The sequence below is a fragment of the Sylvia atricapilla genome, chromosome 4, assembly GCF_009819655.1.
Source record: "Sylvia atricapilla isolate bSylAtr1 chromosome 4, bSylAtr1.pri, whole genome shotgun sequence".
NCBI lineage: Eukaryota > Metazoa > Chordata > Aves > Passeriformes > Sylviidae > Sylvia > Sylvia atricapilla.
This window is the reverse complement of record NC_089143.1, coordinates 4,925,022-5,067,759: the sequence shown is the minus strand read 5'-3', so window position 1 is coordinate 5,067,759 and position 142,738 is coordinate 4,925,022. Positions and strand designations below refer to the sequence as shown.

General features: G+C 38.9%; 2 protein-coding genes across 2 annotated transcripts in view; one reads left to right on the top strand and one right to left on the bottom strand.

Annotated features, from left to right (window-relative positions):
- The window catches only part of LONRF1 (LON peptidase N-terminal domain and ring finger 1), a 16,981-nt gene extending 4,822 nt beyond the window's left edge, over positions 1–12,159 (bottom strand). The window contains exons 1-8 of the mRNA XM_066316955.1: positions 11,539–12,159; positions 5,389–5,507; positions 3,497–3,619; positions 2,709–2,855; positions 1,968–2,205; positions 1,792–1,882; positions 874–988; positions 257–378 (exon numbers count right to left, since the gene is read on the bottom strand). Coding sequence (XP_066173052.1) covers positions 257–378; positions 874–988; positions 1,792–1,882; positions 1,968–2,205; positions 2,709–2,855; positions 3,497–3,619; positions 5,389–5,507; positions 11,539–12,130 — 1,547 coding nt within the window. The 5' untranslated portion in view covers positions 12,131–12,159. The remainder of the gene's footprint in view (positions 1–256; positions 379–873; positions 989–1,791; positions 1,883–1,967; positions 2,206–2,708; positions 2,856–3,496; positions 3,620–5,388; positions 5,508–11,538) is intronic.
- Positions 12,160–21,189: 9,030 nt separating this feature from the next.
- Positions 21,190–126,396, top strand: TRMT9B (tRNA methyltransferase 9B (putative)). Its single transcript, XM_066316953.1, has 6 exons — positions 21,190–21,270; positions 21,449–21,577; positions 98,385–98,530; positions 118,475–118,629; positions 121,533–121,706; positions 124,479–126,396. The coding sequence occupies exons 3-6, from the start codon at positions 98,505–98,507 to the stop codon at positions 125,516–125,518; spliced, it is 1,395 nt and encodes a 464-aa protein (XP_066173050.1). The 5' UTR covers positions 21,190–21,270; positions 21,449–21,577; positions 98,385–98,504; the 3' UTR covers positions 125,519–126,396.
- Positions 126,397–142,738: the final 16,342 nt, after the last annotated feature.

Genomic DNA, 142,738 nt, shown 5'->3' with positions numbered 1-142,738 from the left:
ATGTCCTCTCCAAATTGCAGAGAGATGGATTTGATGGGTGGGCTGTTAAAAGGACAATAAAGGGCTGGATGGTTTCACCCAGAGGGGAGGGTTGACACATCTGAAGGAAGGGATGATATCCAGAGGGACCTGCACAAGCTTCATACTCCTTCTTGCACCCATAATACACCACAACTAACAACCATAAAAATAACAGGACATTTCTGAAAAGGATTTCCATACTCATTGCTCAAGTTTTTCAAGACAAGCAGCTTACTTGGAGTATTCTGCAGTTTCTTCAGCATGAATTCTTTTTCTCTCAAATAATTCATCAGACAAATATTTCATTATTAATTCCTCCAGCAGTTCTGTGATACTGTATTTTCTGCTTGCAAGGTACTGTGAACAATCAAAAAAATATTCATGTATCTTAACAAAAGGCTTGATAAAATGCAGCTTTTTTATGAAAACGTGATCTATTAGATGTTACAAAACTCATGACAACTTATAGCTCTGAAGTTTTTGTTTCATTAATTGAAACCTAATGATACTCTAATACATGAAAATTAGGTTCTCTGTGTAAGTTCTTAGTGCCTGACAATTTGAATGTCTAACAGTTTGTATTTCTGTGCTTAATATCCTGATTTCCCAGGATATACAGCCATACTGATAAGGCAAGTGTATAGAAATCACAGAGAGGTTTAACTGAACGGTTACCAAATTGTTGAATTATACCACTGAAGGAAATGGTCACAGAAACATAAAACCTCTTAAGACCCTGAGACCCTTCTCCATTCTCTTAATCCATAGCCCAACCAAATCCAAATTGTTGGGTTCAAGTGAAACAGCCTTTAAAATCATACAGTATTTGTGAGCTTTACTGAGAAACAATACCTCTTTCAAGCTTTCCTTACAGAGGGGGCACTGTGGAGCATGATCTAAACACCGTTCCAAACAACCTTTGCAAAAAGTATGTCCACAAGGGGTTGTTACTGGCTCAAAGAATAGCCTGAAACAAAATTATTAGAAGTTAGAAGTCATGGTCAGTGTGTGTCTTCCTAAACATATCAGTGATTAACCTCTTGAATTTTTAAGACTAGTTATACTACAATGAAGTAATCAACTAGTCCCAAGTCTCCTTATTCTACTTTTCCCTCTACACTGCAGTTTGTTTCCATTTACTGCAATGCTCCCTGTTTCGTTTTCTGATGAAGCTGGACACATTCTAAAACTCCAGGTAACATTTACCCCAATATACAAAGATTTTGGTCTCCCTACACAGAAATTCAGAATACACAAAATCAGGTGATTCTTAGAGAAATTGGATTGTTTTAACAGCAGTATTACATACTGATAATATAACTATAAATAGTTCAGTACACACCAAATGCTTTTATCGTATTTATTCTGAAAATCAAGATTACTTGGTAGGAGTTTTCAAATACAACATCAGCTACATTTAAGTAGACTCATGTAGTTCTAAAGATCTATGTCTCCCAGACAAATACAAGGCTCACAGGCTATGCATCTCAGCATTAACCTTCCCAAAGTAAGTTTTATTGACTGAAGAACCCCCAACATTAAATCACAAAAGATCCTGTCCTTTGATGGTTACCTAAAAGGACAACTTGATTAAAATTGTCCTACAGTAGCAAATGACATTTAAATACACATGTAAGTGCAGAAATAGTGAAAAGCTGCAAACTATTGACTGATATCTGAACTCCTAACAACTTACCTCAGTTTATACATGTAACACATATGCAGCCTGTACAATAAGCATCTGTAACAAATCAAGGACAAAAATCTTACCTCATACATAGAGAGCACTCAAAATCTGATACATCAATCAAATCCCCTGGGATTGTTCCAAAAGCCAGTGTCATGTCCCTTTTTGTACTTTCTGAGGAAAAACAGGACAAGATACTTCTTAAAACAAAGGCACAAGGCAGTAAATACTTTAAATTTCACAGTAAGTGACTGTTTACCTCCTTGCTTTTTGTGTTTGTTTCTTCCATCTTCACATACAACTGTATCCTGTTCTGAAAAGGAAAGCTTTCTTTTTAACAAAGCTCCTTTTCCTTGGCCAGAGAGAAGGGGTTCAGAAGACACTCTCTTTAAGCCATCTTCCTTGGCAGGTTCTTTTGTAGAGTTAAGAGCATGGGCAGACTGTGCACGATTTAAGCCTCCACTCACAGGCTCCAGGACATCTGATCCTCCTAAACTCTGTAAGAGTAAGATGAACTGAACTGTATTCCAGGAGTAACACAAATCTAAGTATGTGAGACGTGACTGTGCAAAGATGCATAAACCAAACTGATCCCCCAGTTAGTGAGTACCCATTAATTAAGTAGAAAAATTTCTAAGTCGAGACAGTACTCGAATTTGCTCAGCATTAACAATTAAAAAATCTTCACCCGCTTCAAACAAAACAAAAATTGTATTTCATCTGCTTAAAAAAAATGTATTTCTCTTTATTTTGAAGTCTCTAATATGAAATTTAAGTACCTTCTAATACTTTATTTATTACTCCTTCTAATGAACTAAAATGAGGAGTTCTAACACAACAAATGAAAATAAATTACGCCCAAACCATGCTTCTTTTCCTCCAGTTTAGCCAATTACATAAAATCAGTATTTATGCTGGAAAGGGTGACAAATCGGGCTATCAGTACATCTGATGTATACACACCAGTCAAAGACAGAAGTTGCTGTAAAGTTTTTATTACCTGCAGAGGAGAAAGCTGCAAGTTGCAGTAAGATGCCGTCACCTCAGAACCAAGTATAAAAGGTTTATTTCTAATATGGGGGGAATTCCAAGCAAATTCCTTGAGACTCTCACCTAACTTCTCTGGTGACAAAACATCACACAGTATCTAGAAAAAAAACACCTCAACGTTAGTAACAATAAAAAAGAATCCAGCCATCCCTCTGTTATAAGTCTACATATCAAAAATTAAGAAGGTAATCTACATGAAGTTAATCTCATGAACAGATCTTTATTTAAGCAGGAACTGTGAAGGCAGAGTTGAGAATAAACCTATCTATTTAGGAAGAAACCTACATACCTATGTTGCTAAAAGAGAAGTTTATCTAGAAATCTTTTCTACTACAAGTCAAACAGAGTTGCACCTTATTAATTCAGTATTATGCAGCTTTTCAATGTAAATTTTTAGTATCACAGAAAAAAACTGTTGTGCTCTAGACACAGAGGGTTTCAACTAGGAAAATTTCACTTGTTGGCTGTATTCCAGTTTTCTATATATTCATTTAGGAACTTCAAACACACACATACTTTTCAACATCTATGTAAAACTGTATATTGGGACTAACTCTTCAACGTAGTATGATTTAAGAAATATCTTAAAATAATCTGCCACTGAATGTTCTATGTATGTAATGAAGATTTTAGACACTCAAGTTTCTATGTATGTAATGAAGATTTAGACACTCATAATGGGAGTTTCATAAAGGAATCAAGTCAGAAATGGGAATCCAGTATCATAAATAAAATTACCTTTTCTACTTCTAGCTTGGCTGGAAGAAAGTCCTCATCAAGGGCTAAGCACTGTAGAAACAGTTGTAAGGCATCACCTACAAAGCCAGAGCCTTGCAGCACTTTTCCTTTCTGAAAGTAAACCTGAGAAAGAGACACCACAAAGACATTTGTAGAGAACAGGGAGAACTGCAGTATTGATCTTACAGGCATTGCCTCAGTGTTAGAATTAGAACCTGCCATGACAGAAAGAATGTAGCTTTAACAAATCTGAACCGTGCACAGTGGGTGTGATCCATACCCCTTGTCTAACACACATCCACTATTGTGTTTGAAAAGAGCCATGGGATAGGCTGGTGTGATAACTTCTTCCAGTTAACTTGTTTTGTCTTATACAAAGGCTTAAAAACCTCACTAGTGCTGAATTCACAGCCCTTAATTTCCCTCTTCTGTGAGCCTTTGGAGAGGAAGAAGAGGGACAAGAAATGCAAATTATTACATAGCCTCACACAACAACTCACAGGATACTTTTTTTGAACTCTTTTTCATTAAAAGCCTTATGGTTCCAACCTTCAGAAGGCTGAATACAAATAAAACAATCCACACAACTGTTCATCCCTTACATACATCTCAACCTGTATTCTTAAAACAAAACAATGCACTCTCAGAATTAATTGCTTCTTCCAACTATATTTTATGCTTGAACACTGGATACCAGTTGGGAAAAAACCCCTAAATCTGTGTATTGTTTTCCTTTTAAGAAAAAAACAAAAGAGGGAAGAAAGAGTACCTCTACCTGGATTTTTACTGAACTTACTCAAAACTAGATGACATTGGAACCAAGAACTTATCTCAACTTGTAAAAGTTGCACTGACAGTAATAGAAAAAGTTAAATAAAACCAACAGTCATAAAAAAAAGTTAAAACAACATCTATTTGTATATAGGATTTTGGATAACGGGCCAGAAACTAAGCTTAAGATACAAATGAACAAAACAAAGAAACAAACAACCCCCCTCAAACCCACAAAACTTCCAAACAAACAATCCAAAAACAAACCCCCAAAAGGTTCTACCAAATGCACTTTCTACAGAATGACTGACAGTATGAACAGTAACATCTGTTTAACAAGACTGTCAGAGGAGGACATACACCCTCTTTGATGGAGCTGGGCAGTTTCCTTTAAAATGAACTCTAAAGGAGGGAAGTTTGCTAGTCCTCCTCTTACAGTTTATTTTCCTACAGAGGTAAGGACTGTTGCAGGAATCCATCCATCAAACCAAGCTCAGTTAAGTGAAGTGATGCCTCCTTCCAAACATGCAGAGAACAGTAGACAGCACTACCAACACTGAGAGCTGAAAAGCAGGAGGCTTTATGAATTTGCAGTAGCCATGGAATTGCTAAACACAAGAGAAACCAAGACAACTGGGTTATCTCCCCTTGTGTGGCAAGATCTTGCTGCTCCTGCTGTGTACAGAGTTTAGACAGAGTGACAACACATGTTCTGAAGACCACAGACTCCTCAGCTGCCTATGTTATAAGCAAAGCTCAGTTCCCACTGAGTTTATTTGGGCTTTTTGAAGATAAACTTTCCAAGCTGAAACAGCAAAGTGTCCCTCTTGTTAATAAAAATTAACAAAACAAGCCCCAAACCACAGCTGTTACAGGTTACATCACCATGAACTATTCCAGCTCTCAGTGTATTTGTCAACCAGCCCTAACCTGCCATATACTCATCAGGAGCCTGTCTCATGCAAGTTAACTATTTTAAGATGACTTTTAGCATTTTGCACATCTTAAGAGACAACATCTAAAGTAGCTGGCTTAGGTTCTTAAGTTGATGCAAGTATAAATTGGAATTTATTAATTTTACAAACACAATATTGAAAAATGATGAGTTCATACCGACTTACCTCTGGCCAATTTGGCATTTTAGAAATAACAAAATTTAGATCTTCTATGGCTGTTTTATATTCCTGGAGGCCAACATATGACTCAGCTCTGTAAATTCTTAGCATCAAGTCACTGGAATCTGTAGACAGAAATTAGGTAAAATTTGTTAAAAAATCAGAATTTTGTAATTTTTATTTGCTTTCATAGTGACATAACATAATTACAATATTTTGTACAATACTTCCAAAATTAGTGGAGTACCCTCTCCCTCATGCCCTAGTGTTTGACTAACGAAAGTGGCAGTAATTCCTGGTTCATGTCTTGTAAGCTAAGGAACAAATTTTGAATCCTAATGTATCTTGCAGCAACAACAAAATTTATTTTCAAATACTGAACAAAGAGGCTCACAAAGCACTGCTCAGTACTGCTGGGACAACAAAAATTGAGGCCTAAGTTAACTTTATCTTTACAGTACATCCAATCAAAACCACAGAAACCTGGGAATTTACCACACTTGTATCAGAGTCTAAGTATTACAAGATTTGCTTTCAAACAGCCAAGTTGTTCTGCAGACTGCCTTTTGCTTTTATAGTGCCTGAGCCCTTCTGACTGTGGCTGGAAATGCCACTTTCACAGAGGCATCTGCCTGGGAGGTACCAGAACCAGGCTTTATCACTATGTGATTAAAAACAGGTAGGCAATTCCAGAAAGTTTTTAGCACCAGCCCTGTTGTAAGAAGTTGCAGTAGTGGAATTTCTAGAGTGGGGGAAAAAAAGCAAAATGTGTTCAGTAAGGACAAGCTCCCATGTCCAACATACAGCATTCTGCAGTTTCAGTACAGTAACCTCTAAATGAGAAGACATCCATCTCCTTGCCACTAAAACTAGGGTTTTGCAACACAACTAATTGCACTTGCCGCTTGGAAAAAATGCCAGAACACTGTTCTGACCTTAATTGTTTTTATAAGTAGACCTGGTTTTCATTGAATGAGATAAACTAGTCAAAAGTTGGTCTACTGTAAACAATACTAAAAATCAAATAGTTCTTAAAGATTGTTTCAGAAAAGGCTTTCTTGGAGGCTATGATTCCTATTTAAAAATCTGTTTATTCTAAATGTCTAGTATAAATTCTAATAAATTTCCAACATTAGCCTGTTCTATAGTTAGAAGGCATCCTGGTCAACGTTCCAATAGACTGCAACACACTGCTTTGTATTTAGATTCACAAAACTACCTGTAAAAAGATCTTAATGGAAAAGAAAGGGTTAAGAAAATCAGAGAAGAATTAATTTAGCTGGAACTAGAGGGTCTTCCTGATTTGTCTTTCTTTTGAGTTGACAGCTTCCCCTCAAACATAAATATTGCCAAAGCCAGTTTGTTTCATTTTCACATTCAACGTAATAAAATGCTTGTTTTAACCGAAGTCTGGGAAACTCTCTTTGTCTGAGTAAAACACTAATTCTGCAAGCAGAACAACTCTGAAGCCTGATTTCCTGTGGCTATGTTTTGTGACTGCTATAGCCTAGCAAGGTGAGAGAGCTCAGATTAAACTCTTCAGAGAGTTTTCCGTGTTGTATTTGACTCTTTGGGGTCCAGCAGAGTTCTTAGCAAACCGAACTCCTTTGTTCAGAGGCAGCAGTAAGTGCAGGTCTTTGCTCTCTGATAAACTGCCTATTTGCACAGAATCAGAGGAAGCTCATCTGTTTTAGACTTTTAAGCGCAGAACATGACCTGAGGAACTCCAAGCCTTTTTTCCTAGAGGGAAAATGAGGGCCAGTTTGAAGATAAAAATGTGAGTTCAAGTCTACAGTTCACAGACATTTTATCCACTTTTTATTCCACGAGAAATGCATCCAATTGAACTAGTACAAAACAGAGTTTAGCTAAAATCCCAACTCTGCTGACCATACAAACACTGTCACTGAATGATCAGTAGATATGACAAACTGGGTCTGAATATTCAGAAGACCAAAGGCAGATGATTACTAGTAGCTTTCCTCAAAGCTTAGTATTGGGGCCAGTCTTTTCAGTAACTTCATCTACGACCTGGACAAGAGGATCAAGTGCACCAAAAGTTCACCTAGGACACAAGTTGGGTGGGAGTGCTGATCTGCTGGGGGGCAGGAAGCCTCTGCAGGGGAATCTGGACAGGGGAATCAATGGGCTAAGGCTGTTGAATGAGGTTCAACAAGGACAAGTGCTGGGTCCTGCACTTGGGTCACACCAACCCCTGTGCAATGCCACAGGCTGGGGTAAAAGTGGCTGGAAAGCTGCTCAGTGGCAAAAGACATGTGAATACTGGTTAACAGCAGCTGAACATGAGCCAGTGTGTGCCCAGGTGGCCAAGAAAGCCCAAGACATCCTGACCTGAGGATTAGTGTGGCCAGCAGGATCAGGACAGTGATCATCCTCTTGTATCAAGCACTGCTGAGGCCACACCTTGAACCCTGTGTCCAGTTCTGAGCCCCCTCACTACACACTCAAGAAACACACTGAGGTGCTGGAGCAAGTCCAGGGAAGGGCAGTGGAGCTGGTGAAGGGTCTGGAGCACAAGTCCAATGAAGAAAGGTTGAGTGTAGCCTGGAGAAAAGAGGTCTCAGGTGGGACCTTATCACTCTTTACAACTCCATGCAAGAAGGTTGTAGACACATGGGGGTTGCTGTCTCTTCTCCCAGCTAACAAGCAGTATCATGAGCAGAAATGGTGTCCAGGGCAGTTTACTATGGGTATGGGAGTATTTTTTCACTGGAAGGGTTGTCAGGCATGGGAACAGACTGCCCACAGCAGTGGCACACACACCAGCCCTGGAGGGATTTCAAAGATACACAGATATGGCACTTAGGAACACGGTCCAGTGATGGACTCAGCAGTGCTGGACTAATGGTTGGACTTAATGAGCTGAGAGGGCTTTTCCAACCTAAACAATTCTCTGTTTCTATCTAAATTCATACACCCCATTTTTTAATGACAATTCAATTTCAAGGCTTTGTTACAATGAAAAAACCATTTTGCAATGTTTCAGCATATATTTTCATGTTTTTTCAGCTGAAGAGAGGATGCAAGCTAATTTTGAATCTTTCGATCAAAGAGAGCAGAAGCATAATTAATTCTTGAACTTTCAATTTCAGTGACCAAATATATTGTAAATACAGAAATCACTCACTTCTAGCATCCCAAAGACAAATGATTTTAACAAAAAAAAATTGCACAAAGTATTTGCAACGTAGAGCTGTGTGTATCAGTTGTTATTATTACATTAATAGGAAAGTATATAAAGGTGTACACACAAAAAAATTCAGTGTGCATTCTTGAGTTTTATATTACTTCCAAAGCATCTGCTCTTACTCTAAGTATAAACATACCAACAAATGAACCACCAATGATGTGATTCTGCATGCTTTTTATATGGTTCTTAATACGGCAAATGCTTCAAAATAAAAGACATGCACATCAAAAACACTACGTAGAAATACTTTAGGACACAGTACTTATTAACACAGTACTACAGGACCACCCTTCTAATCAGAGGTGGAACACACAACCCTTAAGAAAATACCAAAAGGGCTTGTTTAGCAGAAAATAATTCCTAAAAGCACTGAGAGAACACAGCAGCTTTTCTGAATCCAAAAGTGGGTTACCTAGAAGGCTCTACTGAAGTACACAGTGAAAAAAAAAACAAGAGACAACGGTTATAAACCAAAACAATGGCAGTTAAGACTTGAAATAAGGAAAAGATTTTTCACTATGAGGATAATTAACCTTTGAGCAGGTTGCCCAGAGCGGCTCTGGAATCGTCAGCCTGTAGGTTTTCATGATGCAGCTGTACAAAACGTTAAGCAAACTGCTCTGATCACAGTATTTGTTCTGCTTAAACAGGAGACTGATTGCTCAACAGATCTCCTGAGGTCCACTCCAGCAGGAATAGGTGAGATTCAGATCAACCCATCGGTGGTGTGTTTCAGGACACTTGATTAAAGGCAAGCTGCGCTTGTATTTCAATTCAGGAGACTTCTTTTAACTAAGCTATTTCATTTCTACTCCTGCAAGGAATATATGAACTCTATGAATGTTAACATTCTTTATTATGTCTTTTTAAAGTCGCTTTTGCACAACAGCAAATACAACTTTTTCAAATGTTTCAGAAATGGAAGAAACACACGACAAGATGCCATTTGAGTAGAAGTTTAGCATCAGCGCCTTATTTAAGACATCAGATTTATGCTTATCACAACTTTTTAACTACGTGCATTTAAAAGAAACTATGAAGCAGCAGTAAGGAAACACTGAAACAGAACGTGAATGATTTTAAACATTTTTACATTTCTTAAGCTACATCTTTTTCATCTCTATGTGTCTTCAAAATTTATGGTCTGAAGGAAGATGGAAAGTATGCCAGAAGCTATTAATTTATCCATTGGCCTGGAATCACCTTCAATTTATAGTTGTGAATCCACAGCTCTAAATTCACATTTAACATATGTCTGCACTCTGACTCACAAAGTTCTTCAGTATCTTTTCCAATACGTGTGGAATGTTGATAATTCTCAGGATTAGAGACATGGGAAAGAATTGTCCAACAGACCTTAAAGTGAGCTTCTAGCACATGTACTGAATTTGAATAATAGAATTTTGAATAAGCATCATCGCCGGTAGGTATATTCAAATTTTAAACCCATTTTGAAGCCAAAATGGAAGATGTAGATTCACATAAAAAGAATCAAAATTCGTTCTTCAAAAAATCTAAATAATATTCCTAAATCCACAAAAGAAAGACTAACAAAAAATGTGTAAGTAATTAACTCTTTTATTCTTTCAAAGCAGTCTTGAAACTTGAAACAGGAGCCCTGTAAAGATATGTGATCACTACTGGATTCATCGGTTTTACCCTGAAAACTACTGAGATTTCTTTGTGACCTGTATGAGTCAATGCTGTACTTCAGGAAAAAGTCTGCATCTTATAGTTTCAAGATTTAAAATCCATCCTGTATCCCACCCTTTGGAAACATCCTGGCAAATAAAGTAGAATTGATAGACAAAACGGAACCCCTTAAAACTAGGTTGCCAAAAAGCATATAAAATAGATCTTCGACTTAATCCCACCTACGTTGAGAACAGTTTATTCTGGAACTAGACCTAATGTATCTCCCCAGAACAGATTGGAAGGATTAGACTTATGCAACCTTTTGGGTTTTTTTCCTCCACTGCAGACAACTGTATAAACGTAACACACTTAATCTGTAAAAACACTAATTTCTAAATTACTGAACAGAAGAAAAAAAATAATCCTGCTATAAATCATAACAAGACTTCCCATGTCACCAGGCGTTAAAATCCTTAGTCGAAAGAACAAAGGAATCTCTCGCTGGATCCACCTAGGTGTATCAATCACACCAACAGGATTCCCTCTACAAAGAGTAAACTTTGAAAAATTGAGTGTATCTTTAGAGTCCCTGGTGCCAGCCCGACACAGACATTCTGCCGGGCACAGGACAGGCAAAAAGCGAGCCTCTACCTCCCTTTTCGCACCCTCTTGAACACTAAATAAAACTCCAACCACACCCACCTATGATGTCACTGCCATTACACAACCTGTCCCCCTCCGTGCCCGTCTGCTTATGCAACTGGGCCCGGCCTGCTGGGAATTGTCTTGGTGACACTTAAGACTCAAAATAGGTCTCTCTCTCTCTCAGGAAACAAGGTTAAACACACCGACGGAATTTCTCTTTGCCCGCGCGCGGCGATTACCGAACACCAAAAGCAGCAGAGCCCCACAGACTCGAGTGTAAACAAGCCCCACGGCGGCGTGCGGGGGGAGACGCGGCGGAGCCCATGTGGGACGCGCCCCGTCACCTCGGGAGTAAGCAGCGGCAGGTGGATCCCACCGCCAGGCCGGGCGCTCAGCCAAGGGCCGGCCAGCTGCACGTCCCCTCCGCTCCGCTCTCCCACCGGAGAGGTTCCTCCAATCCCTTCAAACTCGGGAAAACTTCGGACGCTCTTCATCGGCCCGTGTCGATCGCTGCCGGTCCCGCGTTAGGGGATAAGGGCGCGTCTACCAACTTCAGCACATCCCCGGCGCCCCGAGCCTGTCCCGGGCTCCTAATCCATCCCGCTCCCGGCGGGACACGGGCGGCTCCGGCGGGCGGAGGAAGGCAGCGCTCCCCACAGCCTTACCTGCTCGCAGAGCCTGGTCGGCGGCGCCCAGCGCCTCTCGGAAGCAGCCCTGGGCCAGCAGCTCCTCCAGCCGGCTGCCGGCCCTCGCCCTCTCGCACTCGCCCGGGAACCACTTTTCCGCCAGCCGGTTGAGGACGACGCTGGTGCGCAGCGGGGCCGCGGCCGTGCTGGTGCCCCCCGCCGGCAGCAGCCAGTCCCGGCAGCGGCGGCAGCGGGCCCGCAGCTCCCTGCGGAGGCAGCGGCGGCAGTAGGTGTGCCCGCACGGGACGGTCACCGGCTCGCCCAGGAACCTCCCGCAGCCGCAGCAGCGCAGCGGCCCCTCGGCGCCGCGCTCCCGGCCCGCTCCCTGCCGCAGGCGGTAGTTCAGCACCAAGCAGTCCACGAGGGTCCCGAGGCGCTGGGCTCCGCCGAAGGGGCCGAGGCACAGCGACGCCAGGGACGCGCCCACCGCCTCCTTCAGGCGGCTCGCGGGCACCAGCCGCGCCAGCAGCAGCTCCCGCTCCTCGTCCGCCCCTTGGCCGGGGCCCCCGCTGCCGCCCGGCTCCGGCGGCAGCTCCGAGCCCGCGGCGGCGGCGGGAGAGGACGCTGCCATCGGCTGCGCGGCTGCGGCGGAGGGGGTGTGGCGCTGGGCTCCGGCCGCCGGGCTGGGCTCCGGGCGCGGGCGGGGGGCGGGGGGAGCTTACAAAACACCGCTCCACGCGCGCGCCGCCAACGGCGCGGGGTCACGTGGGGGGACGGGGCGGGCCCGGCCTGAGGGCGGCGGGGCCCGGAACCCCCCGGCGCCGGGGACCGGGCAGCGCCCTACGGGCCGGGGGCGGCCGGCGGGGCTCCGGGCTGACTGCTGGGAGCGGCCGCCGCGGTGAGGGTCGGGCGTTAGCAGCGCTGCGGGGGAGGCAGGGATGAGGGGCAGAGCCGCCGGCGCGGGGACAGGGTTCTCCAGCGGGGAGCGGGGGTCTGTCGGGAGCTGCCGTGCTCCCGGAGGCAGCACCCCGCCCTCCCTGCGCTCGTCTCGGGCCAGCCCCTTCTGCTTCTGTGGTAGCCTTTTCACGATAAGATAAAAGTTAGGAGGTTAAGGAAAAGCTCTTTGTCCTTAGGGTTTACTTCCTCCCGGTCTCTTGCGAGTGTAGCAGCCCTCGCGGGACGGGTCGGACGCGCTCCGCGGGGAAACACCTCGGCTCTTTCTCCTGAAGTCCTCACAGCGGGGAAATGCCGAGGCTTCCCGGGTGTGTGCCAGCCTCGAATGAAAGCTTGAAGCCTATTTCATAAGCGCTGCGTGTTTGTAATTGTTACAGTGCCTTTTTTTGTTTGTTTGTTTTTTTTTTTTTTTTTTTTTTCTTTTAGCGTTAGAAGGCTGTCATAAATCCAGACTTTTCAGATAAGTATAGCAGCACCTCTAAAACCTCCCAAGCAAAGCTTTCACATCAGGAAAATTAATAGATGGCCTTACGAAGGGAACAAAGCTATCTTTATCTTCAGCCGTATCCGGGTCTGACAGGCTGCAGGACGATGCTAAAGGTTGGTAAGAGAGCTGTAGGCAAAGATGGCATGATTGGAAAGAACCAGATACATCTGGATTTACATCCCGGTGTTTTTGTCTGACCGCAGCTAGTCTAAGGTTCATCCTTTGCCTCTACAGTGTCCTTCAAGTTCTTAAAGTCAAAGAAAAAAGATGTTGTGGTAATTGAAGCATGTGGGGACCGTGGGTATATTTTAAGCATGAATAGGGAAAGATAGTCTCTTACAGTAATTAATTAAAAAATGGAGTGAGGTAGGAAATGACAGTCTAAGGATCAAAGTAAAATAGGTATCTGTAGTATGAACTTGAGTTGTGGTTGTAAATTGCTTTGAGCTATTATGAATGGTTTTAATGGATTATGGATTCTGGTGTGGGCATCTCAAGTGTGAGTTGACCTCTCACAAAGTGCTGGACTTAGCCAATTTGGACAAAAGCAAAACTCTGAAAGAAGTACTGTCAAAGAGAGCAGTAGTTTAATTTGCATTTCAGGTTAGATTACTCATGGAAATACAGAAGAAAAATAAAAACAGGACAAAGCCCAAGAGCTTGTGGGTTTGGAATTAGGATAGTAAGGCTGTCCTGGAACAATTTAAAGCCGTAGAAATGAAAATCTATTTCCACCATTGCCACTTCCAATTCCTATAAAAGTTCATGAATTAGTGATTCAAGCAATCATGAGTGCAATCAATGCAGTCAGCTATTTAACATACTTTCCAGTGTAAAGGAACAAAATACTCATGGCTTTGCCAGTGTTAGCATCTTGGAGCAGAAGAGCTGAGTTTTTCCCATCATCTTTCTCTTCAAAACTGAAACAGTGAAACAAGGGATTTGAGATGGGCAGGGATCTGACATTTTGTATTGCTCCCACCAGTTGTAGAAATGTCTGTTATCTAGGAGATTATTTACACCTCATCCTTATTCTCTAGACATTATTTTTTATCACTGTTGGAAATGATACTGGGCCTACTTAGACCGTGATGTTACCCAGTGTTGACATTCTTATATCTTTGAACTACAGTTGATTCTTCGAGTTTTGGTTTTGGTGTGTTATTCCACCTTTGGCATATTTAAAGAAAATAGAAACCAGGAAGAAAAAAAGAAACAAGAAAAAACCCCTCAAATTTCAAGTTTTTAACTGTGTTACCATCAGGATGTGATAGTTATGTAAGAGAGAAAAAAAAGACATTTTCAAGATTAGATAACACACAGCTCCACCACCACTCCATTAAAATAGCACACTCAAAAATCTTTTTTTTTTTTTTTTTTTTTCCCCTGCTCATAGGGTCAGATAAATGGTACTTTAAAACAACAAAGCCTTTCTATTGCACAGTTCATGTGGGCCATTCTAAGAAAGACTTTAGGGACTGTCATTTCCCTTGCTGCTGTAGAGCAGTGTTGTACTGCTGGTTTTGGAAGATGGTTGTTCTGATTCAGAGAGGTACCTGCAAAGCACTGTGCCTTCAGTGAGGTAGAAGTTATTACTTTCTTACGCTTTTTAAGGTATTGGTTGGATGTTTTTCCAAGCAATTCCTTGTATGAGTAGTGTGTGCAACCCAACTAGACATGAGATGACAATAAAACAGTTGTTCAAGCTGTATTTGACCCCACTCTAGGTCAGTTAAGCACAATGATTCTGATTCAAGGTCTTCAGCACCCAACAGCCTTATAAACAGAGTAAAGCAAGACAAACCCAGGCTAAGGGAACAGGCAGTTGACCTAAAAATTAATACCTACATACTGGAAACCTAGAGCCAAGCCAAATTTTTACAGGCCCTGGGCATATACACCAAGAAAAAAGTAGTTAACCCAAAGGATGTAGTTGTATTCTAAGAGAAATAATGGCTTTCTGACTGTTCTCTTTTTCTTTAATGGTAGATGGTAGTTATTCAGCTGTTGTAACTTTTTGCAAAGATATGTGTAGCAAAGGCAAAATAAAATGAATTGGAGAAAGATCAGATTAGGCAAATAAGAGTCATACTTAAAAAAAGAAAAGCATAAAGATCAGATTAGGCAAATAAGAGTCATACTTAAAAAAAGAAAAGCATAATATTCCTGAAAACTATTTGTTCTACCAAGTATCTCTTAAGAAATATCATTTCTTTTTGGGGAAAAAAACCCCAACCAAAAAAGGAAATATCAAGCCATATTTAAAATTCTTGAGTGGCTTTTGAAGACCTTAGCTCATAATGTTTGAGTTCCTTCAGCCCTGGTTTACAAATAATGCTCAGAACCAACTATGATTTGTTTTCTTTCAGTTTTTCATTGTTGTTTAGTAGACTTTTGGGGTTTAATGAGATAGTTCTGGCAGAGGGATTTTTAAATGGAAAAAAATCCTCAGCATCACTGCAGTAAAACAGATACTAATCCTTGTTTGTACAACACAGTGCTGGGCAAAAGTTGGTTTTGAAGAATTTTTTTTTTTTTTTTAGTTAGGAATAGTCAAAAAGCTGCATTTGCAGCTTGGTCTCAGAAGTTAGTTATGGTGAGCTGAGCAGGGCTAGGCTGTCAGAGATTGTCCCCCTGTGCTGGGCACTGCTGTGGCCACATCTCAAGTCCTGTGTCCAGTTCTGGGCCCCTCACTACGAAAAGGACATTGAGGTGCTGACACAAGTCCAGAGTAGGGCAACAGAGCTGATGAAGAGACTGGAACATAAGTCCTATGAGGAGCAGCTGAGGGTACTGGAGTTCATCCCAGAGACTAGTCTTTCCAAAAAGAAAAGAATTTTAAATGAACAAAATTTATTTTAGATTTTTTTCCTTTTGGCAAAGGCAAGAATCCTAGCATTTTTGTGAAATGTGTTAAACGCAGTGACTTCTGCTGCACAAAACCAGTTTTTAGCTGTCTAAATAAACTGCTAATTAACCAACAGTCAAATGCTTGTTGGGATTTCCCTTCAGTTCAGCATGAAATCTGAATTCTGCCTTGTAGCATAATGATAATAACATGGCAATTGCCAGTGGATAAGGAAAGGACTGTGAAGCTGGTCTGCCTAGACTTTGGTAAAGCCTTTGACCTCTTTCCCATTGCCTTCTCCTGGAGAAACTGGCTGCTCATACCTTGGACAGGTTGACTGCTCCTGGCTGAAGAGCTGTCTGCATGGCCAGGCCCAGGGAGTGGTGGTGAATAGAGTGACATCCACTTGGCAGCCAGTCCCTAGTGGGGCTCCCCAGGACTCAGTACTGGGACAAGTTTAGTTTGATATTTTGACAAATGCTCTGGGGGTAGAGGTTGGTCTCTTCTCCAAGAAACAAGCAATAGGATGAGAAAACGGCCTCAAGTTGCCCGAGGCGCAACTATAAATATAAATTTGGGGCAAATATAAATTTGCAACAGGGAAAACTTTCCTCACTGAAAAGGGTGGTCCAGCATTGGAACAGGCTGCCCCGAGCAGTGATGGAGTCACCATCTATGGAGGATTCTAAATGACATGTGGATGTGCCAGTTAGGGACATGGTTTAGTGGTAGCCTTGTCAGTGCTGGGTTAACAGTTGGACTTGATCTTGAGAGTCTTTTCCAAGCTAAATGATTCTCTGGTTCTCTGCCCTCATTTTTGGTTCAGTTTGGTTTTGGAGGTGTCTGCCCACTTTGTCGAGAGAGCCCTGAGGAGCTCACTCCTTCTGGCTGATTTTGGACTTGGAGTAGTGATGGCCAGAACCCTGGAGATGTTGGTCCCTATTCCTCTTTCCCACTTACCAGAATGCTAGTTTGCCTGTGGTGCTGGGAAGTGTCTTCTCATCTCCAAAAACAACTGTTTTCAGTCTTAACATACCAATGTTACAGACTGATGGGTTTTTTTTTTTTCTCCAGCCAGAGACTACTTGTTTTCAGTAGATCCAATGACACTTTTGAGATTTGTCTGAATGAAATTTCTCTCACTTTGATAGTGATGATGACAGCAACACTTGTCTTAAAAATACAAATGACAAAGGTTGACCTCTGGAGTTAAAGGTAGAATGTATAAAAGAAATGAAAGTTTAGAGCAGATTTTACCTAAAGAGAGAAAATCTCAGCTAAGGGAGGCTCAGCTGACTAAGTTTCCAAATGTGACAGAACTGACAGCCATGACTGTCAGATGTTCAAAAATCTGGGACACTGGCTGTAGAACAGCAAGCACAGTATTGCTTACAGGATGGAAGAAAAAGGCATTCACCAAGCATAGACAATTGAGCTACCTCAATAGTACATTAGGGATGTAAAACACATTTTCAAGTGAAAAACTAGTGAGAGACATGAAGCTAACATAAATACCATAACCTGGAACCTTTGATTTTACTTAACATAAACTAAAGTCAACCTAACAAAGTCTGCAAAGTCTGCTTTTGTTCTTTAATTGAAATTGTATTCTGCTGACACACAGCACTCAGGCTCTCCTCTCTTTGGATTTGAGTAAAGTCCAAATGATATAAAGAGCCACAGGGAGAATTTTGGCTGAAACAGAGTAACATGGAATTGCTAAAAAGTTGTCAGGTCTGGAAGATCCTGTTAAAGGCCTGTGGAAATGGATCATGAGATAGGAAGAGCTTGCTGTCTGGAAACACATTTCATATGCATTTTTTGAGGATCAGCTTTGGTACTAATTTTACTTGATATTTTCATCAGTGACCCTGGCACAAAAAGGCAGGAAATTGATATTTTGGTTTGGCAGCAAGTAAGAAAGTGATGTCAATAAACTGAGAAGAAAAATGTCAGACAGAAAGAAATCGACCTGAGTGACTACTGGGACAGTAGAAATGGAAGAATTGTAGTCATGCAAGTGTCAAGCCATGTGCATCTATTGAGAAAAATTATAGCTAGATCCTGAGAGTTTATTAATGGGAAATGATAGAGGATGAGAAAGAACAGGAAACTATAAAAAACCTGATAAAAGCTTAGACTTTTTTTTTTACTGTTGAGATAAGGAATTATTCATTGTGCTATACGTGACTGAGTCACACAACAGACAGTTCTGGTCAGGTTATTTGTAAAAAAAAAAAAAGGAAGCCTAACTAACTGAAGGAAGAAAAGGATAATTTGCAACAGATTTACCATAAAATAAGAATTGGAGATATGCTTTCTCCCCCACTCTCTTGCCAAACGAGGATGGAGAAGGGAAATGATTGCCCTATGTAAGTAATTTATGACAACAGGTAGAAAGTGACACATAAGAAAAAAGATGAAAGAAATGACTAAAAGAAATATAGATTAGAGATTAGGAGAATACTTCTGAGAGTCTGAAGTGAGATTATGAGATGGTTTCTGAGAAACAGTGGGAGGATTTACACACTGTCAAACAGTGCTTGTTAATGCCAGGACAGGGATTACCTGACACGCAAGCTGTTGTAGCAAGGGACTGGATTCCGTCTGAAGAACAGAAAACAGCTAATCAGTAGGAAACAAGTTAGTGAATAGAAAAATAATTGACAAACTGCTACCTAAACTTTTAAAATACTGAGTTCACCCCTTAGTCATTGATACACAGTGAGTGTTTCATCTTGTCTCATCTCAGCAGAGGGATGAAGGAACGGTAACAAAGTCATGAGGATCACGATTGAAATGTTCTCCAGATCCTTGGAAAAAATACAAACTCACTTAGGGAAGAAGACTTTGGAGAAGTGCAAGGGAAGGAGAGGGAACCTCTTTGAAAGACAACAGGAATAAGGCATCCACCTAACCCTGTGCCCAGGTTAGGAAACCCAACAGACCAGCAGGACTGACAGAGAAGGTAAATGCTGTCCATGCAGGAAAATACCCATACCCACCTCGTGTTGCCATAGAGAGGCACGTTAGCCAAAATTAGGTGGGGAGAGAAAGCAGCAAAATCCAAGTTTAGCCATCTTGAGCTTCTTCTAGCAGCACTCCAGAGAGGAAGTGCTCGTGGCTGCTGCCCTGCCTCTGCAAGCCATGGGTGGCACTGGGGGCTTCCCAGAGACTGTGATTATTTAAACCATTACTTTTAGCTTTTCACTCCTGAATGGCTGTTCTGCCATTCTCACTGCTTTAGCTGAACTGGGCATGTTCCACTTCAGGTGGATCCAGTGGAGGACAGAACAGGCCATGCTTACACCTTTGGTGATGGCTCTAAATGGAAAAGGACCAGTTGAGCTGAAGCTGAATCCTCCCATGGGAAATAAGCTTATTACTACCGATAGAATTTTTGTTCAATGCCATTTTATTGGTTTTTAAAAATCCATACACAAGAAACCGGCAAAACCCCATTATAAACAGCTCTCTGAAAATGGCCATGCCAAATATTTCTCTGAGACATTTGACATCTCTCTAATGATATTTTTTGTGATTGTTTCAGAAGGAAAGTGTGCAGCATAACAATCTGTAAGCAGTTCATGCATATTCATGCCTTCCATGTGTTAACTGCTGGGGTATGACTTCAGATTGCTTCACATTATAAATTGTTACTTATTTACCTTGCCAGTTGGTGACCAAGGTAGCATATGTGAAATGAATTTGCAGTTTCTATTACTGTTAGTTGAAATTTTCTGGTGAAACATTTTTTTCAAAAGGAAAAGAAAATTCCCTTACCCATCAATCAGGAGGACAATGCTTTGTATAAGAGTATTTGTTTAGATAATCCCACAAAACATGTAAATTTTCATGAGAAGCATTTTCAAAATATCCAGGAAGATAGCACTGGTGATTTCTGTATATTTCCGAATAGCTCTACCATGGGACTAGTCCCTACAGGCCTCTAATCTGGTAAAATCCCTGTTGTGGAACAAGAAACTGATTTTGGGAAATCCATTTCTTGTCAAAGGTCAGCTCCTGGCTCCATAGCAGTAGCCTCCTGCCATGTGTCTGTAGCTGCACTTAAAAACTTTCCAAATTCCTATTGAATCAGCAACCAGGAGCTTGCAGTTCTGGCTCCCAGCCCTCCTCACATAAAAACATATATGTAAAATTAATAATTATATATATAAATACATGTATTACAGAAAATCAAGTTTTTCTTGAGAACCCACAGTAGTTTCCAACTTCTAAAAGCAGATCTGTTTAGAAAACTGTTTTTAGTTTTTCATCCTTGAATAAAAAAACTTTGCCTCAGCTTTATGGCATTCATTTTGTCCTAAAGTAGTTAAAAGTCATTAAAATTGATGCTTGATGTTTGAGTCACTTCAGCCCTGGCTAAGAAATAATGCTTAAAACCAACTTGGTTTTGTTTTGTTTCAGTTTGTTCTGTGTTGCTTAGTAGACTTTTGTGAGATAGTTCCAGCAGAGAGATTTTTAAATGGAAAAATGCTCAGCATCACTGCAGTTAAACAAACACTAACCTTGTTCATGCTACACAGTGTTGGCAGAAGTTGGCTTTGAGTAATTTTTAGTTATGAGTGGCCACAAAACTGCATTTGCAGCTTGGTCTCAAAAAGTTAATTTGAGCTGAACAAAGCTAGACTGCTACCACTGTGTAGCATTTCTGTACAACATTGCAGTGTGAATTTTTCAAAGGATCTTAATTCCCTTTGAGAAAATTTGAGCTATGGGTTCTCAGCACTTTTGAAAGACACCAGCCCCACGGTACATTATTTAATTACACAGAATTATGTATGCACTAGTAGGAGAAAAAATGACCACACATGCGATAAATAGTTAACTACACGTTAGAAAGATAAAGATCTCATTAAAAATAAAAAGGGAGGCAAAACATAATAGGATCTAAAATACTTAGGTAAAGACAGAGAGAGTTTATTGGCTTGATCCAATAAGGGGCTTATATACCCTAAGGTAAGGTTTATGGAGAATTCAGGTGCCTAAGTCAAATAATACAATCACAGCTGACACAGCTGCTGCCTAACCCAGGAGTGCCTAAAATCACAAGGCTCTTCCTTGATTGTAATCTGTATCTTTAGAGTGTCTCAGATTTTACTTTTGTGCACAATGTGCAGCAGCTGGAGCAGTTTCAGCTCTTACTTCACATTCAGCCATTTACAGTCCTCATCTGAAAAGTTTGAGGATGCAGTTTTGTCAGTGTACTCAGGCCACACCACACACAGATTCACATTCTGAATTTCTTAGTTTGTTGTAGTTGCTTGCTTTTAACATGAGGGGTGGAGAGGTGGAATAACCTTTTATTTAACAATCTCTCTTAGATTATTGATACAAGAATAATTCTTGCACATCATTTCTGCTCCTACAGACAACAGGAATGTTTGCTTCATTGTGGCAAGACTTTTGACAGGAACAGGGCAGAATCGTCTTTGTTTTTGATAGCCATGTCTCTTGCTGGGTAGGATCACTTTTCTGCCCTATGTTTTGCATCTTTTTTGTTTAACAGGGAAACAGCAACAAGGGGTTGCTGTACAGGAGGTGATTGTTTTCTCATTTCCTTCAGTTATCCTGGTTGTGATTTAACAGAATACTGCAAGCCCTGCTCCTCTTCTTTTTTTTTCTTCTTATTTTTACAGAATGGTAGTTGGATCTTACAGTTAGGAAGACTCCAAGCTGTGAGATTTAAGCACGCTGTGTTTTCCATGCTGTGGCCTGACTTAAGTTTCTAAGGAATTGCAATAATGCTGCTGCATTTCTGGGGTTTGGTAAGTCTGGTAATTGTACTTTGAAACTGTGGAACTGACTATCCTGGGGACACCAATAAGTGGAGTCACTCGTTTTCCTGTTTTCATGTTCATTGTATTTTACCTTTTCCCATATGTGATGTGTGGTTGTAGATTTTAAAGTATAGCTGAATGTTTCTACATGTGCAAGGCAACAAACTTAAAAATGTGATTGAGAAGGTCTTATTTTAGATTATTCCACTTCTAAAAAGTAACTGAACTCCAGATATGACATGAATCATATTTGTCTTTCCTTTAGGAAGAGAAACCTTGGACTGATCAGACTCTTTAATTCAGCCATTGTTGCTTGGTAGGAGAGGTGCATATAATCTACAGATTTATAAAATAGCTAAATATTCTCTGGAAAATGTGCTCCATGTAATATAAATTGTAATTATTCAAAGAGCAATGCACTTGCAAGTGTGAAGTACTAAATTTTAAGAGATAAAGTGCAGGAGCTCTCAGTGCAGAACTGTAACTGGATAATGAACAAAACTTGAAATAATAGCAAAGGAAGTACTAAAAAGACTTCAATCAAAGAAGACTTTTTTTTAAAAATAAAATTGCTCACTGAGGAGTTTTGCAAAAAGCAAATAGGTAAGCATTTTTAATGTTTATCAGTATGTTTTTCTTGATCTGAAAGTTGTTGGCTAACAGTTATATTGAATATCTTACAGTTTTTTTCTGAGTTGTTATGTCTTCACTCTACAGAAAAAATACAGGCTGATTGTTTTAAAAATAATGTATAGCAAAAGAAAATGTAGTAATTTTGGACATATGTTCCCCATTCTAACTTGGTATTTGAAGAACAATTTATGTTGGTATCTGTTTATATATTCTCTAATGTTTTCTAACCTATTCCCTGATAAAATATATATATTCTCTAATGTATTCCTTGCTATCAAGCTGAATGTGTTGAGTCATTTTATGATGGTCCTCTGAGATAAATAATATTGAGATACATTTGCTGTTGAATCTAGTTTGCCAAATAGGAGCAGTCTCTTTAAATTTTTAATAATTATTGCTCTTCATTCTAATACAAGTTAAAAAAAGGAGGAAAATTACAGTTATTGCATCATGTTTTCATTAACAGTATGCCTGTGTTGTTAATCAAATCTTCAACCTAATTAGAAGGAAGGAAAAACCCTTCTTATGCTTAATATCTAGCCTCTTGGAAAAAGCCTTCCATTTCTGGGTGGTCAATAATAAATGCAGAATTAAAATCAGAGTTTCAGTCAATTAAAATACATTTTAAGAAATGCATGTACAAATCAGAAAATACTATGCAGCCTACTTACAGTGGTAATTGGAGGGAAAGGCCCCTTATTTGTTATTACTGGATTGGACTGCTGCTAGTATTAGATAAATCACTGAGTCTATATAAATCTAGATAAAGATAAAATCATTAGCAATCTTTTAAAATTCGAAGGGGTTGTTAAAGTCACAAAATTCATGTTTGCCGATTCTTCTTTGGTTAGATCTTTGGGATCAGAGGAGCAATTGCTCCTTGTGTTGTAGATATTTCTCATTCATAGAGTTCCATAGAGTTTTTTGCACTTTTTCCTTGTCTAATGGGTGTCCCTCCTTCAGAGGTTTTAGAGCACTGGGCAAATACTTGTATCAAAGAGGATAGGAAATACATGAGTCCTTCAGAACTCTATGACTAGTTCTCTTTATAAATACAGTGTTTTGTGAAGAGCATGAGCTGAACAAAATGCAATTACTTTATTCACAGTGGCAGAAGACATCTAATTAAATCACCTTATTGCCAATAGTTTTCTTTCTGGCAGCAAAATTCTGACTACCCAATAGTGTTTTTCAATAAACTCTCTCTGTCTTTACCTACAATGTAGGCTTGTACCTACATTGAAACCTATGTCCTGTTTGCTTCTTGAACATTAGTAGCATCACCCAGCAGCACATTGTGTGCTGTAGGCTGAGATATCACAGCCACGTCTTTTCAACCTCTCCTGCAAACCTGCTACAGGAAATGTACACCTTTATTTTACTTCTGCCAGAGATACCAGATGACAGGGTTCAGTTGGGAGACTGTTAGTCTCCATTAGACCAACGTTTTTCAATGGAGCATTTGAATTCTTCATTTCCAGCATGACTGTGTAAAGAACATTGTGTTTCACTCTTTCTCCCACCTGTATTTCTCCTTCACTGTGTTTATACAAGAAGATAATTGAGTATCTGGCCTTGACTTTTGTCCCCAAATACTCTATGTAAAGACAAAAGAAGACCTAATTTATTTTTTTCCATTCCTGAAAATGCAATGCAACTTCTTTCTTTTTTTCCTTTTTTAACTCAAACATGTATTGAACATAATTTGTCCATGCAATTGTAACAAGCTTCAGCCATACTGAGTCTAGGCTCACCACACTTACTCACAGGAGGCTCTGTGGTAAGTAGCCCATCCTGAAAGGATTCTGTGTGATGTGTTCTGTCCTTGTCATACTATATATAACCTTTACATTTTAAGGGTCTTATTTAATGATCTGCATCCCTCAATTTCTGATTGTCCAGGAAGGTTTCACAAGGGCTGAAAGACTGTTATAAGCCCTTGCATATGAGAGTATTTTGAAAATCACATCATATATTTTATTTATCTCCATGTTTCTATTTCTAGTAAAAAAAAAAATCACAAGTTTTTTACATGAGCAGCTCATCCTGCTGTTTTTCATGGGTTTGCTGATGTGCTGGATCTGTTTTATATTTGTGTTTGGCTGTGCTGGTGTTGGTAAATCACTTGACAGCCCTGCTTTTCTCCCAGTTTGTGCTTGCCCTTCGCTGGAGAGCTGCAAACCTGACAAGCTGTTGCCATCATTTTTCATTGTGACATACTGTAGAGCCTTCTTGTTACAAAGTACTTGGTTTGTGTCCTGGGGGGGTCTCAGCTGTGGAAATTGGATGTGTGGCTCACTGTCAAGTTTCCTGGTTCCTGAAATATTTCATCTTCCTGCTGGTACTGATTTAATACCTCAATTTAAGCCAAAAGTTAACTATGTAGCCTAGATATAAATATTCATTATTAATTGTAGAAATAGAAGATGCAACATGGTTTTTCTTTATTGTTTTTAAACATTGGAAGGATCTGCTGTGGGAGGCAGTGGAATCACGATCCATGGAAGTGTTCAGCTGATGACTGGATGTGGCACTTAGTGCCATGATGTATTTGACAAGGTGGTGATCAGCCAAAGATTGGACTTGATGATCTCAGAGGTCTTTTCTAACCTGGCTGATTTCTGTGATTCATTAAAAAAAAAGTGTATTCAGAGATTCATTTTCTTGGTACCTGGATGACTTTAATAAAAATGGTTAGCGGAAAACTCTGGTGTTTGCAGGACTAATTCCTGGGGTAACAGTCTCCCAGGATTTGTGAGTTCTGCAACACCATTAACAAAATAATAGTTAGGTCAGTAGTTGATTTCAGGCTTAAAATCAGGTTATAATGATTGTAGGGCTGAGTCATATCTTAGACATAGTAGCTAAGTAAACTGTTCTGGTAAAGTAAACAGTAATGCATCAGACTGAAAGGTTTCTGAATAAGCTATTTGCTGATAAATTACAGCATAGCAGAGCTTGCCTGTCAAGAATGAGAAGCAAAGAAGGCTTCAGCCTGTAGTCTCTTTTATCCAGATGTCTTTCTCATTGTAAAAGATTCACATTGTAAGAAAAATACCAGGTATTTGTAGAGGGAAGTTTGGGTAGAATAAGAAGTTGTTGGGAAAGAAGAAGCAAAACTGAATGTACATGTTTCAAAGACATCCTCCATGTGTATTTACATAATGGGACTGAGTATATTTACACTAATAGGGCTGAGCTGTACCTCTTTTCCTTGAAATCACCTCTTTGCCAGTGGTGTAAAGCTGGCAGATCATGGATGTACCTCCTTCCTACTTTGTGGCATCACTTAAAGAAGAATATAGGCTGTGTTCAGATTGTAGCATAGCTCAGATTTCCCTGTGTCCGCAGCCTTTTTGGGAGCACAGTGGTAAATGTAAGCAACCTCTGATCCTTCCTTTCCTGGCCCAAACAGAAGCACATGAGTGATAATATGCATCAGTAAACCTGAAACCCATCCTCAGGCTTGGTACTGCTTCATTTTGCAGCCATGATCTTTTTGTAGATCTCAGTAGAAAGACATATTGCCTTTATCAATTCTTACTGCAAATAACAGTTTCTCCATGGAACGACTACGTTAAGACATCTCGCTTTGAAATTATAATTTTAAGGTAATTTACATGAAAAATAACAATACATATAGTTAGATTGTTGTTTTGAAGTAAGGACTTGTATGACATTGTTGTCTTAGAAGTTTGGAGTTACTTGTTTTTCTTTTTTTTTTTCATTTTAGTTTTCAGAATACTGGATTATACCGTCTCTTCCACTATTCCTTGTACTGCATATCTGATTCCTACAATTCTCGTGTTATTATTCTATTCAAATAAAATATATACACCTATATATATATATGAACAATGAACAATGTCTTTGCATATGAAATATCTAAATATTTTTTTAAGAAACTGTATTTCCATTAGCTTTTTTAAGGCATTTTCTGGGGAAAAAAAAAAAAAAAGGTTTTTGATGAAGAGAGTAATAAATGCTTTAAATCTTAAAAAAAAGAGAATTACTGGTTTTTTTCCCATTTGCACTTTTGTTGTAGAAGTGGTGCAGTGTGCTTTTCTGCATTCCAAAAATTTCTCACGAGTTGACAGCTTGATTGATTGATTCATAATTCGTATTGTGTACCAGAAGGGATATTCACTTAAAAACTGCTTGCTGCACTTTTAGGTCAGGGGAAGGACATGCAGGTGGAGTCAGTGGTACCAAGTGGGAGCTGCTGGTTGCAGTGAGGCTGGTTGAGTTTGTCCTGCAGCCAGGGGCATGTGCTGCCCAACGTGGGCTTGGAGGCCAGGCTGGAAGTGCAGCATGGGGCTGGTGGAGCTGCTCTGCTTCTCTGCTCTGGGGGGTCACTGCTCCTTGGTGTACAGTGGTCTTCTGGTCAGGATCACCACTGATTATTCGAGGTTATTGAGAAGGAAAGGATTGCCTGAGCTTTATAAAGTGTGTGAGCTTCCCTCTGAAGCAGCCAGTGCTAGTGTCATTGGTAATACCCATGCTCATCTGTATTCCTGCTTTAAATGCTTTGAGAGGACACTGCTGTTTGTCCTGCAGTGGAGATACCATCTTGTAGTTCCACTGCTTGGCTTCTGGAGTTAGGATCAGGCCTTACCAAAAAAGTGTGAGAAGGTGCTCAAGGGCAATTAAAAATTGTGAAGCAAAATCATGATGATTATTAAAAATTCCACTGTTATCATGGAAGGTGTTAGATAGTGCAGAACAAGATGAAGAAGTTCTTTTTCTAAGGCAGCATCCAATTTCTGTTTTTTCTTTCATTTCAGATAGAACAAAAGCTATTTTTAAAATTTTTGCCCACTCAGTCAAGATACAAGCAAACAAATACATATTTTGGATTATTAAAAATCTGGAATTATTTTTATTTCTTTAGGGACAACTGACATAATATGCTTTATTTCATGTAAATCCAACTCTCAGTGTTTTCTGTTTTAGGGCAGTACCATCCAGGAATTTTAGAAGGGCTTGATGCGCTTGTTGTGCTTTACTAGCTCAATTCTCTGGCCAGAATGTGTTTCTCATGATGAAAAAAATTCACATATCTCCAGGCACATGTTTTCCTTCAGGCTTAGCCCTTAGAAGAAAGGAATTTTGAATTCCTGCTTAACCTGGTGAATGTGCTGAGTTGGAGATATATTTATTCAGTGTTTAATAAACTAGCTGGGAACAATGTTTCAGATGAGATGGAGAAAAAAAAAAATCACAGTTTTAAATGATGTTTAGTTTTCCCACTAAAAATTGGCAGTTAACAATTACATTATTTGTCAAAAAATCTTTCAAGCAAGAAGCTCAAGTCAGCTCTATTTGCACGAAACTAATGGTCCAACATTGTAAACAATTTTTAATTACTTCTGTCATACATAATAAATCCCAGAAGCAACATACATTTGAGTACAAAAGAACTGCATTTTCAGACAAGTGAAGATAAAAGAAAAAAAAATAAAGATTTCTGCCAACCTTTCAAGTAATTATTTAGTTTGAAAAGTTTGTCCGTAAAGCTTTAGAAACTGTATTTTGCATTGAGATTTTCAGTGGGAACAGTACAGTTATTGAACATAGCAAAAAGAATAAACAACTTTTTAGTAACAGGGAGCAACAGACTTTTTTAAAACTATTTTTATTCTATGATTCAGAACTGCTTCAGTTAGGTAGGAATTTCACTAAATAACTGCAACTTTATATTTACTTTATTTTGATTTGCTATTAGATTTTGCATTTCATGAGTCCCACAGGACAGTTCTCATTCTTGGTCTGCATAATCCCCATGGAAGGCACCGTGGGTTCTGTGCCACCAAAGCTTTGATTGCATTAGAGATGGTGGATGTATTGGGTGTCGGGCAGGAATGTGGACTTGCTTATGCTCACACAGAGAAGTATTTCTGCACTTGTACATGCTTTTAGGCAACTGACTGCTGGCCTAACATACTCTGGCTCTTGAAGAATGGAATACACTCAGTGCCAGTAGCTCCATGAGCAGCTGCAGTGCCAGCTCTGGGTTCAGCTCTGGGTTCAGCTCTGGGTTCAGCTCTGGGTGCTGAGAGCCCCAGACAAGAGGATGGGGACTGGAACCAACCTTTGTCCAGCAAAGAGCACGGGGACCTGTGGTGCCAGCCAGGGGACAGGGCACTCAGAGACATGGCAGGAGCTGAGGACACCCAGATCTTCCTGTGCTTTGACTGTGAGGGTGTAAAACCCCAGTTTTTTATTTTGAAGCCCCTTCTTGGCAGCACTGGCTGGAGCTGTGATTCTGTTGTTGCACCATGATTAAAATATTTGAGGGATCCAGACGTCTGAGACTCTGCTCTGGGAAACCTGGTCTGACTTTGTGAGAGTGGCATGTGTGGCTGCAAAGGGACTTCAGTGCCAGCTTGGGTGGCACAAGAGTAACTGGCAGAGTGGCTTCTGAATGGTCAGACAGGAAAGTTTCCTTAACACATCCTTTGGTGGCCTCCAGTTGTGTTGTGTCAGAGCAGAATAGGTCAAGGTGCAATAAAAAGTCCATGTGCACTCTTTTGTGCCTTTTGCTCTTGCCTTAACCAGTCTGTCTGCACAAGTGCTAGGGCAGTGAAATGCCTGATACAGCCACAAACTACCAGTTTATTTTGCACTAGAGAAATTTCCACAGAGGTCCACCTTTAGATGTAGACTAAGGAAACAGATGCTTGGAGCAGTCATGTCCTCTTCTATCTGTTCCAGAGCTGCAGCACAGTGTACAGCCTGTGGTACCTTCTTTTTGCTGCTTTGCTGATGTTGAGGAAGGGAAGTGTTGGAAATCACAGAATGGCAGTTTCTGCAGAGTTGTCTTCCCAGCCATGGATTTCATGCTCTCCTCTTTTTCCTCCTACTTTGTGTGTCGTGCAGCCACAGAAGTAATACTTGTTTTCTGAGAATTTTCTCTGACTTTCTAGGCGCAGCTTCTTTCATCACCCACCCTCCACCCCTTTTGTATGACAAGCCCTTTCTGGTTTCTGGGACCTCAGACAGTATAGAAGTGTTATGAGAGATGTTTTTTTAGGGAAAAAAACACTTGCAGGAGTAATAGTAGGAAGTGCTTGTGTAGGAGTACGGTGGGAATTTAAATTTGCTTTGACAAACTAGTTGTTGACAGTGAATGATGTTTTGAGTGACCTTTTGTACAGCAGAAGTGGAGTTGTGCTGGTGGTTTTGCAACGGTGGACATTTCCAAATGTTCCACCAATATATGTACAGCTTCAAGATGACACCACTGCCAAGAATTACCAGAACAAGAGGCAGTGAGCACAAACTGAAATAAAAAATAGGAATAGTATTTTTAACCATAGGTGTGGTCAAGCTCTGGAACAGGTTGCCCAGAGAGCTTGTGGAGTCTTCATCCTTGGAAATATTAAAAACCTGAGTGGATATAGCCTGAAGAACTTGATCTAGTTCAGTCTCCTTTGATCAAAAGGTGGACCAAGGACCTCTACCAGTCAAATCTCAACCAATCTGTTATTCTGTTGTAAGAAAAGCATGCAATAATACTTTTTAAAGTGAAGGTACTTGCTTGGAGTATTGTTCTGACTTCCTGCAATTTGTGGTTTACACACTTCTTAATACTTTCTGTTGTCACTTTGGAACCTTTAATTATTACACAGGCTGTAAGTGTAAATTACACATGCAAAGAAAAAACCTGACACCAGAATCTTTGTTAATGAATATCTCCAGTTTTATAGTCCCTAGTCAGAAACATTTTAGACAATAAAGAGACAAATTTTGGTTTCTTTGAAGTCTGCAGTTAAAACTTCCACTGGCTTAATATAACAAGGAACTTTCTCACATTTTATATCTAACAGAAAACAGTAACTAAAGCAAAATGGATAGGTTAGTTATCTATTTATAACTATATGACTAACTATGGTATATTTAAACAGTCTGTAAAACCAAAACCAAAACCTCTGGTAAACCTTCAGGCTACATCTGCCTCCAGCCATCAAGCAGCTGTCTCTGGTCTGCTCTTTGCACAATGCACCAATAGCTGCACACCCACTGTGTGTGTGCAACTTTTTGACATCATGGTTTGGCTGCTTGGCAGAAGGGAAGAGCTGGGAAGTTTTGTTATTCTGTAGGAAGCCTTTTAAATGTGTAGAAGCAGCCTGAGAGTGCACAGTTGAGGAATGAGCCCTTGTGTGTGACAAGACACACTTTGTACTTCGCTGTACAAAGAAATCTCTTGAGTTCTCATGCTTGAAAGTGGAAAATACCATTGTCCTATTTAATAAATGAAACTGTTTGTTTGCAAAGCAAGCATATAAGGAATAGAATAAACGTATTTTCTCACTGAAGGGATAGTTTCAGGAAAAGAGGATTAAAATTCTTGGAAAATCAGTGAGGCAGCTACAAGTGTCAGGTGATTATATGGCCTTATGTAAGTACAGTGCTTGGTGTCTAGCCAAGTTTTTCTAAAACTTATAGGGTAACTTCTGTTCACATTTAGGCAAGCATAAATCTGAAAGCAATTCAAAACTCAGCAGTGTTTGCTCCTATGTTAGAGCTTCTTTTAAAAAAGAAAATGATAATTATTTTTTTCTTTTTTACTACAGAAAATTCTTAAAGGAGACGGTGTGGTTAAAACTGGGACTTCCAAGAATTGAATTTCATTCCTGCCTTTCTTGTAAATCCCCTGTAATGGGCAAGCCATTTTTGTAGCTCGATTTCTGGCATAACCCTAGCAAACGTATTTGTGTATATGACATTGAAAAAATATAGTATGTGTTGGTAAGTGTGGTTGGTAGGTGTATTATCTAGTTGTTGTATGGCAGTGTATTAAAATAATTTTGTTACTGTTTTTGTTTAATGGAAAAAAAAGTCCTAATTGGAACTAACTGGGACAAAAAAGTGGTTTTTAAAAAGAAATTTTACTCCCAATTAGTCTGGTAGTACAGGTCATAATAACTTGCTTCTGAAGGCAACCTATCTTAAATGAGTAATTTAGTTGTATGGTTTGGTAACATCTAATAATCTTTTATTATACTTTTAAAGTCTTTTTTTTTTCCCAAGACAGCATTCAGAATGCAAATTGTTTCCCATTATTTTATTTTGTTGGCACATCCACTCTTTTTTATATCACACTTAGTTTTTTTGCAGTTTATATCACCTCACTTTTCCACTTCAGGTTTGATTTATCTTTAAACGTGTGGAGAGACATAATACCACTGAATAATTGTCTCAGACTCTGGCAAATCTTCAGGTATTTAGAAGGAGAGAAGGAAGAACCTTACACTGGCAGAACATTGCTTGAAGGGCTGAAGATGACTGGCTAAATCAGATGAGTACTAATTAGGTAGAATTTTTCCAGTCTGTCAGTCAGTCTTACAGATTTTCTTGATCACATACTGAACATATTCAAAGCAAGAGAGTAGATACAGTGAATTCAAGAAATCTCTTCAGAATGATGCTGCTTTTGAAAGAGATTTGTGAACTGATGTTCAAACAGAAGCATAAAATGTTTCCATATGACAACGGGATGAAAGATGTCAGATCTCAGAAAAAGAAGTTAGGATAGACAAGAATGCATTTGGAAATGTGTTAGCTTTTACTGGAAGTGTGAATTTGGACATCAGAGAACTCCTGTAATGCCTGCCAGGCTGTGTTCTCTGTCCCCACAGGGCTTTTAGCACTAGAGTTGCCCACTAGGCAGCATCAGATGAATCATCCTGAAAACCAAACAAGACAACTTTACTTGAGAGAGAGAATATAGAATATGAACAATCCAACTGCCATCTGTATGTTTTCCTGATGAATGGCATTATCACATCTTTTTGTGCCAAATGAGTAAACTGTTTTCACCACACAAATACTGTCTATTCCAGCACACATTGCATGCAAACTACCAGCACAAATTTCAGGGTGATTGTTTGCAATGTGAATTCGCTCTGCCAGTTGAAATCCTATCCAACCAATTCTGGTTAGAAAAGTAATCTAAAAAAGAAGTGTGGGTTTGTGATGAGTGTTAGGTCATGAAAATTGCACAGCTTTCCAGGGGCTTATAAAATGCAACTGAGTCCATCGCTGTCACAGTACTTACTGATGTACTTAAAACCAGCTGACTCACTTACAGAGAGATGTACAAGCTGAAAATGTATATGAAAGAAAAGAATAATGGCTAATAGGAGACTTGTATGCAGGAGCATTTCAGTGAACAGAGAATAAAAAGACAAATTAAGATGATGTGGTCTTCTCCACCGTTTCACAGGAACCTTCCAGCACATCTAACCTGGTTTCAGGAAGGAAAGTAACATTTTTGGTTTACTGTCTGTTTAAATGACATAAATATATGTTCTATGCTTGTAGAAAGAACTCTTTTTTAAAAAATCTAACCTAACCTTTATAAAACAAACTTTTTTTTTTTAGAATGAAATAGTTATCATAGCTAAACTATCTCTCATATAAGTTTTTCATACTGAGAAAACCTAGAGCTCTAGATTCTCAAAAAGCATTTTCTAGCTTAAATGCAGCGACTTTTAAGATCTTAAGTTTTGGCTCACTGAGTGGTGTTTCTTTGTGCAGTCTGTCTTACGTACAATAAAGCCTACTAAGAGATTTCCCAAAGCCTCTGTGCAAATCCACAATTTCTGGCAGCTCATGTTTATTCAATGATAATGTGCTTTCCATGGAATAATCTCAGTAGTGGACCAATGGCTGCCTGAGCAAAGCTCTGTGGAAAGAGAAAAGTCATAAAAACCCCTTCAATTTTCCTATTTATAAGAGAAAACTAATTTACAGCAACAGAGTACAAATACAATCAGAATTCATGTTGTAAGATGAGTATATAAGGGCAACAGTGGGGCATGTTTCACAGTTGTCCTTCTTGGTCCTGCTGCTCTTTGGTGTTTCTCATCCAGCACTGTTTAGTACCAAATGTTTTCAAACCTAGAGGGTATCAAATGGTGTTAGCCCTGGTATAAGGGCAGCATTGAAAAATCTGCCATTACAGAGCAATAAAAGTAAGAATAAGTACTCTTCATTTACCATGAAGGGTATTTCCATTACACAGCTTTCAAGGAGTAGTGCAAAAGAACTTTCTGAAATTGTGCTTGTGACAATGACCTTGGTTTTTGAAGATCCAGGAAGGGTTGGATTGTACTTGTAAGCAGTATGTATTGTAAGCTGTTGACAAAAAGTCACACTTCTTTTTATTATTCCCTTAAGATGTGCATTTATCTTGCATTCTGTATGTACCTTTCACCTCAAGATATATTTATTAAATGATTTATGATGCACTTGAGGTCCCCCCACCCTTTGTGGTAGAACAAACTGCTGTATGTCAGCAACATGACTTGTTATGACAAGAAGCACAATGCCTAGTTGACAATGCAGTGCAAAGATCTGAGACCCAAAAAAATGCACCTTTGCATGAGGTTCTTGACATTGAAATGGACATCTCTACGAAGATCTCATTAGACTTACTGAGGCTGTACAAGAACTCAGCCTCACCTTAAGAGTTCTGGTTTCTGAAATATTGTTTTAGTAGAAATATCTGACCCTGATAGAGAAGAGGATAAAAGATTATCTAATGAACTACTTAAGTCACTGTCTGCTGCACCTTGCATTTACATGCCAGCTCCTGAAGTTGAGTATGTGATCAACTGTTTAACTTCTGGAAAAAGAAATAAGAAAACAAGAAGATTACAAGATATAAATTTAAAAACTAGAAGTTGTTTTAGGAACTTGAAACTAAATCAAATTTGTAATAGTTCTCCTTTTTAGTAAATAAAGCTAACACAAAGTATTTTTTAGTACCTCAGACTCATATGCAGTGATTTGGGTCTTGAAGGAGAGAGACCTTTTTTTAAGCATTTCCTGATACTATTTGCCAAACTCTGTTAAATGATTTACTGAGTGGTTTCAGGGCTCAGTTATTGTACAATTCTTCAGTGTTAATATATCACTCTTTCATTTGGAATGGAATTACCAAGGAAATTATTTATCTTGATATTTTCTTGGAAACAGTAATAATTTTTTGTGTCTCACAGCATTTGAATTCCATGATGGTTATTTAAGTGTTTAAATTTTTAAAAACATTTTTAATCATTTCCACATCAGTTCTTTGTTTGTCTTTCACAAAAATCTCTAATATTACCAGTAGCAGTTCTGTTTCTCTGTCTCATTCTTTGCCATATTAATTACCTCATTAGCTCTCCTTTGCCATAGGGGAATCCCATATTTCTTTCAAATTGTGCAGTTTATAAAACCAAGAAAAATAAACTGAGATCCATTTGTTCAAATCTTTATTTGTCCTTTCAGACCAGAACAGATAATGGTGTACCCTAAACTTACCTTTTTTTCCCCCAGCTATGTCAGGTGGTCTTGTGGAAGGTAATATCTGTCCCACTGAGCTTGCTTTACTTCCCTGCCGTTCACCCAGGGTGTGGTGTGGCTGAAGGAGGGATGTGTCTGCAGAACTAGGGGCTCTGTAACATGTGATTCCCATTCTTTGTTAAAGCTGGGAGATGAGAAGGAGCTCTCCTCCAGTGACTCTGTGCTGTACAGTCACAGAAGACAGAAAGCATCTCTGTGCCATACAGGGAGGGCTGTGCTCTGCTGTACTCAGCTTTTCAGCTGTGAACATCCCAGGATGGGAGCTGCAATTGTGTTCCTTGATCAACTGTCCCTTAGCAGAAGTTCAAACATGTGAGGAATTTTTTCCTATTCTTTTGACTGAGAATTTTCTACCTTAAGTGTTATTGATGTTGTCTATTTTTTTACTGCCTATAACTCTAAATGTTATATGTGCAAACATGTATGATCCCTGATAGTTGTTGCTTAGCCAGCTGCTTTGTGACAACATATTCAATGTCCAAAAAAGCCAGAGGAAAAAGCATATTTCATTAGTTACTCTGGTTTGCAAGTCATATTCTGAAATAACTTTTGGTGAAAAAAATTTTGAAACACAACCTTTCCATAAGGTACAAAGTAACAAGAATTCATACAGTTTTCAGAGTAGGAGAACTGGATGTCAGCCATGATACTCACAAAATAAAAATAAAATAAAACAAAATAAAATAAAATATACTCAATTTGTTGATCCTCTGTGTTCTGACAACCTAGATTATCCTCATGATAACCTTTGTAATCATTGATTTTAAAGTTCTATACATAAGAAAGTCTACTTGTTAACAAAGCTTAGTTTACTTGTGCTGGAAATTTAGAACATGTCTGACTACTTTTCAAACCAGAATAGTGAATTGTGTTACAGCACTGAGAAGGCTGATACATAAAAGGAAAGCCAAACAAAAACATAAATAAGAAATGTTGAAATACAGGTTTATTAAGTTATGATACATGGTAGCTTTGTAAATTCATCAGGAAAGAATGTTTGGATTTTTTTAACTTAATGAACACATGAGTCTCTTTATCACATGCCTCTATAAATAAGTGTCTTTGCAGATGTTTTCTCTTTATTGAAAATACTTTTTCTCTCTTCAGGGCATGCTACACTATTAAATTAAACTTTGAATTCCCTTATTACATTTATTACTTTGAATTCGCTTATTACAGAAGACACTTAGAACACTATGGTAGGCATAGCACTGACATAACTTTTAAATATCAATTTTAAGAATCATTTACAGATTAGTAGTGTAGCACCTATATATTTTATCTGGCAAAACTTTTTAATACAAATTCTAAGAGCTGTTTGCACATTATTGTAGTATTTCAGAGATGCTATGTCTGGTTAATCAAAAATGATCAGCTAATTTCTTTGAGAGCGATATCTCTGTGAGAAATACAATGAAATTCACTGACTGCTAAATGGTCTGGGTTACTTAGGGTAATTTTATTATCCTAATTAATTATTCATTATTTGTCTGTCCTATTCATACTTCCTGTATCTGCAACCACTTTTCTTCCACAGTGAGGCTTAAACTGGCAGTTGTTCTCTAGTGTCAAATATCGTGTTGTCACTGTTACCTCAACAAATCCAGCTGTTAATGACTAGACAGTTTCTTCAACAGACAGAATAAACACAATCACAAAACTATTTCTGAAGAGGCTTTATAAAACTCTAGAGAGGAAAGGATGAAAGAAAAATAAGGAGTTACTGTGTAGTTTAGGAATTTTGAAGTACAAAATACTCTGATATACTCCTGTTTATATTACATTTCAACCTGAGATAATCCACTATTCATGTCCTTTACACTAAAATCTGAAAGTAATTTAGAAATATAACAATTAGTAAGAAATTGTAATAGCTGTTATTTGCATTCTCTGTTGAAATGTGCTACCTGCTGACTTAGCAGAGAAATTTCCCCCTCACCCCCGCTTTTATTTTTTTAAACTTAAAATGTTCAAATCTGGTTCTGCTGACTACACTCATACTTAAAGAGGTAAATATTACAAACCTAGAATGTCTTTGCCTTCCAGTCAAGTTTGGCCTGTACTGATACTTGCAAAGTTAAGCAGTTGTCCCATTCTTTAAATATAGCTCTCTTTCCTGGGCGTAAGAAACATTCAGCACAGTTCACACACATCGTAAATTGCTTCAAGCTCTTCCTAAGAGGAATTTTCTTGGCATAGCTTCTAGGATGCATGCTTCCCTCATTAGAAGAGAACTCAAAGAAATAGAGTATGAAACTGCAAGAGATGACAAAGAGCTGTAAAACTAGCTTTGTATGTTGTGATAATGTCTGTGAAATCCTTCCTTCTGTGATACGAAGTGGACATGATGTGAAAACCGCATTGGGGACAGAGTTGTAACAGAAGTCCTGACAAGGCACTGTTCTAGCACTCCACTGTATAGTGGCCAAGGATGTAGACCTCTCCTGCCAAGAAATCACCCAAGGTAGTGCTATGTCATCATGTAACATTCAGTTCCAGTAGTTTGCCTTACTTCGAATCCATCACCAAGAGAGGAAAGGGAAGGAATGTTGGGCATGTGTATAGTTGTGATAAGTTATTAGTGCTCATGCAACACTGACATCCATCAGACTCTGAGGGAATGGAATGCAGTGTGTCTGCAGTGTGGTGAGGATATGTTTGTGTTGGATTAGCCCGTGCTAATGCAGAGTGAGATTTTCACCATTTTATTCATGCCACTATCGTATCTCTTGTAGACAAGCCACATTACAGCCTTACTGCAGTGGGCTGTGGCTTGAGTGCTTTTCAGATGTGGAAGTGGTTTGCTTTGTGTATCTATAGTAACCACCTGCTGGCATTTTTACCAAGTGCTGTGCATAGGCTGAGAGTGTGGGACTGTTATTATTATCTGCTTTATAACTTATCGCAGAAGGCAATGTAGTATGAGGAAGATAAATTATCTTGAAAGAAAACAGTTCATGATCTGAAGCGCTTCAGCTCTGTCAGCAAAGATGCTCATGAAGTTTAATTGACCCTGCCAAAAATAATTGTATAGAGAAACCTTTGGGTGTTATAATTCACCTTCCTTGATCTGAGAACAGGTAAAAAGTACAGTGGCTGCGTGGGCTGGAATGCTCTCAGCTCTCATCACTTCCCTGTGTGGTAGACATGCCTTTTAGTTAGTGGTACAGCAATCTGCAGGTGAGTTTATGTTTTATCCAAAACATCGCTTGTAATTAAATGTCTCCTCTTCTCAGTGGTGCCTAGTTCTGCTGAACTGTTTTTACTTGAGTAATAAACATTCCTTTGCACATTTCAAATAGCAGTAAGTGTAGTGGCAGTTACATGTGGTGAAGGATTACTCAATGACAGCATCTTATCTTACCTATGTGTGAAAGGCAAGAGGTTTTATGATTGTGAAATTACCCACTGAGCAAACTTTCTTAAGAATTCACCAAAGAAATTAGTTTGAAGCAAAGGTAAGGGTAAAGAAATAACCAGAAACCAAAACTATCACATCGTTTTTCCGAATAGAATGCTTTAAAACTTGTCAAGCTGCCACTGCTTGGCTTGTGCCACTATGCCCCTTCCTTAGCACCCAGCCATGTGTGCTTAGGAGCTGTTGATTTCCTCCTCATATGTTTTTTATCCTACCATCTCCTTCGGGTTGTAGCAATAAAACATGAGTGGACTTGGGAATAAAAATTAGTTCGGAGTTACAATCACAGAATGGTTTGAGCTGGAAGGGACCTTAGATATTATCTATTTCCAACTTCCCTGCTGTGAGCAGGGACACTCCACACTAGACCAGGCTGCTCAAAGCCACATCCAATTTGGTCTTGAACACTTCCAGGGATGGGACATCTATGACTTCCTTGGGCAAATTAATAGTGGTACTGTGATACTGAATTAGTGATATAGTGATATTAGTGAATTAGTGATATTGCAGTCAATATTACTTTGTTGATGTCTTTGTGTGTTTTCCAGTGAAAGTAATGATGAAGAAATTCTGTTTCTTTATGTTTCTTGTCACCCTTTCTCTGTCACCATTTTACAACAGATATTTTGCCACTAAAGCCTATTTCTTAGTAGGTAACATGTTACAGAGCATGGAGTAGCATGTTACAGAACTTGGTGCATAAAAGTCTTACACCTTTTCTTCTAGGATGTCTTGTGTATCTAGAGAATTATCATAACCTAAAAATACTTCATTGCCTTAAAAGCAGGCAGTGTTAGAAGTCTTTCTGTATATTGTGAATCTGAAGTCAGGTGGAATTCATGTTACCTCACTTTGTAAATTATGTGGTTTTAAAACTGGTTAGCAGCTTGTTCTGATATCGGCATTCCATAAAAAAGTAAAGTGTGTTTTTGAGAACAGGGCAGTATGTTCTCTGCCACGTCAAAAGTGAAAAGTGCAGCTTCAGATACTGGAAGTTCCTGCCAGATGATGCAGTTTGTATTAAATCATCCAACCCTTATGTTGATACTTTGCTGAGCTGTTCTGACTTGTGCAGAGATGTTTGAAAAAGATTTGTCCTTTGAAGAGAAGGTAAGTAAGCTAGGCACAGTCATCCTGCTTTATTGCTGTAACATCAAGGCACTATAAAATCCGCAAACAAAGCAGATGGGAGAGGAATCTACAGCTTTCCTAATTAATTTACATAATCTTTAGCTTTTCAGCTCAGTTTTTATGTACAGAGGTAGTACCTCATCATTTGAACAGTCTCTTACCTTTCCTATGCACATTATTTTAGAATTTTTGAGGCGTCAGGATTCCTTCACATCTTTAAGTATTTTAATTATGAAAACCCTCTTGATCGTTTGAAATTAGCTTCCTCCTAAACATCCACAAGTAATGATGGTTGTTGGCTCATTTTTATACCATGGCTGATAAAACAGCAGATGATGAGTGATCTGACAAGTATTGCAACATTCTGGCAGTATGATTTGTTTAATTAAATTATACATGATAATATAGGATATGGGCTGCTCTGCTGTGAAGCTTGCCTGTATGGGTAAGTCTCAGTTTATATTCCCTTACTGGGTGCAAAATTCCTTATATTCAATGAACTATTGGATAGAAGTTGCATAACATATAACAGCTGACCTTTTTTAAATTCATACTCTAGATTATGCAGAGATAACATTTTGGAGTTAAAATATCAAGCATTTTCCTATTTTTTTCAGTCTTGCCAGAACCCACAGTATCAAACCTATGGTTCTCTAAGGCATGAAAAGAAGTTGGATATGAGTTTTAAAACCTGCTCCCTTGCTGACAAGGCATTAAGCACAAAGAAACGTGGTAACACAAATCAGCAAATTATCAGCTTCTGGCTCCTCCCAAGTTTCAGCTGACTTCCTACCAGACCTGTGAAGCAAGCTGTAAGAATTATCTTCCTCTAGGCACTAGGCAGCAGTTTCCAAGTCAGCTTGCTCCACAATGCCTGCAGATACTTGGTGGAAACAGCAGATTTTATCTTGCCTGGGGATTATGGTCTGCTGCCTGAAAAGATGGTGTTGACAGTATGTTCCCTATTAAAAATGCAGTAGTACAGTATACAACTTACATAATCATCACTCAGTAATAGAACTCTTCAAAGCACATCCTTACCAATCTCCTTTGAATATAAGCAAGGACAATAACCTGGGGTTTATCTGAATACACCTGAGGAACAAATTCTGCTTTTAGGATATCCTTGACTGTTCAACTTCACTTATTTATTCATATTTGTATGTCAGGTAGGAAGGTTGGAATCATCTAGACCAATCCCCATGCTCAAGCAGCATCAGCTAGAACCAGTAGCCCAAACCCATGGCTGTCAAATTCTTAATACCTCCGCAAGTGGAGATTCCAGAGGCTCTCTGGGGAGCCTATGCCAGTGTTTGGCCCCACTCACCAGTAAAGAAATGTTGTCTTGTGTTCACATGAACTTGCCTGTGTTTTCATCATGCCCATTGCCACCTGACCTATTGCTGGGCACTACTGGAAAATCTGTCTCTCTCATTTCATTGCATCATGTATTTATTGAATGATAGAATAATTTAGTTTGGGAGGAACATTTAAAGGTCATCTAGTCCAACTCCCCCTATGATGAGTATGGATGAAGCTCTGAGCTGTTCCCTTCCCCAATCCATTACAGCCATTTATGTGCCTGAGCTTTCTTTTCTCCAGGCTGGAGAGTCTCAGTCTCTCCTCATACAACAGATGAGTCCCTTTATCACTTCTGTACTGGACTCACTCCATTAAGTCCGTGTCTCTCCTGTACTGGGCAGTCCACTCCTGGTTGTGCAGTGCTCCAAACTATGGTCACACAAGTGCTGAATGGAGGGGAAAGATCACTTTGCTTTGACCTGTGGTCATTTCACTTCATGTTACCCAGGATGATGTTGGCCTTCTTTTCTGTGAAACTGCACTGCTGATTTGTGATCAGCTTGTTGTCCACCAAGACCCCAATGGCCTTCTCTGCAGTTCCTTTCCAGCAGGTTGGTCCCAGGTGTATGTTGTGCCTGTGTTTATTCTTCTCCACAGTTCTCTTCAGGACTTTGCATTTCCCCTTATTAAAATTAATGAGGTTCCTCTTGAACCAGCTCTCCACCTTGTTGAGGTCCCACATAGTAGCACAACTATGTGGTGTTCCAGCTGCTCCTCCCAGTTTTGCATCATCTGTGAACTTGCTGAGGTGCACTCTGTCACATCATTTCAGGTCATTAGTGAAGCTGTTAAGCAGTATTAACCCCAGTAATGATCCCTGAATTACACCATTTGTGACTTGCTTCCAACTGGACTTTGTGCTGCTGATCACCACCCATCAAGCCTGACCACTCAGTTAATTTTCAAGTTGTGTAGTTGTCTGGCCTTTAATTTGCCAGCCTGTCTGAGGATTTATAGGGTCTGCCTGAACTCAAGTTGAGGTAAACAGCTTTACCTGCTCTCTCCCCTCATCCAACGGGCTGCTCACCTTGTAGAAGGTTGTAGAACAGTGTAAAAGCATGATTTGCCTTCTGCAAACTTGTGCTGATTGGTCCCAATCTCCTTTATTCCCTTCATGTGTTTGGAAATGGTTTCCAGGATGGTTTTCTCCATCATCTTTCCATGGATATAAATTGCTGCTATATTGTTTGCATGTGGTTGCAGAGCCCAGGTAATAGATTTGATAGGAAAGCTGTCCTATTCATATTATTTTAGAGACACTTAAATAATGGAATTTCCAGATCCTGGATTTTCTAAAGCATCTCTCGGTTATCTTATGGAGATCAAATTGAAATTTTTCTTGTGGCCAGTGAACAGGAGGAGACACGGAAAAGGAGCATGTAGAAATCCTGTAGAATATTGCAGGCAGTGAGGCTTCAGGGATTGAGAGGAGTGTGTGTACAAAATATTGTGTTTGAAATGAATTCAAACTATGTATTTTTGGAATTCAAAAATGTATTGAAAAAATTAAAAAAATAAGTATTTTTCCTGTTTTCATAGCCTACTCCTATTAGAGCAATGCTACATTCCAACTGAACTGATTAAAAAGAAGTCTAATATTCCAAGTTAATGCCTGCCTTTATTTTATAAGTAAAACCCTGAAGAGTGATCCAAAATCAGTGGCCTTGCAAAGGTTTGGGAATATTGCTTAAAACTTTGTCCTTCAAGATTATTTAGTTTCATTTTGGCTTTTCAAGACTGTGGACAGACAAACAGGAATGTTTGAGGCCAACTCCCTTATTCCATTCAGCTGGATATCACCTTACCAGAAGTGGATCTTTAGGACATACTGGTGGGTTTGTGTGGGCAAGTGAGATATTACCTACCAAACTAACCATGGCAGAGAGGAAGAGAAATTAGAAATCTGTCAGAAGATACCTCAAAACAATGCATATTATGATAGCTAATTTTCATTCACTTGCTAATCAAGGAGGACAAAGTCATTCCTGCTACTCAGACATCTGAGGTTTTTTTTCAGTCTTTCTCTTGAACATAAATATGTCTTCTCTTTTTAGGTGTGGGTAAATCAGACAAGAATCTAGGTGGCAATGCAATCAGACAGAATGAAATTATGAGGCTTTATAAATAATCCTGTTTTGACTATACTAAATATACTCAGAGGAGTTGTGTGATTGGATGTGGTGTATGTAAAATCAAAGATCTAAGAGAAAAATTGAAGACAACTGTCAGAAGCTTTCTGCTCTTGTGATTGAAGGCTAGAAAAATTGAGTTTCGTATCAGCACCACAGTGTCAACAATGTTAAATAGCCTGATTACTGAAGCAATTAAAAAGAATGAAATTATGAAAATTAGCTGTGATGGCCAGATAGAGAAAATAAAATTTTCATTATTACCATGGCTTGCTTGTGGAAATGGTAGTAAGAATTCATTATACTTATGCTTGTGAGATCAAAACCACCAAGCCTCCAAATTCTTTCATACTGTTTTTAGGTTTTAGGTCCCTCCTTGAAGTTCAGAATTTTGCCAAGGAATTGGCCCATGTATTTTCAGAACAGGTTCTGAAATTTTTTTATCCTATTCTGATCATTATCTTTGTCCTGCTTTCTTTGGCAGTAGTTTACAATTTACCTCAGTATTCCATCTGCTCTTCCTATAGTACCAAAACAATATAAATATCACATTTGTCAGGTCTTCATGAACTATCCTGTTCTATTCCATCTCTTGCAAAGTGACAGTAGGCCCAGAAGTGGGGAGTTGATCACCATGATGAGGTTATTTGATACAATAAACAGCTGGGAAGTAAAAGCTTATCTGTTACAAAAATGTTTTATCTCATGCTGTGAGACATTTTGAATATGAAACAGTAGCTGGTAGTTTAAGGTCAATCCCTGTATCAAAGTCAGTGTCTACCATGAAGTGCCTTAAACATGTGCAGGGCTACTTCAGCTCCTTTTTCTCCTTGTGCTCAGAGCTGCTCTGTTTCAAAGAGTGCTGTTAAGAAATGCTACTGGATGCTCTCACACTAGAATAATACAAAGTTTGTAGTGTAAAGAATCAGCTGAAATTCTGCAATTGCACTGGAGGATTATTTTTAGTAAGTTCTCAGCTGGCATAATTGCAAGCATTGCTTTGTGTTTCTGAAAGGCTATCTACCTTTGGTTCAATACCATCCTGAATCTTACAATTTGCTGTTGTGGCTACTACCATGCTTGCAAATACCTAATTTAAATTACCTCTTGATAAACTTAAGTGTATCTGTTTTGTGTGGCTAATTTCTATTTTCACTCGAGCAGAAGAAGGAAAAAGAGGAAAGAGGAAGATAAGAGAGAGTCATTGTTTTGTGATGACAGGTCAAAAGGTGTTTCTTTAATTCTTCCCCTGCAGACCTAAGAGGAATTTTTGAAATTTTCTCCTTTTAAGGGTTATCTCCACTGATTCTCTCCTTGTAATAGTGCTTAGCATTTTGAATGTTCAGCATGCAAGTAAAGAACAGTATATATGGATCTCTTGGGATAGCATGTTCTAGCTGTAGAACATGCAGATTTGTAATTTCAAACAATGGATAGAGTTGGCAGTTTTATTGTCTGCTTTGTCTTGGTGCTTTCATTTTTCTGTGGAAAGATTCTGATCTCACATTTCTACAATCAGTATCACTTTGGCACCTAGTTCATGTTTTCCCAAGAGGCATGGTTAGTTCTTGCTGATCACCCTTCATGGCTGAGAGAAAATGGAATGCACATTTTTTTAGAATTTTTCCAGAAAAGTAGCTTCTGTGGGATGCTTATGGAAGCAGGCTGCAGTGTACCCTGTTTTTTGAAGGCATTTCTGGTACAGTGGACAAAACCATCACCTGTCACTGTGTGTAATACTTTGGGGTTGTGTTTTTTCATTTGTTTATTTATTTTCTTTATTAAATGCTACAGTGTCTTTTCTGGATCCTTTTGTTTGTACTGGTTAAGGAAGATACTGATTCTACACCTTCTGCAATATTTTTTCTCTTGCATCTGAACATCCTCTGAAGATTTTTTTTTTAATAGAGAGACTTTGAGAACTATGGTCCTCGCTTTCCCTGATGTACTAGATTATCTGGTATTTTTCTTATAATTGCTTATGTCTTAGCCCCGTATGCTCTCTTGTTTCTGTTAATACTTTTTTCATCTCCCATATTCACAGTGCAGTATTAGACTGTATGGGCCTGTTTTAAAATTATTTTCTAATTAACCTTTATTTTGATGCATGAAATTGTGCATTCTCAAAAATCACACTGTGGTGTGGCATAGAAATTATATTTTATTGAATAATTTTATGTAAGCGGGTATAGGACTTCTGGAGTAGATATCCTGTCATGCACAGCCCATTAGATACGTCAGGGGATTCCTTTGTCTTTTGTTGGTCTGAACTAGATGTAATCCCTAAGATCACATATGCTTATTCAGCATGATCATCTGTCAGAAGAGAGGTTAGCTAACATGTGGCCATTTCATTGTCACTGCCTTTGGCCAAATTGGTGTCACTCTTTAAGGAATTGGACTCATGCCTGTTGCTGAGTCTGGCCTTGACAATATGCCTATGTTCACTGCTTGTTTCGTCCTGGGCTCACTGCTGTGCTCTTTCTTTGATCTTTCTGTGCTTTTGGGCCTGTTGTGCTTCTTTTGCTGTTTAAATTCTAGGGCTCTTCTAGCTAAATTAGAGCTCTGGCTTGCCTGATTTTTCTCCCATTTCCTTTTGCTCGAAAGTCTTGTGTATCTTTGATCCTTATCTAATCTGATTTCTAACAAACGAAGATCAAAAGTTCAAGATTAGAGGCTCAGTTAGAGGTATACAGGAACTTTTCCCCCACTTTAATGCTCTGTGATGTTCACCTTGGACAATGCATTCTTCACAATTAATGTACTCAATTGTTCTTTAGAAGTCTGATAGGTAAAAAAAGGTGGATTAAAAACATGTGACAGAAAGGGAGAAAGGCAAATGCAGAGCCCTGTTGCTATTCCCACTTCCATCTTGTATTTTTAAAGCATGAGCACACAATTTATGTACAACTCCTAAGGAACCAGGACCTTGCAAAGTGAAAGTGAAGATGATGGAAAATATACTTCATTGACATCATACCCGTGTTCAGAGGCTGCATTCTCTCATCTCTCCTCTTAATCTACCTTCGAATCTGTCAATCTGCCATGCCCACTGCTATTGCTTTTTGTCAAGAGAGCTGTACCTTTGACATTGACAGATTTAGATTTTTATGCCATAGATTTCAGAAAAAACATGCTCATTTAGTGCAGTTTGCCTTACTGTTTGATTATTTCTTTGAAAACCCTTTGATTTAAATGGAGAGGCAGAATTTGTCCAGCTGCTCAACCCTGCCATCAGGGACATGTTCCAGGGATAAGCAGGATTTAGCAGAGGTTAAGGGGGTACATCTGTACAAGAGCTACTTGTTAATATATTAGTGACGTGTCACAGAAGGATTCACTTGGGGCAGGAGCTAAGTGTGGGCTTGGTACATCAGCTGATCTCTGACAATAAGCTCCATTCTAAACTAGATTGCTCGATCTTTTGAGGCTCATCAATTTCTAGAACAGTATTTATTGCTTTTTGAAATGTTTAGGTAAGTACTTCATCTGATAAGGATTTAGTGGAGGAAGTTCTGTATTCATGTTAAATTTTTTTGCTCTCAAGCAAAGTGCAGTGGAACTACAATGTTATCTTTTAGCACTTTGACAGCTTCTTCAGAAATATGCTTTCTTTGGCATAAGCTCTTACACATAACCTGTGCCAGTTATGTCTTGCATACTAACTGCAAGCACGGGATGTGATATAATGAAACCCAGAGCATATCAGAATTAAATTTGGCATTGCTGCAGGAAAGAGCCTGTTAATGTCCTTGTGTAATGCTTATGTAATAGATTAGATTCTCTGCCTGACTGTTCTAGTTGTCTGTGGTGGTATATAAAAAGCTTGCCAGCTTGCTAGTACTCAATTAGCTCATTCACCATGAGTAAACTAGTTCTCTAGCTTATAGAAGCAAAGCGCTTCCAATCCTCTAATTGGTTTATGCATATAATCTTTTCCACACACCAACAAGTGCAAAAGTTGACTTGCTAATAGAATCAGAGAATAAAAGTGAGAGAGGAGAAAAAATACAAAAAGATCTATCAACTCGATCTGTATGGACCATTATTTATTAATAGCACCTTTTGTTACTCCTTCAGTTCTTTTTGGTTACTTGAGACAGCAGATAAATCTTAATAGAGAAGAATAGGGATCATAGTCACCTAATGCATAAAAATGTTTGGTTTTCAGGATACACAGTTGCTGTCAGGCTCTCAAACTTAATTTGCTTTATATATATTGTTTTAATTTTCTACATAATTTCTTCTTAATGTTTTTAGAGGATACAAGGCAGCTTCAGTTGTTACCTGTTATAAGTTTTTAATAAGAAGTCGTACATTTTATAAAATTTACAAAACTGGTAAAAGAAAATGCTCTCTTTAGAAAGCATGTGTGGAAATACTATGTCAAATGTTAGGATGTTTGAAAAATTATATAACCCTTATAGCCTATTTTATGGCATAGAAGATAACCTTTTAGGGCTTTTAACTGAAAGATTTAATTAAACTCATGGTAGTATATTTAGTGGACCTTCAAAAAATTTATTCAAAACTTTAACTATGAACATTTTCAGGACAGAACCAAGACAGTGCTGGGCTTTTGTTATTTTCTGGTTCTTCTCAGGGCAGAAGCACTGTGACTGATGAGAGAGATCATCCTGAGATGGGATATGTACCTTCCAGGCTTCAGCTGCTTCTCCAGGCTTTCTTGTTTTTGTGACATCAAAAAATGCAGCAATACCTCTTCTAGAGTTAACCAGGACTATGGTTAACTGGAGTTAACCAGGACTATGGACTATCCACTTTAAATTTTGTTATTTCAGCCTCTTGTCTGACGTTTCATCCATGCAGAGTCTTACTATGAATAAAATGTGGGAAATTCTTGCTTGAAAAGATCAAACTTTCAATTCTAAGGAAAATCTGAATGTTTTGTAAAGGTGTCAGTAACATCTGCTTCATGATCTGCTTTATTTAATGTAAGCTCTTCTTAAAACTGCATAATTTTCTTTCAAGATGCTGAGATGTTTTATATATATTTTTTCATCCAAATGTACATCTTGTAGCTTGCTCATCTCATAGCTAATGCATGTTTGGAAATGTTTATATATGAACATAGCTAATAATATACTTTTTAGTTTAAGAATCAGTCTAGGAGTAAATATTAACTGAAAGTTTAATTCTCCTACTAGAGTTTAAGCAGATCCTTACTGCATGCAGAAGAGAAAGTGATTTTCCTAAAGGCTTTTGAGTCTTTAATAATAATTCAAATTTGAAAAATCTCATCAAGTTGCAATTGAAAAGCTTTATGTAGGAAATCAGGGCCATGGTTTCACTTCACAAAAGGTTTTAGCTCCTTTTAAAATTCAAGAGAATAGCTCAGAAAATAGGTTTGTATTATTTTAAAAGATTGCCTGATCAAAGAAAATATGTATGTTCGTGTTGCAGCATGACCAGGTACACTTTATTTTGCCAAAAGCTTTGCTCTGTGCCAGTGAACCTCCTCTGTTCATTGGACATGCAATTTATATAACTGATTTCCAAGACACCCAGTGTAACTCTCTGAAAGAGCTGCACCTTCTGGGCACTTTCAGCCTGGGTACCTGATTCTGACTGTTATTTGATAAGAATAAAATGTCCTATGGTTTGCCTTTTCCTCTGAGCATCTTTGAGTCTTTATAGTCCTAGAAATATTTCTCAAAGAAGCTGGATGTGTTGATTCTCCTCAAACACAGAATCTCAGAGAAAAAAGAATGACACCTTGGGGAAGAAAGGCTCCTGGGAGACCTCATTGCAACCTTCTGCTATATGAAGGGGACTTATGGAAAAGAGAGAAAATGACTTTTTTATATGGGCACATAGTGACAGGGCAAGAGAGAACAGTTTTAAACTACAAGATGAGAGATTTAGATTAGATGTTATGAAAAAATTCTTTATTGTGCGGGAGGTGAGGCACTGAAGCAGGTTACCCAGGGAAGTTATGGATGCCCCATCCCTGGAAGTGTTCAGGGTTAGGTGTCAAAAAACCAGAATCTCTGAGAGCTTCCATTCCATCTCAAAATGCAGGATATTTTATTTGCGTTTTGAGATGGTGACTGAAAATGGTGATAACCTCAACAGTGCTTCTTTGACTGTGCTGTATTGCTGTTGCTCCCCCCTGTCCCATGGCTCACTGGAGCAGCCAGGCTGGTGTAAGCACAAGGGAGATGAGCACAGCCCAGCAGAGGGAAGTGCCTGCACAGCCAGGGACAGGGCTGTGGTGTCTGGGCATGGTGGGCAGGGCAGATCTCAGGCACCCAGGGGAAGGTACTGCCCAGCAATGACCAGGCAAGGCCATGGAGGTGAGGCAGGGCTGAGGCCAGGCCAGGCAGCCTGTATGCCAGGGTCTGTCCCTGGGGCTGGTGGCCAGGCACAGGCACAATCCATAGCTCGTGTGGCTCAGCATAAAGACACCTTGTGTGAGAAAGGGGAATCAGCAGCAGTGGTGTGCCCCCACAGCACCATCAGGAAAGCTCTGCCAGGGTCACCAGAACCCCTACAGAGAGATAGAAATGTGTCTCTAGTAGAATATTTCTAGTGATGGATGCCTTTCTGTGCAGTGTCCAAACCTCATCCCTGTTCACCAGTTTCCAGCACTGATTCCTTGCCCAGTTCCTTAGTCTGCTAAAGATTCAGGCCACTTTCTGGATGTGACAGAATGTCTGTTGCTGTGGCAGAAGGCTTAGGAGAGAAATAAACTCCCAGTGACTAGGAGTTCAATTCTGCTCACAGACATGGGAGAAGTTATTTGAGAGACAGATTCAGTTTTCTGTAGACTGTTAGTCCAATGCTGTCTTTAGAATCTGAAGGTTAGCATATTAACAACAGTGCTTGCCAGCAGTGATCCACCATTGTGCAGTCATTTATTTGCAATAGTATTGAAAGGTTAAATGTGCTCCTGCAGTGCAAAAGGGAAACGTGAGTCTTGCTCTAAGGTCACACATTGCTTTATCTGATACTTCTGGATAACATATTGCAAACAAGATGGATCCCAAGCCATTCATCTTTTGTAATGCTGGTCGTAGGGAAGAAGTCAAATGGATTTTACAAGCCTGTGTTATGCCAAGCATTGTGAAGACCACTCAAGATTGACAGAAAGTGTTTTGCACTGCCAAGTCTCTTTGGAAAGTTCCACATCCTCTCATATTCTCATGGTTATGATCATCTATTTATCATAGATTAGCAGATACTTTTTTAAGAACAGAGAGAAGAATGTATTTTAACTAGAAAATTTGTTAAAATGCTTTAAATCATATTAAAGATTCTATTTAAATAATTAAAAATCATCAGCAAAAAATCCAAATAAATGTACAAGTTCATGATGCAGAGATATCGGTGATGTTCTCTTGTGGTACAGGAAAGGATAATGAACTTTCTGGTTTTTGTTTATCATACCTCTGTCATTTACAGACATTTGTTTGGGTGGAAGTCAAAATAAAGGGACTGGACTCTCCTTTGTTTAGCATCTGTGCCCTGAAAAAAGGGATTGGCATCTATGAAATTTTTCAGAGACTCTCAGAAGAAAACCCCTTTATAAAGAGAAGACAGAAGTGCTAATTGTGGGTATGTTTCTTGTTTATGACAGAGGTTTGGTTGAGGTTCTTTGTTGACCCTTAAGCAAAGTCCTACACACCACAAATGCAAAGCAATAGAAATGTAAGTTACGTTAGATCTTTTGAAAAGGTGCTCCTCCTCTTAAGTAGTACATGTTTTAAAACTCTTTCTTTTGAAGAAAGGCTTCCCAGTAGATATAACAAGCTGTCATCAAACTAGGCAAAGAAATACAATAAATCTTTGCTTGACACTCAGTCATTGAAATTGCCCCCTGATGAAAAGGAAGCTTACTAATTAATTATTTACCTCTACTCTTGCTCTTCCTCTATGTACTCCTGTCCCTGTCTTGTGATGTGTAAATGCTAAGAAATGTGGCACAAAATGACTGGATGAGTATGGGAAATGAGCAGTGGCCCAGTCTCATCTCTAGTCTCAACTTGCTCTAGGGCTTGTCATTATTAGACTTGTGACTAAGAGATAGGAAAGGTCAAGGTGAGGATTGTCTGTGTATCCTTAAATATCATATAATTGTACAGCTGTGTCCTTTTTTTCCACATTCTTGATAGTTTGTTCTTGAGAAAATAATGCAACTGCCAATACCGGCATGTACAGGAATTTAGGGATTAACATTTTTGAAGTTTATGTTTTTATCCTTAGAAGCCAGAACTATAAGAACTAGAAATTAGTATTCAAAAATACTTTTTACCAGTTCTCTGCTTTGCTCAGAAAAAAAATAAAATAAAAAGGTTGCACTTCACCCAAACTGGAGTAATTTTTACTCCTTTTGATTACAATGGATTTGAACTTCAGTGATATATTTTAAATATATTCTCACATCTTTCAGGTGTTTGTGGAGGAATAGTGAGATAATGGTCACCAACATCTCTGGTTTGCATAAGATCAGAATATTTAGATCAGCAGTGCCCATTTAATTGTATTTGCATCTTTGTTTCTTTGTGTGTCAAAAACTTGAGGGTGAAAGATGTGGTTGACTTTCAGCCAAATCCTTTTCATCACACCTACATTTAGAGGAACTCATTATTATCAGTCATGAATTTCTGATTCTTTCCCCCTTCCTTTTTCAGTTGTTACTGTTTTTATTAATTTCCTATCTGTTTAATTAGCTATTTGTAGACCTGTAAGTCCCTGTGCAGACTTTGTGTACTGCAACTAAAGGATCAAAACAAGTGGATTACATTTCTAATGTAAATAGTTGAATTGTTTCCAGTTTAACACATATTTATGGTTTATCTTATTTAACAAAAAAACCTGTAGAATTACAGCAGATTATAACTATGGCGACAAGAACAGAGAAGATGGAACAAGTTCTTTTTAGGGTGTAATAGGCAAATGAGTCTAAGGTTTTGTTTCCACTGCTGATACTCTGTTCACAAGTCAGAACCATTAATGTGTGATATCAGAAACATTTGGCACTTCTATGAAATGAATACAGTGTGAAATCATAACATGATTAACAGTGGATGTTAAACAAAGTTATCATTTGGAGAAATAGTCTACAAAAGATTTGGTGACATTTGTGAAATCACAGAGAATGGCTCCTTGTTGTGTGTGTGGTTGGAAAACAGTGGAAACAAATAATTTAATCACTGCCAGATTAAGCTGTTACAACATGAAAGTAATTATACTTTTCATAGCAATTAACAATCGAATATTCACGAATTCAAAGTTATTTTAATGATTATTATAACAATGTGTGTACACTTTCCACTGCATACAACACAAAGGTTCATCTTCAAGAATAAAAACCTAGTTTCTCATTGAGTTGCTCTAGTGAACATGATGAAACTTTTAGCCCCTTTATTTCTTCTCAAAGTGAAAAGCTGTATCAGTGGTTATTATCATTATTAATCATGGCTTCAGTTTCCTCTTTTAGAGAGGTTTCTCCCTGCTGAAATGTTCTGTACAACCTGGGCCTCTCATTGCATGCCCTCCATCTCTGCATAGGTTCTCTTGGAAGCCTGTGGATGAGTTCTCCACCAGCAATTCCAGGTTCAAAAAGTGACTGTTCAGTGAGTTGGCATGTAGGAGAAAGAACTTACAGTTCTGTTCACTGGTCATGAGCACTTGAAATCCTCTGGTGCTTCATCACAGTTTTAGTCTCACTCTCGAACAAAATACTTCTTTCATTCACTTTTCTGTGACTGTTACTTTTTCTTTCCTTATCACTGAGAAAACAAAAGTTTCACTCTAATGCCTGACAGCTCTTTTGTAGCCACTGCCAGTGGCATTCTGTGTTTCCCAGCTTATTGTGATTATTTAGCAAAGTCATAAGAATCAGGCCAGAGTCCAAGTCAGACTGAATGCATCCTCCCACTGGAGGAGAGAAAGGTCCATGCCCCAAGTGGAGAGAATTCCACTGTCTCATAATTGCCAGCTCTGATCTCTCTCTGTGCAATCAGTCCTTGCCAGCTCAACAGCAAGAGCACGAGCCTGAGCTCTACCCAGAGCTCAGGGAAATGTAGGACAATTGAAGGTTTTTCATTCATAGTGCTGTGGTGGAATGGCTCCTTCTCCCTGGGAACTTCTACCAGTCAGGTAGAATTGCCTCTAGGGTTGAGCAGAACAACTTTACTGCAGGCAGCAGAGAAGGGCTGACCACCTCTACCAGCAGGAAGCATTTGATTCGTCTGCTGAGCAGCGCCAAGGGTCAACAATCTGATTATTGTGAAGAGTCATCCTCATTCAGCTGAAGATGATCATGGAAACCCTGTGGGAAACCCTTTTGAAGAGAATAAATCAGCTCTTATTAGCAACTGATCTTTTGTTCAGATTGTTCATGGTGTTGGAGGATAAGCTGGTCTTCGGTGAGCACCAAGCAGTGGAACAGAAGGACGGTTCAACTCCAGCAGTTTGTTGGAGTAGAGATGGAGGAGGCAAGGAGGGGTCTGCATACAGATTTAGAGGCTGAAGCTCATTGAGCATCTCTGCAGAAGTGATAGCTGAGAAGAGGGTCAGGGAAGCAGACCTCCTACAGGAAATCCCACTATTGCAAGCAGCAGCTTTCCTTGTGCCATAAATCTCGAGGTTTTTGCAACCTCTGATGACAGGATTTGTGGGGTGAAAGTGCATCATGAAATCCCAGCATGGCCTCCTGGTGAACAGGACGTAAGACAGCAGACATGTGGATGGGTATTCACTTGTCTCCAAACACAAAGTGCCCAAAGGATAGCCAAACAAGGTGACCCTCCCTGTCTTCTCAGGCTGTTCCTCCAAATGATGAGTGCCATAAGGCCCAGGAGCATTCTATCCACATTTCTATCCTTGTTACACATATTGTGTCTCACTGCATTCGCCTGGGTCTCAAATTGCTGCCCTGTCTTCTAACAATCAATCTGGTCTTTCTGTTCTTCTGTGTACCATCATTCCCACCACCGGAATTAAGGACCTTACCCATGTTTAAAGTCAAAAGCCTGAGTCTAGTGAATAGTAGAGGGCTGTGGCTTTTATACTTGTGGGTGAGCCCCATTTCTGTTTTGAGGACTCCTTTCTGGGGTGCCTGTAGTCTCTTTTGGCCGAGAAGGATTGGTTAAGAATTAGGGGAATGAGTCAAAACAGTGTTTGAGAAGAGGATCAACAGCTGAGACAGAGGAGGAATAAATGTACCCAAGTATGCGTGAGGAAGCTTGGCATTTGGGCTTTTTTTGTTTTGCCAGGCTTGTTAGTAGAGGTTTTGGCTGTGACTTCAGCATTTATTCAAATAAAAAAGCACAATTCGATTTTTTATATAATCGCACATTTTTTAGTTTGTTGCGAATTATCTCAAGTGCATGTAGAAGTAAATAGCTTTAATCATATATAAAAAAATAATCAGTTTTAGATTGAGAAATGTGGGTGTTTATAAGAAGGGCCAAGACAGGTTTGCAATGCAAAAGAAGTTTCTGGTAAAGTAGTTTAGTTTGATAATGATTAAAGGATTACAAATGTGTAGAAATGTGTATAGATGACATGCATTTCCTGTTTCAAAAATAGTCGAAATTAAAAGCAGGTACTTACTGGGATTTGAACAACAAAATACTGATTTTGTGAGTTTTATGTATCCATACTGAAAGAAGATAGGCTATGTATTTAATTAGTAGCTTTAAATTAAGAAATAATAGCTAATGAATCTGCTGAATCTCCTGACAAATCTTCCTTCTCAGCTGGAGCCTGCCCTCCCACCACATCTCTTCTGGAGAACTCTTGGCTTCTGTATTTTGTTTGCAGAATGAGTAGTGACCTAAAAGCTTTTTTGTGGAGCTATGTCTCTTGTCTCAGAAGATGTTGCTGTGTAATTGAAAAGGTGTGCTTTTTAGTGGTACCCAAAGTACTGGTACTTTATGGTTATGCCTGACCATTTCAAGGTTAGTTTTCTCAGTCCAGGAAAAAAAAAAAATTATGAAAGCTTTCAATTAATCCACCTGCACACTCATGCATATTATGCATTTCCTGTTGGAACCGAAAACCAAACCAAAGCAAAGCAAATGGAAGGAGGGAGACCTGAAGTGAGCTTTGCTGTGCGTTGAAAATGCAGATCAGTGATGAGCAGGAGCGGTCCCTGGGTCGCTGCTGCCACCCGCTGGCGCTGGGCTGGGGCTGCCCACGGGCTGCAGGAAAAGTAAGTTTTTGCATTCATATTTTCTGTTTTTTCATAGTTTTGTTCCTTATTTTTGCTCGTTTTGTTGTTCTTCTGGCTTCAATTGTGAGGATAGTGTATGTTAGGGGGAGTGATAATTTGTTCCCAAAAAAAGCTCCTTACTGAAAACCGTCCCTTTTAGCAGTGTCTAGATATAAAATAGCACTTGTCTGTATAAAAAGACTCCCGGTTAATACCTGTTTATACAGTAACAAGAAATCCACACTTTAATAATACCAGTGAGACCTGAGAAGGTTATCTCAGCTGTAACAGAGACCTCTCCCCTTCAATTTACCCAGATGGCTCAATCTCTCTAAACACCAGAGCAAACACATAGGATTGAAAGGATGTTTTGAAGGTCAACATGTTTTGAACCTTTCCAGTGAAAGTATTGCAAAATCATTATCCAGCATTCAGCCAGGATCTCCCATTATTTGTAGATGGAGTTTGATTTTGCTGGACACTGGCCTCGTTGCAGCACAATGTCACTTATGAACATTTTAGGCCCTAATTGCCCTTTAAAATGCTTTTCAGGATGTCTGTGGTTTAATAAAAGATGCCCATCTATTTAACCTCAGCATCTATGTGAGCTTTGTGACTTTAGTGCTTGTTAGCCAACCCGTTTTAAGGTGCTACTTTTTTAAGGGAAGGTTTGCTAAGTTCGGACAGAGATTACACAAATGTGAATAATTAAATACCATAATGATTAACTGCCAGGTTTTGATTAGCAACCTTAAGCTATCTTCTCCTTTATTGCATTAAATGTTTTAGCTTTCTCAGTTTCTTGGTCTCAGTGTCTGTCTCAAATCTTGCAGTTGTATCCTCCATCCCAGACGTGGCTTATGTCACAAGCATCCAGGACTCCATTCTTGTAATATGAGTTGTTATATATATATATATTCTTGAAGGAGCTTACTGTAAGACTAATGTTACTCTTCTTTATTTCTGGAGGGTAACTAAAGCAGAGGTGAAGGGTATTGGACAAATAATTGAATTCCTCATTTAATGGGAGTACCATTTTCTATTTCTGCTGACATGATCTCTCTGGCATCCTTTCAGTGTGACATAGACAGGGGGAGTTAAAACTTTCTTAGCATATGAGTAGGAGAGTTCAAGGTGAAATTGGGGTGGGAGTTGATTTATTAGTCTCTAAAATAAATAGATCAGATTCTGGATGTGGTAGCCTGTTACATCTCAGGATAAAAGACTTTATCTTTTGCACCCACACTGAGTGCTGCTGCCAACTGAGACTTCTTACACAGTTTTACAGCACGTCTAGATCTGAGTGGTGGAGAGAGATGACAGAAGTGGTACAGGAGGGCTTGGCAGCCCTAACACGTGGGGTGATGTGCCAGTGGAGAGGGAAAGGATAGTCAAGGTGCCCTTTGTATGTTTGGGTGTGTTTCTGGGATGGATCTCCTAATTCACAGGGTGCAGGTACCAGAGGCTGTGGTTGGAAGGCAGACATTGGTAGGGAGTGTGTTTTGAATCAATACATTTTGGAGACATGCAATCTTTTTGTTGTTGTTTTTTAAAAAGCCGTGGAAGAAGCTCTTCACGAGAAGTAAGAAGATGCAAACAAGTGAAGGAAATGCAGATGAGCAGTCCTATGCTCTGTGCTGCCGGTGGAAAGGTGCAGTGTTGCCTTTTCCCACGGGGTGGTGCTGAAGGAAGCTCTGGCTCTGCAGCAGAAACCAGGAGCCTCTTGGGTTTCTGTGCCTCCAACAGGCTTCACAAGAGCAGACAAGGAGCAGTTCAATGTCCATTTCTGTGCTAGTCTCTTAATATCTTGTTAATTATATACTCCAGTATAGGCACTGAGTCAATAATTCTAGACTCAAAAGATTTACTTGAGTCGTTCTGATAGTTTTGTCACTTTATAATCCTGTTTGTTTCTGATTTTCTTTTCTCTTTTTCCTTTGTTGTTTGTTTGCTTGCTTTGTGTTTGCCAGTCTGAAACTGTCACTTTACAAATTATTTTATTAATGGCTGATCCAGGTACAGACCCTGCCCTGCTCTCAGCTGTGCACTGCCACCTTGACTTTTTATTCTGCTGTAATAGTGGTTTACTTGATTGCTCTATCTGCTCAAGTTTTGTAATAAAAATTTCCCTTTTATAATGGGGATTTTACCGTATGTAAAATCCCCATTACAATATTTATGCAGGCTAAAATCCCCCTTATGCTACTCTTATGCTGCTATTCTGTTTTTTTAATTTATGATAATATCAAAGGTCTGTTTAAGAGAGTGATGCAACAAACACTGGTGTTGAGCAGAACTGAGATAAAGGTAACTTCAGCAGCTGGCTGGTTGATTATGTGATAACCAGAGGCAAAAGGACATTTCTATTCCCTGTATATGACCCTATATATTTCCTATATATTCCTTACATGGGATTTTTTGTTTTGTTTTGTTTTTAATAAGATGAGGTTCTAGTTCAAGGTTAAATTTTGGCAAAGGAACCTTGCAGCTCTTCACAGGAGTTCGCTCCCTATCAGAGACATTTGTTCACTTTCAGAATCTTCCATCCACTTGGGACACTCCATGGTGTTGGTCATGTCTTGTAAGCCTCATGGGATAAGTGTTTGAATTATTTCTGTGCCTGCAGACAGGAGACATTTCTAAGCACATTGTATTGCTCACTTACACTGTTTTTCAGGGATGATGGTACAACATCAGAACTTTCCCTGGTTGAAACTCTGTGTTAGCAATCAAAAGGCAGAAATATTCTAAATGCTTTGTGAGTTTAATAATGATCTGAAAATAATTCGACTTGGTCTTTTGGCATTTGAATTGATTTGAGATCCAGCCAGTATTTCAGAGCTTCAATGTCTGAAAAAATTCAGTGCTGCAGGCCATTTTTAGGATGTAAAAATTACTGTGGGTGGCTCATCTTTATGTGCATATTCAAAGGAAATGCAATGTCCTGATCATTTCCCTTCAGAATCATAAAAAACAAGAAACATGAGAAACATCAGTAGCAACTTTTTAACATTGATTAAAATGAGTGTGAATAGTCATATGGTCTTTCAGAAAAGGTTTTCCTTGCTAGTTTAGGACCACTACAAAAACATCCCCAGGACAGTCTGTCTTTCTGCAAACACATTTCATATTGAAGATGAGATTTTATCAGTCATTACATTGATTTGTTTACCCACCATTTGTGTTGTCCTCAAACTAATTTGGCAGTAGGTAGCTTTCTATCTTGAAGGTTATTTGGAATTACATGTCAACAAATTGAATATATCCAATGGGAAATAGAACGTGATAAAGCAAAAATATTTGTTGTAGATGGTATTGGTCTTCCACTAAAATAGAGACTCTTTTGTGGCAGGAACACTGATGTTATTGGTACATGATTATTTCCTGTTTCAATTAAAATCAGTCTGATAATGACAGGAGCTTTCCCTTTTGTAGCTGAACACATTTCCTGATATACCTCATTGTTGATTTCCATGAAGTTTTTTGTAAGGTATTTGTACAAAGGCCTATTAATGCTAGCATTGTTTGGAATAAAAAATACTACTATATTTATGTAGTCCTTTCAGAAAGCTGTTCCAAGGGACACCATGAGAGAAAATAACCTTTTGGATTTAATTTACTTTCTCCTGGTTTGGCACTTGGCTGCTCACAGCCAAGCAAATATTCATTTAAAGTGAATGAATATGCTGTGGCTGTGAATAATGGCTGTGTTGTACTTGGAATAGAGTCATATAATTTTTCCAGTTCTGGTATTGCAAATATAGCTTCAGTTCAAATGTCTGCACTATGCTTCTATTTTTTGCACACTTACATAGGACTGAACCAGCTGAGGAGCATATATATATATATATATATATATATAAATATTATACATATATATATTTATATGTAAAATTTGGACATAAATAGAAAAAACCCAGAGTTTCTCTTCATATTCTATGTGAAATTACCCATAAAAGAAGATTTTGTATTTTTTAATGTATAGCGTTACTGTTTATGCCTGGTGTGAAGTTGTTTTACAGAATGTGCTGAAAATTGTAATCAGCAAATGATTTGTTGAAGATGATGAAGAACTGCTTTTGCAGTCATGAAATGTTGAAGGTCATCTCTTAGAGAGCTCTTAGATACAGGTTCTAATTCATAAAACTATGCTGTGAGACAAAATTCCTTTATTACAGGCCAGTGTGCAAAAGCAAGAAAATAAAAGGCTTATGCATGAAGCAGTATCAGCTATTACCATGCTTTGAAGCAAAATTCAGGTCCATGCAGGTTATCTCTGTCAGAAAAAGCATGAAATTGTGTGTCTTAAAGGCAGTTCTCCCATTTATTGACAAATAATTAAAAATACCCCAAAGAACCAAAACACAATTCTTTTTTTTTAATTGCAAGAAGATTAATTGATTTCTTAGTATTTCAAGAATGCCAGTCAAAACTTAAAATAAATGAAAGTCATTTCATATGGTAATCCTGTGAGATCACAGGATTACAAGATGATTGGTCAGAAAGCCCTTTCAAAACTTCTAGCACTTATGTACAATTGCCCACCCTCTCAAATTATGTTTTTGAAGCCAGTGTATATAACAAAGATTCAGATAGGAATGAGCAGTTGGGGGCAGCAGAAACAAAGCAGGATTGCTCTTAGCTTGAAATTAGTGTTTTAATGCTTTAATAGCTGCATTTTGATGTTACCTTTCTGGAGTTTTATTCATCATTTTCTACCTCCTTCTCATTGAAACAATATCCAGAAAAAAAACCCATTATTTTAATGATGTTTTCTGCAACCTACCTGTACTTTTCTATACAAGACTCACTTCTGTCTGTTAATGGTAGAATTAACAATGCCCTATTTTCCAGCAGGGATTGCAGCCTTCTAGTAGCTACTGTTCACTCTTGATATTCCAGAACAGAGCATCTCTCATTTCAACTGTTCCCATAACATCCAACTCTTTATAGCAGAGGAGGAAAACTCAGGTTTTGAATAGATAACATGATGACAGGTGAGTGGAGGTTAATATCTCTGGAAGAAACCCCATGGCCTTCCAAGTTGTGGAGTATGTTGTTAATGGTGATTTCCATGAGACAGGACTGTCCACATCTATGTAGAATATTCACTGAATGCATCTGGTCCCTCTGGGGACAGAAATTTTGAGTTGCACTTTTTCTGCTGAAAATATCAGCCGTCAGGTGAGGGTTGTCTCAGGGCTGCAAGTGCCATTTCTATAAGGTGTTTACAGGATTATGTAACATGCTTTTGTGAAGATATTGGGGTTGTGTGGCAAGGTTTTGGTAGTGGGAGGCCCACAAGGGTGCCAGAGTCTTCCCATGTGGCTGAGAGAGGCAATGACTGCAGGCTCCAAGCTGGACCCACTGCTGGCCAAGGCTGAGCCCAGCAGCAACAGTGGAAGTGCCTCTGGAATAACACTTCTAAGAAAGGGTGGAAAATACCTGTGTAATTGCACCCAGAGAGAAAAGGAGTCAGGATATTTGATGAAACAGCCCTGCAGGCACCAGGGTCTCTGCCCCAGGCACTGGAGCAGAGATTCCCCTGCAGCCTGTGGGAAGGACATGTGTTGGAGGAGTTCACAGAGAACTGTCACAGTGGGATCCTGTGCTGGAGCAGGGGGAGAATGTGGGGAATCCTGCCCCTGAAAGGAGTGGCAGAGACAATGTGTGATGAACTGGCTGCAGCCACCATTCCTCATCTCTTTGTGCTCCTGGCAGATAGAGGTAGAGAATTCAGGAGTGAAATTGAGCCAAGGAAGAAGGGAGGAGGGGAGGGAGAAGATATTTTAAGACTTGGTTTTCCCTCTCATTACCCTGCTCTGATTTGATTGGATGAATTAAACTAATTTTCCCAAATTCAATCTATTTTGCCTGTCACGATAATTGCTGAGTGATCTCTCCCTGCCCTTATCTTGACACAAGCTTGTTGTCATGGCAGAGACACAGCAGCTTTGGTGGGCACCTGACAACCAGACAGAGCACCCATCGTGGTCAAGGATGTTCTAAATGTGTTTGAGAGTACTCTTCTACTGAGAATGGATTTATTGAAATGGTGTTGGGGGACTCTGTAAGGAGGAAGGAGCCAGTGCTAGTGATATTTTTGTCCATAGGAAATTTAGGTTGAAGTCCTTGGTAAAAATTACCTCTGGCCTTCACCTAAGCTTTGTTTTGTTGAGGAATACACTCAGTGCCAGTAGCTCCGTGAGCAGCTGCAGTGCCAGCTCTGGGTTCAGCTCTGGGTTCAGCTCTGGGTTCAGCTCTGGGTGCTGAGAGCCCCAGACAAGAGGATGGGGACTGGAACCAACCTTTGTCCAGCAAAGGGCACGGGGACCTGTGGTGCCAGCCAGGGGACAGGGCACTCAGAGACATGGCAGGAGCTGAGGACTCAGCTGGAAGAGCCCAGAACTCCCTGCACTTTGACTGTGAGGGTACAAAACCCCAGGAGTTCCTTTGCTCAGGGTTCCTCCTTGGAGGCTCCAGCTCCAGCTGTGATTCTGTTGTGGCACCGTGATTAAATTACTGAAAGGATCCAGAGGATATGGAAATATTCCATATTTCTGCTATGGGAACCTGGTCTGACTTTGTGAGTGTGGGGTGTGTTGCTGTGAAGTGCCCTCTCTGTCCAAGTGAGACTGCCAGAGCGGGTCATGGATGGTCAGAAAGTCCTTAACAGTTTTAGAAGAACTAGTCATTTTATTCCAAATGAGAGCCTAAGCAGAGCTCAGATGTGTGCAATATGAATCTTGGGAAGAGCTGAGAGCTTGCATCTTTTGATAACATAAATTAGGTCTGTGTATGCCTCTGATTATCCATTATGCATAAATTTAATCTGTGAGAAATGCCTCTACTCTTTTCTTTATCTGTGAGTGCAAGGACTCATTCATAAAGAGCATTTTTGACAAAGTAACGTATTTTTATAAAGACAAGGATATTCAGAGCAAAATGAGTCTAGGGAATATTCAGAAAGATCAAAAGCTTGTTTTCTTCAATTATGCTGCTAGGCCCTGAAAGGAAAACAATATATTTTTTAGCAAAGTACCACATTGTCTCATTGCAGGACAAATAAAGAACAATCCAGTTTATGGCAAAGTTACTGAACTGCTGGCCTGTGAACTGTATGAGCTGAAGGATGATTTTATCTCAGGTCTGTAAAATTTTCCTGCAGTTATGCTGAGCATCCAATTTCTCAAACTACTGCTCAGCCTGTCCCTCTCCAGGAGATGATAAATTTGATTTCTGGGACACTCAAAACCCTTACCAAGCCACAGTTCTTAAAATGCTAGGCAGCCCTGATTGAAAAATAAGGGATTTCATGATAAAAAAATCTGGCAACTTCTTTTGCTTTTAAAAGAAAATAATATAAAAATAATATCAAAACAGAATACCAGACTATTTGGTATGTCATGATATAGTGTGACAACTTGATAATATAAATAATGCTGTGCTTTGACAACATCCAGTAACATATATATAGCATGTACCTGTAATAGAATAAGATAAAAATCATAATTACAAGCATGAAAAAAGCAGCTTTAACACAGCATTTTTAATTGTATTTCAAAGGAAATATTGAGAGTACTTGCATTTATTCTGAATCGAAATGAGGTCAGATTTTGAAATGCTTTTGTTTCCTGTGAAGTGGAAATTTGGAGTGCTGATCAGTTCTATTTCTAGAGGAACATTGTAACTGATTAGATTTCAGACTAATTCTAGTTCTTGTTTTCAAAAATCCAGAGAAGGAAGCTGTCACTTTGAGTTCCCAAAATTATTTTCTGTCTGTGTGTTGCAGTTTGTACATCTTTGTAGTCAATCTAGTCTCCACTCAATCATCTGTATGCATTTGGAAATTTCTCTTTGTTAATAACCTCTTTTCCCCAATCGTCAATAATAGATATACCAAACATTGCTTTTATCATTGCTTTTCCATCTACCATCTGTACAGGAGAAACCATGGGAAAACATGTTCTTTGACAGCTCAGAATCCTGTATTAGGCTGTAGTTATTTTATGTGTCCATTTGCTGTACAAGAGTAAACGTGATTAACTCATGAGTAAACATGATTAACTCCATGAACTTAGAGATCTTTTCCATCCTAAATGATTCTATAATTATGGGAGTAACTGAAAATTATGCAGCTAAAATCTTTAGTTCTGGCCTATTTACCTGATTAGCCTGCACACAGTTTTGAAGGTTGGCCTTTCAGCTTCAGCTTAGATAATTACATTGACAAAGATTGTTAAAGCTGCTACTGTGCAGTTTTCTTATTATAGACAATGTCAGAATGAGTGAGGAGGTTCCTCTTTACATGCATTTAGATTCTGATTAAATTAAATGTAAATCTCAAAACTTGCAGCTAGTATTTCAAGTCACAATTTTTCTTTGCCTATGTTAGGAGAAAATAACACACCTCAGTCTGGTGAAGTACAGGCATGTCTTGTGGGCATTTTTACATTATTTCATCAGCACGTCTCCACTGATCTTTTTATTGCTGTTCCACTAAAAGAGCAACAAGAGCCCCCAAAGAGACTCTTGAGTGAAATATAGCCAATGGGATTTTACTTTGAAAATACTTGCACAGTATTTAATGAAAAAATGCCAGTGTACTGAGGATTCATTAACTGTTGTATGTTACCAACAGAGGAATCATAGCTTTTCCTTTCCTCCAGGCCGTAAAGGCCAACTCTATGTCTTTATCTGACAAAACAATGATGTGTTCAGGCTGTGAAATAACCTGTGGTAAAGTGTTTTATTCAGCAAAGACATCCTAGTGAAAAATCTGCTAATTTTTTGACCTGAAGTTCCACACTCTATCTTTGTCCTTTCAAATCTTTTAAAGAATCATAAAGAAATGTCACTAAACAATTTGGAAGTGCATCAAATGCATCCATTTTTCATACAGAGTAAACTCTTGCCAGAAAATTTAATAAAGTAATTTGCTGAAGCAGAAGACTGTTGAAAATGCACCCAGCATATCTAGCCAGCAGACAACACTGGCAGCTAGTTCTTCTTCTAGATAAACAGAGGATTTTAGATATAAATGTCTAAGTAAAACCCAATGTCTAGGATATCATCACCTGGCAGTGAACAAAGAAATGGATTCCCATGGTATGTTCCCATGGAAGATTTTCTATTTGCATTCTTATCATTCCAGATTTTCATCTGAAATGGCAAAACAGTGTTACAGAATTTTCCCATCAAATAGACTTCTGTGGCAAATGCCTTATCATCAGATAATATTAATTCATAAGAACTAAAAGCTTTTTCTGAAAAAGGATGGTTTTGCTGGGTTGTTTTCTTGACTTGTTTAATTTTCAGGTCCTTTGCAATATTGCTTTTTGAACAATATTCTTGTGTTAATTAGAATTAGAAATGGTGGAGACTCAGAAGACCTGATAAAATTTTCAGTTTAAAATTTTGACTGAACAAATCCAATTATCTATCTGGGACACTTGGAAAAACAGGAAAGAGGGAGGCATTTCTAAATCTTTTTTTCCCCCTTTCAGATTTTTCATCCCATCATAGTTTGAAATTCCATGTTTTACATCAAAAATACCTTCAGGACTGGCTCGAGGTTTCCAAATGATCTGACAGCTCTATCTGTGGAGCTTTCTGGCCATCAAAACTCTAAAGAAAATCACTGTTTTTTCTCTTGTGCTCATTATTCTTGCACCAGTGTAGGGGTGAGCTGATTGAGGAATGGCATAAGTGAATGTTTTGCATGAAACCTTCTTGTGCTGTTCCAATAGAATCACAGCAGCTGGCACATGGAAGAGCCATGAACAGGGAAGAAGCAGAAGTTTAGATCTACTGGACTTTCACAACTGATGTAAGGAAGGTCTACATCTTCAGATGATAATGAAGGACAGGTATGATGACTTGGAACTGTATCAGCCCTGTATTGGCACCTTATGTAGGTCTCAGAAGATAATGGTATTTTAAAATCCCTGATAAACAGGTTTTTTCTGCTCTAAAGTAATTTTAATAAGGAAGCTGTATCAAAACTGAGATCAGGATTTCAAATTATACTGGAGCATGTCATTATACTTATATGGGTGGAATTGGAAATCAAGATTAAGAAATTATATAACTGTACATGCATCGTGATTACAAAATATCAGTATGGAAACATGCAAGAATATGAGAGTTTTCATGTGTTTGTTTTTTTACCATATGGCTGTCGTAGACACCTATGCCACAATTAGCACAAATGCTGATTTAATATTTTCCCTCTTGTGCTGGGATGTATAAAGCACAGACTAGAAGTCAAGTGTTTAAAATTAGACTTAGCTGATGTAATAGCAAACAAATGTGCTGTATCCAGACTTCACCAAGATGTGAATTTATAACCTGTGTATTTATAATGAGTATTTTCATAGAGCTATTTGTTTTGAAAATCTGTGGCAATCCATCTGTTTTCTTAAGAACTTGACTCTGGTCTTTCAGGTAATTTGATGCATTTTTATGACCTTATTTATCTATTTGTTTTTTGGAGGTGGTGCTCTCTCAAAAGAGTTTTGATATCATTACTGGAAATTCTGTCCATTAAGGTACATTTAAGTTTTATTGTGTAAATGATCTATATAATCATGAGATGCTTTAGATTGTGATCTTTTACATACTAGCACAGCTGGCCACCAAGAGAAATGTTTTCTAAGGCAGGGATATGTGAAAGGTACCCAGTCAAGGAAAAGGAAGAGAAATGGCCTTAGAAAAAAATCCCTGAGAGAAGCTGCTAAGCCTCTGCTCAGGTAGTCTTTATTCTCTTCTGTTTTGTTGGACTGCAGGTACAGTGGATTTATATGTATATGCATAGTGAAATTGTGTCAGATTAATTGTCACAAAAGCCTTGTTTTAGGGTTTTACAGTTGTAATCTTCTCCTGTTTTATGTTGGATGGTAATTTGGTGAAATGCCTAATACTTAAGGTTAGTGACTTCAGTGCTAACTTGGTTATATCCAGACTATTAAAATCTTTCTTTCCAGTGGTGAGATAACCTTGACAGATTTAAATAACCTTGAAAAGAGTTTGTCAAACTGGCAACTGTAATTGTTCATCAAGTAGTTGGATTGCTATGGAAGCACACTCTGCAAGCTTTCAGAGGAGGCTGATTTCATTGACATAATTTCTCACTCCTTCAATTGCTGGGATATTGTGAACACAGTGAGGTGAGTACTTGTTTGAGCAGCTGCTGCCAATAATATGCCTGTCTGAAGGCTGTGCTAGCTGCTGGAAATTCTGTAATCATATTACCACAGTATGTGCTTCTCTTTGGAGGCGAGGAAGCTGTAAAGCCTTAGATGTTGGATCAGCTAGTATTCTATTTGCTCTTGTAAATAGACTTTGGCCAGGCTGAATTTGTTGTTTAAAAAGCAAAACCTGGCATGGTATTTTCACCACATCCTTTCAGATCTGAAGTGGGTCTCAGTGGTATAGTAGATTTCTGTACAATAGAAATTCCAAGTTGCCTGTTGTTATATTGCTCACACTGTTAGTGACTAATCCATTATAAGGTGTTTAAATCTGGCTCTTGCCAGATTTCTCTTCACTCTTCTGAAACTATAACATGTTATCTGACCAAGACCTTTTGACTAGTACTCTTCTTGGGAGTCAAACTGTGAAAGTCCTCTATAGCAGGGTTTTAATCCTTCCCAGCCTAAGGAGAACTGGTCTCCTTTATGCTTTCAGAGTTCTGCAGTCCTCTAAAGGACAGTGTAGAAGTAAATTAAAGTAATTTCTCAGTTGCAGCTGCTTTCCTCTCTCTAAGGATTGAAAAACCTCGAAAGAAAAAGAATTTCCAGTCTGATAATATGTTGTATCTGAGGATTTTTCATCATCAAATTCATTTTCCTAATGGCAATTACGTAAAACTTAATTGACTTGTTCAGTGGAAAAGGCAAACCATGTGGAAGAACCTCACAGTGGATTCATATTCTCCCTTTTCTTACCGGAGTAGCATTAGTTTGTGTGACAGCAGCCAGTTAGTCCAGGTATACAATGTTATGCCTAAGTGCTGCTTTTAAACTCGCTGGGTGTCTCTGCTTTGCTGTCCTGTGCATGGATATGACAGGAATGCTAGAAAGCAAAGGCCTGTGAGGCTGACTGCAAACTGTGCTGCATTTAGAGGAAGAAAAAGAATTGCTGTTTCAGATTTCAGATTTGCATGGTGCTGTTGTTTCACAGGCTTGTGAGAGGAGAGGAAGTGGCTGAACTGTTTGCATTCAGTGCAAATTAATTTGTAGCTGTAGCAGTAGGCTCCAATTGAGACTGAGCTGTGCTGTCTTAAGGCTTGTATTAGCTCACCTCTGCCTTCAAATGGTCTTAGCATTCAGAGAAGAAAAATCTAATGGGGTTAGAAGGAAGTAGGTTAGTGAGGTGAAATTACTATGACTTTACTTAATTTGTGGATCCAGATTTTCCCACTGAATTAAACTCTTCCTTCAGGACAGTATAGCTATGTCTGTTCTCTTTCTTTTTCCCCCAGCCATATGTTCCTTAGGTAATTAAGACTAGCAAAGTCAGGGGATGAAGTTTTTAGATATCTTTGGGAAAAGTGTCATTACAGAGGCCTGATTATGCAAAACAGAAAAGAGTTTTCCACTTTGCAAATGCCAATTAGCTTTTTCAGTGGCTTAGTGTAGGAGTTAAGCATGATTCCCATATTTTGAAAATAAGAATTGCTGAGAGATTAGAACAACATGGATTGCAAAAAAGCAGGTATCATGTTCTAAAAATGATTGTCTTCCCAGTTTTGATTAAAGAGGACATGTAAGAAATGGTGTTATATGAGTGTTTCATTGAAGAAAATAGAATTGCAAAATCAAGCTCCTTCTTTCTCACTTGTAAAACTTGCTTATTTTTCAGTATTTTTGTGATTTAAATATTTTTCTTCAGGAGCTGTCAGATGGATTTAAACTAATCACTAGTGCAATGCATGTCACTTACTTTCGTGTCCACTGCATCTCAAGTGAAATTGCTCACCTAGCAATTGTTACCATTCACTTGCAAAAAGCTGCTACATTCATAATTTATGGTTCCCAAAATGTAGCCAGTGAGAGAAAGTGTGAAATGCTTCTGTGCTGAATTGAAAACATGAAATGAACTCAGAATTTTTGGCCTAGATTGAATTTAAATATAACTCAGCATTGATTGAAAATCTCGGTGTCCTAGATTTGCACTTTTAGGTTTCAGTTTATACTAGCCATGAGTAAGTGTTGTTAGCTCTATGAATAATGCATTCTTTTCTTCAGCTCAGCTCATTCCCTTTACATATTTATTCATATATGCTGTTTAAATGAACCTAAATTCTTGTATTTGTAGGTATTCACTGGTGTTCCTGCAAGCTACAGGATAGACCAGTTTCCTCCACTGTTGTTCCTTAAAAACAACTGCAGAACTGCTTACCCAGAGAGCACCTTTTCAAATGATCATTTATACTTAGTTGTCATCTGCATTCAATGACAGGAGTCCCCTTTCATACTTCTGTATCATTATCTTGAATAAAATTCTTGTAAATTTATATGTATTTCTATAATATATTTCTGGTGTCAGGAATACTGATTTGTGGAAATGAGAAGCAGCTTTTATGACAGATGCACCCAGGGTTTGGGGCCTGAGGATGTGTTTTTCGCTTAGACACAGGATACCATAATCAATCCACACCTTTTCAGAGCTCAGGGACTCTGTGAACAAGGGATTGGATAAACAGAAGGAGGGAGTAGGGCTGAATTTGGCAGGTTTCATTTTTCTAGGAGCTGCACAGTTCTGTTCCTGTCAGTTCACAAGAATGAATTTGGTCAGAAAAGAGAGGCTAACAGTATCTTATTTTAGATTAATGGAAGTTAATTTTGTCACTTCATTGGCAATTTGTGTTTTATCATTCTACAGTTTTAATGTCACAAACTTTGTTTTTATATTAGGTCAATTATTCAGCCTTGAATGGATCCACAATTTATTACTGCTTTATGCAGATAAGGAGTCTATTTCCTTTATATCGTAAGGTTTAGTAACAATTGTTTAGGTAGCACATTATTATTGTGCTCAGAGCACAATATTAAGTAAATAATAAATTCAATCTGCAAAAATGGCTTTTTTTTTCCTCAGTTTCCTACCATGAGTAATATATTTTCTTCGTCCCAGTGTTTGTTATACATTAGCTACTGAGAAATGCAAATAACATGCAAGCAGACACAATAAAGTCTGCAATAGAAATGGAACTTAACTTTTGCTTCTTGAGTCCATGTTATTGCCTACAGTACTGCCCATCTTTTTTATACTACAGTTGCATCTTTGAAAATTATTTCTAAATGAGGACTTACTAGCTATTTAATTTATTCAGATGAAATAGATGGAAAGAATCTGCTTGTAATTATATCTCATCCTCAATTCCCTCTTTCTGTAACTGGTAGTCCACTAAGACTTGCAAAACAGGAAAAAAAAAACCCAAAACAAAAAAGGAGAAAAAGAATTAAGTGAAGTTTATTTGTGGTGCTGGGTAGAATTTAATTTTCTGTATTATGGAAAATGTTACCATATGTGTTATGGAAACATTGCAAAATTTTGCTATTGTAAAGTGAGATAAATCTCAAATGTTTTAAAATTTCACTCAGAATGAAAATATGAATAATTCCTTTAATTTCTGAAGCAGGATTTCTTTGAAATGACACAAGTCACTTATGCTGGTATGGGACAATTTTTCCTAAGAAAAATTCCTGGTTGTTTTATATTAACATTCCATCTTCCTGAGACCCATATAAATTTCTTTAATCAAATCTAGAAACAGGAAGCTATTCCATATTTATGAAACAGCAAGACTCCATGAAATAGTAAGGCTTTGAGGTGTGAGCTTTGAGGTGTGAGCTGTTGGCAACTGTTACTGTCTATCAGTTTAATAAGACTTTCTCAGAAATCAGCAGAGTCTTTTCCAGGGCAGAATAAAGAGTTTCTGTCAGCCCAGTACAAATGGAAGTACCAGTCATTTTCAGAGAAAATTGTATTTCACATGAAAAATGAAATAACAAAACGGTCATTAAATTAAGGCTCATGTAAAATCTGGTGAAATGACCCAAGGAATGATAGACCCACAAGCAGAATCCCATAAAAATGTTCCCATTTTTCATGTCTTAACTCTCTTGTGTCACTCAGCTTAGACCTTAAAACACATTTCTGCTGCTTGTCCTGTTTCTTTTCAGTGATGATCCAAAAGGGCCAGTGTACTGGGTTTGCATGGCCAGGTTTTGGTGGCAGGGCAGGGCTGCAGGGGTGGCTTTTGTGAGAAACTGCTGGAAGCTTCCCCATTGACAGAGCCAATGCTGGTGGGCTCCGGGATGGATCCACCACTGGCCAAGGCTGAGCCCACCAGTGATGGCAGTAATGCCCCTGAAATAACATATTTAAGAAGGGGAAGAAATATATGTTGCAGAGAAATAATTGTGGCCAAAGAAGAGAGGAGTGAGAATATGTGAGCTGAGTTCTGCAGACAACAAGATCAGTGAAGAAAGAGGAGAGGGATCTGCTCCAGGTGCTGGAGCTGTGATGCCCCTGCAGGCTGTGGTGAAGGCCATGGGGAAGCAGCTCATGGAGTGCCACAGGGGTGCAGAGATTCACCCACACCTCCTTGAAGTACTGCACCCTCTGGAAAGGGGCTCACACTGGAGCAGTTTGTGAAGAACTGAAGCCCATGGAAAGGACTCACACTGGAGAAGCTCATGGAGGACCCCCCACAGGAGGGACCCCACACTTGAGCAGGGGGAGGACTCCTCACTCCAAGGACAAAGCAGTGGCAGAAACGTGTGATGAGCTGACCATAACCCCCATTCCCCATCTCCCTGTGCAGCTGAGAGGGAGGAAGTAGAGAATTGGGAGTAAAGTTAAGCCCAGGAAGGAGTGGGAGGTCAGGTGAAGGTTTTTTTTTTTTTTATTTTTGTTTTACCTTTCATTAATGCATCTCTGATTTTGATGGGTAATAAATTCAAGTAATTTCCCCAAGTGGAGGGTTTCTGATCCATAGCTGATGAGGGGTCTCTCACTGTCCTTATGTCAAGGCACAAGCCTTTGATATATTTTCCCTCCCCTGTCCAGCTGAAGATGGAGTAGACATAGCAGTTTTGGTGGGCACCTGGCATCCAGCCAGGGTCAAACCACCACAGCCAGTTAGACCAGTGTGGCAGCATTCTGCATGATTGGGATCCCTGCACTTTGGAAATCACTCCCCTGAACTCTTGTGCCTTTCAATATCTGGATTACAGAAGAGTCATTGGGTGACAATTACTTCTAATTGCTCTTAGCAAAGGTTGGATCTCAGGTTTTAAAGAAGTGTGCTTAGCTAAGCTGCCTTCATAAGCTCTGCTTTTTGTTAGTCTCATTAGCAGTCCCAGACATTTAATGATTCATTTGCTTCTTCCTCCACACATGCTTCCTTTTCATCAGCATTGGCACACACTGCACAGAGTGTGGGGAAATGCAGATGTCTGAGATAACTGGCAGTATAATGAATAGGAATTAATTGACACTAAAATAGGAATGCTGGACAAGGAGGTCCATGAAAACAAAGGAAGACTGACCTTCATGAAACAGTATCAATATGAAAATAGAACTTCTTTTCAGCAAAATAATTTTCATGGTTATTTCCTTTGATGAAAACTTGCTGGAATAAAATTTATTTCTGGTAAGTGGGATGTGCAACTACCCTGTTCTGTAGGGCTATAGCCTTTTCAGTGCTTTTAAGGCCCAGTTTCCTAGCTCTCCAAAGGTATTAGTCATGTGAACATCTCTAGTTTTTCCAGGTGAGAGGAAAAGGAAGGAACACTTGGTGTTCCTTCAAGTGTTTCTAGTCCTTAATGTGCCTTTCAGGGCCCATACATGCATGGTGGTGATGATCTGCCTCATAATTGACTCTATCTAGAATGGCCAAATCTTCTAGCACCTATCAATGGTCTGCACAGCAGAGCCAAAACCATCATTACATGCAGCAATGCCCAGACTCTCTCACCCACTGCACGCTTCTTCAGTACTGGGAAAGAATAGGAACATGCAGCAGTGACATCCAGCAAGGAAAGAGACTGTGCCTTTATGCTAGATATGTGATGATTTTTAACAGCTCATGCAGACTGTAATGTGTCAGCATGAGAAATCAACTGGGCAGTAGAAGATGTGGTTGTGTCTTAGCAATATTTAACTATACAGCACTTAAGGGAGAACAAAAGAGAGAACTGCGAGATAACTTTGGTGGTGACATTGAATAAACAACTATGTATGGAATAAACATGAAAATGGCAGTGGATAGCTATAGTAGACATCAGCAGCATTAGTCAATGAACCATGAGCAGCACAGTGTTATGGTTATGGCAGCAAATTCCAGAATTGTCCCAATCCAGGAAGTCCTCAATACCATGCTCTTGGCATTCTGGGCCCATACACCTGGCACCTCATATGTTGAGAGGCCCTAAGTGGCTGTTTCCCAGTGTAACCATCAATTCTTAGATACTGGGATCTTCCACACGGGTCCTCTTCTGCTGATCCTACCTTCTGATCCTACCTTGGTATTCTAAAATGTCTTTTTATACCTTCAAGGTGCTGTGTACTTCTCAGTATGTACTTCTGTCATCTCTCGGAGATGTTATTCATTGCTTCTGTTGAGTCAGTTCAATCTAAAGACAACTGGTCATTGTTGGTCACCATGTTCTCACCCAGCAGCTGTTTTCCAGCAGTGACAATTCCATGAGACCATTTCTCTGTCCTCATGCCACGGCAGTCTTAATGGCACTGTTATTGCAATATTTTCCTGTGTTTTATGAATGACCTTCAATCAGAAATGTTAAATTGCTTTATTTTAGTTCAGCATTTCCTATACTGAGGTCTTGCATTTGTGACCAGCTGTTTGGTTAGTCCTTCTGTTGCCACAGTGCCAAGTAAGTTTGTGCAGGGTTAGTGGAGTTACATCCAAGGCAATCTTGACTTAGCAGTTCCTTGTACTTTGCTGTGATGATTTGCAGCATTATACTGAAGCCTTTCTTGGCTCATAGAGGCCTGGCTCAGCTTGGTAATTCTCAGCTCCCTGACATGTACCAAAGACCCACTTGTTGACAACTGTGAGATACTCTTCTGCAGGTGAAGAACTTTCCATTTGTCTCTGTTGAGCTCCACAATGTCATGGCACACCCCTGCTCTAAGCTCTCATGATCCCTCTGAAAAGCAACCATAACTTTCATAACAGCATATTGACCACTCTCCTTGTTTTCTCTTTCTGCTGCTTTGCTTTTTTCTTCTTTGTCCATTTTCTACTTTTTTTTTTCTTAGGGTATGAGACCTAAGTGAGAGAGGGCAGTTGGCCTTTATGGCAGGGAAGAGTCCAGTGTCCTTTTAATGTATTGGCATAGTGATATCCCCGTGTTGTATGGTGGAAGAAGAGCACCCTGAGATAGTGCTCAGAGCTGCAGTGCAAGATGGTAACATGCACTCTGGAAAAGCACAGACCTTCATGACAGCTTAGATGGGAGACCAAGCACAGACCTTGGATGACACCTTCACCATGGGAGCTCTGGCTGCTGAGGAAGCACTCCTGTGTTGGGTGCTGGGCTGTCAGCATGTCCTCCCATGGGAGGATTGCTTTGGGAGCACTTGGACAAGGAGCTGCTGTCCAAGTCCTTGTCCAAGGACTGCAATGACTGCTGAGTCTCAGGGGGGGCTCCTCACCCGAGATTTCGGTGGTTTAAAGTCCTTGGCCCTCTAAAAGCCCCGAGTCGCGTCGGTATAAAAAAGCAGAGTCCTCAAGGTCTGTTTTCAGGTTTCTCGTGGTGTTTATTATTTGGTGTCTCAGAATTTTCTCTGCTCCCAGCCGAGGTCTGGACAGCAGCTGGGACACGAGGTGACTGCCCACGATGGGATGTCCCCTTACATTTATACAGATAACTACGTGTGGGTTATTTACTACTTTGTGCCAATGCCCAGTGCCCACACTAAAGTTGTCATTTCTACTTTGACCCAATCCGCTTTAATTATTTTGTGCCATCATCACCCTGAAAGATGGAGGACGAGGAAGAAGGAGAAGGACATGAGGTACCACCCAAATTCCACCATCTTGTCCCCATTTACCTCTATTCTATAAACTCTAAAACTACTGAATTCTGTATCTTCTACTGTACTAAACTACTGTTTCCACATCCCGGTGGTTTGTAATTCCTTTCTCAGTGTCAGAAGCCTCTCCCATGGACTAAAATCAAACCTGGTGTTTTCCTGGGCTCTGTGCCAAGGTCTCTGAGCCCCCTGGACCAGCTCCACACCCCCTGTCCAGGGCTCAAATCCCTTTCCTCGGGTCCCAGGCCATCCAAGGGCATGTCCTGGACTCCAACAGCTGAGGACAGGGGAAATAATGGGGACACCACCCTCTTGGAAACCCCCTTGCAGGAACACTGCGTGGGAAATGTGTCTTCTTCATTACCTTGCTACATTTAGGCATATGATTTGGCCAGAAGGCTCTGATGTTTGAGAGCCCACACAGGGCGTACCCAGATGGTAAATGGCTTAACACAGCTCCATTTGTGGTGATTCTGGCAGTGAATTTACTATCACAAAGCTGCTTGTGTCATGGATTGAGTGGAGAGATGTAATAAGATTTCTTGGCATCAAACTGACCACTTTCTGGGGCAAGATGTATATGTAAAAATGAGTATTCTATGGCACAAGAATTACTGCCAGCTCATCACTCAGGACCATGCAGTGACCTTGCATTAATGGCCCAGTAGTGGTTATTCTTCAGCTAGTGGATAATAATTCCTTCCCCCTTCACTAACCCTGCTCTGACTGATGGTGATTTAACATCTGAACCCCTGAGCCATGGGAGTGGGGGGCCTTGGCCTGTGCAAGGCTGGAGCCAGCAGTGACCATAATGGACATGGAAAACCAGCTGCCAGAGCATCCTCCAGAGCCCTGCTGGAGCTCAATGCCACCAGTGAGACCACCACCACACCATGAAAGGGAATCTCATTTTTTCACTCAGAGGAAATTAATATATAGCAAGACCACCACATTTAGTTGTTTTATCAATTATTAGTATGTGATTAATTATTCTTTATTATAAAACATTGCTTCTTGCATTTGTTATTGCAACCCACATACATAAATACATTTATTTTAATTATTTTAATATGTACATTTTAATTATTTTAGTTATGAAACCTTAAAAATCTTACTATGTTAAAGTAAAATAACTGCAAGTTTGGTAATCAAGGAAAAAAAAAAAGGTAATTTCTGGCTTATTTCATTGAATAAAGATAATTTAGAAATGACATTACCCTCCTTAGAGGAATTGCTTATTATTAAACAGTTTTAAAAGCTGTATTTCACCTTTTGAGTGCCTGAAAAAGTGAATGTTTAGGTAGTACAGAAACTGGAAATCTACAATGGAAGTAAATTCTGAATCTTGCAGCCATTAGGAGTGATTACTGAGGAAGTGTTTAGCTACTGCTATCAGTATATTGTAAATAATACAGATTCATAAATCTGTTGAAGAATGTAATTCATCATAACACTTATTTTACATAACACAGGGGAGATGACCAAAGTAAAATATAATGCTTCAAATAAAAACACCTGAAGTATTCAAACCTGGAGTAGTTCATTGATCAGATTTGTTACCTCAGCCCACAAAAAAACTCTCTGGTTTCATGATTTGGACAATCTGGGGTCACCTTAAATTTGCACTAATGAAAAGAAAAAAGTATATGGAACTAGCTGGCATTTGCGGATTAATTAGTTAATTTATTGGCATAATACAATTAAGATCCTGATTCAGCAAAGTATTTTTTTCAGCAAAACATGCCTTACCTTTCACCATTGTCACCAAGTAGTCAGTACAGGTTCACTGCACTTTATGTATATAAACATCTTCCCAGAGGACTCTTTATTTTTGATGAAAATATCTTAAAGAAAGTAATTTTTCTGCTGTCATGCAGAATAGCATTATGCCAAAATTATGACAGAATAGCATTATGCCAAAGCAAAAATGAGATTCAACTGTTTGTATTTTTCAATCCAATTGAAGAAAACCAAATCCACCAATATGACATAGGACAAGGAACAAGTTTGGTTTTCCAGTGTTTCTGCTTTAATGAATGTTGAATATGAATATTTGCAATATGAATATTTGTAACCTTTTAATGTACCAGTAATGGTTTGTTAACATTGCATTATACCTTTCCTGTTTCAACCCTCATTGAGCATCTCTCTGTTTTTTAGTTCACACATTGTTCAGAACAGGACATGTTTGCTTAGTGTCTAGAACAAGAAGGTTCATGATCTTAATTGGGACCTTTGGCTTCTATGATAATCTGAGCTATTAGCCTACAAAACTGTTAGGAGTATCAGCAAGGACCTTTCAAAGGTCATTAATGCCAGTTAATGTTTATGTGTCACATGAGAGGCCACTATTATTGTGAAGTTAAAAGTGGCAGTAGCAAGATATTATTAAGCTTATAAAATTCACTTTGCTTTTGTGGGCTGGGATTCTAATAACATCAAATTACTAGTTTACCATCTGAATCTTCTGATAATGTATTGGACAGTAACTTGGTGGAAGTGTGTGCATGTCTAATGTCACTTCTGTTTATCCTTTCCATCCCCAGTGACCTGCAAACTCCAAGCATAGAATCCTTTAGGGGATTCACATTTTTGAATTAAATGATTCTTGATATATGGAATCATTCTCTGCTCTTTAAGGCTGTATCTAGTGGTTTAGGAACTGTCATTCAGGCAAAGGCAAAATGTTGTTCTTCCTGCAAAAGGAGCAGACAAATGTGAGGTTGTTAGAATTTGTGCTCTGTTTCTTCTTTAGTTACAGGAAATAGCTAAAATCATAGGCACTGTGACAGGAAATTCAATTTAGGATGGACAATACAGTATACATAAATATTAGAAAAAGGAAGCAAATATAAGTTAATTCAAAGGTAATGATGATAAGTAAGCAAGAATGGTAAAATGATTGTCTATGAATAACAGTTAATCAAATACTGTTGTATATGCCATTTCATGTCCTTACTGTCACAAGCTGTTGATTGTGTAACTGTGTCCCTTCTGTAAGTTCTTCTCGACATGAAAATGCTCTCAGTATTGGTTTAAAAGTCTCCAGCTGGGCTACACCAAGCGCATTGTTAGCTCAGGTTAAGGTAGGTTCACATTATCTAAAAATTGGCAAATCTCCCAACAACCTTCTTTATCATTTTTCCAGGTGGGTAAATAAGTTCTCATTTGTTGGTTTGACTCCCTTAATGTCTCCACAGCGAGGTTGCAATTGTGCAGGGACTTAAACTGAAGAATCTGTTGCCAGGCTGGGAAGATCCTGGAACTTAGATGTTCTGTGATGCACAAATCATCCCTGTTCTGATCAGGGTAATCACATAGGACTGAATTTCTTCATTGTTAGTGGGCTTATTTTATCTACTTTTTTTAGTGTTCTTGGGTTTTTTACCTCCTGGTATACTACCTTTGATCCTTGGAAGAGTTTGGAAAACTCCTTTCTTCCTTTCCAAGTTTTACTCACACGTCTTCTGTGAAGTCCCCTTCAAAGCCAAGAATCATACCTTGTTGGGAGAACTGATTTTGAGCTCTCTTTTTTGGTAGCTAATATTATGGTTATTTTTTAAAGCAATATTTTATTTTTTTTACCCCACTCCTGACTTTTTTTTTGTCTGTAAAGAGAATATGTAATTATTTGTAGAACACAAGGTAAATATCTGGCACTACAGACAGGCTGGGATTTATGAGACAGCTCAACTTCTAGTTGATGTGATAACATGTGATTTTGCTGCCCTGAATTCATCCCCTCTACTCCCTATTTTGCTCTCAATAGTTGTGACCCTGCCCTCTGTCATCATAACTGCTTTTCTGTGATAATTGTAGCTTGTTGAAGTTATAGTAGTAGTGGCAGATAGGAAGAAACTTCCAGATTTAGACCTGCTCAGAGACAGCCAGCTAATATGGTAAAGGCTGAATTTATTATATTATTTATTGAAGGAACCTATTTTCCAGTTTTAAAGGGCCCTGTCTTGTGCAGTGTTGCTCATCTGGGTACTTGATAAATTCAATGTACTCAATGAGGAATGTCCTGTGAAGAATGATACCATATTTCTTGTCCTTGTCTTGTTAAATGTGTCACCTAGAGGCATAATCAGAAGTCATGTAAATTTGATGAGGAGGAATTGGCTCCTTTTTTCTCCTCAGTTCTCCAGATAAAACAGCTGGGAGCATAGGGATGTTATTACTAATAAAGGAATTGAAGAAGAATTTTGTCTTCATGATAAGCTAGCATAAAAGAAATGAAATATTTAGCTAGAGGTTTATGCAAAACTCATAACCACAGTCTCTGAATATCTGTTTAACAATGAAAGCTGTCTTGAAAATGGAAAGTCCTCTTATAATGACTTATCAGGTAGTAAATGAGCTGTTCCTTGCTAACATCAGGGCCCAGAAATATCACCCTGCACATAGCACAGCAGTCTAGCTTGGATATTGTTTTCACAGGCTGAGTTCCTGTTTGAGAAATATTTACCCTGAGAGCAAATAACTGAAAGTGTTAACTCAGAGAGTAAGTCATTAAAAGTGCCATTGCATGAGGAAGACTAGTTAGAGTACTCCAAGGTGGTCTGCATGGAAGAGTTACCACAGAATGGTGAACTAGGCTAGGCAAGTTGGCTTCCCAAACAGGTTTACCTTTAGGACACCCTGAAATGTTTTCTGTCTTTTCTCTCATAGTCTGAAATTCATCCAGCTTCCTCATTTTTTCTTCTTCAAGATCAAATTAAAAGATGATGTAATTAATTGTAGAAATAGATATAAGCATTACAAGTATTGGTGTGTTATCCTCAGATAGAATTCATCAGAATCTGACATGATTTTCAAAAAGGGGTCAGTATGTCACTTACTCAATATTGTTTTACAAAAAAGGCATTTGTATTCTCACAAATAGGTATCATCCTTTCAAGTTCATGTTTCAGATATCACATGAATAAGATAAATTATAAAGGAGATTAATTTTATCCATAATAGGGACATTGTAACTGTTGCCTTCTTTTACATGAAGTCATGTCAGTTTGATGGTTGTGAAGCCCGAGTAGCAGGAATGAAATGAGTTCTGTCCAACTATTAGAGCTCATTGAGCAATTAAATTAAATTTTTAAAAAAATTCTTCCAGGTTGAGCTTTTGTTTTCGTGGGTAAAGAGGGAAAAGATAAAAAATTTAAGAGCATGGATTTGCAAAGTATGTAAGTAAAAGTCAATCTTTTGCTGTGATGGGTTTCCATTAAGTATTTTCAAACATTTAGCGGAAATTTTCAAACTGGAAAGCTGACATTAGTCACATAATTCTTTACTCTGAAACAGAGAGTCAGTAACTGCCAGGTGAATACAGGATTTCAGCTTGTACAGGATGGTCCAAGTGCAATGATAACAAGACTTAATGCTAAAAGCTCCTGAACATTTACTTTTCTCAGATGGGTCTTAAAAGGAGCAATTACTTTGTGAAACTTACCTAGATGAGGGAAAAAAATGCCACGTGTCCCAAGGCTGGTATTTCCCATAATTGGAATTTTCTTGGAAAAAACACTCCTTTAGCACCTTTTGTTCTGGCTTACAGAAGTAATGTACTTCCGTCTGTATTCTTAGGGAAAGAAAAAAAAATAAATTAAAAAAAAAAAGAAAAAAAAAGAAAAAAAAAGGTGTTCTTGTACTTTGGGACTGATATTGTATAATGTTGTATATAAAGCAAGTCTGATGGGTTCTTTTGAGGCAGTGTAACAAGAAGCAAGGTCACAATGCTGCTGGATTTCATCATTGAATAGCACTATCAATTTGTAAGGCACAAAATGACATTGCTGTTCAAGATTAACAGAGGATCCTTACAGGAGAGAAATAAAACAAAGGGAAGAGAAGAAAAATACTAAGCTTTCAGATGTCTGTAACAAATGAACCAGAGTTCCTAGAGGATGCTTTGTTTTTGTCAGCAGAGTTCACACCAACTGCCAATATGTCTGAGGAATGATTTCCTTTTATGCACACCAAAGTCTGTGAACCAGAGGTGTCCTTTTAATATTTATACAGAAATTACTTCATTGTTTACAAGGCCATTTCCTCTAAATCTCTTTTCAGTCTTTAGGATTATGCCCTGTAAGATGTTTGGAAAATGCTAAGAGCAAGTAAAATTTCATAGTGAGAGAAATTCTTTCTTGGGGGAAATCTGTCCTGCTTTAAGAGGATACCTAATGCTTTCCTTTAGGTCTGCACAATATAGGGAAAAAAAGAAAGAGGTGGATGTTTTGGAAATATCAGAGTAGTTCATTAAAATTTTTCAAGATAAAGATAGGCAGTGTCTTTTCACAGAATTAAATTAGAGAGGTAATATTATTTGCCTTGGAAGACAAATGACCCATTGTGGATGAGCTAATTGAGAGGTGAGTTGGCAATAATTATATGCCTGCTGAAAAGTAAATAAATAATGTATAAACTTGCAATTTAAAAAAAATCCCCCCTGATTTGGGGCTATTGCTTGTGAAAGCAAATAGAATAAATGTCCTGGCAAGAGCATCAATAAAGAAAAGGCTGGTGAGTAGCCAGCTGTTGAATACATGTAATGTTTGTAGTGTTTGTGATGAAAGAAAAACTATCTTTTGGGCATTAATCCTAAAGCAGCTGTTACCTTGACAACTGCAGGTGAGGGATGGTTGCAGTGTTCATCTCTCCTGATTCACTTTTAACCACTAATAAATTATTAGGATAGCTTATCTTTAAAGGCTTCATGTGACTTTCCGAAGATTTGGATTGATCTGTTCCCGAATGGCACTTTTGCCTGTAGAATGGAATTTGGGGAACCTGACACATAGGAAAGACAAGCAGTGATTTATGAGGTCTTTGTGACTGCCATAGTGGGAAGACTCTTATGGAAATAAAGCACATTCTGTTTCTGTGCTGTATTTTCAGTGTTTGCAGGTCCTCAGGCTGTGTCTGAGCACAGGCTCACCTTGTGCTGTGTCACTGAACACAGGCACAGCTGCTGAGCTCCTGGCCTGGGTGGGCTTGGAGGTGTCTCCCTGTGGTGTGAACTCATTCTATTCATTCCTGCCTGCTCAGGAATTCCACTGCATGCCCCAGACTGCCTGGTGGCAATGTTCCCTGCCATGCTGGCTGGGCTTCCTGCTGGAAGAAAGCAACCTCAGGAGGCAGTGCTGCTGAAAATATCTCTTGCAGCATAGTCATGTGAGCAATGCATCAAGAAATAAATTGTGTTTTAAACTGGACTCAGCAGTGGCTCTCTCAATAGTCTTATTTATGGAGTGTTCTAGGTCAGTGTGGTGTGGTTGGTGAGCCCTCAGAAGGGATAGGGAAAGGCCATTTCATGCTGCCCTAAGGACTGACTGCTTCCTCCTGCTCCTGCTCATATTAGAATACAAGCCTCTGCATGTTCCTGACCCTGCTTCTGTGCAAGTGCAGCCTCACTCAGATCTGAATAATGTCTTTGTGTACTGTGAAGGGAGTGTCTTGGAATTTGGATGATCCTCATATGATGTACTAACCCAGTAACAATGTCTGTACCTTGATTGTTCTTGACGACTCTGTTAAAGGAAATATAATATTAAAGTTTCAAAGTTTCTATGTGCAAACTGATCCTTGAAGCTGATCCTTGAAGCTGTTGTTAGTGCTCCAAATTGCATTCCCAAGAAGTTCTTTAGGGTTAGCAAGACTACAGTTTCCTACTTAAATTCAAACTAATATTTTTGGATATTCTAAAGTTTAGAGTTAGTATATAGACCCCCTAAAAAGAATTGTTATTTCAAAGGTCCTCAGGATGTGCACGTGTTTTGTCCATTCATTTCTTTACTGAAAAAAAAAGGAAGTTCAGCAATAGACTGGATTTTGATAGTGAACTTGTGACAAGTTATACAAATATCCTTCTGAACCTTTTAGTAGATTGTCCTCTATGGAAAATACTTGTTAAATCATGTACTCATTTCTATCACACTCTGATACGTATTTTGATGTTTATCTTCTCTAGCACTGAGGCGTTATGTTTTCAGCTGATGTACATCCAGTTACTTAGCAATAGAATTTGATGTCTTCTATATTAATAGGATTGTTGGAAAGTGTGAACGGTCCTTTGACAGAGCTATTAAGTCAGTCCTGGAAGCTACAGCTATTTTTATACATGAGAAATAAAGAGAGAAGTTTAATATTGATACTGAAAATTTTATTCTGATCTGTAGCACCTTGTGATCTATGGCATAGCCTTAGGGTATGAGCTTAACAAGCTGATCTCAGAAAATTGGATAACTGCTTGCTCAGTTCAAGCTTTTGTCCATATATTAACTTCTTACAGTTTTGTGCATTTTGTGCATGTGTGTAAGTGTACCGATGTTTTAAGTTTTTTTTTCAGAAAAAAATTTTTCGATTCCCCTCTTTTTGACAGCAGAAGAAAAATATTCAACGTGCAGGACTGTGAGATTATTAAGAAGCCACAAATCTTATTCTTGGCAATGAAATTAAATTATACATAAACACTACTGACATATTCATCAGTTTGACTTGTTCTCTAAGACTTTACAGAGCAACAGAAAGCAGCAGCTTCAGCAGCATTGGACTGTTTAATAGTGCAGCTGTTTCTGGTTCAGAGAACACAACGCAGAGAGTTATCAAAAAGGACCAACCAAAAATCGAGACACATTCCAAAACATTGTCAAGAGAATCAACGAGGAGGATTTCTGCTTGCTGCCCTTCTCCTTGTCTCCTGGGATCATCTGCCTGCCATCATCATCAGTTTTATCTGGCCTTCTGGGTCTGCTAAAGACATTGAATGTGCTTTGTTACCAATGTATTGGAGAGTCTGGGCAGTAGGGTGGTGACAACATCTCTGGGTACTGAAGAGAGAAAACCTGGATGTACACTGAATGCCAGTTAGAAGGAGGTGGGATAACAGCAAGGCTCATCCTGTGTTGTAGCAGGTGTTGGCAAGATTAGTACAGTTAGGAGTGTATACAATTAGACATAGTACATTATATCATTGGATACAGAGCCAGAGGAAGAGATCTTCCTCTGTGTCACAATCCAGTAGAAGCTTTAACACTTTCACTCATTTCCTTTGCAAGAAAAAAACCAACCAACCAATCAGAAATGCCCTTCAAAAACCAAAACCCAAAACAAAACCAAAACAAAACCAAACAAAAAACTACAAAAAAACCCCAAAAAACCAAAACCAAAAACAAGCAGACAAAAAACACCAAAACCTCCCACCAAAACAAAAGAAGTAGTTACAGTATTTCTGCTGGCCTTAGTTCAAGATGGAAATAAAGAAATTTAATATCACCTCTTTTGCTGGGTCAGGGCAGAACACATTTTGGCATTCTAGCAAGAGCAGTTTGGTTGCCAGGAGACAATAAGTTAATTTTGGAAGGTAATGCCCTCCAAGCAAGTGATGCCAGCCTTTTAGATCAGAGTCAAATCTAATGCTCTGTAGCCAGAAGATAGCCTTGTAAAAGGATTTACCTCTCTACCTTACTGATAATAAACAAACTGCATTCTCTGTTGCTGGCAGAACAGAATCCTGAACAGTAAAATCTTAGGGTGCTGTTAGGTAATCACCATAAAAATAATGCTGCAGCAGGCTCATCTAGGTTAAGCCATCTGCTAACTGTGTTGGTACATATGTCCAACGACAGACTGCCAAAACTATTTCCCATGATCTTAAAATACAAGGGAGACCAATGAAATGTTACAAGGACAGATTCAAAACAAGCCCGCAATTAATGTGTGGCATTAATTTCACCATATGGGACATGGCAACTAAAGGCTTTTGGGACACTAAACATTTACTGGTGCTGTTGAAGTCTTTCCACAAAACCACAATGACACCTCAGAATGGAAATAGCAGCAGAGCAATGTAAGAAACACAAGAAGCTTTATCTCTGATGGTGGTGCCAACTATAGCAGTAGAAGCATCTCTCTTCAGTCTAGCTGCAAAACTGAATCTTCAGATATTCAAGCTCAAGGTTGTCAGAGTTATGGAGAACTCACGGAAGATAAATATTTGAGACAGGAATCACTCATGGAATTGAGCTTTTCTGGTTGGAGATGGGATTCATAATCGTGGGGATCGGTCTGAATTGAAAATCTTTTGATTATTTGGGAGAATGGGTAAATAGGCAAATGGATTGCAGTGGTCAGCACATAGTGAACTTTGATGATGAACAGTTTTGACATAGTTCAGGGGAGTTTTGTAATCGGTGACTCATGCAGTACCTGAGAAAGTTCAAGTAAGTTAAGTCAATAAAATCTACCTGACTGCTAAAATGATTGTAAACTGACAGTGGAATTACAGTGTTTACAGAGAAGAAAAATAGTGAGGCCTCAGAGAAGAACTGCCACAAGAGTTATTTGAACATTAGAGAAAATGTCTTATAATGGCATAATTAAAGATTATAAGATAACTGAGAGGTGACTTGATTATGGTACATAAGTTCCAGGAAAATATCATCAGGTAGTAATATTCTCTGTCAGTCTAAAAAAATTACACCACAAACCCCAGCATCTGGGAATAAAACCCAAGCAAACCTGTAATCAGATGTAGAATCAGATTTTGATCAGTGTGGGTGATAAACTTTTGTAATGAAGTGGGTGCTTTATGAAGTATGATATTTTGTGTAACATACATAGTGCAGCTTGTTGGAGATTCAGATGAAGTGGCTTAGCCTGTGATGTCCAGAGGGGTGTAATCAGATTATTTGTGGTCTCTGACACAAGGTGAATATATAAAATATATTCCATATACCATATAGAATAAAATATATTCACTATACCATAAAATCTTTTTAAAGGTGTTTGAGCTTCAGTTGAAAAATGGTAATGGTCCACACATCCAGAAAGATTGCAAGCTATCTGACAGAATGCTAAACTGGCTAAGAAAGCCAAATTCATAGTGAGGTCATATCTTTTATTAAAAATGGGAAAGTACAATTGTATCTATATATCATCATTTTAAGGTATAGTCTAATCTACTGATTTTGACTTCAAAATCGTGAAGTCTCAATCTGGTAATTATATTTTCATTCTTAAAATTGCTGAAATTTTCACAAGTAATGTGGCAATTTTCAACATTATTTATGATGTAGTTTTTTACGCTTCTGTTCTAAGATACATCTTGTGTTTCAAACACATTAAGATAAATAAGAAAACGTTAAATTTACATTTGTAATAGACTTAAGAGTTTCCAACTTCTGATTCTTGAACTAATTTAACCATGGTGGCTATTCCTGCATGAAAAAACCAAATTTTTGGTTCTTGTTATTAAAATGCTTTTTCCCAGCTAAATTCCTAGACTTTTAGCCTAGAAATTACCAGTTCAAGACAAAGAATCCACAGCAGCTAAATTGACATCTTTGACAGAAGAGATGGAGTTTGATAGATAGCAATGAGGTTATGAAATGATGCTCTTTGGTCTGCTGGGTGAAACAGGATAGGAGTGTCCTGAATTACTTCTTGTGTTCCCTGGAGGGCAGGGGGCTCTGAGATCCAGTTATGAAGGTGGACTACACCCCACAGGAAACGCAATATGAGTACTCTCCAGCATTTATGGTGTGTGCATAACCATTTTTGGGCCCAGGCAGATGGATTGTTTTACCTCAGGCACCCAACCAGAGTGTTGCCGTGTCAGATGTTACAGGGTGTGCTCACAAGCATTGCTGGGATGATGTTCTGATCATGAATGTACACGTTGTGTGACCACTTATACAAGAGTTGGAAGCCCACAAGGTTTTTAGGAAGAACAAGAATTCTAATACCCTTTACATCCTCTATCAAACTAAAACCAGTTCCCTTAACTTCAGCTGTGAAACCTAGGGACAAATCATTCTTGAATATAAAAGCACCAATTGTCCTTGTCCTACCAGAAGAGAGAAAACTTTGGAGAGCTGACAGAAGTGGTTAAACTTACATGAAACTCTTCTATTAGAGCAGCAGTTGATGGTGGACTTAGGGCAGCTTGCAAAGGATTTTGTTTTGAAATGGAGCTTGTCTTTGTTTAGATGGGGGGCTTTTAAGTTGAGAAAGAGAAATCACATGGTAAGTGGTGCCACAAATTGTGTCTTTCTGAAACAGTCTTATCCCAGGTTGCCAGGGCAGTGTCTTGACTCCCTCAGCAATCACCAACTTTGGTGCACTTGAATGAAAAGCCAGGACTTGTGATACTGTAACAAAGTAGTTATGATGTTCTGGTCTTAAACTGATACGAACTAAACCTCCTCCACTCCATTTTTTGTCTCCTTCCTTTCTGCTTTGTATCTTCATTGTTTTTCCAAATGTTATGGTTCTTAGGGGCCATGTGGTTCATGTTTGTAGGTGTAATGCCAAAGATAATTTTCCCTGTGTTTTTTAGTACATTTTAGAACATTTTCATGATGTTAAATAAACCTAATAGGGCATAATTCCATCTTCCCTTTAAAGTCACTTTACAGCATCTAAATGTTGGATTTATTTGCCCTTCCCTTCCCTTTTGGGTGCTATATCTATAGCAGTTTTTAGCTTCTTCCCTCTTTTTTTCTCATTCACATCTTACAGACTACTGTAGAACCAAAAAACAAAACAAACTGTTTGAACATTCAGAACTGCTATTATTTATTTTGGTTTTTTTTATTTAAAATGATAAATTCATATATAAACAGATTAATGAGACCAAACTCACCTGGAGTGTAAGTGTTGTCTAGTTATTATTGGAGATTATGTTTCTGTTCTCTAGTTATACCAGAGAGGAATTACTTGCCATGTCCTTTATGTTGGGCTAAAATCTGTTGTCTCTTTGTAAAATTTGAAAATTGTAAGAAGTTTTCATTTTACTTCAATGGAGGCAGCATATCATTCATTAATTACTGAAAATTAAATGTTTAAAAGTAAGATTTTTCTCTAGGAATGTAGCACCCACCAAAATCCTGCTATGGAAATTAGGTGGCAAAATAATCCCAGAACATAAAAGAAGTTGGGGGTACTAGGAGCTATAAGATGAAAATTTTCTCCTTTACTCTACTATTGAATGATAATTTACAAAAAAAAAAAGAGAAGAAATTTTCCTCTTAACATGTATATTGCTAATGAAAAGCTATATAAAACAATTAGAAAATCTATAGAAACCTGAATATCTGAAACAATTTTATTAGTAGTACCTGAGTCATGTATTGTGGAGTATGACAGTAGTTTTGCAATGGGAATGGTAATTTTTGACAAGATGAAACTACCAGTAGAGCAGTAATAAATCCTTGTAGAAGAAATTATTTCATTATGATCTACTAAATTTCACTCCTTTGACTTGTCTGGATTTAGATTTCCACTTGACATAATTTTATTCAAGTATCTGATACATTTAAATTAATAGAGAGCTAGTTGGACCTTGGTCTTTCAGAACAAAATAAATATCACTAGCTACAATGCTTTAAACAGTGAACCAAGCCTTCCTCAGCTAGAATGAAATAATATTAATTATCATTGCTTGTTTTTTATATCTGCCTGACATAAAAATTGCATATTAAACAAGAGGATGGTGGATAATACATAATGACCTGTTAGTATATTCAGATGGCTGTTTTTTTAGGTAACAATAAAAGTAATGAGCAAAATTTTTTTATCATAATAATGTATTTAAAGGCATTTCTCTTGCTCATCTTCAATCTTGTACTAATCATAGTTTATCCAAATAAAAGAATTTATTCTTTTAAAAGTGCAAGAAGACAACTTAAGGGACAAATCAGCTTGCCTTTGGCTTCAACAGAAAGCTATTTATTATGCCTCATGCAGAGCTGGATATATGCACTGAAGATACAGTTTGCTTTTGCCAGATAATGCCAAGCTTCTAAGCAAAGAAAAAAAATACAATTGTTATTTAAATTTGGTACAATTTTCAGTGTTGTTATTCAAGACACATTTAGAAATAGTGCATAACCTGAGAGTACTTTGATCCAAATGTAAGCTCATACAGAGAAGTTTTGTGAGCCTGACTAGTGTAGGGTGTAGGGAAATTCCTGATCCCCAAATTCCAGCCTGATTATTGAACCATTAGTTTTATGACAGCCAAGGAGCTACAACAGCAATGAGTGATCCCTTGATTTATATTGGAATTTTTTGCCAATGGCTGCAGAATTTGGAAATATGTCATTCATTAAATTTCACTGACGTCTTCTTGGAAGTCTATTTAAAATGAACTCATTCTTTAAGCTTTAAGCAAAAATTATACTTTACTCTGGGTTCTACTTGATTTTCGTGTTTAGGGGTATGACCAAAATTTTCATGTATAAAAAATAAAAAACAGAGAAGCCATGAGGGTTTCAAGGAGTTATGATAAGTATTGAAGATCTTATTTATATAAACAAAAATAAGTGACTGAGTTTAGCAGAGGAACTGTAGACAATGTGCTGTCAACTGCAGAAGATCAAAACTGGTGTGCAGTGAATAGCTCATTTGGAAATTTTTTTTTATATTTATCCCAGTGTTCTCAGTGCTGTTCTCTCAGGTTTACAGTGGGAGAGGTTGGGATACAGGTGCTGTATAAGCAGGATTAACTCACAGGAATATCAGACATTAAACCTTATTTTTTCTCATTACTTGGGCACCTAAGGGAGCCATATTGGTATAATGAGAGCAAAAACACTAGATCATTTTAATATGCTTAAGTATCTTCATTCCAGAAGAATCTATTTGGTTTTATTATGGATACAGCATACAATTTAGTTGATAATAGCAGAACTGAACCTTGAAATTAAGCAACACAGCTAAGGCAGGGCTGTGTGACAAGATGTGTTTCATGGCCGTAATTACAGACTTCAAAAACCCTCTCTTCCCTTGAAATCTCTCAAAGATTGCCATCTAAAGGGAAATTTCTAAAACTGAGTTGAATACTGGATATTTTCAAAACTCATGTGGGAGAATCTCAGTAACGTAAGAAACAGTAACTCTAAGATGGTTGTAGTTGTAATTATTTTGCAAGAATCACCTTTTTCCCCAGGGAGGCAGCAGTGATTATGATGCATCCTCTAAAAAGATACCCAAATGTTTCTCAGTGCATATCACCTGCAGCTCAAGAGCTAATTACTCATTTTCACTATCTTCTTGTAATAGCATTTCAATTCTGCAGAAGGCTGAAGATGATTCATGGAGGAATTGTCTTCCAATCATGTTAGCATCCATTCCAACACAGCTGCTTAAAAGGATTTTAGCAGGAGATGTTTATTCACCAGGATGCCTCAAAAAACTGGATTCTGCAAAATGTACCTGTATGAAAATCTTCATGCACATGAGCAGCTTCACTTAACTGTGACTATCATTCAACAGTTACAGAGCTGATTTCATGACTCTGAAACTTTTTACTCCTATAAAGTTGACAGTTATTTCTCTGGTGTTGGTAGTTATGACTTCAGGGTGGTTGAAGAGGAGCAAAGCATAAATCATGGCTTTCAAAGCTTAAATTCTACAGCTCCTTAATTCTTTCAAATACAAAAATCAGCAAATATTTCCTGATGTGTTTTGGTGTGTTTTCATCTGGTCATTGCATGTGGCCTTGTGCCCTTACTGTGGGAGTGCAGTACATTAATCAGGAGTGTAGTTTGACATCTTGGGGAAGCAGTAGGAAGGAATCTGCTGCCTCCTGCCCACTCCTTCAGTGAAGGTGTTCTGAAGCCCAATACAGTATTTAATTTCTATTTATGTATTCCCTCACTTTGACTGGGAAGTTGCTCTTAGATCTGTAGGAGGAAAGACATTTTGTGACATACACATATTTGAGGAAAGCCATGAGACTCTATTATTTCTGTATAGTGAATATAGACACAACCAGAAATGAGACTTAAATCCCGTAATGTAGCCTCAGGCCAGTTCTTTTTAGAGATGTATATGTCAGAAACATGTGACAATAGGGAGCTGAGATGAAAAGCTGTGTTACAGTTGTCTCTGTTACTCACTGCTAGTTTGCAGTGTGTCTGTGCAGGCACTTTAGTTGAGATGATAGTCATGGGAGTACAGCTGTTCTGCTTTGAGGGACAGCTCATCTGGAGTAGACAGATGCTCTGAGCTGGAGCAGAGCCTCAACTGGGAGCCCAGCTGGATGCTAGCTGGCTTCTTGCTGGTCAAACATCTCCTCAAAGTCAAGCATACTGGGAGGTGCAGCACAGAGACACAGGCTCCAACTTGGAGTGTTAGCTGGAGTTCAGGGCTGGCCCTTGTAGACCTCCCAAGAGAATATTCAGTAGTGACATACCTGAAGCTCAAAGAAGGACAAGAACAAAGTTTCTTTGAGGGAAGGGGGATGACAATTTCTTTTTGGACACTTTGCTTTTTAGCTTAACAGCGATAGGTTAGTGCTTGGAACAGGCTTGAGGCAGCACTGTGGCCCAGTCAGTGTTCTGGGAAATAAAAAGCCATGATGTCCAAGTGACTGTGACATATCTGGGCTTGAGTGTTAACTCATGCACATCTGTCCTATGTCCTGAACTTCTGAAGCTACCCTGGCAACTCTCTATATAGCTGAAAAGTAAAAGATCCTTAAGGAGACAAGAATTCTACAGCAAATGAGGGAAAGGGTTTGCTGGTTATACTGGTTGGGGATGAGGATGGAAGGTAGAGGTTTTTTTGTAACTAAAATATTTTAGAATAAATATGTTCTTTTTAAGCGCAGTATATTGTCTTAGAAAGCCAAGTTGGCTTCTGTGTAGAGGTTGTGTGGGAGACCTTTTCATTTACCCACTGATATTTAATGGGATTAGACAGCCTTCAGACACAATTGTCATTGATTTGCTTACATATTCTGGAGAAAGTACCAGATGAGCAGTGAGGCTCTGTTGTATGTAGCTATTACGTATTTACCTTGCAGTTTAGCTTGAGCACTGCCAAAGTTTCCTTCAGAACTCCTGACCCCCAGGGTATGTTATAAAAACTTCTATATGAACTCATTAGTAATTCCCAGACAATGTCCAGTGAGGGAGAACACTAGGATTTTTTAAAATTAAAATACTGCACGGAAGATTGGATGAAATGGTGTAGAAAATATTTGGAATGCTATCAAGAACTTCATGATACAGACCACTTTATGATACACTCTACTGACATCTTTATTTTTTTCCTGTGAAAAAAAGTTTCCTATTTTCATGTAATAATTGAATTTAATATGTAAATTTGGTCCTTTATTGTATGTTTAGAAGTGGCTGTGTAGTCTGGCACTAGCAGGACTTCAGCAGATCCTTATTTCTCAGAAACAAAAACATATAGCTCATAGCTGAGGTATGGTTTAGAAATTGGGACATATTTCCCTGTAAAATTATTTTTTCCATGAGTTAGCAACAGCTTCCTCATTATCTCCTGTTTCTATAACCTTTTTAACCTCTTTACTCTGTCTCCAGTCCAGAGGATTTTTTGAGCATAACCTGTTGAGACCCTTTCCTCAGATTCAGAAACAGATGCTTCACAAATTAGTAATTGTCAATTCTTACTGAGAAGTTTTTAGGCATCAAAAAAATGCTGTCCCACACATTGTTGACATGCAAACCTCAGCATATTGCAATTAAAAACTTATTCACTGCTTCTCTTCTGTGGAAAATGCTGCATGTGCAGCAGGTAGACTATCAAGGAAAATTAGGCATTTTCAGAATTTTGCCTGCTTTAGTAGTTGAGACTGTGCAAAGCAAATTTTGGCTTGAATAGCAGATAATATGTAAGATATTATTTCTTCTTTTGTTTAAGGAAAAAAAATAAATCACAGTATCCTATCAGTTCCAGACTAGTCTCAGAAAAAGGTCAAAGGACTTTCGTGTCTTCTGCAGTGAATTACATATTTATGTTCAAATCGATTGGACATCAAGAAGAAGAAAAAAACCAAAACCGTTTGTTAGAAGTGTCAGTTTCTATTCAAGAAAGCTTCGTCACAGTTGTTACAATTCTATTACTTCCGTGCATGCCAAATCAATCAGAAGAGCTTGAAAAAAAAAATCAAACACAGACGTTTAAAAGTTTGTTCTTGTTTAAATAAATCACCAATATCTTTCAAATGGCAAAGCCCACATTAAGATTTTTCTAAATTTCTGTTCATGAGGCTCTCTTGTGTTAGATTTATGTAGGCTACATACAATACCTTTTTATTGTTTTAAAGTACTAGGAAGCCAGTCAGAGCCAGACAATATAATTAGTATTTCTTATTCCCTGGACAGTCCCAGTAAGGCTGTTACTAACTTTGATAACATCATGGAGATTGACTTAGATACACTTCCAGATAATTTTCCACTGAAATTGGATGCATAATTTCTATTATGAAAAAAAGGCAGATAATGAATGGCTCTGATTTTATTTGAAGTATTTAAGCCTTGTTAGCTCTTTCAGATAACTTTGCAGAAATAATAAAATGAAACTGAAGTGTAGAAATCTAATTGCTGGATATCAATTATAAAATGATTAATTTTTCATCAAGATATCAATGTGAGCTGTAATAAACAGCTTAGGTAGGAGGCAAGATAGGAAATTTGACCAATCCTCTGGCAGAGAACAGTGTGAAGACAGAAGGCAATGTCCCTTAGCAAAGGAACTTTGGCTAGGAATGTAGATGGGTTTCTTGAGACAGATACAGTGCTCATCATTGAAAGCTCTGCCCTTTTAGACATTTGGCTCATGGCATTAACAGTTTGGCATCTGCCAAAGCTCATCCATATGGTGACATTTAACCACATAAGGATGGCATTCATGGAAGACAGCACGTGGCTCTTGTCCTCAGCTGGCTTCCGGACAGTGTGAGTAATGGGGTTTGTGGTTTATGGGGGGGAAAAAAATCTACCTTTTCCTAGGAGTTAGATCCAAATCTGAAGTATTTTGCTCTTTATCTACAGAGAATTTTCTGGAAAAGTTTAACACTATTATTTCGAAAATGTAGCCTTATATTCAGGGATTTGATAAAGTTGTCTTTCAATGTTCTTGTCTGACACAGAGAGCTTGTGCCTAGGTCTAGAGTCTCTCTGAGGTTCAGTGCAAGGTTTCCTAGACTAGAATTTAAGAATTTAATGTAATTTAATTAATTTAAATTAAGAATTTAAGCTAGCTCTAATGCTGAATCAGGGCTACCTATGAGTGGGTCTCCTTGGTAAGTAAATTAAACCCTTAGTATTACAATTCTGCTCAAGATGGTGAACAAAACGATTAGATACTGATGTCAGAGCCATTAGGGACTTAAAAACATGTCAACAGGCTAAAACTAAAGACCTGGATCCCAAGAATAATTGGGATTGCTATAATTGCTATTCCTGAAAATGCAGCCTCACACATTTGTGGTAGAAAGCGAGGTTGAAGAAAGCAGCCTGAGGCTGTAGAAGAGTTTGTCCCCAAGAACCCACCAAAGGGAGGGGAAGATGTTTAAGAGAACTGTTGTCTCAGATCTTAAAAATAGGGATTTTTATTTGCAGCTACAACAGAGGTTGATTCTCTGTTCAAAAATTTTGCTGAAAACTCACTTGAAGATGAGAAAACTCACATTCTTTTGCTTCTTTCTTTCTTTCTGTCACTGATGCTTCATGCTTAGTGAACGTAGCTGTCTACAGTGAAATGACTCATGTACCTGTAGATTGCTTTGTAAGGGGATGTCTTTCTGACTAAACTCCTTTGAACACTAATGACCAAGGAATGTGGTATTTCAACATGTTTCTGTTCCTCTTTTCTTTCATAGAACCACAGAATCATTAAGGTTGGCAAAGACCTCCATGACTGTCTCCAGCCATTAACCCAACACTACTATGTGTACGATTAAACCATATCCCCAGGTGTCACATCCACACATCTTTTGGACATTTCCAGGGATGGTGATTCCATCAGTTCCCTGTTTGAATGCTTGACCACTCTTTCAGTGAGGAAATTTTTCCTAATATTCAATCTTAACCTCTGCTGGAGCAACTTGAGACTTTGTCTTTTCTCTTGTTACCTGCGAGAAGAGACCAACCCTGACCTGGCTACAACCTCCTTTCAAGTGGTTGTACATGGCAATAAGGTTCTCCTTGAACCTCCTTTTCTCCAGGCTGAACACCCACAGCTCCCTCAGCCACTCACCCTAAGACTTGTGCTCCAGACCCTTCACCAGCTCCTTCTCTGGACTTGCTGCATCACCTCAAACAAGTAACCAGTGATGAATCCATCAAAGATTTTTTTTTTTTAATTGAGAAATCAAACAGGGACCTGTTTTTTGTAAAATAGCAAAATATTTTCAAGGAAACTTGTTGTGAGGAGCCCAGAACTGGACACAGCACTTGAGGTGACCTCCCCAGTGCCCGGCACAGGGGGACAATCCCTGCCCTGCTCCTGCTGGCCCCACTATTGCTGATACAGACCAGGATGCCACTGGCCTTCTTGGCCACCTGGGCACAGCTGGCTCCTGTTCAGCCTCTGTCAATCCCAAGGGCCTTTTCTGCTGGGCAGCTTTCAGCCACTCTTCTCCAGACATGTAGTATTGCAGGGGGTTGTTGTGACCAAAGTACAGGACCCAGCACTTAGCCTTTTTGAACCTCATACTGCTGGACATGGCTTGTCAATCCAGCCTGTCCAGATCCCTCTGCAGAGCCTTCCTGCCCTCCAGCAGATCAACACTCCTGTGCAGCTTAGTGTCATGTGTGAACTGCTCTCCATTCCCTTGTCCAGATCATCAATAAAGATGTTACCAGGACTGGCCCTATGGCATTATACACAGCAGGGGAGACTTGGCACTTGTGGCCAGGTCATCAGATGTGTTATGTAGCCCACTCTCATTGACAAAGAGTCTAAATTTGGTACTTGAATAACTTGGTATCTGCCTTTAATCATCCAAATACAGAATATGGCAATAATTTATGTTTACTGTCAGCCTGATTTTGCTAGAGTTCTTTAGACATATTTGGATTAGTAGACAATAAGAATTTACTTAACTAGAAAGCATTACTAAATGTGAGTGGTGATAGTGAAATCTGACCCTGTATCTGCTCTTTGCTATCTTTCTGGTTTTGGGAAAATCATAAAACAGTTACCATGCACTTAACTGTCATTTTTATTCAGATCACATAGTTTTGTTGGGGCTGTGTTCCTCTTAATTGACCAGAGTCATTTGAGCACATTATTGAAGCACACTAAACATCTGCTCCAATTTAAATTGTCAAATTGCCTTTTTAGCAGACAGAATGAGGGACCACTGGAAGGCAGATCATCCCACCTTTTTAAGAGTGTGAAAAACTGCCTTGTGCAACTGCCTGTCTCTCTTTCCCTGCTATCCATATGGGAATATGGACTGTTAGGTAGGTAAATAGACCTGGTCAGTTTTAGGTAACAAGTAGTCAGAGATGAATCCATCAGAGATGTCTTGGTTTTTGTTGGTTTTTTTGGTTTTTTTTTTTTTTGTTGTTGTTTTGTTTTGTTTTGTTGTGGTTGGTGGTTTTTTGTTTGTTTTGTTTTAATTGAAAAATCAAACAGAAATATTGCCAATGGAGGTAAACAGAGAGATCCCATCATCATTTAAAACTTTAACCAAGATGGCAAATAATTTTTTAGGTGTGCCTGTGGGATTTAATTTGCTAAAATAACTTCTCTGAGATTCCTCCAATAAAAAAGCCAACAAAATGAAAAGCTTCAGTGTTGTCAAAAGGAATAGCTTTTTAAACATTTGGTTTGAGAATTTATGTGAACTGGAAGAAAACTCAAAGAGTTATACTGTCTTAATTGTACCTAAATTTGAAATCCTGGGATACAGTCTTCTAATATAGAGGTGTTACAGCTTTGAAAGAGCTGAGATAAAGGAAAATTAAACTATTTACAAATGAAGCTTTCTTGCATAAATGAGATAAAGCAATAACTGATATGGGTAATGTAAATATTTATATTTCAAATGTTCTTTGCCAAATTCCTACAAAATACCAAATATTCAAAGATATTTAAGCTATTTGTTTATCTTATTCCAGATGGTAAAGAATTGCTCCTTATTGTAGAAGCGAGCCTGACAATCACAAGTATGCACCTAGAGTAGAAAGGAATGTGCCCAGTTCTATAATATAAATTTATAGGTCTTGGTTGGATGGTTATTTAAGGCATCTCTTGCTAAGAAGGGGCTGCCTGTAAATGGAGGTATCAGATACTGCACCTTAGTTCTCAGAGAAGATGCTGTGGTTGTCACAGAACTGGGAGTTCTTGTCGTCTTGGCTGATGATCTTGTGATTTTTGATGTTGTCTCCTTCTCCGTGGAGCCTTCATATCTCTGACAGGAAATTTAACCAGCCGTGAGCACTTACATCTCCTTTGAGGGAACAAGGGCAAGCAGTGAAGCAGCACAACACTGGCATGTACTGACCAACCTCTCTGGCAGCAAGAATCAGCCTGCTAGATGTAGTTTTCTTTGTGAAGAAAGCTGTATTATATAGGCTACAGTACTGATTAGAAGGGCCTCACTGTAGGTGAGAATCTTGACCCTGTCTCTCTGTATCTATCAGTGTCCTGGTGGCAGCCTTGGACTGGGAGTGTGCAGTCTGCTCTCTGGAGATCAGGGCGCTCCTATCATGATAATGGTCATTCAGAGTGGAGAATGTCACATGAAGAACATGCCTGCCACTGACCAACAAGTGGTTTGTGTTTCAGACCAGTAATTTTTCTCTGATTGAAGCAAATTCTTTCAAAACTTGTCTCTTCTCCTTCTCAGAGTAGACAGATAACCACTGCTGAAATATATATATATTTTTTTTTTTTCTTTAGAGCTCTGAAAATTCTCAGTAGTAAAAAAGTAATAATAATAATAATAAACTTGTGGGGCTTGAGAAACACAGAAATAGATTCCCTTTTCAGAAATACCTGCTGCCTGCACTGGGACCAGCCAGCCACTCCTTGAGGTAGGCCTGTGCAGAGCAGAATGTAAAGTTTCCATCAACCTTGAGTGATCCCTTGATCTTAACAGCTGTATGTCCTGAATGCACACTAGCAGGAGCTCTGATAGGGTTTGCTTATTATGATTTTCCTCCATCAGAGCACCACCCTCTCACAAGACTCCTAAATCAGATCATCAATACTTACAGAAAGGTTTCAGAGTCTTGAGGATATGTTTAAAAGGTGTGAGACATTTTAGCTGTCTGCCAGAATGCAGAATTCAGCTCTTGCATCCTGAGACAGTGGGCCTTTTGGGCACTGATCTCCAGACTCAGATAAGAGGTTGAAATGTGAGAGCTGAGTTCAATAGACAAGGCAGAATCATGGGATTAGTGACTGATCTTAGCCCTCTTACTACTCATATGCTTGAAGAGTGATTCAGATGCTTAGATGATGAGTATGGGTTGAGAGTTTGTGCAGAACAGAAAAATACAGTTGAATGAACAAATGAGACACATGTACAAAGCAAATACATTTCATTTGTAGCAATACCAAACAGAAACTAGGGAAAGTATCATGACTCTTGGAGAAGAGCACTACAAATTTCTCGTAAGTGTTTGTTTCTGTTATTAATATAGATATAATATAGGCCAAACTGTGGAGTAATACAAGTAAGACAAGAACTATTAATGCGGCAAGATAGTATTAAACTCCAACAAATTATATGTTTTCCAAAATATTTCAAGTTCATGCCTATATAGTATCAAGGAAAGCCAGCCAGATTTCTAGTTGAGCTGATTGTATTTATCAAAGCAGCACAAGAATCTCAAGGGGAACTTGACATTATTAGCAAGTGCAAATTTGGGAACAGTGTGGTCTTGTGATTTTTACTCTGAATCAACCAAAAAAAAAAAAAAAAAACAAAAAACAAACAAAAAAACTTTTTTTTTTTTTTTTTTTTAAGTTAAGACTCATAAATCCCTATATTTTTCCATCTGACCTGCTTTCTGAAGTCCAGTCTAAATAGGTCTCATATTGACTTAAGGAATATCTAGATACTCAAATGAAGACAGTAAGGTTCAGTTCAGTGGTTTAAGTCCAGATTTCAGTGCCATTTGTGATGACCCAAGGAATCCTGCCAGGCTTCCACACTTCTGCAGAAAAGCACAGGTTTTGTACAGTTCCTACATTGTATTTTCTGGTCTTGTGGGGATATTTCAGATGCACAGACCCCTTTCTCTTTAGCCATCTAAGCTGAGATATCTTCATCTGTGAGGAAGTACTTGTAACTTAGGTTATATAACTAAACATATTTTCAAACAGATGGCTCAGCAGCATCCATTTGTCTGATTTAGTGGGAAATGTATATGTTGATAAAGTGCAGATATGTAGTTAGCAAGCACTAAAAATCTTTACTGTGGATGCAGATCTAGTGCACAGCTATGTGACAAGTGTGATTGGAAGTGGTTAAATTGGTAGAAGCCAAACAACTTACTGTGAAAGCATATCCAGAGAAGGTAAAGAAGTTTGCTGTTCCCTGTCCTTCTGAATGCAATAATTTTCAGCATCCTGGCCCTTACCAGACATTTCCCTTCAGGTCTTTATTGCAATTCTTGTCAAAATATAGAAATGCCAGCCTAAAGTCAACTTGTGCTCAATAACATTTTACACAGCTTTTCTATTAAAGATTTTGGGAGTACTGCATTTCAACCACATCTTTTTACTCCTTTGTGCCAGGTGCTTTATCTGCCACTGGTCATTCTCTTGAGGCCTAAATGCTCCAAGTAAGATCAATGGAGGAACATGTTCATTTTTCCCTGCTGGCAACAACACTATGCTTCCAAAGGAGGATTCTGAATGTTCTTGGAAAGTAAGCTTTATGGGTAAGTCTAAAATAGCCAACCATTTCAAAGTCTGCTAAAGTTCTGTGGTGTTTTTTGGGTGATCTTACTGGTATTAGGATCCTTCAGAGGCAAAAGAAAAGTGAACCTACAGCTTTAGTGAACCAAAGATGTCGGGGGGTTCCTCACCCGAGCTTTAGGTGGTTTAAAGTCCTTGGCCCTCTAAAAGCCCCGAGTCACGTCGGTATAAAAAAGCAGAGTCCTCAAGGTCTGTTTTCAGGTTTCTCGTGTTGTTTATTATTTGGTATCTCAAAATTTTCTCTGCTCCCAGCTGAGGTCTGGACAGCAGCTGGGACACGAGGCGACTGCCCCACAGATGGGATGTCCCCTAACATTTATACAGAGAATTACGTACTAGTTATTTACTATTTTGTGCCAATGCCCAGTGCCCACACCAGAAGTGACATTCTACTTTGACCCAATCCACTCTGACTACTTTGTGCCATCACCGCCCCAAAAAATGGAGGACGAGGAAGAAGTACATGAGGTACCACCCAAATTTCACCATGTTGTCCCCATTTACTTCTATTCTAAAAATTCTAAAACCACTAAATTCTACATCATCTACTGTGCCAAACTACAACCTTCACATCCTGGAAGTTTGTAATTCCTTTTGCAATGTTGGAAGCCTTTCCCATGGATCAAAATCAAACCCGGTGTTTTCCTGGGCTCTGTGCCAAGGTCTCTGAGCCCCCTGGACCAGCTCCACACCCCCTGTCCAGGGCTCAAACTCCTTTCCTCAGGTCCCAGGTCATCCAAGAGGATGTCCTGGACTCCAACATAAAGAAGGTATATTTTCAAGATGAGAAGTGAAATTCAAAAGGATAGTTTGTTATAAAAAGTGAAAAAATAGCTTTGTCAAAGTGAAAACCTCTGTTAAAGACCCAGCTGGAAATTACAGGCAACTCCCTTCAAAATGGAAATAGTTCCATAATATCCAGCCAGGATAGCAACTCAGTACTTACTGCCCCTGTGAGTGCAGTGAATCCCCGTGCTCAGCATGGAGATTCCTGAGAAGTAAAGCTGAGGGAGCTAATGCCTGGGACAAGGATGAGAAATTTCCAAGGGAGGTAGTGTGCTTTTCTGCCTGGAACTGCTATGGACTGGACTAGCAGTTCAGCTGCCTTGTCAGGATTTCCCCCAAGATTTTTCTCTTTTCTGGAGAAGGAAAAGGAAAGTTAATAAAATGTTTTACATATGGAAAGAGACTAGGATTCCCAGATCTAATAATTGACTTAATTCCTATCCAGAGCATAGCCTAGGGATGCTTTCACAACAGCTGCACACCTGCAATTCTGTGGCCTGGGGACGGGGCACATGGATTTAGGAGAGTAGATTGTGGGTAGTATATGACATACAGTCTTTTCTTCAGCCCCCCAAAGCCAAATTGTGAAGACTTGCTGATCTTTTAATCAGATATCTATCACAGCACTGTCTGGAGACCCTCTTTTGTGAACAACTTATTGTCTGAAGTTAGAGATGGCCTTAAAGAAAAATCTTGGAGGCGTAGTCTCCAGAATGCCACATCATTGTTCTTCAGCACTCACTTCCATTTCCACTTGCATTTCTGAACCTGAGTTTCCTCTTGCTCATAGGAGGGTGCAGAAAGATAGATTCTGGAATGAAGTAGTTGAGGTAGAAGTTTTTGGTGAGACTACGATAAACATGGATAGAGGTTTGCCCATCCCATCCCTCTGTGTGGAGACCCATAACAATAACAGGAGTTCTTCCCAAAACTTCTTAAGAAGCTCCTACTTTTCATTGAGTTAATTGTTATGGGGTTGAGAAAAGGGCACATTTTTTTTAAGTCTATTCTTCCAGACTGAGATGACTCTGCAACTCTTCAACACACGTTCTGTGCTTGGATTTATTTTTAGTAATGTTCTCTTTGGTTTTGGGGATTTTTTTTTTCCCAAATATCTTTTCATGAAACTAAACTAAATTAAAAATGAAGGGAGAGAAAATCAGTTTGCAATGAAGCATAAGACACTTCACTTTGTTACCTTAATGTAAAAATGGGCAAAGGCAAAGGGAATATAGTGGGAATATAATGGGTCTATGAGCCATCTCTAAGAACTACTTCCAAAAAAAAATCCTTTCTATCAATCCATTTTTAAATACAGAAGAATAGAAGAAACATTTTCAGCATTTCACTGGATTGAGTATGCAAGAAGAATACCATGGGAATAAGTTTAGAAATACTGAGAACTCAAATTCAGGCTCTTTGATGTTAACAGCTTTTCTTGCCAAGACAGAATATTTTTCTCTGCTTAGGATAGACATTCTTGCTGTTACACATATGCAGCTAAAGTGAGATTTTTCCTAGTTTTGATGCAGGTTAGACACAAAGGTCTAACTGGAGCACATCACATACGTTTTCTGCTACTTGGTGATCAGAAGAATTAAATTAGACTAATATCCCTGCCACTTCTTCTTCCCTCCATGAAATGGGCTGATGGACCAGAAAGCAGGGCTCTGTGCTTTGGGCCAAGATGAGCACTTTGGGCTATTTAGTCCTGAGAGTTACAGGATATGGGTATCCATGGGAAGAATAAGAGCCCCAGGAATTATGGAGAAAAGTCAGAGGACTCTACAGCCTCAGAAAAACAATTTCTGCTTGGAGCTTAGGGCACCAGAAACATGACATGTTCACAGTAGTTCAGGTGCTAGTTCAGCAGAGAAAGACAATATTTAAGGCCATTACAAGCTCATCTTCCAGCTGAAGAAAGGAGAAGATAAGAAAGATGCACATGGTCTTGGTCCACTGTCAGTATGAGGAGACTGTGGACATCTTTCAATATCATTCAATAAGATATGGAATTCATCTTCAATATCTTTCAATACTGCCCGTGTGGCAGCATGACACAATAGGTCCTGCCAGTTGATGGTGTGTGATCCATTCCATGCAGGGACTGATGGGATGCTTGCTTACTCTACTTCTTTCCGTCCAGTGCAATAGAGAGTGGCTTTAGCAACATTTGAAAACATTTGTTGATGGTTCTGTTTTTACAGCATTTCGGTGTTTCTTGCTCAATACACCAGAATCACATGAGAACTGAATCACATTCACCCATTTCCAAACTGTGTGTGGCAATCTGCGCAGTGTGAGAAATTGATAGCAGTTGTATCTTTCAAGCTCAGTAACTCAGGCATCAGAAGAGCCAACTGTATTTTTTTTTTCAAATTCTAACTAGATTTGTAATGCAGCTGGTAAATATCTGCCTTTTCAGAAACACAATTTCACTTCAGCCGAAATAAGCATTAAGAATACTAATGCAGGTCAAGTAGTTTATTGTTGGTATGAGCAACACCATAAGTAATCCAAAATGAATCTAAAATGAATAATGAGTATCTGCCATTGCATGATTTAAGATTCTTCAAACAAAAGAGAAGGCAGTAAGGAAACCAAAGAAAAAGATTCCTGAAAAGACAAAAGAATGTTACAGCTGAGTTGCTTCTTTTCTTTTTGCTGTGACACTGTGGTGGGAGAGCAACTGTGGGTGAGTGGAGCCTCAGATAAAGGCTTGGAAAAGCTCTAAAATGTGTTAAGAGCAAAGAAGCCCTGAATCTCTGCAAGAACATTTTTGAGCTTAAAGGGATGAGTCTGAATGAAGAGTACTACCTCCAGTTTCCCACATCTCCTGGGAGAGCTGGTCAAAAGCCTGGTAAGACACTGGAGAGCTGGTCAAAAGCCTGTTTTAAGCTGTTTCTAAATTGAATAACTAAAGCAGTCTGGGATTGGGTTAGTGTCTAGAAAGCTAACTTGAACCCTGGCTTATTCATGGACTTCATTTGTGGTTTTGGACAAGTAATTTGATCTTCTGTGACACAATGATTGTTATTAACTTAATAGAGGAAGCAAAGTTTATGATTTCTGAAGAGAAGTAGAAGCATTAGGGGCCTGTAGGTTCCTTGACCCAGGAATGGACAAGAATCTCTGTTGTGCAAGTACACTATTCACCCTCTTTTAACTTTACTTTTCTTTAAAGCTGAATTTCAGGTCATACAGGAGACTGTCAGTGAATTGAATTTTTGTTAAATGCTTCAACTGAGATCAAAATGTTAAAACACAAGTAATTTTTATTTTTAGCCACAGAGAGGAAATGCATATATTGAAAAGATGTCCTTGTGAAATGTCCGCAGCACTTTTGCAGAGGCAAGAAATCCAAGTTCTAAGTGCTTTGTCCTGAAAAGACACTTCCATTGAATCATAATTAGTCCTTGTAAGGTGAATAAACCCAACTCTCCTTCTGTGCATGCCAAATAAGATCTTTGTGACTTCAGGATGCTGGGATGCAGCTCAGGGTCCAACAATATGCCACCTTAACCTCTACAGAATGTGCCTGTCAGCAGTCCTGAAACACTATCTCCAGGACACTTAGGTGCAAAATTATGTCATATTGTCCTGTTTTGCATTGTTATTTTATTAACAAATACTTTGTTCCTTTGCTGCCACAGAAAGTCCCAATGACTTCTTGCTGCTGAAAACTGACGTTACAAAACAAGAAAGGGGAAGGTTTACATCAAAATTAAACCCAACAAAGCAATTGTATCAGCACAAGATGTTCCCAATCTGATTAATAAAGACAACAGTCTGTGTTCGTCTTTCTTCCAAAATTTTGACTTAAATAAGCTAAAATACGTATCAAGTATAACTTACCAATGTACAAATTTTACTCATCCCTACTTGGCAACATTTTCAGCTGATAAATTTGGTCCATTTAAAGGTATGGGGTTTGGAGTTCTGCTTCCTGGAGAATAGCCTGTGGATCTACTTGGGCAAGATAGGATGTAGTAAAAATGACAGTACTGGCATGTTCAGGAGCCCTGCATTTTTATGTGGATTTCTATCATTGCATTTCATAATACTTCTTTTTCAACTAATCTTTCTGCAATACCACTGCAGTTTTATCTCACTTTAGTTTCTGATAGTGAAACAAAAAAGAAATTTCCCTCTTTTGTGGTCAGTTCTGCTTGCTTTCCCTCTTGCCATCACAAAGAAATCACAAAGACTCTTTCTAGTGAGGTGAACATGACTTGTCTTGTAAAGCTTGGTTGTACTTAAGTATTAAATAATAGTGCTTAGCACTTGTGCAACTTAATGCCTCATAATCTTCAAAGCACTTTACAAATCTTAACCAGTTAATCCCCACAGCAGCTCTGCATGGTAGGCTATGAAGGTCACACATTAAAAATCCCTCATGATACAAGTTTGACTGCACAGTAAGCCTATGGAAAAAAAAAATACCTGCACAGCTCCTGAAGCCATGAGTGTTTAATTTTACTGGACTGTAACATGACTTACTTTCAGTAAATTTGTTCTGCTTTCTTCCCAGTCAAAGTATAATCCATTATACCCTTCCAGCATGGCTCAGCACACAGGATTATCAAAATTTTGAGGATTTTTTTTTATTTTATTATTAAAACTCCTGGAAGCAAATGAGAAGCAAAGAATGTAAATTTTATTTAGGAAAGCAAGTTTCTATTGCCAGTGATTGCAAAGATTATTTTTGGGAAAGGGAAGAGGTCCCTAAAGACTGAAGCACTCAGGACAGCAACTACCATTTTTAGCAACTTCTTTTGAAAATTTGACTTTTGTGATATTGAGATCGCCAGGTAAACAAAATATGCTTACACTCAATTTCAGTGGGAAAGTTAAGCCTTTAGAGACCCCATTTCATTTGGGAAATAGCATGGTTTTTCTAGCCCAAATTTTCTTCGAATTTTCATGCTCCAGAAAAAATAATCAAATAGTTGCTGCTAAAGAATATTATTTCCCACTAAGTGGAACTACTGCTTTTCATTCACTATCACAAACACCACTGCTTCCATCTATTGTTAGTTCTGGTGGAAAACTTTTTAAAACAACAGTAACATTATAATTCTTTGTAAAGACCAAATTCACCAACCAAAGGTGTAAGTCACTAACTCAAGACTACCTCTAAAGCATCTGCATAGAAAATAAGCCTCTCAAAGATGTTTATTCTTTGTAAAACTTATTGTAGAGAGGAAACAATGTCTTTGACTGATGAGGCCTTCTTTCAATGGAAGCAGACATAAAGGAGAGTTTTTGTCACAAGTTTAAAAAAAAATCATCAGTTTTCCAGGATGTCTACTGAGACACTGCAGCCTTATTTATAAATACAGCATGATCCTTCCCCTCCAAGGCACCAGGCAACTTAATTCCTCCTTTTGCTTTCAAGTACAACTGTCTCTTTGTGAAGCTTGTAATTTGAGAGCTGATCCTTTGTAATAAGCAAGCTCTATGATATCATGAAGACTGACCTCGATTCCTTATTTCCCTACTTCTTCAACCTGGAAACTTAAATTTCCTTGAGTTTCCTTCTCTGTTTTCCTTTGTTTTTACTCCTTTACTCCTTTATTTTTTTTTTCCCTAACCTTTGGAGAAAAGTCACAAATAACCTTTGAAAGAATAATTAGCAATTGCTGTAACCCTGTGGTAAAACCTTTACCTGATTGACTTCAAAAGGTTATCTAAGGGTAAAGGTTTCAGACAGACCAGGGAAAGAACAATCTCCAGATGAGAGATGATAAGGGATGAGCTGAAAAGAGATGCTGGAAAATAAAGGGATAAATGAATGGGAATGTAAGAGGCAACCAAATTAGCGAGTCTCACATGCTTGCCACTACAAATTTCAAATGTTCCAAATGGAGCCTGGTATTTTGCAGACAAACTTATAATTAAGTACAGAGTTGCAAGGCAGAAGAGGTCTGAATTAAGGTTTCATGGGCAGCCTTCTGGCTTTCCCAATGTTTGGTCATTTAATGTAGTGACCTAAATCCTTTTTAATATAGAAAAAAATGATTTTAATGAGGTATTTTAATTGTTTAGGGAGGAGGGGTTGCTATAGGCAGCAGTTTATTATGTAATTGTAGATGCATAGTATTCCAAAGGGAAAGGTATTCTATTTTCATTCTGCCTAAATTTGTATGATGAGACCATGATGAGACCTTAATAAATGTTGGGTTTGGGTTAACCTTAATAAAAATGAGGGTAGTTTTGTTTTTTTCTAAAAGTGTATTAAGCTACAGGACTAACATCTATTTTAAGTGCATCAGAATCAGAAATTCTGGAGAGAATCTATCAGAGGACTGATACATAATTGTAGTTTTAAGAACCATCCAGGAAAGATTAGGTGGTAAGGGAAAAAAATTCCCCACAGCAGAGTTTTATGGGTCTACATCAGAATCTCTTTCTCAGAAGGTTGGATTTGAGGCAGTTATTTCAAACTGAAGAGCTTTTAAAATAAGTAAATATTTATGTTAACAAATAACATAAGATGGAATTCACACTGAAGGAAGAATGAGGCATAAATGGCATCATCTTCCAAAAAAAGATTTTGGGAATGGCACACCCTAATTTGTCTGCGCTGATTTAGCTGACACTACATTACAGAATTAAATTAGCAGAGTGTACATGGAAGTATGGCATAACAGGGACAAGTCAACACAATGTTTGGAAAGGACATTTATGTCTTAGAAATTAGTCAAAGCTCTTTGAAGCTGTTAAGAATGTTGGTTATGATCTAGCTGTTGAATTCCTTCATAATGAAGACCAAGCGTTTCATCATTACTCCATGGCTTTGGTACATGTAATAGAATATTAGGTTTATGGGTTTTCAGGATGCTTATTCTCATCTTGTTCTTATAATCATCCCCTGAATCTTTTCGTTCAGGTGGGATTGTCAAAATAAAGGGAATGCTTTTTCTTGAGTAATTTTGTCAGTCTTGAAAATCCCATCAATACACAGTCACATTCCTCATAATCCTCTCTTTGGGTGTCTTAAAAATGATTTGAGCAGAAGACTACCTGTAAGAGTAAATAGTTCACTACATTCAGTACTTTGTGCTGAGTTCCCTGCCTGTCATACTGGCTGCTATTGTTTCATTGCTTTCTTCTTTATCTGTAATCTCTTATACATAATTTATAAGTTTTTGGGACAGGACTATCTCTTTAGCTCATGTTTACAGTGATAATTGTGTCAGGGTCCTGGTGCATGGCTGGGGTTTTGTGTACTTGTCTAATAAAAACCCGTAAATACATGAAAGTACAAAAACAACCTGCCATTTTTAGACAGCTTTAATAGGAATCAGCGCAGGAGTGGGGGGATAAAAATCTATCCACTCTCAAGAGTCACGGGATTTGAAGACTTGCAGACGGGACCTGGTTGCAAAGGTTAGCTTTGTGCTAAACCTTTAAACGAGCAAGGGCTAATCTTCCTTGGCTGGTTTTACCATCAGCAGGCAGCACGGCTGCCATCAACCTGGGTTTAGAGGAGCTCGGTTTGGAGGAGCTCGGTTTGGAGGAGCTCGGTTTAGAGGAGCTCGGTTTGGAGGAGCTCGGTTTAGAGGAGCTCGGTTTGGAGGAGCTCGGTTTAGAGGAGCTCGGTTTGGAGGAGCTCGGTTTAGAGGAGCTCGGTTTAGAGGAGCTCGGTTTAGAGGAGCTCGGTTTGGAGGAGCTCGGTTTAGAGGAGCTCGGTTTGGAGGAGCTCGGTTTAGAGGAGCTCGGTTTGGAGGAGCTCGGGGACCCCGCTGCTCCCCGCACCCTGACGGAGCATCCCCTCGCCACCATCATCTCCATCAGCACCACCCTCCTCGCCGCAGACGCCCAAAAGGGACCAGACGACACCGCAAGGAGAAGAGTTAACAGGGAATTGATAACCCAGCCCTTTTTTCTTTTTTTTTTTCTTGCCTTACTCCGCCTCCTCCCGGCTAGCGGGGAAGTGAGGGATCAGGGGCTGGCCCCGGCGGAGAGGTGCGGGGAGGGCTCCGGCTCCCCTCCGCGCCGCTCCGCCGGGGGCCCCGCGGTCCGGCCCGGTCCGGCCCGGCTCGGCACGGCTCGGCTCAGCCCGGCTCGGCTCGGCACGGCTCGGCACAGCCCGGCACGGCCCCTGAGGCCGAACACCGCCCCCGGCACGGGCATGGAGCCGCCGGCGCCCCGCGGGAGCAGGTGAGCACGGCGCGGGCAGCGGCAGGGAACGGAGGGAAGGGAAGGGAAGGGAAGGTGGGCGCGGAGGGGATGCGGAGAGCACTCCGCTCCTCCCCGGGCTGGCCTCGTCGGGGGGTAAGAATAAAGCTAGCGGTAGGGAAAGCGTAAAAAAAAAATAAAAATAAAAATTAAAAAAAAGCAAACCTACTCCAGCCTCACCCCAGCCAAAAAAAAAAAAAAAAAAAAAAAAAAAAAAAAAAAAAGGCGTCGCGGTGCATTTTTTTTTTCTTTCTTTCCTTTTTTTTTTTTTTTTTTTTTTAATTTTTTTTTTTTTTTTTGGCAGATGGAGACGATAGCTGTAAAAACCGCTGCGGGGGATTTAACTAAATTTCCTTACCCACGTGCCGTGTCCCCCGCTCCCCATGTCACATTGTAATGGGATGGAGCCGCGGGTTGCAGGGAACAGGCGTGTGGATGCTGGCGCTGGATTTGGTGTAGCATCTAGGGAGGGGAGTTTTTACTAAACGTAGGGGGAAAATTTACCACGGCAATAGTAAGTTTCTCCGTGGTCCCCCGATTAGTTAAAAATTGAGTACGCACTGAGCATTGGCAGACAGACCTGAGCAATGACCTGGAGCAATCCTAAGCCGTAACAATTCATAATTATTTTCTTTTCCTAGAGAATCCTAAATGCTGAGGTATTGCCTCCACACAGAGCTCTCAGCATTGCAGAGCGTTCGCTGCTTAATGAATGTTTGTAAAGGGATTTTCATTCCCACTGAGCATCAGTGGGGGAGCAGCCAGAGAGCTCAGGGACTCAGCTCACCCGTGCCTTTTCTTTTGCAAAGAATTTCGGGCAGAATTCAGCAGCCCTGCTGTGTTGACGTAGTGCCAGGATGACATTCTTTGCTGATAGAGTTGTTCAGGTGAAGCGTGCTGCTGGAGTTGATGATTTTTGTGCATGAAACTCGAGAAAGAGATAAGGAAAACCTTCAGCAGCCTCTCCATGAGCAACAGAACTGGTCCTTTCAGGATTTTTTTTTTTTTTTGTGCCCCTTAATGGACTTCATTTGAGTAATTTGCTTTCAGTCTAGTACATAAATATATTTATTTCAGTAATATCTGCTATTTATAGACCATGTCTCTGAAGCAGAGTTTGAAATCAGCCCTACATCAAGGGATAAACGCTTCTCCTGAAAACTCTCAGATTTGCACGTATTCTGCCGTCCCTTCTGGATGGATGAATCAGAATGTGGGACAGTAGGAACAGTGTAAAGGTCGGTCTTGAAAAATATCATTTGCAAATTCCTCCTTTAATTATTATTTATAGGTTACCTGAGGTCAGTAAGGTGATTTACAGCATAAAGTAAAGCAGATGTCTGTGTCTTTGCAGCACCAGGACCTACGTGGGCCAGTTTATAGGTAGTGATAGTAACAGAATACTCCTGTGTGACAGAAAACCATGGCCTGAGGGCTACATGTCTCTTAAATTTATAAAAATTAAAGAGATTAAAAAACTATTCCAGACTTCTGTATGATCATGAAATAATTTTTACATGAAATACTGAACGATAAAGACACCGGTACTTCAAAAATGATGTATGTACCCTCATCAATGGACGTAGAAATATCAGCTGAGTGACTGGGAGAAAAAGAGTCTAAGTGTTGAAAAATAAGATAAATGCTTATGTCATGGCCAGGCTTTATATAACTGACTTAAACTCATGTGACACAGAATCCTGGCAGATTTTTTTTTTTCCTCAGAAAAGTTAGCAGAACACAGTTCATGAAGGACACTGTATAACTTGGTTTGTGCTTAGCTGTAGAAAAATATTCCATTTTGAAGAAAACTTTACATTCATATCAACGTGTAATAATTTCAGAGAAGTTAATTGCTTACAGCCTAAATTTCTTCTAAGCTAATATTTCTTTTGATGCTCCTTATATTGATGTTTGTAGGTATTAGCTTTTTTTTCCCTGTCATACAATAATTTCCTGATTTTAAGAAAAAAATTACACCTAAAAAGGCCATGGGATTAAAATATTTTCCAAACAGAGAACTTTAGTAGTGTTGATATGAAATTTCAGCTCCCTCAGGGAGCCTTTCCTTTCCCTGCTGATGAGTAAAAATTGTGTTTTTTCAAAGGCCTTGCTCATCTTTAAATAAGAAGGCTTAGAAATAACAAGATATCTAAATAGGTGTCGCTCCTACTGTAATGCACTTAAAATGAAATAATCTTTGAGTGTAGGTTTGGTGATTTAGGAAAATGAAGGACCTTTTCTAAGGATTTTACAGGATCACCAGGCCTTCACACTGCTCAGTCTACAACAGTTACCACTGGAAGAAGCTGCTGGTGACAGACACTTCACAGAGGGTTATGCCTTAACCTTTTAGTAACAATATAATGCAGTTTTTTCTGTGTCTGGGTCTAAATCTGAACCCTGACAGGATTACTGGTGTATCTTCAGGAGCCTTTGTCAGCTGCTTAAGCACCCAGTTACTATTAGAGAGTACTGATGGCGCTTCTAAGCACTAGTGTCAAAGACATACCTTTTCTTTTTTGAGAAATAAAATAGAAATACGTGACTTCCTATAACTAAAACTCACAAAAAAAAAAAGTGTATCAGTCAGATTTTTTAATTTTGTAGGTTAAAAAAAAGTCATACTGACTTTGATTTCATTCAAGTAGTCATCTATTGAGGTAACTTAGTACCTACTACAAGATCTGCTCTTCTAAAACTGTATTTTGCTGAACACTGAATACCCTTGTATATGAATATTTTAAGATAGGAAATTATATGTTCGGTTGTAATAAACATGGTAATCAAGCGTAGTTAATAAAGTGTATCAAGAGAAACCACTTAGTAGTTCTGTAATTACTGTAATTGATTCTACAACATTTTATATCTCATCTTGAGATCAAAGGTAGCCTCCATTTGAGATCTTATTTGATAATGTGCTACTTGTCTTTCCGTCTCTGAGATTGCAGCAGAAGATGTTTTCAAGTAATTGACTGTCTTAAGTCAGTTTTTAAATCATTTTAAATGGGGAGGTTTTGTGTATTACACCAAGTACCATGTAAGCACCAGCAGTGATGAGCTCTGTGACTGAAAAAAAGGAGATTTATACTACATAAATTAAAACTAATCCAGCTGAAAATAGTACTCTAAATAGAAACCCAGAGTGCGAGGAAACAAAAGAAATTAAAAAAAGATATCATTCCGGAACTGTAGAATGACATTTCAGGAATCAAATATCCCTTGGCCTAAAGAATCAAAACATATGGAGAGGATACTTAGAATGACAGCAGTACTTGTAAAAGACCACCTTGACTGATTCGTCAGGGAAGATGAAAAGTACTAAATAGTTCATGTTTGCTTAACGGATGGAAAATGAGGAGATATGATGATTGTATACAAATGTTTGACACATACAGTGACCAAGGAGAAGAATCAGCTGTTTTGAAAGTTTATGGGCAGATTGGCGTGGCCAGAGGCTTTGAGATGCTGGTGCAGGGCACAGAGTATTTCCTGACAAGTACTTAACTGGCATAGATTTTTAACACCTCATTAGTGGAGGCTCCATGTCCTACCTAGTCCACAGTCATTTTCAGTGTTTTTCTGTTCATCTTCTTTTGTTTAAAGTGTCCTATCCATATCTTCCTCGTAGCTTAAGTTACTGTCTGTTGTCTGCCCTTCAGTTTTGGTAAACAGGTATTTACCTCCACTTTGCAACAGCCCTTCTTGTTATGAGATGGTCCTCTGTCATTCTGGACCAACACTTTGAAACAAATTTCTTTCCTCGTTTATTTATTTATGTATTTATTTATACATAAATCGCAGGATTCATGTGATTTCTGATCTCTTAGATATATACAGTATCTCATAATGGTTCTCTCCTATTTTATTCTTGCTTGGAGTTGAACATAATGTTCAACCTGGTATGCCAGCAGTGCTGAATGTAGGAGAAGGAAAATTTTATGTAACTTGCAGGTATCTGCCTTATTTTTGTGTGCTGATCCTGATTTTTTTTGGCGACAGTATGTTGCTAAAACGAGCATAACAACATGGCATGTATGGTGTTAAGTCTGTGAAATGTTACACAGTCCAGATCCACTTCTGTAGAGCTTTTGCCAGTCATCCCATCCTGCCTCCTTCAGTCTTTGTGTAATTGGTTATTCTCATCGAAAAGTAATGCTTTGCTCTTTGGCTTTTTTGATCTGTTTAAACATTTGATTTCTGGATACCATTGTCCAGTTCATTTGAACCCTGATGATTTGGTCTGTCTGCAAGTATCATACAAAGAAATTATTGAGGAATGTGCAAAGCATGTTTCTGGACAGGTTTGCTCAGGGTATCCTTCCAGTATGACAGCGAATTTTGATGACTGCGCTTCAAATACCCTCTTCAAAATGGTACCAACTGTACTATAATTTCTAAAATCTAATACAACTGTCCCAAATTTTTTTTACTGGAATATGATGAGACCAGGGATTGTATACACATCATCCACAGTTTGTCAAAACTAATTTCTTGTGGCTCCAAGACTGTCTAATCTGAGACCAGTACAATCAGTTCCCTATGTACTGTTTATTAGGCTAGTTGTTGAGAAAACCCTGAAATTAAAAGCCCCAGACCTATTCTCTCCCTAAGTTCATATCCCTTTGTCAGTGATGTATTGGCACCTGGTGGCAAATAATAGGAATAGTGGAGAAGAAAAACCTATTTGCTCTTTTCAGCACTAGTAGACTTTCCTTCCTGCTTATTAGGCCAAAGTTGTTCTTGGCCTCACTTCTCTGATGTCTATATAGAGTGTTTCTGTGCAGGATCTGAAGACCCACATCCGTGAACATCCAGCATCATGGGTTTGAACTGGGTGGGACTCCAGTAGGAAGGGACTCTGTGCTGGGAGGTGATTTGTGAGTTTTGATGTGATAGTAAAGATGAACAGACACATAAAGGGACTGTGAAGCTTCTGCATGAGTATGTTCCTCCTCTCAGGATTTTTTTAATGGCCAAGGGTCCATGTTTGTGCATTTTCATTTAGCAGAATGTTACCTATCTACAGAATAGAGTTTATGTACTTAGTGAAAATAAATCTGTTTACAGTGCAGCGTTTCAGGTACATAGACTATGACCCTAAATGCAAAACAGCAAGGGGAATATTAAATGATTAACTGGTCAAAGAATGTGCAGTGAATAGTACTAATTTTTGTCTGAACTGGAAAATAAAGCTAAGAAAATAAATGCAACAGTGAATGACTGTCATTTTGAATTACTAGAGCTCAAACTATAAGCTTATTTTGTCCAAGATCTTGTAAGAGCAGTCTCAGTCCTTTTAATGTTTTGCTGGGACAAAATTCTATGTATTTTAGTAAGAAAAAAATACAGTGATAGTAGCTTCATTTCAATCAATGAAATGACTTTAAACTGCTCATTTCACAATTAGTGTTTCAGCTAACAGTGGTTCTTGTCAAATGTGTCCCGGCTCTTTAATTTTCATTTCAGAACTTCCCAAATTTTACTGGAGGAAGGGTTTTGAATCAGGATTTCAGCTCAAAAAGGTTTTAGTAATGCTGCATGGAGCTCCCCTTGCTCTGATTTCAGGCTGTGCACTTTCATGGGATTATAATGGTTCATGCGTGGTTGAAATTAATTACTGGAGCTGTTAGCCTTATGTAAGCAAATCATCTCCTATTGTATCCTCTTGCTAAGTTAGTTCATTGCAGATTTTGTTTCATCATCATTTGTTTACTAATACAGCTTTGCTTAATGGTTAATATCTGGAAGCCATTTGGTATGTTTGGATAGACAAGTTTCTAGTCTGCATTGTTGAAAGGAGAGATCACTGTCAATCAGAATGGAAGTTGCTGCTATGATTTATAAGTTCAATTCCAAGGGTGGGAAAAGTTCTGATAAAGAAATCATAGGTTTGCTTTTGAGAAGGGCTGCAGTGATGTTTTGCTGTGAATTGGATTTTTGTCTTTGCATGGGAAAAACTACTGTGGTTGATAATCCACTAGGGTGGTACACTTCGTTTTCCATGGCCACCTGTATTTGACTAAAAAGACTGATAAGTTTTGGAAGTGAACTGGGTACATTTCTCACTGAATAGGTGATTCTCCCTATTCTAGAGATGAAGGGAGAAATACAAATTGATTGCTCCACCTTTTACTTAGGTGTTAGTAACAGGCACAAGTGCACATGGAGAGAGGGTGTAGACCTAACCCTTGTGGTTTATCCCGTTCCATTTAAGCAATTAATTGGGTTATTGCATCCATAGCTGGAGTTGCATGTGTAATCAAGATTTATGTTGCTGTGGCAACGAAGAGAGACACAACTGTGCTGAATTTCCTAGATCTTGGAAGCAGTTCTTTTTACCCAAAATGACATTGAGAGTTCCCATCAGCATGTGAAAAAGAGTGTATCTAAGAGGGGTCCTCATTAATAGGCTCAAATCTTGCACCAAACTGAGTGAATTCATGCTGCTCATCCAAGGGTTAGAGAAAATAAGCAGTTGCAAGAAAAAAAGACAAGGAAGGCCTGTGGAGCAAATTAATCAAGAGCAATTGATTTCAGGACAAATAGGAGCAATGCAGGAAAATTGCAGGGTGGTTTCAAGAGGCCATTGACAAAGGCTTTGTGACGTATAGCAGGTATTGTGTTTGGCCTGGATATAAAGGCAAGGAGGAGCTGAACATGAGCCAGGTCAAGACTTCACAGCATTATGCAGTATTTTATCAAGTTAAATAGTTGTGCTGACATAGCACATGCTAAAGGAGATGGAGGAAGGTGTCATAAATGAAAAGACGATGGAAGATGAAAATCGTAGGTGACTGGGAGGAGATAACTTGAGGAAGGTGAGAAGGCCTGAAAGTGATTTAGAAATGCAGGTAAACATGAAAAGATTTTTGGTAAACTGTGGTAGAGGCAGTGTTTTTGGACTGAACACTTCCTCCTGTGCTTCATTTTCAGGACACCCCAGGCATATGGGAGCCAGCAAGTATTTTATCCCCTTAAGGAGGAGGAGGTATTTAATACCATTAGTCAGCCTTGTAAATGAAATGCTTTCAAAATCAACAAGAAAAATTTAAACATGTTTCCCCTCCAAAAAAACAAAACAAAAAACAAAACAAACCCAAATATGATTTTTTAAAAATGCTGGAAATGGGGGTTATTCGTTTTCATTGTTTTCATTTCAAGGTCACGCTGAAACATTTCTTACTTCAGCAGGGATAAAAAAGATCCAAGCAACATGACTTTTGTTAAAGCAGTATCCTTGAAAAGTTAATTATCTAAAAGGTTGCAGAATGTTAATGGAAAGGGAAGAAATTAAATTACCTTAGAGTGAGAGAACTCTTAGTGAGATATATAGCTATGAAAATATATATGGTGTTTGTACAATTCCTTTTCCCTTCTTGGAAGCTGTAATATTTTAGTGTTTTTTTTTTTTTTTTTTTTTTTTTTTTTTTTTTTTTCTTTTTTTGTTTGGTTTGGTTGGTTGGTTTGGGGTTTTTTTAACAAAGAGGGAAAAGAGCAGTGTAGGAAAAAGTCAGTGGACTACAGCCTACTTACTTTCAAACAATTTGTTCATGTACCACAGTTACATACAATGGACTGGTGATCCATTTCTCTGCAAATTCAGCAGAATTGAAAATACAGTTTTCCTCCAGTTTTCCTCATTTAATAGATCAGCTGCAACAGGGGCCTGTTGGACAAACCACCAGGAGGATGCTCAGGAAGCACTGAAAGGGAAGAGAATCCCGCTCTTCAGTTTTTATCCAAGCTGTTTCTTTGCTGGAGGTGGATGTTTGTTGAGCTGCATTCACATTTTGGGGACTTGGCAAGACTTGCTGCTGAGTGACTGAACAGCTCAGTGACAATTTGCTGCACATTCCCATCTCTGCTCCAAGCCTCTGCATGAGCCCTTCAAGAGGAGCAGAAGCACAAGAGAAAAAAAGAATTGAGCATGGGAAAAGTGTCCGTAATTACACCTTCTGCTTCTGGGTAGCTTAAATGAGAACTGGAGCAGATGCTAAAGCAGTGGGATTTCTGGGCAGATTTTCATTACCTGCTTTGCAAAACAGGCTTTCTAATTATCCAGGAAGTTAAATCCAGAAGTTGGAGGAAATGAACATTTTCTACAATTCATGTCCGACAGAGACACTGGCTGTTACTTTCAAAGCAAAGAAGTTGTTTTTGTTCAGAAAGAGAAATAGGGGCATTGAATTTGGCTTATAAAGTTACATTGGTCTAAGTTTCTGTGGGTTTTTTGTGAGGATATACTTGTGTGAAAGTGGTACAGCTGCAGGTGTGGGCGCACTCCACAGGTTCCTTGCATTTTTTAAATATTGAAATGAAGAGGTTAATTGCTGGGACATTTCCTGCTGTGCTGCAAAGTAAAACCTGATAGCATTATGGATCTTGACTGCAGAATTGAATTGGCAAGTTTGATTTCATCATGTGCCTTAATTATTTGCCAAATATAACAATCAGCAGGAATGGAAATTGTTACAAAATGGTGCATGGAATAATTTGTCTTTTAGTATACTACCATTATTCTGTTATAACCAAGTTATTTTCTTGGCAATATTTATTAGGGATATCTAAAAATAACATCCTCTAATGCTGTGTTGTAATGCATGTCACCAGCATGTCCTGTGTAGCTGAAGACTCAGTACCAGTTCAGTGAATGAGAAAATTAAAGGAAGAACTTAATGGTTCTTGGATTCAATAGGAAACCAAGCCAGATCTCAGTCTGTGTTGGAATTCAATGTAGACATTTTAGGAAAATAGAGAAAAAAAAAAAAAAACAACAGCATTTGGAATTCAGTATGAATGATTGAAAACATTCTGCCTTTTCAGGGTTTTTTTTAAGAACTGCAAAGATTGAACAAAGAGCTTCAAGTGGAAAGATAAAAGAAAGCACTTGGATACACTGCACCACATAGTAACTAAACATGAAATATAAATTAGAGCTAGGAGCTTTTCAGGCAATGAAATAAATGATTGTTAGTCTTTGGAATTGCTGCTTATAAATAGAAGACTCCTAGGCAGTTGAACAACCAAACAGAGTATGTTTAGAAGCAGAGAAAAAAGGTAACTGGAGACATGAAACACCTAATTAATTTCATTTAAGGGTCAAATAAAAACAAAAGATTGGGCTTTTGACTCTAAGGAATACTTACTTGAAATTACTGCAACTAACCCATTCTATGTGACAACATAACTTGAAATGTATTCTGAGAAAAAAGTTCTAATTGAGTAGCTTCTGGCACATGTAATATAATTTCAAGTCTGTGTTGCTTCTCTTGTTCAGTCTGTTACAGCTTTTCACTCTTCAATGAATTTGAAAATTACATTGCCTATTAGCAATGTACTATAGTGTTTCTGAATTTAATTTTTATGTATGTATGTATATTCATCTAGTAAAAGGTGAGCTAATGCAGGATAAAGGAAAATTGTGGACTGTAGAAAAAAGATAAAGTAAGGATTGTGAAAATATTGAACATAAATGTTTTGAAGCGAGATATTCATAGATACTACAGTCAGAATAGACTTTTTAAATTGTTAACAATTTGTCCCTACCTCTTACACAGTAGCAGTGAAATGGGTTGAGCCTTACATTCTTCTGTAAACATTCATACACACTTGAAGTACATATTTTTTTGGTCACTGGGATTAACTCCCATTTTTTAAATTAAAAGAATTGTTTTTGTAGGACAGGTGTGGGGCAGATTGTGTCTGTAGAACAGTTGCAGTGACAGCTCACATTATTTATTACACAAACATTAAAAAAATGGGGTTTTTTTCTCATAGGTATCATAATTTCTCATATATTCTCATCTTTTTTTATACTAAAGTATTTCTATACTAAAAGTGACAGGTAGAAGAAATTTTTATTATGGTTCCTAAATGTATATTATTTGAAAATCAAGGAAACTAAATTAAAGTCTTTGCTTCTGACCTTTTCAAATGCAGTCAAAGGACTCACTTTTATAAATGTATCTTGATAATACATTGCTTAGACTGTTGGATTTCTAGAAACAGGCTTTAATCTCTGTTGAGTTCTTGGGCAATTGAATAAACTTTGTTTTAATAATGGGAAGAAATATATCCCAAATAAACAGGCTGTTTAAATTAGTTTGAAGAATACCTTAACTCTTTGAAATATAATCTCATCAGCCTCCATCAGATACACCAACCTGACCTGGTTGGCCCTTGGGTGAGAACAAACTTTAAGGAAGATGTAGATTCTATATGAAGGGATTCAGTGTCTGCATCCACCTGGTGTTCTACCTGAGCTTAGGGGTAATAGCTGAAATCTAAGAAGATGCTACTTCTCAAATCACTAAACTAAAATACTGTGCTGAGACTGAAGGTGGTGGAGTAGAAATAGGGAAATCGAGGTTTTGTTGTGGAAAAACTTCAGCAAACTGATCACTTCTAGAGGGCTGATAAACCACTTATACATGATTTAGGGGCCTAGATTTCAGGGACCAGGCTGTATTTCAAGTAACATATCAGTAGGTTTTGTATTCACATTAGCAACAACAGGAAAGCTGATTCTTAAAATCCTGTTCGCAACTGATTGGACTGATGATTGTAAAGGTCTTTCCAAGCTAAATGAGTCTATGATTCTATAACCATTCTGCACTTTCACTGAGTACAGGCTTTCTTTTGCACCACATGAGCTTTTACTGTATTGGTGAACTTGGGAATGTGCCTGTTATTGCATAGACATGTGCAGTTACATAATGCTTCACAGGGAAAACGATACATTCACATTTTTTCTTTCATGAAATAAAATCAGATCCTTTGAGTAAAGACTATTTTATAAATATGGCTGTTAGATGAACATAATATTTTTACGAATATAAACGTACAAGGTCCTGAGTTATGCATGGCTATGAAATGTCAAGTCTACGCTGTGACAGTTTGTGTTTTGTTATCCCTAATCTTCACTGTGTTTTCAGGATGGAACATGAGGCTACCCAGCTGGAAAAGCAGCACGTGCACAGTGTGTATGAAAACACAGCTGCCTACTTCAGTGACCTGCAGACCAAAGCGTGGCCTCGGGTTCGGAACTTTCTGCTGGAACAAAAGCCTGGCAGCCTCGTGGTTGATATAGGTAAGCCATTCTTGGAGCTGCCATGAAAGATTGTTTATAGGCTTCTATCTGTAAATCATATTTAGCCTTCAGATCAAGTGTGTTTTTTCACTTGTTTCAATCTGTTTTAAAATTGTTTTTAAGTGCCCCGTGCTAGATGCCGTATACCATTTCTTTTAAGTGCTAAGTTGTAGCCCAAATGACTTAATGGTCTGTCATTCCCCTGGAGCCCTTTTGAAAAAAAAAATATGTTAATAACCCATTTATTTAATATTTCAGTTTCTTTAGATCACTTGGTTTATGTAATACCAGTCTGCAGTTTATTGGGTTTTCATTTGTTGTAAAGCTCCTCCTAGCAAGGCTTTTTATTAATAGAAATCTGATGTGATTGCTATTAAAAAATATTTAACAAAAAAATAAATCTGAGAATCTCCCTATGATCCTAAGTACAGACACCAAAACCTCATTTTCCTGCTATGGCATTGTCTTCCCTATATGTAATATTTATACCTGGATTTTCTGTTGCTGCTGCAGACTATCTGGGGGTATCCAGATGCTGGCATGTTTCCTTTGCTTGCAATATGACTTCAGTCCTATGCAGCATATTATTGCAAAACAAATGCTCATTTGCATAATTGTGTTTTCCATACTGTTTAAACTAATAAAATAATTTTACACAGCAGTGTTTAACAAATGTGCACAATAAATTATGCATCTACTTTATTCTATAAGAGAAAAACATTTGAATATGCTGTAGGCTGTATTCAGAAGATAATATGTAGTTCTCCTGCTGCTGTTGAGCACTACACCAAAAATACTTGATTGATGTTATTTTGAATATGTAACTATTTTTATATGTCTGCACCGTTGTCACTAGTAATCTCAGGAAATATCCTATGGCATACACTCACTCAACTGAGAGTTAGATTGCTACTTCTCAGCCAAAATTGTTGCCACTTTAATAGAATTAATTTGTATCTTAGCTGAAGTTCTTTGAGGCTTTATCAGCAGTGACTGCTGAGAGCTTAAGGACTGCTGTTGCAGTCTCCTCTGGAGGGAAGATCAATCCTTACAGCTGCCAATAAGAAAACTCCCATTAAGGCACACAAGGTATCTTCTTTTATGAGGTTTAATAAGATCTACAGGAATCTGACTACTGTGTTTACTTTGGGCATTTATTTCAGGTGGAGTTGCACTAGAGCAGCACTAAAATTTTCAAAATGAGATCTTTAATTGGTAATATAATTTTTCAGTTTAATACTATCTTTTAGTGTAATATTGTTTTGTCTATTTGCCTTACCACTTTTCACTGATCAAAACACATGAAAATAGCTTGGCCATTGTTGATTCATGAAGGAATTCACCTTCCTCATGATTCTGTTGAAAGGGAATCTCTGGTAAATGTAGATTTTTAGAATGCTGGGATTATTGACACTATTTAGCTTCATTCCAGAGAGGACCCTGTACTTCCAAAGACTCACAGTCATTAAAAAGCACTTCACCAAAAGCCATGTATTAAGCAACTGAATCTTCCAAATTAATGATGAATAATAAATGAATAAATGTGTTTCTCTGCAAACACAATAATGAATAATAACTTATAAAAATTTTTAAAATTTGTAGTTTTCTAACATGCAGAGCAACGTAACATGCAATGTATTATTATTGCATATATTCCTTGAGCTGCATTAGCAATATTAGTATTTTCTGTTTCTCTCAAGTGTTACTTCAAAGAGTAGTGCTTGCTTTTAGCTGAGAAATATGCTCTTCTTCACCCCTGAAGTGTTGTTCTGTTCTGCAATAGTTCCTGTGCTGTCTCTCCAGATAATGGTGCACATTAACATCACCGAGAGCAGCAGTGCTGCAAGAAGCAGTGATGTTTCTAAAGATATCTCCAGGCCTTTAAATTGAATTACCAATACTCAGATGATTCTCTTTGCCAAGCTGCTACCCTGTTGCTTGGCTGTCAACTTTCAGAAATGATTCCTCACTAGTGACCCAGAGCTGCTGTGAATGGCTCCCAGTATAATTTAGAAAAGTGTTTGTTATGCATAAGGCATTGAGGGATCCTCTGAAAGATTTCAATTTGGTACAGCACAGGCCTTGAGAAGACAGACTTTGAGGTGGAAGACATTCTGGAACAGTTCATTACACTTACATGGGTTATAATGCATTGGCACAAAGGAAAAAGAGGAAGTGCCTGCAATATGAAAAGAACTTTTATGATTTATGGTTATTTTTGAGTCTGTATCTGAAGTAAAAAATTTCCACTCTGTGTCAGTGGCATTTATGGTTTAGGACTTCTTGGAGAGAAATGTGATGCACTGGAGAAGTACTGCAGGGGATTAAGCAAAGGGAAGAGATCTGTTGCAGATCACTGAAAAGACATAACACACTGGCTTCAGGGAATCCCCTGAACAGAAAGTAGTTGGAAGCTGGAATGGTACTGGGGAAAGGGGCCTTAATGCTTATCCTTTTCTTCCCCTCTCCTGGGTTTAATCCCATTTATGCTCATTGCTGGTAATGGGATATACCAGCCTAGATAAAGGCTCGGTGTGAAGCACCATGGTTGGGTTTTTATTCTCAAAGATTTACAGCAGTGCCTGCAGAGGACCATTCTTTCCTCCTCCTACCTGCACTTCTCCTTGTTCCCCCCAGCAATACAGATAACCTGCTATTGTACAGAGCTTCATAATGAATATTTTTGTTGGAGGTGTTGGTACTGTTACAATCCTAATAGTGTGAACATAAAATTTCAACAGTCCAAGTGAACACTGCAGCAGTTAGGCTGGTTGGCACAAACCCTCATCTTGTTTTCCAGGAAAATGTAGGATTAGGAAAGTCCTCATGTTACTGTCACTGCTTTGGGAGGGAGAGCAAATGTTTGGAATATATGACTTCTGATGTAGTGTCCTTTTCTTTAGGTTGTGGAACTGGGAAGTATCTCAGTGTCAACAGTCAAGTGTATAACCTGGGCTGTGATTACTGTGAAGGACTGGTAGAAATTGCAAGGAAGAAAGGTGATGAAGTTCTGGTGTGTGACAACCTCAACCTTCCCTTTAGGGATCAGTGCTTCAATGCAGTCATTTCGATTGGAGGTAAGACAACGTACCTGAATTCTGACCCCAGAAAATGAGAATTTCTGAGTGTTCTTTTCTTTCCATGTGGCTTCATTTCCGTTTTGAAACAGCTCCTTAGAATCACAGGAAATAAAACTAAAATTAATGTAGTCAATATGAAAAAAAACAAAACTCCCATTACTCAAGAGGCACTGTTGACCAAGGAAATATGCATATCACTTTTTTTTTATATGTGGTAGAGAAATGATTTCCTTCCAGCATGCATTTTAAACAAGTGAAAACTAATCTAAACACGGCTGCTTCAAAGTTTAAACATATTAGATGCTCAAGACAAACTCTTGGTTTCTCCATAGGATCTGTTTTGATCAGCAAATACATTGAAATGAAAACTTCACAGAAGAACTTGGAACTCAGGTTAACTATTATGTGTTAGATTTATTGAAATTCAGATTACTCATAAGAACTCAGGGTCATACAAGTGCTTGTTGTCTAAAATGACCAGACATTTAACTCTTCTGACCTCTCTTTTTGAAAATACTGCTCATCATTTGAGAAGTATAATTTGCAAAGTGTGGATAAAAAGTAGTTAGAGTACCCAGTTATGGTCTAGATTTTTAGCTCTAGTCTTGATTGAGCTTCTTCCACGGATTTTTAATGCATCAGCAAAAGTACAAGACATGATAATTATTATTGATAGCAATCAACCAACTGCTTGAAATGTGATAGAAATTTATTTTAAAATGTTCACATAAACAGGTGGAAGGAAAGGGTGACTAATACACAAACAGTCATTATATTGCTTTGGTTTCATGTTGGCTAGTTAACCAGTGAGCCCTACCCACATTTTAGGTCTCACAGCATAATTTCAGTGCTTATCAGATTAGCTGACTCTGAAGGATGGCATACCTGTCTAGTGTTTATAGCAATTATAAGCCTGAAAAGTTTAAAAGTTCACTTGCTATTTCAGTGCATTTATCAATAATGGATTTTAATCCCTCTTGAATAGAGACATGGTATGCCTGTGTCCATTTAATTCTAAATAAAGTGGTTTTTATCCTATTACAGAGAAAAAGAAGTATTTATATTCTTAGTCAAGTACTCTTCTTGTTTTTGCTGGTATAATCATGTTTATAGGATTGATTTTTCTGCAGAACCACCAGAGTGATTCTAACCTGAAGGAATATTTAACTCATTAGAGAGTTTGCACAGATTCTGTTGGTTGTCATTTCTTTCTGGTAAATCAACCTTGTATGTGTATGCTATCTCTGTCAGTTTTGATAAAATTTTGCAGGAGATTCTGGTGATGTATGACCTAACTTCAGTAAAAGAAAATATCAGTTCCCTTCTCCCTATCCTGTGCAAAAACAAAAATTGATTTTTTAATTTTTTTTTTAAGTTTGAGAAAAGAGTCTTTGAGGTCAGGAGTACCTGGAAACAAACACTGACTGCATAGATGGGAAACTCTTCTCAGAGTTGTCTATTTTGTATTCTCAGTAGCTTGTGAGAGCCTTGTTAACTGCCAAGAATGCTTTTCTTGGCTTGTGATCATAAAGCTACATTTTTTTCCCCTTGGTAATTCAATCACTGTTTTGAATAAAGACAGGGCTATTTGGATGCACTTTTCATAACTGCAGTGTTGAACTAACACAGTTTTTACAACTAGAATTGGCTACTGTCAAGCGGCACAAATAATCAAATTTTTCTGAATTTATTGCAAAATGTTTTCAGCTAAGAACATACTCTATTGTCTGTGTTCTGTGGGTAGATTAAATGTTTTTCATGTAAAAGTGGCTGGCTCCAAGTCCACTTGAAACAAATTATGCAATCAGTCCTCTTTACATTGCTAAATCAAATCTAGTACTGGTGACATATAGATGACCAATGTGTCCAAGCCCAGTACAAGTTAATGCCTCTGAGAGTTTAGAGAGGAAATAGTATGCTTAGCTGTCCTCTGGCTGTTAAAATTGGCTCATTTGTACTCCAGGTGAATAGGAGGATAGAAATAATGTAGAAATCTTGAAATGTAGTATCATTTCACATTGGAATGAAAATTGAAAATGTGGAAATTGTCCTGGAAAGAAAATCCAAATACAGTGATCAAAAGTTTTATTTTAAATTTGACATTATTTTTACGAGCATAACATAATGTAAAAAAAAGATTTAAAAAAATGAAAATGCTGAGACATGCAATGTAAACATTCTTTTTTACAAAAATTAAATTTAATTTGACAAAATTTAAACAATGGCAAATATTTGTCTAATTTTTCTTACCAGATCTCTTGCAATATGCTGATATAAAAGTCCAAAGTACTTTTTTTACTGATATTACGTTTTGTTGTATTTGTTACATGGTGAAAAGATTTTCTATTTTCAATAAGATAAGTCTGAACATTGTGCCAAAACCTAAAGTGACCTTGATACTACCTAACTCACCTAAAGGACAGGCATTTAAGTGAAACCTTGCCATGTTCTAATGTGTTATAGATTATACAGAGAAACAGAAACCTCCAGCGTTTTCTGACTTTTCTTGAATCCCTTTTTTGGGGTGAGATTATTTTCCTTCTTTTAGATTTTACTGGTTTTATCCATTGAACATAATCATGAAGGAGAACATTGTGTGGTAAACTTCCATTGTGGTACCTATAAATTCAGTGCTGTCGCTGACTTGCAGCAAGTGATAATTTGGAATAAGGGAACTGAAATGACTGAACATGTAGAACAGGTTGAAGATAAAAATGCTTTGTCCTTACTAACATTTAACACATAACACCTTTCTTTTTTTTTTCACAGTGATACATCATTTCTCAACCAAACAAAGAAGAATCAAAGCAATAAAGGAAATGGCGAGGATATTGACATCTGGAGGCCAAATAATGATTTACGTTTGGGCTATGGAACAAAAGAATCGTCGCTTTGAGAAACAAGATGTGTTTGTTCCATGGAACAAGGCTTTGTGCTCACGCCGTTTTTCAGAATCAAATCCATCTGGAGATAAGGGTGAGTTTGTCCATACTCCAAAAGGCCAAGACATACATCCTGCACAGCTTGTCATCTCTGAGTGCAGCTACCAAAACAATCTGCAGCCAGAAACGGATCCAAAACATTCCCGCGACATGGACCATTGCTTACCCAGAGCCTGCTGCATGAAAATTTCTGAGGAAGAGAACAGGTTTTACAGTGCTCTAGGAAGATCTTTCCGCTCGTGGTTTTTCTCCAGGTCCCTTGATGAATCAGCCCTGAGAAAACAAAGTGACAAAATGAAGCACCTGAAACACGAAGGAGTGTGGGCGAACAGCGCCGTGCCCATTCAACATTCTCGACACTGCAGCTTGGATTTAGGTCACCCTGGGGCACTGTTAAATGAGCGAGGTTTAGAGGATGATGATGATGTGTTTGTGGAAAGCCTGGCTCTCAAAAAACCACAGTGGTCGCCAGCCACAGATGCACTGAAGGATTTAAGTTTAAATGGAGAACACCAAAGTGTAGCTCCAAGCAAGGGGGACAAAACTTCCTTTATCAATGGCCCAGTGGAAGACAGGGACCACATCTGTGGTTGTGATAAAGATGGTGCTGGTAAGCCTGATGCCAGCAAGTTTTTCAAAAGAACTTCAACAACTGACTCCACTGACTCAGCTTTGGATTCAGCAGTGTCTGTTGGGGACCAGACTGATGCTGTGCTGGATACAAAGGCCTTCATGCGTTATTACCATGTTTTTCGGGAAGGGGAGCTGTGTTCTCTGGTGGAAGAGAATGTGCCTGAGCTTCAGATACTTTCTTCCTGCTATGACCATGGAAACTGGTGCATTATTGCAGAGAGAAGAGGAACGTAGCTATAAAGAGAACAAAGCAGAATCCAGTGACTGAGGATTTTAAGCTCTTCCTTGTGTTACTGTGATTGTGCAGTGTGACATGGAATTTGAATCTTGTAGTTGTGTGCCATTCATTTTTGAGTTATTTTCTCTCAACTATTTAACTAGCTAATGCAAAGTCTGTATATAGGAATGTAAGTGCTAGATAATATTTATGTTTTGGTAAACTTTTATGAAGTTATAACTGCAGAGTTTTATATTGCTCTTAGCAAACAATTGTGTTTTAAAAGATACTTTTCTATTGAGAAATAAAGCTTTTTATAAAACAAGGATCAGGGCATCTTTTATGAGAAATATCCTCTCAGTGGAAAGTCTGGTCTTTGTTCTTCAGATGCCAGAAGTTTGTTACATTGCTCCCTGTTCTTGAAGTCCTATAAATGAGACATAGACACTATGTCTAAAATTATACTTGACTGTACACTGGTAGAGTTCATGCTGCAGAACTGGGAGCAAGTGTGGTCTTTAGCTGGGAGTAGAGTTATTAATGGGCAAAAAACTGTGTACCAAACAAGCTGTGCATATCCTGTCATTGGATGTTTGTATGCAGGAGCAAACGACAGCACAGATTTTGGACAGTATTTTTCACTTTGGTTTTAAAAATAGTTCAGTTTATTTCTCAGGTGCAGGTGAAGTTTTATGTGTTAGCTCTCACAAAAACCTTATTTTAATTTCCTCTGCTGCAGTTTTTCATTTGTTATGTGTATATAAAAGTCAGAGGGATTTGTGAGAGTGTGAGGATTATGTAAAGTTCTAAAATATCAAATCCTTGAAATCCATATATCTTTTTGATAAGCCTGGGAAGCTAAGATTAAATTAATAAAAATCCGATGCATATCTGGTCAGCTGTCATATTTACTTTCCTTGTTCACAGACATGAGAATGTATATTAACAGTGTATTAAATAATGTAGACAGGATGAGGATAAACCCAGTTTGCACATAAAATACAAATTCTTGCCTTGTGAAGTTTAAATGAATCTTTTGAGACCTAAGTGATAATAGATTGTTCACACAATTTTCCTGTTCCCTCCAAGATATACCATCACTATCCATCCATAGTAGATTGTAGCAGTTTATAGTGCTGGGGATAAAAAGCACCTGTCTTCAGAAGATCAGTAGTGGAACTGCAACAGAGGCAAGGCCAAAAGATGCTAATTGCCTCATTAGCACAGAGCTACTCCATTCCTAGGCTTAGTTCATAGTCAGAAGTTGCAGTGCAGGGCACATCTTCAGCTGCTGTGATTTCCTGACCTTTAATGGAGCTGCAGATTTCCCCCTTTACCACCCCACCCCCCCCCCAAAAAAAAAAAAAAATAGAACCCCCAAACCCCTTTTGTTACAGCAGTTTTAAAGAGCTATGTAATTAAGATATCTGCCCTATTGTTGAGCAAGTAGCTTTGAGTACAAGGCAATAGGAGTGAAATGCCAAGCTTTTCTAGTCTATGCTGCACGAGTAGGTGGATTTGGGATTGTTCAGTAGAAAACATTGATGGTATTGAGTATTTTTTGATGTAGCTTTCCAGCTGTTAATTAGATGGTAATATATCATAGATTTATTTACTGGAGCAATGTCTTCAAGCAATCATTTCTGTGTTCCTCACAGCTTAGGATCCTTATACTTTCTCCTTCCTGGATCTGTACCATAGGCCTTTGAAACTAAAAATGTGGCCAAAGAACCATACATACATTTGAGCCTTCTGAAATACCATTCCACTGTAATCTAAGTGTTGCTTTCAATCCAGCCTGGGGCTGTGGCTTTCAGTTGCTGTGTATGAGCCATACTTCAGAAAATGGGCAATATTCCCACTGGGTCCAGCTGCTCCTGGCTGAGGGGCTGCACCTGCTGCATCCTCAGGCTCCAGATTTAAACACTGAGTGCCAAATTAGTGCCACTCTGCCATATTGCAGAGCCAGCATGGGTTGTGCTGAGCTCCACACCTCAATTGCAGTGTGGTTGTGTCAGACTGGGGAGGCCTGCCTCTTTTGTTGGGAATTTCTGGATGAATTTGAGAATTTTGGAAGGTAAGTCAATTGCTTCCAGTATAAAGTATGCCAGTGGATCTTCAGCACTTCTGGAATTTGGGCTGCATTTAAGAAAGAGGTAGATTATTATTATCATCCCATATCCAGTTCTGAAGCTTCATTCCCTCAATGCCAGCATGCAGAAACTTTCTTATACACATATAAAAATATTTATTAAGTATTATTAATCTTAACTGACAGCTGGTTTAGTTATTTGGGAGAAAGGACATCATGATTTAGCTGTGGGAATTTCTAGAGTCTGACTGTGGCATGGTCGGTGTGTAGCTAAGTGGACTGATGAAATTTGGGGTAAAATGAGAAAGGGAAGGTGTCCATTCTCTTTAGAACATAGACATTATCCCTGCAAGAGACTGAATCTGTGTCAGGCTTCAATTAAAACTTCTTGCTCTATCTGAATAACAGTTGTCCCCTCAAAGCTGCTTTGAAAAAGTGGTACTTTGAATCACTTTTGTGTTTGTAGACTTTCCATGCATTATTTGGTTTGAGGTTCTTGCCTGGGGATGCTTTTCACAAATACTTGCTTTTGTGTTGAATTTTCTCGTGTTTTGACTTGATGCTGAGTTTGGATTGTATTCCTATAAATTCCTGGGAGAAGGAGAGGGAGGTTTGGTGAGCAGCTTTCTTTTTTTTTCTTCCCCAAATCCTCAGTTGTCCTCTGAGGATGTATCATCCCCATGTAACATAATTCTTGTGGAATGGGGTCAGTCAGCTGAGGTCATGGCTGTGAAATCTTTCCACAGCAAACCTTTATTCTTGTAGGCAGTCTCCCATATATTAATGGAGGCTGCCTGGATCTGTAATGGCTTTATCAACTCATAAACCAGATTACCTCTCTCAGAGCATGGTGAAGGTCTCTCTATAGTGTGCTTTCTCTTCTGAGGAGGCCCACCTTAAGCAAAAGGTAATTTCCAGCAGAATCTATGTGATCCCAGACTTAACAGCCTACAGACAAAGTTAATGTGCTCAGAGATGTGGATATGCCATTAAAAAAATATAGTAAATGAATGAATAAGTAAATAGAACCCAGCTGTCCTTGAATACTCAAACTTTCAGCAGTCAAGACTGAAAGATCTTACTGCTATAAGGCATAAGGCAAATGTGGTTTTGCATTGCTGGTCTGACAATTGGGCAATAATCTCATTTCAGTTGTGCTGATAAAAAACTTGCTTCTGGCTTTAGTGGGCTCAGATTGCTGCTTGTGTAGCGCTAAGTGGCACGTGGAGAAGTTTTGATGACATGAGAAAGATGCTCTGGTTTCTTACAAAATGAATTCAGGTGGAACTTCCTGTGTATCAGTTTCTGCCCATTGCCTCTTGTCCTATTGCAACTGCAATAAAAAATACATTGAACAGACTTATTTTAGTAGGATTAATAGAATTGTGATTGTTGATTAATGTTTCTATTAGAAGCAAAAGTGTCATTTTTGGTACTAACAGTGACTACTTTACTTTCTCCCAAGCTTGTCATGTAGGAATTTTAAAATCACAGTTGAGAAATGAAAGCTAAAACCATTCTAGCAGATTTTTCTGGTACTTACGAGCACAGTTCAAAATGCTGAGGGAAGAATTGCAAAATATTGCTAGTGAACCACTTGGGTAGGTTCTGAATAGAAATAATAGCTCTGATCCTGCATCTTTTCTCTGCTGTGTCGTGTCTCCATCAGACTGCATTCATATCTATCCCGTTGGGCTGTATTAGTATTGACAGTGTGTTAAATCTGCTGCACTACCTGCTTTCTTTCTCAGCACTTTCACAGGGTTTGGGACTCCTTCAGTCCTCCAGGAAAATGAAGTGTGTCAGTTCAATATATACAAGGGCTCCTCTCTTTTGTGAGTTCAGCATTTCTTACCCTTACAGCATATGAATTCTGGCAGTTAGCCATGATTTTATCTTCCAGTCTGCTCGGGAAAACCATGCTTAGGTACTGCTCTGTAGTCAATTCTGTGCCCATACATGGAATCTATTCCTTAGCATTCAGTAGAAATAAATCCTACTCAGTTAAAAGAAAATCTTCTACAAAATTTGTGTCTTTACATTAGCTAATAAATCAGCCTCTGAAAATCTGTATCTTGGAAAGCTCTTAATGAATGTTGAAATTGAGAAGAGTGTGTTAGTGCTGTTTTCTCATTAAGTTAGACCATATGGACACAGTGCAGAACAGGAGAACACAGTGATTTGCTGTGGAGCAGGGAATCTCTGCCTTTGAACGTTTAAGCTATCTTTACATCTTCCTAAAGCTTGGGGTGCTTGAGGACAGCAGATGCCTCTGTTGCTCTTCTGGCAATTCAGTACCTGCACCTTCTTCTCCCAGTGCTCAACAGAGATAATTGTCTTAAACAGAATACAAATTGTCCTGCTTTTTAAAAAAGCAAGCAACCAAGCAACCAACCCCAGCAAAACCACCACTACCAAAAAAAACCATTAGGGGTGCTTCTGCAATTATGATCATATCTGAGCAGAAATAAAAATATGGAAGAAGGGAAAAAAGATATGTGTGGTACTCCTAGCTTTGGAAAGATTTCTGGATATAAATTCTCCATCCCCTTTAGCCTTGGTGACAATGTGCTATGCTCTGATGAGAGATTTATTGATGGGACAGTGGATGCAGGAACAGTGAGATGGTATTAGGTTGCCCTCTTCAGTTGTGACAAAGTAGGTTGACTTCTGCAGAATGTTTCAGTTTGTTGTTGCTTTTTGCACATTATCTCAAAACTTTTTTTTCTGAATGAAGAAAGTGTCATTTTGAAACTGTCACAAGTAAAATAGACAAAATGTATGGCTGAAGATATCTCCTCTTACACGTGTGAGAACAAAGAAGTCTCTGTGTGTGCACAATCAGATTGAAAGCTGATGCTCCTCTGGCACAGGATAAAAATAAGTCATTTGTGAGAGGCATTTTGGTGAGGCAGCATCATGTCTTTCTCTGTGTCTGTTTTTTGCAACAAGTATGTTACATGCCAGAATTACTGGGAATAAATTGACCCTTCACATCTCTGCTTCCTCACAACAGAACTGACAGGATAGTCAGGTTTAATTCTGAACAATGTGTGAAAGGAGGAATTGGCCATCTGGGCAGAACAAATGCTGTAGTGCAGAGAAAGGACAGATACTCCAGACAAGGTTAAACCTCTCTACTTAAAAAGGGGAAGGAAGAAGGTTTTGTGACTCACTGGCCAAAGCTGTATTCCAGTGTGTCCAAGAGAATGCAGGAGATGAGGCAGTGAAAAAAATCATTAGAAGCAAGTTGCACATAGCATTTCTAGGCTGGTTTAAGTTTGTTTTATTCCATGGTGTAGCCTGATGAAGGTCATTGCCTGTACTGAGCTCTAGCAGCAGCTATCAACATCAATTACTGTTCAGAGTGCTCGCTGCTTCTTGGGATCTGACTCTTTCCACTTTACAAGGACTGGCATTCTAACACTGCCCACTGGACTATTAAAAATATTTGTCTAACTCCTGAGTAATGAGTTTAAATAACGAGCAGATACAAATATATCTCTGTGTACATACATATATATAATTTTTTTTTTTAATGCAAACTTTTAATTTTTTTTTCCCCTGCATATGTTAAATGCTTTAGTTGCATTCAAGGACAATGTAAGTACTTTGTGCAATTTCAGGAAGAGAAGGAAATGATATGACAGTGAGGAAGAAAGGCCTAAGCTATGGGTACAGCTGAGCTGCCAGCCAGGGCGTGTTTGGATGGAGGGAGCAGGAAAGAAAGGGAAGGTACCAGGAGAATCACATTAAAGAGAATAACAGAAGATTGCTCAACCTTGTGAAATCTGACCTCATTCAGTGAAAAATTACCTCAAAATCTGATTCAAAGTATTCCATCGACTTCCCTGGTCTTTGTATTGGCTGTTCTCAGAAATGCCTGTTTAGCTTGGGATTTTCCTTTCTGCAGTTTGAAGGAGGAACAAAGGTCCCTGGGAGGTTTAATTTATGTTGAAATATAAAGTAGAGCAGTCAGTTTAATAATGGAACAAATGTTTGGCCACAGTTTCACAGGGGTGTTTCCATAGTCCCTAGAAGAGTGAGCCACAGACACACCCAACTCTTTTTCTCTCTCCTGCCTCTACCTGAGATTCACAAGGAAATAAAAGTAAGAAAAAAAAAAATTCTGTGCATGAGGGTCAGATGGTCTGTGACACATTCTCACCAGTTCCTTGGGTGTTCAAAACACCAAAACTTTTCAATTTGCCGTGAAAAATACTTAAGGCTTGTCTGGAGACACCAAACTCCGAAGTGAAAGGAAACATTTAAAACTTACCTGTGAAAAACCTGATGTGATTCTGTGCTAGAATTTGCTCTGAGTTACAGCCATTGATTTTCCTACTGTTTGGGTCAGCCTCCTAAGTGGGGATTTTGCCACACAGAGTGCATGCCCTGCTGTATGCACTCCAATGTGTCCTCAGGTGCCCTTTTGCCTTTCAATCCTCATAAAGGCTTTACAGGAGATGTGATGCAGTGCTGTGCAAAGCAGCCTTTCAACTATGAACTGAATTTGTAATTGAGATATCTTATGAAATATTAGCAAACCATGAGTGTCTCTGAGCAGGTTAACCACATGAGCCCTTCAATCTGTGCCGGAGCGTGTCTCTGTGGTAACATATTAGGCTCTGGTTTACTGAGAGCTAAAAAGCCTAAAGGAGAGCTAACTGGAAGCAGAGTATCAAAAAAGCCCATGCTCAAGTGGATAAATACAAAAAAACCCCAGATTTAATACAGCAACTACATGAACAGTTTCAACATTCTTCCATTTGGTAGCCATTTGGTGATAATAAATATGGAGATTTCATATGGAATAGTGACATGAAAATAGAATGCTGACAATGAACCTGAAGTAAGGAAAAATTGTATTTTCATGTACGTGGGTCAAAAGGTTTGTTCCCTATGTGTAACAGGCTAGAAGTTGCCTATGTGAAAGCACAGAATGGAAGGAGGATCAAAAAGAGAGAGAGATGAGCACACATTCCCCAGATTCTACACTTAACTCACTGGACATCACTGTGGAAATGTCACTCTTGGGTGACACACTCCTTTCCTCACATCCTGGGGAGGACTTGGACCACAGTGTTGTGTGAACATCACTGTCATTCCATGTCTGAGCTGCATCTCCATCAGGGGATATTTGGCAGGGTGCCTTCTCTGGGGTGTTCGTTCACTGAATACCATTTTGGTTACAGTGAGCTGACTGTATGAAAACCATCACTGCAGCCTCTGGCAGATAAAGACTGTGCTCTTTCTTAAACAAAAGGGGAGTAACATGATCAGGGAAATACCAGGACGTGATCTGGGGCTACTTTTCAGCTGGTTTGATCCATACAGTTTGTGTGTGCCAAGGCTGGATTGTTCCTGGGTTGGTTGGGTGAGTGCAGAGAATAATGTGAAATGACATTTTTCTGCCAAGGCTGAGATCATTGTTCTCAGTTGTCATAGTGGTCTCCTGCATTCGTGTGCCTGCTTACCCTCAGAACAAGTGCAAATGTTTGAACTAGTAAGTCAGAAGGATTCAGAAGTGGAAGAAAGAGAGAGACAATAGGTAGGAATATTCATAAGAATATTCGTAACAGTGCTGGAGAATACTGCAGTTTAAAAAGAAATGTTAAATATAGAAGTTTAAAAATTATTAAAGGAAAGGAAGAAAAAAATGTGAACATGAAATATAAACCAGGTTTTTTTTCATGTAAACCAGCCAAGAGTCTATACAAAGGAGCACTGGAAGTTTCTCAATGTATTTTTAAATTAGAAAAATAGAAAAATTTGAAAGTAAGACCTGATCACGATCCGGTTGGACTGCAGAAGCATTTATGGGATCACAAGTCTGGGATTTATGCAGGAAAATTAGCTTTTGGGTTACAGTACCTTAAACAGACTCAGCTTATAAATAACTTCTCAGGACCTAGATGTGTATTAAGGTCACTTCAGATCAAGTTGTGTAATCATTATCAAACCCAAAATTCGTGTCTGTGGGATTTGGCTGTGAATGGCACTGCTGGTAGTACCAGATTTTATTCTAAGCGACTTATTATATAACTTCTAATTTAAAAAAACCCAATCATGTCATATTATCTCTCAAGACCCACATGCCACTTATTTGGGATAGAGGAGCAAGGCAGAAGAATACAGAATATGGATCTGAGTGTTTAGATAACACACTTTGGAAAAGTCCAGAGAGAGGCACTGGGAGAACAGAAGTGCTGTCCTAAGGAAGTGAATGCAAGTCTCTGATAGCACCAGGGAACTGTATTTAGAGATTTTTGCCTGCAAGAGAACCCTCTCTATTTAATTCTTCACCAGACCTTGTGGTTTCTCAGCAGGGCTGGCAAAGCCCAGCATTGCACCAGTCACATCTATCAGTCACAGGACGATGCCTGCCTCTGTCTGTGGGAACACTGCAGTCAGCTCAGATGGGTTTGGCATTTGTCTGGCGTTGCAAAATCCCTTCACAGATGCTGAACATTAGGTGAGCACTGAGACAAGGGTCTAAAACATCTACGAATTCTAATAAGAAAGCAAAATTGTTCTTCATATTTCTGTGGTTAGTCAGATCAATGATAGCATACGATCGGCTTCTCTGAGGTCATTAGAAATAAAAATTCAGGAAAAAATGCAATTTTCCCTTTCTAAATATTTCCACATACATTATTAATAAGGGAATAAATTATTCTGTTTTGGTAGAAACAACAACTCCAGAAGACTGTTAGTTTTGAGAATAAAGTTATGTTTATTTATTAGTACTTTATGGGTTTCCAGAGCTGTGTGTTACTGATATTCTCAATGTTGGGAAGTGATATACTTGGCCTGGTTTCATACCAGGCTCCTTCATTAACCAAAGAACCAAAGAACCAAATTTTATATATTTTAAAATAAATTCCTGTTGATTGTCTTGTCTGGGCTTCCATTGAGTATTTGAATGCACCAATGAAATAGAGATAAAATTTAGGTGAGCCAATAATAATGATGCTTTCTGCAGTAATGGTAATGTGAACGAAGTCGATTTGAATACTGTCTGAAGTGTTTCACTCAACTAAATAAGATTAAAATCTTCACTTTTCCACTAGGTGTCAGTCAATCTATTTCTTTGGTTGAATAGGCTCTGCAGAACAAATTTGAGAGCAAAAAGCTGGTGCCAAGCTGCTATAAAAAGAATTACATTTTTTTTTGAATGCCAAACAGAGGTATTTTGAAAGAATGAGACCAAACGGATGATTTTTTAAATTTTAATTGTGCCTCTATATTTTTAGATTGCTTTACATTCTCCATTTAACAGCAGTCAAGAAAACTCCCAGAAACCCTGATACTGCTCCAGGGAAACAGGGGAGAAGGAAGGAAGAGAAGGAGCAGTCTGGCCTTGTCTATGGAGACTCTGCTTGGTTATTTCATGTTGGTCCTGAGCCAGCAGCAGCAGGATTTGAACCTTCCAAGGGGAGGGTGCTCAAGACAGCAGAATCCAACAACCTTCCAGAAAGCTCGAAAGCATCAATCCTTTGAACTGCCTTTGCACTGAAAGGAAATGGCACCTTTCCCACCAGTGCAAGGCATGAAAAGGCCCTTGGGAAAGGTCTTGAGAGTGCAGGAAGAGTGCAGAAACATCTGTGCAGGAAAAGAGAAAGCAAGATAGACTCAGGGAGAGGAGTATGCCAACATGAATTTGGAAAGGGAAACCAGACATAACTCTGCTAATGGTAACCTTGGCCCCATGCTGCTGGTCATAATGGCCATCACCTCTTCTTTTTCCAGAGCTGCTGTGGGAAGGCAGCAGCTGAAGAACATTCAGGAGTAGAAAGGTGAGGAAAGGGATGGCGCAGAGCAAGGCATTTGCCAGCAGGACAAAGCCCCATGCTGCTACCTAAAGTACAAGAAGGAAGAAGGCAAATGTCTTCAATCCAGCTTCATAAAAACAAAGAGCCCATCCAGCTTCATAAAAACAAAAACACATCTCGTGTGTGTACCTGTGTCCCAGCTACAGCTTTCAGTGCAGTGCTTCACACACACACCTGCTCTGAACAGGCTGCACTCACATGGGCTATGGCTTCTTAGGCCATCTACTGCTTCCTGGGCAGCTGTGTAAAGCAGGACTTCACAAAGTTAATCCCTGAGGCTCTGTAAAATTATTGCTCTGGAAGGGTCCTTCTCTACCCCAGCCACATAAAGACTGGCAGGGTACCTATGGGAACATTGCTCTGAGATCAGACCAAGGAGTGAGATACAAATGTCTGAGGTATCTGTTAAAATAGAGCAGCAGTTTTCTGATACCAATTCGATTAATATCCCTTTTCCACCAGGGAAAGAGTTAAAGACTAACTGTGCCCATGTAAGATGAAGCCCTCAGTGGAGGAATTGGTAAGCAGTGTCCATAGGGACAGCAGGGGAGCAGGGCTGTCTCTCAAGAGCTGGCTGGTTTTGCTTTGGATCTGTGGCTGCTGGGTTTTGTGATCTGGGAGGTCAGAAACTCCCAACCTGTCCAGCCTGTATTTTCTACACTGGCACCAGGGTGTCCTCTCATCTGTGTGGTATTTTGCAAGTTCCTACTCTCATGTGCTGGACTGCCTCATTTCACTGCAGTGCAGTAACCCCATCACCCAGCCATTAGGCCATTTATGTAATGGGAATGTTACTGAAGTAATCTGGTAGAGGAATTATGATGTATTTTAACACAGTTACACCCCATAATCTAAAATTTAGTTTATTGTATTTATTATTGCATCACTCTTCTTTGTGGCTTAAGCATTGGTTATAAAAGAGAGAGAACTGAATCTTTTTGTGGGTCTTTCTTTCTTTCTTTTTCTTTCTTTCTTTTTCTTTCTTTCTTTTTCTTTCTTTCTTTTTCTTTCTTTCTTTTTCTTTGTTTTTTTCTTTCTTCCTACTTTTTTTTTTTCTTTTTCTTTCTTTCTCTTCTTTCTTTCTTTCTTTTTTCTTTCTTTCTTTCTTTCTTCTTTTTCTTTCTTTCTTTTCTTTCTTTCTTTCTTTCCTTTTTTCTCTTTTTTTTTCTTTCTTTCTCTTTCTCTCTTTTTTTTCTTTCTTTCTTTTTCTTTCTTTCTTTTTCTCACTTTCTTTCCTTTTTTCTCTTTTTTTTTCTTTCTTTCTATTTCTTTCTTTCTTTTCTTTCTTTCTTCTTTCTTTCTTTCTTTCTTCTTTTCTTTCTTCTTTCTTTTCTTTCTTCTTTCTTTCTTCTTTCTTTCTTTCTTTCTTTTCTTTCTTTCTTTCTTTCTTTCTTCTTTCTTTCTTTCTTTCTTTCTTTCTTTCTTTCTTCTTTCTTTCTTTCTTCTCTTTTCTTTCTTTCTTCTTCTTTCTTTCTTCTTTCTTTCTTTCTTCTTTTCTTTCTTCCTTTCTTCTTTCTTTGTTCCTTTCTTTTTTTCTTCCTTTCTTTCTTTCTTCCTTCCTTTCTTTCTTTCTTTCTTTCTTTCTTTCTTTCTTTCTTTCTTTCTTTCTTTCTTTCTTCTTTCTTTCTTTCTTTCTTTCTTTCTTTCTTTCTTTCTTTCTTTCTTTCTTTCTTTCTTTCTTTCTTTCTCTTTCTTTCTTTCTTTCTCTTTCTTTCTTTCTTTCTCTTTCTTTCTTTCTTTCTCTTTCTTTCTTTCTTTCTCTTTCTTTCTTTCTTTCTCTTTCTTTCTTTCTCTTCCTTTCTTTCTCTTCCTTTCTTTCTCTTCCTTTCTTTCTCTTCCTTTCTTTCTCTTCCTTTCTTTCTCTTCCTTTCTTTCTCTTCCTTTCTTTCTCTTCCTTTCTTTCTATTTCTTTCTTTCTTTATGTTGCTTTCTATCTATTGCTTTCTTTCTCTTGCTTTCTTTCTTTCTTTTTCTGTCTTTCTTTTTCTTTATTTCTTTCTCTTTCTTCCAAGACACAAAGAACAGGCAGACTCAACGGCAGCTACAAAAAATCCTTCAGACTTCCTGGTCTGCTCTTCTTCTCTCTGCAATACCCAGAGGTGTATCTTACTTTACACAACAAAAGATGGAGTGAATCCACTGTGCTTGAGGTGGTTAGAAGAAAACTAACCCCAGCCCATGTTCCTCCTGTGAGAGCCCAGGAGGTACTTGGGTCACCACCTGGAAGAAGAAGCAGCAGCAAAGCTTTGTAGGATGAACTTGGAACCAGCTGTCCAATGTCTCTGTGCAATCCTTCAGCAACCCTCCTCAGCCATCCTCATGCAGCTCAGTTTCTCTGCTTGGAGGATGAAAATAAAATCAGCTCCTATCTTCACAATGTGCTTTCAATACCAACAGCCTCACTGTGTCACTTCAGAGACTTGAAAAAGGATGTTAAATTTGTTTCATATTGCTTATGGTATTGAAGTGAAGTTTCTGCATTGGATCAGACATGGACAAACTGTTTTTAGAAACACAGGATTTGGAAGGTGAATATCAGTGTTTGCCAAGAAACATATTCAGGTACTCTTGTTAATAGCAGACAATTTTTAAAGTCAGATATCTAATATAGGCTGTGATTTGGAGGTCACTGGAATTGCCTTCTGCCATTCTTCCACTAAGGTGTGAGCCTCTGAATAGTTTGGCTGCAAGCCAAAAGGAGGTACTTTTTCCTGGCATGGTAAATTCGGGAGGTTTAGCACCTGTGGCTTAGGGAAGGCACTTCCAGATGAGCTGGATGCTGTAGCTTAGTTATACCTTTCCCTCCATCCCCTAGACATTTAATTAAGTTTTTTAGCTCTTGCATACTTCTAATTTAAGTGTCATACTTTTCTTCCTTTAGTCTGATGCGTTTAAAATCAAGCTCACACAAATCTTCCAGCTGAATGTTCTTAGAACTTCTGTATGCAGAGGTGTTGGTTTGTGAGAGTGCAGGGCTGGGGGAAGGAGCCAGTGGTCCCAGGATGAGCCAGGAGTGTCCACAGGAGACTTCAGAACTGCCTGCCATGTGTGCTTTGGCCTGTAACAAAGCTACAAGAACCAAAATCCAGAAAGATTAGCTGATTCTGTTAAAATTGCATGTCTACTCAAGACTGATGTCTCTGGTGCTGGAATCGGTGCTGCTGTTACACTGTGTTCTCCTCCTGCTCTTCACAAACATCCATGATTTCTAGCTCAGCTGTGTTTTCCTCCCAGTTGGCAGAAACCCTGGCTGTGAAGTGTGGGAATAAAACTTGGGATCTGCTGCAGCCAATTTTTTTATTTCGCTGTTGAAATTCTCACCTCTGTGAAATCACTGCAGAAAAATGTTTTTATTTATGGCGTTTTATTTATTCTCTATTTCTATGACACGTCCTTCAGAAATGTAAGAACCCTCCTTTGTTTTTCTGTGTGTATCCAGCTCGTTCCCAAGAAACACTGTGACTGTGTGTTTGTTGGAGGTGGAGGCATGAGGGAAGTGTTGGCTCCCAGTGCCTGCCCTCAGTTAAACACGTGGGAGCTCTGGTTTTTCATGTCTGGCTGTGCAGATACCTGAGTAAAACTGTTTCCTACAGAGATCTTCTTCTCCTGCTGAGATGCTGGAATGGGAATACTTGCTGGCTCTTTTCCTTTGAGGCTGGTGCTGTGTCCTTGTACAGCACAGCTTTCTAATAGCTGACTTCCAAACTCTGAAATTGAGTTGAGCAGCTGCAAACCCATCATGTGCCTCTCTCTGCAGGGACTATTGGCCACTGGACAGAATTACTGATCCCTAATTACAGTGTCTGTACAGATAATGATCGGCCTGGAGCCATAATCAGATATGAAAAGGCTCTGAAACAAATCTATAGGCCAAGTTCTATATTTATGTAAAGCTCTGACAATTGGGAAGGCACGCCAACACGAGTTATTAATGCCACCATATTTTTCTCATGTAAATGTGGCTGTGTAGTTAGTGATGATCAGGGTTTCTGGATATGGCATTACAACCACACACAGAAGAAGATTTTTTCAGCTAGTTGGTTGCATTTGAGAGTGAACTTCATACTGATAATTCTGTACTGGAAGGAACATACTATACTTGAGGAGATCAAGAAAGAAGCAGCTTTTCTCAGATTTTTTTTTTTTTTTTTTTAGCAACTACACTGACTTGGAGACTGTAATTCCCTGAGGAAGCTCTGTTCAGCTATAAATATCCCCTGAGCTAGCTCAGTGGGTTCATCTGGGCTGGGGCTAATTTGTAGGTGTTGCATTGGACTCTCAGAGGGAGCATATTTCTTATACTCTGTAGAACACTGATGGGTAATAATGACTGAGGAAAAATCTGAGATACTCAACAAAAAATCTTCCTCCATCACTACTCTGAATGTGAACCTCCCAGCTGCCCCAGAGCAAACAGCTGGGGGACAATTGGCATCTTGAGGCACAGTTTGTCTGCAGGGAAAGCAGAACATGAAACAAGAGCTATGTTTCTTTGTCACTGTTGTGGTTTGAAAACAAACCAAGTGAGAGGCTCTAAGTCAGAAATACAATTTAATGAGAAGAAAAGGAAAAAAATAAAATAAAATAAATGCAACAATACAAAAAGAAAAACCACTGACAGAGTCAGAATAAAACCTGATCAGGGTGATGGAAGCAGTCCAGGTGAGGTGCTCTTCCTGAAGCAGTGATCCCATAGAAAGGTCTGGTAGCTCCAGTCCTCTGGGAATCCAGTGGGTGAGAGCTGCTTCTACTGTCCCAAATCCTAGCTTCTATCCAGGGGAGAATGCTTGGCTCCTCCCCGTGGGCGGAGCATCTCCCAATGGGATGCTGAGTCATCCAGGAGGTCCTTGATGGCCCATTAAAGAGAGATAACAGCCGGAGGGAGTTATCTGTGAGTCATGCACAAGGCATTGATGGGCCATGGACTGAAGATGGTGATAGAATACATCCTAAACTACAACCCAGGACAGTCACTATATGTGTCTGGTGCTAAATATTAAATCTTTTCAGAAGTTAAATGTAAATAAAGCTGCCCCTAGTGCCCGTGCTGCTGAGTAGCAGGAGGAGAGACCTGGTAGTGGCAGATGTGCTTTCAGCTGGAGCCAGTCATCTTCCCCACCTGCAGGAATGTTTTCTCCATGAGAAGGGAGCAGGGCAGTGAAGCAAATGATGGACTGGGGTGTGTAGGGATCATTCTGAATAAAGAAATAAATAAAAATATTGCAGTGAGTGAGGCTTTGGAAGGAGACAATGTAAATGTTTGTTCTTGGAGAGTAGTTCCCCAGAGGAAAGTTGCTGGTGTGGAATGTTCTCTCACATGTTTCTTCCCTCATTTTGAAGGCAATAGGAGTAGACTGTTAAATGTACCTGTTTAAAAAGCCTAATGAGGAGATCAGTATTGTCACTGTTCTTCTGAGGTCACCTTGAGGACGTTGATAGCTGACTACCCAAAGCACAGGGTGGGGCAATTTGGAAGAAGTTCCCACAATGGAGAGTGCCATCCATGGAGCAGTAGGCCTATCTTATTCGTGTTTACCAAGAAAGAAAGCAGGTATTTTTCCACCCTTCAGAGATGCATCACAGGAAATATGATAGCCAAAGAGATGAATGAAAGCCAAATTAATTTTTGCTAGGCCTAGAAATACCATGTTGGATAGTGACTGGTCCCTCCTTGGGAAGAGTCCATGTATGAATCTCAAACACTTGGACAAATGCCATCGGTAGGCTGCAGCTCCTAAGAGAGGCTGTGCTCTCGGTTTGGTCTCTCTCCTGGTGAAAAGTGACTGGGTACAATACTTGCCATCAGAAACAATGCTCAGTGAGGCAGCTGACTTCCCTGAAGACACCAGGTTTAGCCACAATTTGTAATGGCTGCTTTTCCAATGGCAGAAGGGTTTGTTCAGCCACTTCAATGCCAGAGGCTCTCAGTTCACCAGGAGCAGGTGGGTTGTTGTATAGGACACAAGAAAAGCTAAAGATTTCTTGCTCTTGGACAAAAATAGTCAAATATCTTAAAACAGATCAAAGTTTGATCAAGTTCTCCTCTTATCCCAGCCTCTAGCCAGTCCCTCCTCTTATGTAAACACATCCAGTTTAGGGGAAAGGCTTGTTCAGAACTTGAGCTCCCCAAGAGGGTGGTGACAGGCCCCTTACCTTGGAGCATTGCTAAACACGATGCAATCTATAAGCACCCAGTCTGAGCTTTGCTACAAAACCTGTGAGAGGTTTTCTATCAGATCAGGGAGGGCAAAGGCAGAAGGAAATGGGATGTGGCAGGATGGAAAAAATGTCACAGGCAGACCAAACACACAAGCAGTGAAGAACTGATTGCAAAAGGGAGCTGGCAGGTTTGAACAGGAAGTTTGCAGAACAGGAAATGTCCACAGAGAAAAGAGCAGGACTGCAACAGCAGTGAAAGATCTCAGAAGATGTTGTTGCTCAGCCTCGACTTCTGCCATGTTCAACAGAGAGCAACCAGAATATTTTATCTGGGATTAGGAAGCGTTTGGGGGTTGTTGGTGCTTTTGTGAAGTGTGCATCTTTACATCACGGGCAGTATGCTTGATTCATAATCGAGGTAGAGAAAGAAATCGGTGTTTTTCAGCAGCTCCCTAGGAAATGTATCCTTACATAGGGTATCTCCTGGCCTGTTCTCTGTTTCATGGCTTGAAACAACTGCAAATTACATGTATATATTCTTATCCCAGTTTATGGTACCCTGGAGCATGATAATGGGTACACAACCATTAATCTGATTTGTTTAAAAAAAATATTAATCCAATTTTTTTTTGTTTAATGGTACAATTCTGGGCACAACTGATAACAACAACTTACAGCATCTTATCTCTTTTGGGAGATAGCTAAATGCAATGTCATTCATCACAGTGATAAGTAGCTCCTCAGGCACAAATACACACGTATTGCAGCCCAGGCGTGATGCCGACCAGATGCAGCTCTGTTTTCTATCGACAGAGAGCTGTGAGCAAGGGCAAAGCAATACTCTTGGCAAATCCTTCACTAACGCTGGGGTTTGCTCTCCTGTGAGCCTCTCTGGCAAATTTTAAACAGAATCTAGATGTCTGTTTTAGCAGGAGACTAGACGGCAAATAAGGCTTCAGTCTTGCAATCAGCCCAGCGTTTTGTTTGAGGTTGGATTTCTTGTCTTTCAGTCAGGCTAAAGCTGATGTCTGGGCAAAAGCAGCCCCAAGGTTTGCTGTGTTGAGAGGAGCCTTGCAGAGCAGAGATCACCTGCAGCAGCCCAGGGGCTGTGGGTGTGATGCAGTGTTTGTGCTGGGTCATGATCCTGCAGC

Excerpts from the sequence above, each read along its gene's own strand:
- TRMT9B (XM_066316953.1), top strand. The coding sequence starts at position 98,505 with ATGTTCTTGGAAAGTAAGCTTTATGG. Across the intron at positions 118,630-121,532 it reads CAGCCTCGTGGTTGATATAG|GTTGTGGAACTGGGAAGTAT; the intron begins GTAAGCCATTCT and ends CCTTTTCTTTAG. Across the intron at positions 121,707-124,478 it reads TGCAGTCATTTCGATTGGAG|TGATACATCATTTCTCAACC; the intron begins GTAAGACAACGT and ends TTTTTTTCACAG.